This window comes from Anomaloglossus baeobatrachus, chromosome 2, assembly GCF_048569485.1.
Source record: "Anomaloglossus baeobatrachus isolate aAnoBae1 chromosome 2, aAnoBae1.hap1, whole genome shotgun sequence".
NCBI classification, from domain to species: Eukaryota; Metazoa; Chordata; class Amphibia; order Anura; family Aromobatidae; genus Anomaloglossus; species Anomaloglossus baeobatrachus.
In genome coordinates this window covers 162,221,067-162,365,245 of record NC_134354.1, presented here as the reverse complement: position 1 = coordinate 162,365,245, position 144,179 = coordinate 162,221,067, and positions in this window count along the sequence as shown.

Here is a 144,179-nt window from a genome sequence, read left to right as displayed (position 1 = left end):
ACATGTTCCGAGTGGAATCGCATTCCACCCGGAACATTAACCCCTTAGATCTCGCTGCCAAAGTCTGGCAGCGAGATCTATATGCGCGCGGCCATCTTTTTTACTTACCGCCGCCCCCTCCGGACGTCACGTGAGTGATCACGTGACGTTCGGTGGTTGCCATCGTAGCACAGGGTCATGTGATGACGCCTGGTGCTACGAAGTCTCACTTTCTTTCTTCCTCGGCACGGAGCAGAGGAAGAAAGAAAGTGACTTTCTGCTGTTTACAGCGGTATAGCTGTGATCAGCAGATAGCGATCAGCAATCGGATTGCTGATCGCTATAGCCCCCTAGGGGAACTAGTAAAATAAAATAAAAAAAGTAAAAAAAAGTTTTAAAAAATTAAAAAAAAAACAAAAAACCTAAAAGTTCAAATCACCCCCCTTTCCCCCCATTGAAAATTAAAGGGTTAAAAAATAAATAAATATACACATATTTGGTATCGCCGCGTTCAGAAATGCCCGATCTATCAAAATATAAAATCAATTAATCTGATTGGTAAATGGCGTAGTGGCAAAAAAATTCCAAACGCCAAAATTACGTTTTTTGGTCGCCACAAGTTTTACGCAAAATGTAATAACAGGCGATCAAAACGTAGCATCTGCGCAAAAATGCTACCATTAGAAACATCAGCTCGAGACGCAAAAAATAAGCCATCAATGAGCCATAGATCCCAAAAAATAAGAACGCTACGTGTTTCGGAAAATGGCGCAAAACGTGCGCCACTTTTATTGGACAAACTTGTGAATTTTTTTTTAACCCCTTAGATACAAGTAAACCTATACATGTTTGGTGTCTACAAACTCGCACCGACCTCAGGTATCATACCCACACATCAGTTTTACCATATAGTGAACACCGTGAATAAAACATCCCAAAAACTATTGTGCCATCACACTTTTTTTGCAATTTTTCCACACTTGGAATTTTTTTGCTGCTTTCCAGTACACCATATGGTAAAACCTATGGTTTCATTTAAAAGTACAACTTGTCTCGCAAAAAACAAGCTCTCATATGGCAAGATTGACGGAAAAATAAAAAAGTTACGGCTCTCGGAAGAAGGGGAGCAAAAAACAAAAACGCAAAAACGGAAAGTGCCCCGGGGCTGAAGGGGTTAAAGTTATTAGTCCCATTAGGCCTCAATTACAACATTGAGCTTCTTTATGCTTTTTGATTGGATAGGTGGCCTTTCCCATGCATCCCCCCCTTTTTTACAACCCTTAAGTAGCATAACCAATTGGTCTCCCCTCCTCTTCTCTAGGCTTGTAGCTTCTATAATTTATAATCACCACAGCAGGATTTACTAGGCGCACACTTTCCCTTTTGAAACCCCTCTTTTCCCCATACATTTTTTGACTAAGATTGCAGAGCCAGTTGTATACCATACATGTTTTTATATATGGTTGTATGCATACATAAATATGATTTTTTAATATATACATATACATATACACATATATACATGTTTAAGAGAATTTATATCCATTCTTAAATAACATTTATTTCTAAGTAATAGAGTACACTTTTTTATTTTTAGATTTATTTTTCTATTGTCTTTCATCCTGTTTTTTATTTTTTTCATTTTTTAGCTTGATACATTTGTCAGATGTGTGAACCAGTCCTTGTCATCCTTGAGTGACAGAGATCATCTTTTAAATACAAGATTATTTTTATATGATACAAAAAATTGTATATGGTTTATGAGTGGCTCAATTTAATTTTTTTAGACACCCAATAGAGTTCCTCATTAACTCATTTCATTTTTTCTACATGACATACCAAGTATATTTAATGTGGCACTTTGACTTGATGCTGTTAATTAATTTATTCGAGGATCGCACTAGGTTGGCTGACTTCACTCATGATATATAGCTGCGGCCCCTTCCAATCAGAATTACATTGGTGCAGCTATTTATGGCTTCTAAATAGTCCCATCCACATTACCTGATGAAGAAAGCCCACTTTGAAATGTGACTTTTTTTTGCCCTCTCAGGCTCCTGTAGCCTTAGTGTGGGACGTCACTCCCTCTTTCTCTAGTGCTTGAGGTTCCAGGTCAGTTTTCAGCTGGGACTCCCCCGAACCACACAACTGATCTATTCCCCACACCGCATCCATCTGGAAGCCTGGATCCAACACACACAGGCATGATCATCTAACTCAGGTACCCATCGCACAAACCTAGGTGTCTCTCCCTCTGTACAGCTGTGACCGCAAATAACCTTAGTGATGTCACCACTCATCGCTGAGGCTCAGTCTCTGCATGAAGCCCGCAGCAGGCGGTCATGTTCTTTGCCCTCACGCTGTACCTTCAGTAATGCAGCAAAGCCGAAATCGTCGTGAAACCTCATGTGGATTACGTCAGACCTAAGTTTTTTGGGGTTTAATAAAGGGGTGAAAGAGGGTGTTCTTTATTTTAGTTCAAATAAAGGATTCTTTTGGTGTTTATTTCTTTTCACTTTCAGACTAGCAATGGGAAGGTCTCATAGACACCTTGTTGTGAATATATTTTCCAGTTTGGAGCTCCCTCTTGTGGTCAGTGCTGGCAGTGCAGTTGATGTGTGGAATGGAAGCGACACACCTGCAGAGGACTGGCAATCAGAGTCAGATTGAGCTATTTAACTTAGTAACCTTCTCTTGTTACTTGCTGGTGGTCAATTGATCCTGTGTGTTAGGCTTCTGCCACACTCACGTGAAATTCACGCACGTGCCGAGAGACACGTATTTTCCCTGCATGTTGCGTGCAGGTAAGTACGTGTCTCTGGTACGTGCGGGACACGTGTGTTCTACGTGTGCTATCCGCGATAGCACACGTAGAACCGGTAATTATTATACTCACCTGGTCCTTCCTGCTGTCCGCGCTGCTGTCCATGGTGCTGATCCTCGGTCTCCAGCCCTCCCGTCTCCCCGCTGCTGCTGCTGCCAGGCAGTGAAGTGAATATTCAATGAGAATAATGAGCGGCGGTCGGCAGCAAGAGGCAGCAGCGGCAGAGACAGGAGGGCTGGAGAAGGTGAGTTAATGTTTTTTTATTTTTCACTGACATGTGTGGTTTCTCCGGTGCGTGTCACACGGGACCGCATCCACACTACACCCGTGTGGTGCGGGTGCGGGCCGTGTGACACCCGTGCTGCGGGAGAAAACACTGACATGTCAGCGCTTTCAAAAAAGCACACACGTACAAACGCACACGGACACACGTTCCGTGTGGTTTTACGTGTGTGTGCCTGCTACAATAGGGTAGCATTGGTTAAAGTGTCTCCGTGCCGCCGGTACGTGTAAAAAATGACAAACACGTGCCGGCAGCACGGATGTGTGGCGCTAGCCTTAAGGACATTCTGCAACCAGCTCTGCTCACTTCCAGAACTTCCCTAAGATAAGTGGTCTTGTACCGCTGCTGTTTGTTTACCAATTTTGTTGTTGTTCTGCTTTGATCATATGCATGATTCCTAATTTGTCTGTGTGGAGTTTGAGGTGGAATGGGATCATTCCCTGCTGTGAGTGTCTGTATAGCTAGCTCCATGATTCTGCAAGATTTGTGTTTTGTCATGTCTGGTATTATTCAGTGCCTCATCTGTATTAGTGTTTTTTGGATCCCAGTAACATCTGAGTGCTGGTACAGTGGGGGAGAGGTTTAGTAACCCCAGGATTTTTCCATATCAGTAGTGCTGGTATTTATTAGGGTTTTTACGGCTGCAGACAGTTGCTCTTTCCTATCCTTTTCTATAAAGATAGTTTGGGCCTCACCTTTGCTGAAATCTGTCCTTTCTGGTTTTGTATTGTGTTTTGATATATATCAGTGTAGCCTTTACATGTGGGGGGCTATCTATATTTGGGAACTACTCCGAGGCAGATTAGCTTTCTTATATATCTATCTGTGAGATTATTTAGTTTTCCGGCTTTGTCAAGGCATCCAAGTCATCGTACGCACGCCCCACGGCTACTGTTAGTTGTGTGTCAGGATTAGGTCTGCAGTCCGTTAAGTGTCCAGCCACTCTGTTACCTTTTTGGGATTCCGCATTATTTGATCCTCCCTGGTCCCTGAATCAAAACACACCTATCAATAATCTAAGTTTTAGTGGCAGCTGTGATCTGTTATAAATCCCTTATTACCCTGATTAACATCGCACCCGTGCAATCGGGATGAGCTGGGTAAAGTTCTGGGATTGTCGCATGTAATGAATGCAACAATCCTGGGCAGCTGCAAGCTGCTATTTTTAGGCTTGGGAAACAATAAGCATGGGTTTCCCTAGCCTTATAATACCAGGCTGTTGGCTTTATCATGTCTTCGTATCAAAATAGGGGTGGACTACACCCCGTTGTTTTAAATTATTGATTGAAATATTTATTTTAAAACAAACTGCATGCAGCCCCTCTTATTTTGATACACGGGCAAGATAAGCGCATAGGAGCTGCATCCTGTAGCCGTATGCTTTATCTGTGCTGGGTATCATAATATGGGGGGACACTAAGACAATTTTTTTATTTGTTTTTACACCAATATAGACACACACAGCACCTCTGAAAGTAGACAGATACGCTGCCACTCAAGGTGGGGGTGCTGTCTGACTAAAACCAATCAGAGATGCCAGGACTGCCTGTAGGAGAGGGAAGCTGAGAATATGTATGAGGGTAATGAGCAGCCTTGGAAATAGTGTTACTGCCGTGCAGGAGACTCGGTAAGTATAGCGCGTCTGCTTTCCAATTTTTTCTTTATCTTTCATTTATTTATTTTTTTATTACCTGAGTTGCCGGTTGCGGATCATTACTCTCAGTTCCCTGAGAACTCCAGGCCCAGGGTCGGTGCTCGAGTTCTTTTGAAACCGTGCGGATCCGGACATTTTCAGTTTGGGTCTGCCCATCACTACTAGAGTTGAGCGCGGTTCGTGGTTCGTGGTTCTCCAGTTCTAGGTTCGAGTGATTTTTGGGCTGTTCGAGATCGAACTAGAACTCGAGCTTTTTGCTAAAAGCTCGATAGTTCTAGATACGTTCGAGAACGGTTCTAGCAGCAAAAAGCAGGGCTTTTTACAGCTACAGTGAGCAGGAGCCATCGCTGGCAGCCTGCCACAAGCTGGTAACCAAGATAAACATCGGGTATCCAAGCAAAGCGCTTTGGTTAGTAACCCGATGTTTATCTTAGTTACGTGCAGGAAGCCCACACTTTCCCGCTCAGCTCGCTCCACCCCCTCCTGCCCGCGGCATGTACACATACATACACATACACAAACACACACACACACATCCACATCCCCCCCCCCCGCCCGCCCGCCCGCTCGCTCGCTCGCTCGGCTTACCTGCGGTGATGAAGTCCCGCCATCCCGACCTCAGCGCTGTCACTGTCCTCCATGGCCGCCGCTTGTCACATCACCTATCGCTTCCGACCCGAGACTGACTAGCGGTGACGTCACGGACCTCTCGCGATACTTGGTGTGAAGGCGCCGGGCGGTCATTGAGCTCAGTGACAGGGGCTGTCAGTGTGCTGGAGATCAGCGCAGGTAATGTACCTCACTGACAGCAGCACTTGTCACCCCCCTGCAGTGACCTGGGCTGACCCATTGATGTTAGCTCAGGTCACTGCACTGCTCTCCCAGCCAATGGGGAACATCCTGCTCTTCATTGACTGGGACAGTGTGCATCGTCATGGCAACCCCTTGGATTACACCAGACCTGGATTTGTTTTTCAATCTAATAAATTGGTTAAAGAGGGAATGTTTTGGGGAGTGTTTTTTCAAATAAAAATGTGTTTGTCGTGTATTTTTTTTTATTACTGACTGGGTTGGTGATGTCGGGTATCTGATAGACGCCTGACCTCACCAACCCCAGGGCTTGATGCCAGGTGACATTACACATCTGGTATTAACCCCAAATATTACCCCGTTTGCCACCGCACCAGGGCGCGGGATGAGCTGGGGCGAAGCACCAGGATTGGCGCATCTAATGGATGCGCCACTTCTGGGGCGGCTGCGGCCTGCTATTTTTAGGCTGGGGAGATTCCAATAACCATGGACCTCCCTAGTCTGAGAATATCAGGCCCCAGCTGTCTGCTTTACCTTGGCTGGTGATCCAATTTTGGGGGACCCCTACGTGTTTTTTTTTTCAATTATTTATTTAATTTAAAATAACAGCGTGGGGTGCCCTCAGTTTTGGATTACCAGCCAAGGTGAGGTTGCCAGCTGTGGTCTGCAGGCTGCAGCCGTCTGCTTTACCCTAGCTGGCTACAAAACTAGGGGGAACCCTATGTCATTTTTTTTTCATTTTTTTGGCTAAATACAAAGCTAAGCACCCCTTAGTGCCACATGAAAGGTACCAAAGGGTGTTCCACTTTTTCTCCATTTTTTTCTCCACTTTCTCTCCACTTTTTCTCCACTTTTTCTCCATTTTTTTCTCCACTTATTCTCCACTTTTTCTCCTCTTATTCTCCACTTTTTCTCCACTTTTTCTCCACTTTTTCTCCTCTTATTCTCCACTTTTTCTCCACTTTTTCTCCACTTTTTCTCCATTTTTTTCTCCACTTTCTCCACTTTTTCTCCACTTTTTTCTCCACTTTTTCTCCTCTTATGCTCCACTTTTTCTCCTCTTAATCTCCACTTTTTCTCCACTTTTTCTCCACTTTTTCTCCACTTTTTTCTCCACTTTTTCTCCTCTTATGCTCCACTTTTTCTCCACTTTTTCTCCACTTTTTCTCCACTTTTTCTCCACTTTTTCTCCACTTTTTCTCCTCTTAATCTCCACTTTTTCTCCACTTTTTCTCCACTTTTTCTCCACGTTTTCTCCACTTTTTTCTCCACTTTTTCTCCTCCTATGCTCCACTTTTTCTCCACTTTTTCTCCACTTTTTCTCCACTTTTTCTCCACGTTTTCTCCACGCTTTCTCCACTTTTTTCTCCACTTTTTCTCCTCTTATGCTCCACTTTTTCTCCACTTTTTCTCCACTTTTTCTCCTCTTAATCTCCACTTTTTCTCCACTTTTTCTCCACTTTTTCTCCACTTTTTCTCCACTTTTTCTCCACTTTTTTCTCCACTTTTTCTCCACTTTTTCTCCTCTTATGCTCCACTTTTTCTCCACTTTTTCTCCACTTTTTCTCCACTTTTTCTCCTCTTATGCTCCACTTTTTCTCCACTTTTTCTCCACTTTTTCTCCACTTTTTCTCCACTTTTTCTCCACTTTTTCTCCACTTTTTTCTCCACTTTTTCTCCACTTTTTCTCCTCTTATGCTCCACTTTTTCTCCACTTTTTCTCCACTTTTTCTCCACGTTTTCTCCACTTTTTCTCCACTTTTTCTCCACTTTTTCTCCTCTTAATCTCCACTTTTTCTCCACTTTTTCTCCACTTTTTCTCCACTTTTTCTCCACTTTTTCTCCACTTTTTTCTCCACTTTTTCTCCACTTTTTCTCCTCTTATGCTCCACTTTTTCTCCACTTTTTCGCCTCTTATGCTCCACTTTTTCTCCACTTTTTCTCCACTTTTTCTCCTCTTATGCTCCACTTTTTCTCCACTTTTTCTCCACTTTTTTCTCCACTTTTTCTCCTCTTATGCTCCACTTTTTCTCCACTTTTTCTCCACTTTTTCTCCACTTTTTCTCCTCTTATTCTCCACTTTTTCTCCACTTTTTCTCCACTTTTTCTCCATTTTTTTCTCCACTTTCTCCACTTTTTCTCCACTTTTTTCTCCACTTTTTCTCCTCTTATGCTCCACTTTTTCTCCTCTTAATCTCCACTTTTTCTCCACTTTTTCTCCACTTTTTTCTCCACTTTTTCTCCTCTTATGCTCCACTTTTTCTCCACTTTTTCTCCACTTTTTCTCCACTTTTTCTCCACTTTTTCTCCTCTTAATCTCCACTTTTTCTCCTCTTATGCTCCACTTTTTCTCCACTTTTTCTCCACTTTTTCTCCACTTTTTCTCCTCTTATGCTCCACTTTTTCTCCACTTTTTCTCCTCTTAATCTCCACTTTTTCTCCTCTTATGCTCCACTTTTTCTCCACTTTTTCTCCACTTTTTCTCCTCTTATGCTCCACTTTTTCTCCACTTTTTCTCCACTTTTTCTCCTCTTATGCTCCACTTTTTCTCCACTTTTTCTCCACTTTTTTCTCCACTTTTTCTCCTCTTATGCTCCACTTTTTCTCCACTTTTTCTCCACTTTTTCTCCACTTATGCTCCACTTTTTCTCCACTTTTTCTTCACTTTTTTCTCCACTTTTTCCCCTCTTAATCTCCACTTTTTCTCCACTTTTTCTCCACTTTTTCTCCACTTTTTCTCCACTTTTTCTCCACTTTTTCTCCTCTTATGCTCCACTTTTTCTCCACTTTTTCTCCACTTTTTTCTCCACTTTTTCTCCTCTTATGCTCCACTTTTTCTCCACTTTTTCTCCACTTTTTCTCCTCTTATGCTCCACTTTTTCTCCACTTTTTCTCCACTTTTTCTCCATTTTTTTCTCCACTTATTCTCCACTTTTTCTCCTCTTATTCTCCACTTTTTCTCCACTTTTTCTCCACTTTTTCTCCTCTTATTCTCCACTTTTTCTCCACTTTTTCTCCACTTTTTCTCCATTTTTTTCTCCACTTTCTCCACTTTTTCTCCACTTTTTTCTCCACTTTTTCTCCTCTTATGCTCCACTTTTTCTCCTCTTAATCTCCACTTTTTCTCCACTTTTTCTCCACTTTTTTCTCCACTTTTTCTCCTCTTATGCTCCACTTTTTCTCCACTTTTTCTCCTCTTATGCTCCACTTTTTCTCCACTTTTTCTCCACTTTTTCTCCACTTTTTCTCCACTTTTTCTCCTCTTAATCTCCACTTTTTCTCCTCTTATGCTCCACTTTTTCTCCACTTTTTCTCCACTTTTTCTCCTCTTATGCTCCACTTTTTCTCCACTTTTTCTCCTCTTAATCTCCACTTTTTCTCCTCTTATGCTCCACTTTTTCTCCACTTTTTCTCCACTTTTTCTCCTCTTATGCTCCACTTTTTCTCCACTTTTTCTCCACTTTTTCTCCTCTTATGCTCCACTTTTTCTCCACTTTTTCTCCACTTTTTTCTCCACTTTTTCTCCTCTTATGCTCCACTTTTTCTCCACTTTTTCTCCACTTATGCTCCACTTTTTCTCCACTTTTTCTTCACTTTTTTCTCCACTTTTTCCCCTCTTAATCTCCACTTTTTCTCCACTTTTTCTCCACTTTTTCTCCACTTTTTCTCCACTTTTTCTCCTCTTATGCTCCACTTTTTCTCCACTTTTTCTCCACTTTTTTCTCCACTTTTTCTCCTCTTATGCTCCACTTTTTCTCCACTTTTTCTCCACTTTTTCTCCTCTTATGCTCCACTTTTTCTCCACTTTTTCTCCACTTTTTCTCCATTTTTTTCTCCACTTATTCTCCACTTTTTCTCCTCTTATTCTCCACTTTTTCTCCACTTTTTCTCCACTTTTTCTCCTCTTATTCTCCACTTTTTCTCCACTTTTTCTCCACTTTTTCTCCATTTTTTTCTCCACTTTCTCCACTTTTTCTCCACTTTTTTCTCCACTTTTTCTCCTCTTATGCTCCACTTTTTCTCCTCTTAATCTCCACTTTTTCTCCACTTTTTCTCCACTTTTTTCTCTACTTTTTCTCCTCTTATGCTCCACTTTTTCTCCACTTTTTCTCCACTTTTTCTCCACTTTTTCTCCTCTTAATCTCCACTTTTTCTCTTCTTATGCTCCACTTTTTCTCCACTTTTTCTCCTCTTAATCTCCACTTTTTCTCCTCTTATGCTCCACTTTTTCTCCACTTTTTCTCCACTTTTTCTCCACTTTTTCTCCACTTTTTCTCCTCTTATGCTCCACTTTTTCTCCACTTTTTCTCCTCTTATGCTCCACTTTTTCTCCACTTTTTCTCCACTTTTTTCTCCACTTTTTCTCCTCTTATGCTCCACTTTTTCTCCACTTTTTCTCCACTTTTTCTCCACTTATGCTCCACTTTTTCTCCACTTATTCTTCACTTTTTTCTCCACTTTTTCCCCTCTTAATCTCCACTTTTTCTCCACTTTTTCTCCACTTTTTCTCCACTTTTTCTCCACTTTTTCTCCTCTTATGCTCCACTTTTTCTCCACTTTTTCTCCACTTTTTTCTCCACTTTTTCTCCTCTTATGCTCCACTTTTTCTCCACTTTTTCTCCACTTTTTCTCCTCTTATGCTCCACTTTTTCTCCACTTTTTCTCCACTTTTTCTCCATTTTTTTCTCCACTTATTCTCCACTTTTTCTCCTCTTATTCTCCACTTTTTCTCCACTTTTTCTCCACTTTTTCTCCTCTTATTCTCCACTTTTTCTCCACTTTTTCTCCACTTTTTCTCCATTTTTTTCTCCACTTTCTCCACTTTTTCTCCACTTTTTTCTCCACTTTTTCTCCTCTTATGCTCCACTTTTTCTCCTCTTAATCTCCACTTTTTCTCCACTTTTTCTCCACTTTTTTCTCCACTTTTTCTCCTCTTATGCTCCACTTTTTCTCCACTTTTTCTCCACTTTTTCTCCACTTTTTCTCCACTTTTTCTCCTCTTAATCTCCACTTTTTCTCCTCTTATGCTCCACTTTTTCTCCACTTTTTCTCCACTTTTTCTCCACTTTTTTCTCCACTTTTTCTCCTCTTATGCTCCACTTTTTCTCCTCTTAATCTCCACTTTTTCTCCACTTTTTCTCCACTTTTTTCTCCACTTTTTCTCCTCTTATGCTCCACTTTTTCTCCACTTTTTCTCCACTTTTTCTCCACTTTTTCTCCTCTTAATCTCCACTTTTTCTCCTCTTATGCTCCACTTTTTCTCCACTTTTTCTCCACTTTTTCTCCACTTTTTCTCCACTTTTTCTCCACTTTTTCTCCTCTTAATCTCCACTTTTTCTCCTCTTATGCTCCACTTTTTCTCCAATTTTCTCCTCTTAATCTCCACTTTTTCTCCTCTTATGCTCCACTTTTTCTCCACTTTTTCTCCACTTTTTCTCCACTTTTTCTCCACTTTTTCTCCTCTTATGCTCCACTTTTTCTCCACTTTTTCTCCTCTTATGCTCCACTTTTTCTCCACTTTTTCTCCACTTTTTTCTCCACTTTTTCTCCTCTTATGCTCCACTTTTTCTCCACTTTTTCTCCACTTTTTCTCCACTTATGCTCCACTTTTTCTCCACTTTTTCTTCACTTTTTTCTCCACTTTTTCCCCTCTTAATCTCCACTTTTTCTCCACTTTTTCTCCACTTTTTCTCCACTTTTTCTCCACTTTTTCTCCACTTTTTCTCCTCTTATGCTCCACTTTTTCTCCAATTTTTCTCCACTTTTTTCTCCACTTTTTCTCCTCTTATGCTCCACTTTTTCTCCACTTTTTCTCCACTTTTTCTCCTCTTATGCTCCACTTTTTCTCCACTTTTTCTCCACTTTTTCTCCATTTTTTTCTCCACTTATTCTCCACTTTTTCTCCTCTTATTCTCCACTTTTTCTCCACTTTTTCTCCACTTTTTCTCCTCTTATTCTCCACTTTTTCTCCACTTTTTCTCCACTTTTTCTCCATTTTTTTCTCCACTTTCTCCACTTTTTCTCCACTTTTTTCTCCACTTTTTCTCCTCTTATGCTCCACTTTTTCTCCTCTTAATCTCCACTTTTTCTCCACTTTTTCTCCACTTTTTTCTCCACTTTTTCTCCTCTTATGCTCCACTTTTTCTCCACTTTTTCTCCACTTTTTCTCCTCTTAATCTCCACTTTTTCTCCTCTTATGCTCCACTTTTTCTCCACTTTTTCTCCTCTTAATCTCCACTTTTTCTCCTCTTATGCTCCACTTTTTCTCCACTTTTTCTCCACTTTTTCTCCACTTTTTCTCCACTTTTTCTCCTCTTATGCTCCACTTTTTCTCCACTTTTTCTCCTCTTATGCTCCACTTTTTCTCCACTTTTTCTTCACTTTTTTCTCCACTTTTTCCCCTCTTAATCTCCACTTTTTCTCCACTTTTTCTCCACTTTTTCTCCACTTTTTCTCCACTTTTTCTCCACTTTTTCTCCTCTTATGCTCCACTTTTTCTCCACTTTTTCTCCACTTTTTTCTCCACTTTTTCTCCTCTTATGCTCCACTTTTTCTCCACTTTTTCTCCACTTTTTCTCCTCTTATGCTCCACTTTTTCTCCACTTTTTCTCCACTTTTTCTCCATTTTTTTCTCCACTTATTCTCCACTTTTTCTCCTCTTATTCTCCACTTTTTCTCCACTTTTTCTCCTCTTATTCTCCACTTTTTCTCCACTTTTTCTCCATTTTTTTCTCCACTTTCTCCACTTTTTCTCCACTTTTTTCTCCACTTTTTCTCCTCTTATGCTCCACTTTTTCTCCTCTTAATCTCCACTTTTTCTCCACTTTTTCTCCACTTTTTTCTCCACTTTTTCTCCTCTTATGCTCCACTTTTTCTCCACTTTTTCTCCACTTTTTCTCCACTTTTTCTCCACTTTTTCTCCTCTTAATCTCCACTTTTTCTCCTCTTATGCTCCACTTTTTCTCCACTTTTTCTCCACTTTTTCTCCACGTTTTCTCCACTTTTTTCTCCACTTTTTCTCCTCTTATGCTCCACTTTTTCTCCACTTTTTCTCCACTTTTTCTCCACTTTTTCTCCACGTTTTCTCCACGTTTTCTCCACTTTTTTCTCCACTTTTTCTCCTCTAATGCTCCACTTTTTCTCCACTTTTTCTCCACTTTTTCTCCTCTTAATCTCCACATTTTCTACACTTTTTCTCCACTTTTTCTCCACTTTTTCTCCACTTTTTTCTCCACTTTTTCTCCACTTTTTCTCCTCTTATGCTCCACTTTTTCTCCACTTTTTCTCCACTTTTTCTCCACGTTTTCTCCACGTTTTCTCCACTTTTTTCTCCACTTTTTCTCCTCTTATGCTCCACTTTTTCTCCACTTTTTTCTCCACTTTTTCTCCTCTTATGCTCCACTTTTTCTCCACTTTTTCTCCACTTTTTCTCCACTTATGCTCCACTTTTTCTCCACTTTTTCTCCACTTTTTTCTCCACTTTTTCTCCTCTTAATCTCCACTTTTTCTCCACTTTTTCTCCACTTTTTCTCCACTTTTTCTCCACTTTTTCTCCACTTTTTCTCCTCTTAATCTCCACTTTTTCTCCTCTTATGCTCCACTTTTTCTCCACTTTTTCTCCACTTTTTCTCCTCTTATGCTCCACTTTTTCTCCACTTTTTTCTCCACTTTTTCTCCTCTTATGCTCCACTTTTTCTCCACTTTTTCTCCTCTTATGTTCCACTTATTCTCTACTTTTTCTCCACTTTTTCTCCACTTTTTCTCCATTTTTTTCTCCACTTATTCTCCACTTTTTCTCCTCTTATTCTCCACTTTTTCTCCACTTTTTCTCCACTTTTTCTCCTCTTATTCTCCACTTTTTCTCCACTTTTTCTCCATTTTTTTCTCCACTTTCTCCACTTTTTCTCCACTTTTTTCTCCACTTTTTCTCCTCTTATGCTCCACTTTTTCTCCTCTTTTTCTCCACTTTTTCTCCACTTTTTTCTCCACTTTTTCTCCTCTTATGCTCCACTTTTTCTCCACTTTTTCTCCACTTTTTCTCCACTTTTTCTCCTCTTAATCTCCACTTTTTCTCCTCTTATGCTCCACTTTTTCTCCACTTTTTCTCCACTTTTTTCTCCACTTTTTCTCCTCTTATGCTCCACTTTTTCTCCTCTTAATCTCCACTTTTTCTCCACTTTTTCTCCACTTTTTTCTCCACTTTTTCTCCTCTTATGCTCCACTTTTTCTCCACTTTTTCTCCACTTTTTCTCCACTTTTTCTCCACTTTTTCTCCTCTTAATCTCCACTTTTTCTCCTCTTATGCTCCACTTTTTCTCCACTTTTTCTCCACTTTTTCTCCACTTTTTCTCCACTTTTTCTCCACTTTTTCTCCTCTTAATCTCCACTTTTTCTCCTCTTATGCTCCACTTTTTCTCCTCTTAATCTCCACTTTTTCTCCTCTTATGCTCCACTTTTTCTCCACTTTTTCTCCACTTTTTCTCCACTTTTTCTCCACTTTTTCTCGTCTTATGCTACACTTTTTCTCCACTTTTTCTCCTCTTATGCTCCACTTTTTCTCCACTTTTTCTCCACTTTTTTCTCCACTTTTTCTCCTCTTATGCTCCACTTTTTCTCCACTTTTTCTCCACTTTTTCTCCACTTATGCTCCACTTTTTCTCCACTTTTTCTTCACTTTTTTCTCCACTTTTTCCCCTCTTAATCTCCACTTTTTCTCCACTTTTTCTCCACTTTTTCTCCACTTTTTCTCCACTTTTTCTCCACTTTTTCTCCTCTTATGCTCCACTTTTTCTCCACTTTTTCTCCACTTTTTTCTCCACTTTTTCTCCTCTTATGCTCCACTTTTTCTCCACTTTTTCTCCACTTTTTCTCCTCTTATGCTCCACTTTTTCTCCACTTTTTCTCCACTTTTTCTCCATTTTTTTCTCCACTTATTCTCCACTTTTTCTCCTCTTATTCTCCACTTTTTCTCCACTTTTTCTCCACTTTTTCTCCTCTTATTCTCCACTTTTTCTCCACTTTTTCTCCACTTTTTCTCCATTTTTTTCTCCACTTTCTCCACTTTTTCTCCACTTTTTTCTCCACTTTTTCTCCTCTTATGCTCCACTTTTTCTCCTCTTAATCTCCACTTTTTCTCCACTTTTTCTCCACTTTTTTCTCCACTTTTTCTCCTCTTATGCTCCACTTTTTCTCCACTTTTTCTCCACTTTTTCTCCACTTTTTCTCCACTTTTTCTCCTCTTAATCTCCACTTTTTCTCCTCTTATGCTCCACTTTTTCTCCACTTTTTCTCCACTTTTTCTCCACGTTTTCTCCACTTTTTTCTCCACTTTTTCTCCTCTTATGCTCCACTTTTTCTCCACTTTTTCTCCACTTTTTCTCCACTTTTTCTCCACGTTTTCTCCACGTTTTCTCCACTTTTTTCTCCACTTTTTCTCCTCTTATGCTCTACTTTTTCTCCACTTTTTCTCCACTTTTTCTCCTCTTAATCTCCACTTTTTCTCCACTTTTTCTCCACTTTTTCTCCACTTTTTCTCCACTTTTTTCTCCACTTTTTCTCCACGTTTTCTCCACGTTTTCTCCACTTTTTTCTCCACTTTTTCTCCTCTTATGCTCCACTTTTTCTCCACTTTTTTCTCCACTTTTTCTCCTCTTATGCTCCACTTTTTCTCCACTTTTTCTCCACTTTTTCTCCACTTATGCTCCACTTTTTCTCCACTTTTTCTCCACTTTTTTCTCCACTTTTTCTCCTCTTAATCTCCACTTTTTCTCCACTTTTTCTCCACTTTTTCTCCACTTTTTCTCCTCTTAATCTCCACTTTTTCTCCTCTTATGCTCCACTTTTTCTCCACTTTTTCTCCACTTTTTCTCCACTTTTTCTCCACTTTTTCTCCTCTTATGCTCCACTTTTTCTCCACTTTTTCTCCTCTTAATCTCCACTTTTTCTCCTCTTATGCTCCACTTTTTCTCCACTTTTTCTCCACTTTTTCTCCTCTTATGCTCCACTTTTTCTCCACTTTTTCTCCACTTTTTCTCCTCTTATGCTCCACTTTTTCTCCACTTTTTCTCCTCTTATGTTCCACTTATTCTCCACTTTTTCTCCACTTTTTCTCTACTTTTTCTATGGTCAGTCTACCCATTAGCTCTGCCATGCATAGTGTAGCTCTACACCTACTGCACATGTTACTTTATGATTGACATCTCTTTCGTACCAGAGCTGTCTAAGTCTACTCTGACCCCATATTTGTCATTACTATATTGTCCTTGTACTGTATTATGACATTTGTATCATGTGTTTCATTTCTTGCTGTGTTGCAATTTTTTTGCTGCATCCCAATTGTACCTCTACATTGTTCGAGTTTATGTTATTGTTCTCTCACTCTTATGTGATACTGATTATTGTCATTTTTCATGATTACATGCAGATAAGTCCAATCTGACGAAGGCTCAGGCCGAAACGTCATTTGTAACTTGTTTTGGACAAAAACATATATGCTTATGAAAAAAAAATTTTCTTAATACGGACCAATAAAGAGTGATTTTGCATTACTATCCGTTGTGACTTACTGACTTAGTCTGGGAGATATAGAGTGCCGAGGTTACTCACTAATTTTATCTATTATTACCTCTGAGCACCTATATACCAGTGAGCAGAGCTTCCTCTACAGTAGTTCTCCTGATTAGGCATGCCCTTACCTCATGAGCAGGGCATTGCAGCTTTGGTAGCAACCATTACGACATGGACTCTGCTGCTGTGGACCCGGGGAGAGTGAGTGCAGATTCATTGCACCCACACTCCTCACATGAAGGGTCCACACTCCTAGAAAATGGGGGATACGTTCCCTGAGTGTCTCCCCCCCATATTCTAGACGGTCCAGAGTCGTCGTGGGACCCCTTTATTTTTTTTCTTACAATAAATTGGTGAAAGAGGAAATGTTTTGGGGACTGTTTTTTCAAATAAATTTCTTTTGTCGATTTTTTGTTTTTGTTAGTACTGACAGTTTATGATGTTGGGTATCTAATAGACGCCATGACATCACAAACTGCTGGGCTTGATCTCAGGTGACTTTACAGCTAGTATCAACCCGATTTATTACCCCGTTTGCCACTGCACCAGGGCACGGGATGAGCTGGGGTGAAGCGCCAGGATTGGCGCATCTAGTGGATGCGCCACGTCTCGGGTGCCTGCGGCCTGCTATTTTTAGGCTGTGAAGGCCCAATAACTATGGACCTTCCCACCCTGAGAATACCAGACCACAGCTGTCCGCTTTACCTTGGCTGGTGATCCAATTTGGGGGATCCCCTACTTTTATTGTGTAATTATTAATATTTATAAAATAATTATAAAAAAGAGCCTGAGGGGACCTCCACATTGGATCCCCAACCACGGTAAAGCTGCCAGCTGTGGTTTTCAGGCTACAGCCGTCTGCTTTACCCTAGCTGGCTATCAAAAATGGGGGGACCCAACGTAATTTTTTTTTTTTAACTATTTTTTAAATAGAAAAAATTAATGGGCTTCCCTGTATTTTGATTGCCAACCAAGGTAACGGCAGGCAGATGGGGGTGGCAACCCATAGCTGTCTGCTTTATCTGCGCTGAGAATCAAAAATACCGCGGAGCGCTACGTCATTTTTTTAAAGATTTATTTTTACAGCACTGTGATGTCCAGCAATCAAAATACAGGGAAGCCCATTTTATTTTTAGTTATTTAAATAAATAATTAAAAAAAATATATGTTAGCTCCCACTGCATTTTTTGTATTGCTAGCTAAGGGTAATCCAAGCAGCTACTGGCTGCTAACCCCCACTGCTTGGTGTTACCTTCACTGGCAATGGAAAATCCAGGGAAGCATTTTTTTTTTTGCCAAAAAGCTACAAAAAAAGGACGTGAGCTTCGCCATATTTTTGTATGCTAGCCAGGTATAGCAGGCAGGTGCTGGAAGAGTTGGATACAGCGCCAGAAGATGGCGCTTCTATGAAAATGCCATTTTCTGAGGTGGCTGCAGACTGCAATTCGCAGCAGTGGGGCCCAGAAAGCTCAGGCCAACCGGTGGTGCGGATTCCAATCCCAGCTGCCTAGTTGTACCTGGCTGGACACAAAAATGGGGCAAAGCCTACGTCATTTGTTTTCTAATTATTTCATGAAATTCATGAAATAATAAAAAAAGGGCTTCCCTTTATTTTTGGTTCCCAGCCGGGTACAAATAGGCAACTGGGGGTTGGGGGCAGCCGTACCTGCCTGCTGTACCTGGCTAGCATACAAAAATATGGCGAAGCCACATAATTTTTTCAGGGGGCAAAAACCTTCTGCATACAGTCCTGGATGGAGTATGCTGAGCCTTGTAGTTCTGCAGCTGCTGTCTGTCTGTATGGAGAAGAGCAGACAGCAGCTGCAGAACTACAAGGCTCAGCATACTCCATCCAGGACTGTATGCAGAAGTTTTTTGCCCACCAAAAAAATGACGTGGGCTTCGCCATATTTTTGTATGCTAGCCAGGTACAGCTGGCAGCCACGGGCTGCCTCCAACCCCCAGTTGCCTATTTGTACCCGGCTGGGAACCAAAAATATAGGGAAGCCCGTTTTTTTTAATTATTTCACTTATTTCATGAAATAATTAAAAAACAAATGACGTGGGCTTCGCCCTATTTTTGTGTCCAGCCGGGTACAACTAGGCAGCTGGGGATTGGAATCCGCAGCACAGGTTAGCCCGAGGTTTGTGGGCGCCTCTGCTGCGGATTTCAGTCCGCAGCCGTCCCAGAAAATGGCGCTCTCATAGAAGCGCCATCATCTGGCGCTGTATCCAACTCTTCCAACAGCCCTGGAGCCGGGTGGCTTGTTGGGTAATCATGAGTTAATACTGGCTTTGTTTTACCAGCCAGTATTAAGCCAGAGATTCTTAATGTCAGGCACGTTTGACCCGGCCATTAAGAATCTCCAATAAAGGGTTAAAAAAAGACACCACACAGAGAAAAAATACTTTAATAGAAATAAATACACAGACACATTAGAGACTCCATCTTTATTACCCCTGTCAGCCCTCCACGATCCTGCTCTTCTGTCTTCTTTCTTTCTAGTGTAGTAGTAGTGACGATTGTAGTGAGGGGCATCACTTGGGGCTGGGGAACCTCCATCCTAACTACAATGCTCACTACAATCGGGAAGCAGCGTGCAGCCTTCACTCCGTGAGTGATCACTGCTGGCTGCTAGCGGTAACGCTGACAGACGCGTTACCATAGCAACGGTGCTCCCGGAGCCGCGGTTAGCGGTGACGTCACCGCTAACTGCGTTGCTATGGCAACGGTGATCTCCGTTAATGACCGGCTGTGTCAGCCGGTCCCTAACGGAACGGGGAGTCGACCGTGTGCTAGAGCATGTCGCCGGTACACGGCGATACACATATGTGCACCGTGTACCGGAGAGATGCACTCGCAGGTCCTACATGACGTGTCATAGTCATGTGACCAGTCTGTAGCCAATGAGATAATAGCCACGTGACTGGTCACATGGCTATTTTGACGTCACGATAGGTCCTGCTTCTCTGCTGGCAGTGCAGGTCACCGGGAGGATTCAGCGATCATCGGATGGAATAGCGGCAGGAGACAGAGTGCAGAAGGGATCGCGAGGACCGGTAAGTGTTATGGCAATGTTTATTAACTGTTTGTGTACATTTATAATGCATTTTTATGTGTTTGTGATTGCCTCCCATTATAGCCTATACGTTCGAGTTCGGTTCGTCGAACGTTCGACGAACCGAACTCGAACGGGACCCCCGTTCGGCGAACCGGCCTCGAGCCGAACCGGGACCGGTTCGCTCATCTCTACACACAACTTATATCCAGTGGTATTAAATGAGTAATGTGATATAGTATATTCGATTCATCTTTTTTATCTAATTGTTTTCATGTGCTGTATTTGCAAGTAATCTTTCCACTCCAAACCAGAACAGGCAATTGACTTTTTGTGAATCAACTGAATATAATATTTATACTTCACATGTACTTAAGTATGTAAAAAAGTCTAAATTAATATCTTTTCCTTTTTATATATTGAACGTATTATCCTGTCTAAAGAATAATGTCAGAATTAAAGACTATGCTGTAAATTTCCAGACGTTCTAATAAATTTCTAATCTGTAATAAATCCAAAACTCAATAAAATGTATTTATATATATCCTAGAAAATTATTCTATATTTGTAGGAAAAATTAAAAACTAAGATCACATTGCAAATATAGACTTTAAAATGTATTCTTTCATAGGTTTCAAATTGTATTCTACACATTTGCCTAGTTAAAGTAATTCCTTTAACTCTACAGATTTTTCTGACAATCTTATATAACTTTATTTTATAATTTATGAGCATTTATAATGATAGCTTCTCTCCTTAATCAATCCCGAATTACAAATAAAATTTTATGCTAAAAGTGGAAGCATGTGCAAACTGGAAATATTTAGTGCTACAAAAAAGTGCTTGGCCAATTTTCTCTTTGTATCAATGACCAGACACAGTCTCAAGAGAAAGGGTGCAACCTTATGATTTGTGCCATAGTTCCATTTCTCTAGGATTCTTTTAGAATTCAAGACACGTCTCTTAGAATAGAATTTCTAAAATAAATGTGCTATTTAGTGCATCTTACAAAGAAATATAAATTAAAATGAGAACTTTTAAAAGCGTTTTTTTACCGTCAGTTGAGTAACAAGTACATTAAAAGCTAATATACTGTTTGAACAAAGATACTGTCAAAACCCATACGCTCCTGGTACCATCTTCTTAATTTACTCTTATATAAATTACAGTTTGCATAGCCGTAACTTAACCTATATCTGGGAATCTGATCTGATTCAGAATTGTCCCAAATCTGGTTCTCCTCCACTAGGGGGATATTGAGCACCTTAATGTTGGAAGCAAATTATAAAGTGTTGACTAGGTGATACCTGACCCCACCCAGTGTGACTAAGACAGTTCCTGGCTATTCCTCCAATTGGTTTAGAGGTAGCAACTCCATTGGTGATATGTCCCACATATAGTGGTTATGCCCCATAGTTTGCAGACTATGGATGAGGGTATACTTTCTATTTCTTTCGACAATCAAAATCTACCTAAAAAGAATCTCTGGGAAGCTGGACTTAATATGTCTATTTTTAATATCTCCAAACATTCCCAAGCCCTTATTTCTTTCACATTTTTGGCAGCTAAGCAAGTAATAGCCTTGGTAAGGTAAAAAACAGGTCTTGCTCTTCCAAAGGTTAAAAGACATCTGTCATGGTATATAGTTGATTAAAAACTATCAGCCATACTCTCAGATAGTGTTTATAATCATTCTCTCTTTGCCATACCACCGTATCACTTAAAGGCTTCTGTCGTCCCTGACTCTCCAGAAAGTTCTTAAAATTTATGAAATTCGTCAGGTCTCCCTCTCAAGCTTTTCTCTCACACCCTATATCCTTTCCCTTTATGTGTCGTCCCACATGTCTGTCCTTGTATAATTCCTTTAACTATAGACTTATATTATTATTTTGTTTTGCACATTGACTATAACCTTAAAAAAATCTTCAATAATAACTTGTAATTAGCGAGCATGTTCGCCACTGCTCACTACTCAATCTAGCCTCGAGCATCTGAGTTTCAAAATGCTCTAGTTTTCCATTGACATCCATTATACTCAGTACTCAAGTCGAGTCAAAGCAACCCGATCGAGTACTTAGCAGTGCAAGCATGCTCACTCATAACTAAAAATAACCTATTGTGAAACAAGAAAAAAAAAGCTGATATTTTTTACACATTAAAGTTCTTTCTTCAGGAACTTGATATTTAGATAATTAACACAGTTTGAGTAGTGACTGATTCTATTCGCAACAAAATACGAAAAAAATAGGATGATTATATATATTATATATATAGTGATGTGAAAAAGGGTTACAATGTTTTGAACTTTGAATTTCAGGCTCTATTTTATAGTCTGTCATCTTGAGTATTTCATATATAAATTTGACTTGAAACTATTTAGCATATGATTAGTTATGCAGATCATTTTCCTGTCACTGAATTTTTTGCTCCTGGTGTTTGAAAAATGTTTCTTCCTACACGCTACAAAATGCAACCTGTTCTCACATTCCCTATTGGTTCACTGTTTAAGTAGGTTGATTCCCAAGTGAAATGTCACTAGTTTAAATCGATGAGCAAGAAGATTTCTCAAGAAAAGAGAAAAAGCATCATCCAGCTCATCGATAGCAGTCTCTTGGCCAAGAAAATTGCCAAACTGCATTATGTGAGTGCCATGACAATTGGAAGAATAGGAAATTAAATCCATCCATTTAAAAGCCAAACTGCGGACGTCCTGGCACAATATGTCAGCAAGTTGACTCAATTTATGCAGGAGATAGCTAAAATCATGGTCTATAAAATGAAGGTAGTCTCGCGCTCAAAGCTATAAGTAATATTTTTACTTATCTACCATGTACCTTATTTAGATTTATTTATTTTTCTATATATATATATAATTTTTGATATTTTGCATCATGATAAATAATGTTTTAGCTTTATATTCTAATATATCTATTTTATTTTGGGTTTATGATTGTATCATCTTTTGTACCCTCTCATGTATCAGTGCCTGCATAATACCACAAATTTTTTGGTGGACACTTTCTTTAATGTGCATTGTGTATCTTTGAAGTGTCCATACATCCTATTGGGAATCAGTTTTGGATTATTATATCCACCTCCTGATTCTAATCATCTTGTCTTACCTGTTCAACATGCTTTTAATTGTTTTTAATGATGTGTTGTTTTTATCAGTTTTACATGTGAATATTGGTCCCCTGAAAAAATGCCCACAGGAAAATTGCCCACAGGAAAAATGCCCACAGGAAAATTGCCCACAGGAAAAATGCCCACAGGAAAATTGCCCACATGGAAAATTGCCCACATGGAAAATTGCCCACACGGAAAATTGCCCACACGGAAAATTGCCCACACGGAAAATTGCCCACACTGAAAATTGCCCACACGGAAAATTGCCCACATGGAAAATTGCCCACACAGAAAATCGCCAATTGCAGCATCACAGAGTTTCAGATCTATGATATTTGAGGTGCAAGGTGAGGATGTTCACATAATAGGTCATCAACTTGTGATTTACAGTTGACCTAGTGCAAAACTGCAAAAATGCTGAAGATCTGTGGTTTGTAGCAGTCTGTCATTATCAGCAATAGATAAATCCAGTCTGCTCTAATCTCACTGATTCTGCCTTACTCCTTCCACCAGCCCAAAACAGCAGCACATGCAGAACCAGCAGCAGTGTGATCAAGAGGAGCAATCACTACTATGTGTACTCACAAAAGTATCACTGTATTATCTGTTGAGTTACATGTGACTGCAGGTCACATCTAATACATTATCATCTCAGGGGAGCCCTCCAAAAGCAGGGTGCTGCTGGCAGAGATAGGGTACTTTCACATATGCGTTCATCGCAATCCACCACTATGGAAAATAGCGCAGTCCATTAACGGACTGCGCTATTCTCCATAGACTTATATTGACAACACACTGTGACGCAGTGTCTGCGTTTCATCCGCTGGCCGACACTGTGTCGTTATTTTGACTGAGCACCGGGAGGAGGGAACGCAGCATGTAGCGTTTTTGGTGTCGTTAAAACAGCTCACCTTGGCGGATTCCGTTGGACTCCGCCAAAGTGTCTAATGATCGTCTATGGTGGCGGATTCCACCGCTATGCGCTAAGCAGCGGAATCTGCTGATGGATTCCATCACATTCTACTGAGCATATGTACCGCCCCGGGGCTTGGCCGGCTGCCGAGACGCTCGGATCCGGGCTCATCGGTGGGTGGCTCGAGCTCCTCCCGGACCCGGGGGTCACGTCACTCTGAAGGGATGCTGACGCTACGTGAGGGGTGGCGTTCGGTGGGGAGGTCCACGGCCGAGGCCGCGGTTGTTTTTGGGGGTTAAGTTCGTGACGCCACCCACGGGTTGTGGTGAATGGTTGGACACCACCGCTGCCGTTGACTAGGCTCCCGGGGATGGTGTTGAGCAGCTTGGTGTTGACCCCTCCGTGGGTAGGGGGTGATGGTCCCGGGGGCCCGAGGGTGCTGAGGAGGGGGGATGCATGCTGGCTTGTTGGTGCGATGCGGTGCGCGGCCCGAGGGAACTGTTGTACTCACTATTACAGTCACACTGGAGTCTCTGGTAAACCAAACAAGATGGTGGACGATGCCCGCAGGCGGCTGCGCTTCTCCCCTTTTTCAGATTGGTGGTTTCCGCCTTTCTCCTGCACCTCACTTTTAGTAGAATGGTGACTCCTATGCCTGAGCAACAGTAGTCCGCTCCCCAGCTTTGTGTGTGCCAGTAGAGCCCGTTTGCCTGCAGATGCTGGCCCGTGGGATCTCGATGCCTGGGCGGTGGCTTTCTATCCCTCTGGTTGGGCTGTTGTCTTCAGTCGGGTCTTGGGTGGGAAAGGACCTAAAGTCTAGACCCCAATCAGTGAATTCAACTCGGTCCAGTGGCTTCTGGGCCTTGTACTGGGTCTGAGTACCCCTCCTGGTGCTCTGGTTTCCAATCGGTTCCCCGGTTCGGTACCGGCGGGCCACTACCCGGTCCCGGTTCCTTACGGTTCCACCGGCTGTAATCCCTTCTCCTGTAGGAGGCCACCACTGTCTGCCCCCTGGCCACAGGGTATCCGGTCTCCAACCCAGATCCCTGACAGACGTGCACACTTTGCTACCACTCTCCTCCACTCCTGTCACTGAACTCTCTGTTTTTCCCGCCTCAGGCTCTCCGAACTCCTCGGTGGGGGTGGCCAACCGCCTGGCTCCACCCCCCGGGTGTGAACGTCAAGTCCTGAGAGGGGTGACTCAGGGTTTTAAGGTTGGCTGCTGGTACCTTTTTAGGGGAAGGTGTTTGTGCAAGGGCCTACCTGTGACTATCTGGCTAATCCAGGGCATCACACATGCTCAGCATGTCCAGCAGAACGATCTAAATTGTTTAAAATCACTCCTGATCTCTCTATCGCTCTCTGTCGGTTGGTCTCTCCCTCTCACCCCCTCTCTCATACTCACCAATCATGGGCGCTGCACAGCTGTCACCATGCTCTGGTGGCTTCTCCTCCTTTGAAAATGTCGGCCACTCATTATTCCATCTCGTATTCCCTGCTTTCCCCGCCCACCGGTGCCTATGATTGGTTGCAGTCAGATGCGCCCCCACGCTGAGTGACAGATGTCTCACTGCAAATAATCACAGCTTGGTCCCCCCCAATTTTGATACCAGCCAAGGTAAAGCCACACGGCTGAAGGCTGGTATTCTCAGGATGGGGAGCCCCACGTTATGGGGAGCCCCCCAGCCTGAAAATATCAGCCAGCAGCCGCTCGAAATTGCCGCATCCATTAGATGCGACAGTCCCGGGACTCTACCCGGCTCATCCCAAATTGCCCTGGTGCGGTGGCAATCAGGGTAATTAGGAGTTAATTGCAGCCCATAGCTGCCACTAAGTCCTAGGTTAATCATGGCATGCGTCTATGAGAAACCCCCCATGATTAACCTGTAAGTGAAAAGTAAATAAACACATACACCCAAAAAAATCCTTTATTTGAAATAAAAGACAAAAATACACCTTTTTTCACCACTTTATTAAAATCCCCAAATACCCCTCCAGATCCGACGTGATCCACAGAGGTCCCATGACGCTTTCAGCTCTGCTACATGAAGCTGACAGGAGCGGCCACAGACCATTACCGCTCTCTGTCAGCTCCACACAGCAACTGAAGGGAATCGCACTGTCAGCGGGGATGTCACTGAGGTACTGCTGGTGTGTGCATTAATGATGGGGGCGGTAGTACCTGTGTGTGTGTGTGATGATGATGGGGGCGGTGGTGCCGGTGTGTGCGGTGATGATGGGTGCGATAGTGCCTGGGTGTGCGGCGGTGATGATGGGGGTGGTAGTGCCGGGGTGTGGGCAGTGATTATGGGTGCGTTAGTGCCTGCGTGTGTGCGGTGATGATGGGGGCAGTAGTGCCAGGGTGGGGGAGGTGATAATGGGTGCAGTAGTGCCGGGGTGTGTGCGGTGATGATGGGGGCGGTAGTGCCTGCGTGTGTGCGGTGATGATGGGGGCGGTAGTGCCTGTGTGTGTGCGGTGATGATGGGGGCGGTAGTGCCTGCGTGTGTGCGGTGATGATGGGGGCGGTAGTGCCGGGGTGTGTGCGGTGATGATGGGGGCGGTAGTGCCTGCATGTGTGCGGTGATGATGGGGGCGGTAGTGCCTGTGTGTGTGCGGTGATGATGGGGGCTCTCTCTCTCTTGGCTAAAAAAAACTAACGCAACGTGTTATTTCACAGGAATCTGTTGCCTTTATTGTCACACTATTTACAACGCATCCGTCACACAACGCATTGTGACGGATGCCAAACAACGCAATTGTGAAAGTAGCCATAGCTGGTCCTGAAAGCCCCAAAGGCACAGCAGAGAGATGAGACTTTGTCGCTTGTACCACCTTGTGTTCGTGCTGGGAATGTATGATATGTTTTTGCAGTGGTGTAACTAGAGTCCAATGGGCCCCAGTGTGAAATTTGGACCTGCCCCCCCCCACTCACACATGTTCTCACATGTACGGGCCCTTGTAGTGTTCTAACTTCTATCAAGACTTATGAACTGCCTTCACTCCCCCTTCATTATGTAGTAATGTCCTCCGTCCTGGTATATATGCCCATCATCCTGGTGAATATGTCCTCATCCTGGTGTATATGACCCAATGCTGGTGTCAGGTTTCCAGGTTTTCCAGTTCTCTTTTGAATGAGCTTGCCCTCAGTTAACATGGAGTTTAAGGTTCTGTTGCCCTACTTCCTGTCCAGCTGCTTAAAAGGCCGCCTCTCAGCCCAGTCCAGTGCCTGAGTATACTGCTTGCTGTGTGCTCCTGCTTCGCTGTTTCTACTTCCTGATTGCCTTGGATTCTCCTGGAAATCTACCGACCGACTCTGGACCATACCCGGTTTTCGTCAAGCTGTGCCCGGACTCCGTCTGCCGTCTTGATCAGCACTCTGCCCGGTTCGTAACCACTCTGGACAATCATCCCGTACGGACACTCCTGGACTATACCACTTGCCCCTTGTGTACCGGCTGCTGCGCATTTAGGCCTTCCGGGGTTGATTGCCGGACAGTCCCTGTCCAGGGGTTCGCTCTGGTGGTCTCCCTGGGGGAGTCCGGTGCGTGGCCCCGGGAATCCCCTTCGCTCCGTTGCGTAAAAGTGTTTTGTGTGTTTGTTTTACTGTGTTTATTCCCGTTGTGTATCTACCGTGTGTACATATTATATAACATCTTGTACCAAGAACTCGTCTCTGTTGTCATTGCCCTACGCTATCGAAATCCTCAGAACATACAGTAGTATTACATTATACTCAGGCCATAAGAGGATTTCGCTGGGGCAATGACTGAGACACGAGTAGATCAGCTCTTTTCCATGATCAACTCCTTGCAGCAGGAGATGGAGGCGGTGCAAACTAAACTCAGAGATGTGGAGGCACAGCTGGGCCATGATCACCAGGTACTGGGTCCGGCTATACAGGACTTGCAAGTCAGAGTGGAGGCTCAGGAAGCCGGCCCCACTACGTCCGTATCAGCTGCCGGTATGCCTAGGTTACCCCCATTCCGTTTCAATGGTGATCGTAGTCAGTTTCGTGGATTTGTGAACCAATGTATACTGTTTTTTGATGTACATGCTGATTATTACCGTTCTGACCGGTCCAAAGTGTTATGTATAATCATGTTATTAACCTCACGAGCACTGGCTTGGGCTAATCCTATGATAGAGAATCGGGACATCCGTTTAAATCACCTGGATGACTTTCTGAACGCAATGGCGCAAATGTTTGATGATCCGAATCGCCGTGCTACCGCTGAATCGGCTCTCCTTTCCTTACGTCAGGGAAAGCGTTCTGTCGTTGAATACGCCACTGAGTTCCAGAGGTTAGTGGTAGACACCGATTGGGGAAACAATGCATTATTGTCTGTTTTCAGAAAAGGTTTGTCCGGTACCATCAAGGACGAGTTAGCTCGTTCCGAATCTCCAGGGGATTTTGAACTGTTTCTCCAGCACTGTGTGCGTATTGATACCCGCTTGACGGAGCGTAGACAGGAAAAATGGGCAGCTGTAAACCGTGTAAACAACTTTGCGTTTCCTTCTAGAGAACCCGCTCTCAGGACACCACGGGAGGCCGAGGACGTTCCTATGCAAGTGGACTCTCTGCAAAAGCGAGAGACCAACGAACGTCGCGAACACCGGCTCCGTGAGCGTTTGTGTTTCTATTGCGGTCAATCGGATCATTTCTTGATCGACTGCCCGAAACGTCCGAATCGCCCAAATAAGGTATTGGCAGCCATGGCAGAGTGTGACAACACGGACGCAGAGTCCGATATCTCTGAGGCAAGTGGGCACTTGGATGCGGTATTTCCCTTGACTGTAATGTCAACCTCACCGAAGGACTCAGAAGGGAAATATACCCATTGCTCGCTCCCCATTCAGATCCGGTGGGAGGGGCATCTAATACCTACCTCTGCAATGATAGATTCTGGGGCAGGGGGAAATTTCATGGACTCCTCTTTTGCCAGGAAACACGGTATCCGGACTCAGCAAAGATCCTCACCGGTTACCATGGAGACGGTAGACGGATCTCCGTTAATCTCTGGACCAGTGGATCGGGAAACAGTACCACTAGAATGCGTGATGAAGCCAGGTCAGCAGGAGACCCTTGTTTTCATGATAATTTCCTCTCCTCATTTTCCGATTATTTTAGGTATTCCGTGGCTACGGTCTACGAATCCGGTCATCGATTGGGAAACTAAGGAAATATCCTTCCCACCGCAGAGTGGTCCGACCATTAGTCCAACTGTTCCGGTTCCAGTAACACCGAATGCGGAGGGCACTGTACAGGTACCTGTTCTACCCCCGGTTTATGATGACTTTGCTGACATATGCGACAAAAGAAAAGCCGATCGGCTTCCCCCGCATAGACCGTATGATTGCCCCATAGACTTACTCCCAGGGGCGGAGATTCCGTTTGGCCATGTCTACCCGTTGGCGGCACCTGAGCTAGAAGCACTAAAAGAATACATTGAGGAGAGCCTAGCCAAGGGATTTATTCGCCCGTCTACCTCACCAGCAGGGGCACCCATCTTTTTCGTGAAAAAGAAAGAGGGGACTCTGAGACCCTGTATTGACTACCGGGAACTGAATAAAATAACTATCCGGAACCGGTATCCGTTACCGTTGATTCCTGAGCTATTGGAGAGGGTCCAACAGGCAAAAATATTCACCAAATTGGATCTCCGTGGGGCATATAATCTACTTCGCATACGTCCCGGAGACGAGTGGAAGACCGCGTTCCGATGTCGGTATGGACATTTTGAGTACCTAGTGATGCCTTTTGGACTTTGTAACGCTCCCGCGGCTTTCCAACATCTAGTTAACGATATTTTTAGGGATATCATGGACCTATTCATGGTGATTTATCTGGACGATATCCTAATCTTTTCTGATTCCCTACAGGAACACCAGGAGCACGTCAAGACCGTACTTACCCGGCTGAGGGAAAATCACCTGTACATTAAACTGGAGAAATGCGAATTCCATTGCTCACAGATACAATTCTTAGGGTATGTCATCTCTCCTCAGGGACTGAACATGGAGTCTGGCAAGATACAAGCAATTCTGGACTGGCCGGAACCGGGTAACGTCAAAGAGGTACAACGCTTTGTCGGTTTTGCCAACTTTTACCGACGTTTTATCCGTAATTTTTCAGAGATCGTTCGTCCCATCACTCTGTTAACCAAGAAAGGACAGAAGTTTGTGTGGTCCGCCCAGGCCCAGGAAGCCTTCCATCGTCTCAAGGTTTGTTTTACCTCAGCGCCTATATTGGTACATCCGAATCCCGCACTTCCCTTTATCGTGGAAGTCGACGCTTCCGACTACGCATTAGGGGCCATCCTTTCTCAAAGGACTGGGGACAAGAGTCTCTTACATCCGTGTGCTTTCTTTTCCCGACGGTTGTCCCCTGCAGAAAGGAACTATGACATTGCGGACAAGGAATTATTGGCGATTATTTCCGCTTTCAAGGAATGGAGACACCACTTACAGGGAGCCGCGCAGCAAGTGATAGTACTCACAGATCATCGTAATCTGGAATTCCTTAAGTCTGCCAGGTGCCTGTCTCCACGGCAAGCCCGTTGGAGCCTATTTCTTAACCAATTCAATTTTGTCGTTACATACCGTCCAGGTTCACGTAATGGGAAAGCCGATGCCTTGTCCCGAATCCACGCCGTGGACTCCGTGCCTGGAACCCCGTCTCAGACCGTGTTATCGGATGCCAATTTCGTTGGAGTAATCCAGGACCAGGACTTGTGGAAGGACATCAAGCTGGCCTATGATGGTGACGTATTTCTTGCTGCCCCCCCGAATGATGTAACTCTTGTTCTTCGGAATGGTGTGTGGTTGAGAGAGCGACGCATTTATGTCCCGGAGGCCGTAAGACTTCGGGTTCTCAAGTTGGTCCATGACTCCGTGTTGGCTGGTCATAGGGGGGTACAGAAGACGCAGGAATTTCTGAGCCGTTTTTTCTGGTGGCCTACCTGTCTAAAGGATGTGAAGGACTATGTCCACTCATGCGTGGTTTGTGCCCGGTGCAAGGTCCCTCGTGTGGCTCCTACGGGACTCCTCCAACCGTTACCCGTGCCATCTCGCCCTTGGGGGTCTATCTCCATGGATTTTATTGTGGAGTTGCCAGTCTCAGGCGGGCACAATACCATCTTAGTGGTGGTGGATCGATTGACTAAAGCTGCTCACTTCATTCCGTGTACCGGTCTTCCCTCAGCCGCAGAGACAGTGGATTTGGTTATCCAGAACGTATTCCGATTGCATGGGGTACCAGACGAGATCATCTCTGACCGGGGCGTGCAGTTCACGTCTAGGTTCTGGAAGGGCTTTTGTACGGCACTCCAGATTGATGTCTGTTTGTCTTCTGCATACCATCCTCAGACAAATGGGCAAACCGAACGGACGAATCAAACCCTGGAACAATACCTTCGATGTTATGTCAGCCATCTCCAAGACGATTGGTTGAAGATGCTTCCGTTGGCGGAGTTCTCCTATAACAACACTCAGAGCAGCTCCACTAAGGTAACGCCCTTTTTTGCTAACTTGGGTTATCATCCGAATGTTTTGCCTAGGTCACCGGTTGCGGTTTCGGTGCCGGCGGTGGAGGACAGATTGACAGAGCTTCGACAGAATCTGGAGGTTCTAAAGGACACTGTGGCTACGGCCCAGGAGCGTTACAAGAGGTCGGCAGACACTCACCGGAAACCGGCACCCATGTATAAGGTAGGGGACTCTGTATGGTTATCCACCAAAAACCTGAGATTGGGTGTTCCTTCGCAGAAGCTGGGACAAAAATTCATCGGTCCGTTTAAGATCACCGGGATCGTGAGCTCTGTGGCCTGTCGGCTACGGTTGCCGCACCATCTAAAGGTACACCCGGTCTTTCATGTGTCTCTCCTCAAACCTGTCTCCCCTAATACGTTTCGTGGTCGTGTTGTGCCTCCTCCTCCGCCTGTGATGGTCGACGGCGAGGAGCAGTTCGTGGTTGAGGACATTATTGACTCCCGGCTCCATCGTCGTCGGCTTCAATATCTGGTACGTTGGCAGGGGTACGCCCCCGAGGACGATTCCTGGGAACCGGTGGGTAACATTCGGGCACCCCGGAAGATCGCTCAGTTTCATCGACGGTTCCCGGACAAGCCGGGCCCTGATCCGTCCTGAGGCCGTCTCTGGGGGGGGGAGTCATGTCAGGTTTCCAGGTTTTCCAGTTCTCTTTTGAATGAGCTTGCCCTCAGTTAACATGGAGTTTAAGGTTCTGTTGCCCTACTTCCTGTCCAGCTGCTTAAAAGGCCGCCTCTCAGCCCAGTCCAGTGCCTGAGTATACTGCTTGCTGTGTGCTCCTGCTTCGCTGTTTCTACTTCCTGATTGCCTTGGATTCTCCTGGAAATCTACCGACCGACTCTGGACCATACCCGGTTTTCGTCAAGCTGTGCCCGGACTCCGTCTGCCGTCTTGATCAGCACTCTGCCCGGTTCGTAACCACTCTGGACAATCATCCCGTACGGACACTCCTGGACTATACCACTTGCCCCTTGTGTACCGGCTGCTGCGCATTTAGGCCTTCCGGGGTTGATTGCCGGACAGTCCCTGTCCAGGGGTTCGCTCTGGTGGTCTCCCTGGGGGAGTCCGGTGCGTGGCCCCGGGAATCCCCTTCGCTCCGTTGCGTAAAAGTGTTTTGTGTGTTTGTTTTACTGTGTTTATTCCCGTTGTGTATCTACCGTGTGTACATATTATATAACATCTTGTACCAAGAACTCGTCTCTTGTCATTGCCCTACGCTATCGAAATCCTCAGAACATACAGTAGTATTACAGCTGGTATATAAGGTCCTCATCCTGGTATGTATGGTCCACGTTGTCTCCATCCTGGTATATATGCTCCCATCCTGAGTTACATGGTCCCCAATCCTAGTGGGCATTCATGTCTGTTGGCAATTTTCTGTGGACATTTTTCACATATCATGTGAACATCCTCACCTTGCACCTCAAATATCATAGATCTGAAACTTTCTGATGCTGCAATTGACAATTTTCTGTGTGGGCAATTTTCCATGTGGGCAATTTTCCGTGTGGGCAATTATCCGTGTGGGCAATTTTCCGTGTGGGCAACTTTCTATGTGGGCAATTTTCCGTGTGGGCAATTTTCCATGTGGGCAATTTTCCATGTGGGCAATTTTCCGTGTGGGCAATTTTCCGTGTGGGCAATTTTCCATGTGGGCAATTTTCCTGTGGGCATTTTTCCTATGGGCAATATTCATGTGGGCATTTTTCCTGTGGGCAATTTTCCTGTAGGCATTTTTCTGGTCACCATGAATATTATAGATGAAAGTCGGCATAAGCACTCGTTACATCTGGGCAAGTGATGGGCACTGGACAGCTGGGGGGCCCACTAGTATTCGCAGGAGCAGGTCACCATCTTTCCTGTGACTCCTGGGCAGATTTCTGGGGACTGCAGACAATGCTCTAGCAGGCAGCTGAACTTTGCTGGCTGCCAGCGCTTCAAGCCCACCGAGCACGTGCCTGCGGCATTCACTGCTGAATGTTGCATGCACACACTATGCCGGGATTCATGCTCAATGTCACACAGATGAAAAGAAGTGGTTGCCATACCCCAACATCCTCCAGTGCTGCCTGCATGTGTCTCCTGCATCCTCAAGTATGTGTATGTCCCCAGGCCCCAATGTTCCACAGTATGTATATGCCCAACCAGGCCCCAACGTCTCCCAGTATGTGTATGGTCTCCAGGATCCAGCATCACCAGCATGTGTATGCCCACCTAGCCCCAATGTCCCCCATTATGTGTATGCCCCCCAGGCCCCAGCATCCCCCAGTATGTATATGCTTCATAGGCACTGGGATCTCCAGTATGTGTATGCCCCCCAGGCCCTAGCATCCCCCAGTATAAGTATGCCCCCAGGCCCCCACACCACCCAGTATAAGTATGCCTCCAGGCCCCAGTGTCTCCCAGTAAGTGTATGCCCCCCAAGCGCCAATATGAGTATACCCCCACTGGTTCCCAGTATCTGTATGCTCCTAGCATCCCCCAGTATTGGTATACTCTCCCCATTGACCCAAGTAAAGTGTAGTCCTTTAGCAGCCCCAGAAATGTGTATGCCCCTCAGCAGCCTCAGTAATGTGTATGCCCCCACACTGGCCCAAGGATTGTGTGTGCCTCCCAATGCCCCTAGTAAAGTGTATGCCCCCCACTGGTCTCAGTTATGTGTATGCCCCTCACCATCCCCAGTAATATGTATAGTCTTCAGCGACCTTAGTTATGTTTATATCCCTCATTGGCCTCATTAAAGTGTATGCCCTCCACTGGTCCCAGTAAAGTGTATGCCCCTCAGCAGCTTTAGTAATATATAAGCCCCTCAGCATCCCAAGTATGTGTATGCATCCCACTTGCCACAGTATATGTATGCCCCACATTGACCCCAGTAATTGTTATGCCCCCATAATGAGTATGCTCCCCAGTGATGTCTATGCTCCCCCAATAACATGTATGCCCCCACTAACCCCAGTTATGTGTATGACAACCCAGTAACGTCTATGTCCAAAGTGATGTCTATGCACCAAGCCTACCCAAGATGAATTTGCCCCCCAGCCCATCCTGTGATGTATATACTGTAGCGCCCAGCCCCTCCTGTGATGTATATACAGCAGTCAGCGTGCATTGTGTGCCCATGTCTACTAGCAGTGATGCTGCTGGGCCACCATACAAACAGAATTAAAGATGCAGTTCCGGCCTGCAGTGTCACTACTTGCAGATACATCACAGTGCACTGTGTGCGGCCATTTCTGCTAGTGATGGCCATCATGCAATGTACCCTTCGCAGCCATATGCTCAGAAAGAGCTGGATGGAGACAAGTGGGGAAGGTAAATGAGACTGCTGTCAACTTTCCCATATTAAAAATATGCCTAATTTGTCAGTGTGTCTGCATGTATGTGCATGTATGATGTGTGTATCTATGTATGTCATTGTATATGAATGTGTATATTAAGTCTGTTGATTGTGTATTTTTGTGAATTTGTCTTCAAATTTTTATATGTGTGTATGCATAACTTGGTACTCCTTGTACTCAAGTTTACCCAAATATAAAAGAGATCTTCTTTTTAAGCTTTGGACTGATGTCTTTATTACGGATATGAGGAGAAGTGGTACCATGCAATGTGCAACCCTGGAGAAGATGAAGGGCATTTATTTAGAGATACCACCACAACATCCCCAAAATTCCATTCACTCAACACAGTTTTCTGTAGCATGTTCAGCTGAAGAACATGAGGCCGTCTACCACGACTACTGATCAGGGCACATTTACAAAACTATGCAAAGATTGAGTCAATTTTTCCCCTGTCAACCTGGTTTCACATTTGATTTTTATATTGTCACGGTCATCTCCCTCCTGTTTTGAGACTAGTGATAACCTTAGGACTGGAACCTTTTATCTCCATCTAGTCTCCTCACTTAAATGAGGCTTCAGTTTCTTTGGTGTCTCATGAGTTAATTTCAGTTTTGTTGCCAGCAGCTCTGAGCAGGGCAGGTCAGCTGTTGTTGCTTTGAGCCTATACCCATTTAGGTTAAATACTGGAGCTTTCCCAGCAGACCCTGCTGCTGTGTCTAGGTATAGTAAAGTAGCCATGTGCTACGCAATGAAACCACCTATAGCGCCACCTGGTGGAAAACAATGGAGTTAGCATTTTTATCTAAAAAAGATAGATGAAAGGAAAAAATTGTAGGGCATCATCAAATCCATACGAATCGACAGCTTGCATACAGAAATGCTATGATATGAAACCCATGACCACCTCAAAACATTGAATGCTGGTCACACATATGCGCTCATTTAACTTTGATGCTCAAAGTGGCCACCGTCAACTGCAATGCACATCTGGACTCTGGACAGCATACTGTATCTTGCTGCATGTTGTGCAATATGGTAGATTACACATTTGCACAAGCATCTGTGATACATCGTTTTAGGTCCTGCAATGTTGGTGAGGGGTCACACACCTGCTGCTTGATGTGACCTCACAGAAAGAAGTCTGATGGGGTCAGGTCAGGTGAGCGTGGAGGCCACTCCACGCAGCCACCATACCCAATGACTTGTTGTAAGGTCTCCATGAAGTATCGCTTCACGTACACAGCCTTGTGAGTTTTACACATTCTAATCATAGCATTTTTGTATGCAAGGGGTCGATTCGTATTGAGTTGATTATGCCCTACAATTTTTTGATTCACTTTTTTTCTCTATCTCGTTCCGGTTTCAAGATAAAAATGCTAACTCCGTTGTTTTCCACCAGGTGGTGCTATAGGTGGTTTCATTGTGTAGCGCATGGCAACTTAACTATACCTAGACACCACTTCTATTCCTATAGCTGCCGCCATTCTCAAGTTAATGGCGGTGTACAGGATATGGGTGGACACACTGTATACAAACATATTCTACTCAGTGCATGACACATATTGCCCACATCTGTCACTTGCCACAGATGAGCTTGCATGAGCATCATATGCCTGAAACAAAGTTTTATACCCACAATTTTGGAAAGATGTCAACAATTTTGTCAGACCCATTTTTGGGGTTTTGAGTGAATTAATGTCCAATTTGCCTTTTCTTGTAAAATGTTTTTCTGTAGTTACAATACACACAAAGGAAAAAAACGTGTATAACAAAACATGTGTAAACAAATTCAAGGGTGCCAACACTATGTGTACATGCATTTGTGTGTGTAAATGTGTTTACATCTTAGAGTAAAGCGGGCTTTACACGCTGCGATCTCACTAGCAAGATTGCAAGCAATCGCACCCGCCCCGTCGGTTGTGCGAAACGGGAAAATTACTGCCCATACCGCACAACCTCGCTTAAACCCATCACATGCACTTACCTGCCCTGCGACGTCGCTCTGGCCGGCGAACCACCTCCTTTCTAAGGGGGCGGTTTGTGCGGCGTCACAGCGACATCACACGGCAGCCGTCCAATAGAAGCGGAGGGGCGGAGATGAGCGGGACATAACATCCCGCCCACCTCCTTCCTTCCGCATTGTCGGTGAAGGCAGGTAAGGAGATGTTCTTCTAAGTTTTAGAAGTTTGAAAAATTAAACAGGCGAGAGTAAAGTAATACGCTATGTAGGACATGATGAATAGTGGGTAAACTGCTCAAAACACCTTATTCTTATGGTGTTGCTCTGTTACTTGTTTTTATTCATTACTCAATAAAGAAGATTTGATGCTCTATTCATGTGGCTGTACTAAAGAAGTTGTATTTTTAGAATTAAAAAAATACTAAAATTTCCCTAACAGTTAATTCTGATGTCATCTTTTTTTTAGTGAAACTTGAAGCAAGTTACAGAAGTTTTGCTACAGTTCTCCCATGCCAAGCCATGACCATAATATCTGAATATACAACCCCCAATTCCCAAAAAGCTGGGACACTGTGGAAAATGAAAAGAATACAAGAATGCAATTATATGGAAATCTTTTATAGCCATAATGTATTCACAACAGAACATAGAATACATACAAGACAGTGAACATTAGACATTTTTACATTTCATTTGAAAAAATGTATCCATTTAGAATAACATGACAGCAACACATTTCAAAAACGTTGGGACAGGGTTAACAAAAGTTGGAAAAGTATGTGGTACTAATGAAAAACTAAAGTCACATGATGCCAGAGATGACACCAGCCTTGATGAAGTGCATAAGCATCACCTGGTGTGGATGTATGAGTGGTAAATAATGAGCCCGCTTGTAGTTATGCATCATTGACATGCAAAACATTGACTTAATAAAATGTCATGTGGGTGACTGGGAAGTATGGCGTATGAAGTGACAGACAACAATCAAAGGGGTACACTGGGGGCGCAATAACAATTGTGGGTCCTAGTGCTAGTGAGCGTGATGATGAGACACCTCTTTCACTCACTTGCAGCTGTACCCTGCACTCCTGACCAGTCCATATACAGGTTCCACACCTATTGCCGAACAGGATATTTGACACGATGGCAAACCCTGTAATTGCCATGGCTAGTGAACTGGCAGGTGAGGGACGCTAGACCCATGGCTGCACTAATAAAAAAAAAGGAAGAAAAGACAGACAGGGGGAAATAATAAAAGACTACATCCAACAGACAGCTGCAGTCAGAACCAGGACTGCAGCTTAAAGAGCAACTTGCGATCAGGACTCCACCAGCTCCTTCCACCTCCAGGCCAAACATCCAAATGAAACAGAATAACTGGCACCCTTTACTGGGAGTAGAGGATGTATATAGGGACTGGGAGTGGTCCCAAAATGGAAACACCTGAAGCCAGGAGTCAGAATCTGCTGGAAAGCAAAACTGATATTAACCCTTAGACCACTGAAAGAAAGGAAATACAATTAATATTGAGAGTCTAGCATGGAAATGATTCTGAGTCTGTCACTAGTCTCATAATGCAAAGAGACAGCCTTGACAATACTGGTGCTACTTGCACCCCAATGATAATTGCAGAGAGTGGACTACAGCTTTGCCATATGAAAAGCACAAAGCAGAGATGGCTTTACTCACTAATAATGGCAGCTTGATATCTTTCATTTAGGCTGAAAGCATGCAATTCTTGAGCAATAGACAGTACAATCCAATTGATTTGGCATCAATTGTACTTAACATGGACAAGTAAGTGATGATGTGACAGAGTGACAGCATGAAAAGTATGAAAGGCAATAGGTAAGGGTGATGATGGGGCTGATGAGAATGACCAGGCAGTGTCACTGCTTGTAGATGTGCACTTGCTACCAGAAATGTAATCATGGGATGCTGTTGCATGTGTTGACAGATACATAGATCATTTTCAATGTTTTAAAAGATGTACATGACTTGCTTTACAACAGAAGAGCCTACACACTGCAATGGATAGGTCCTCTAGAAATGTAGAAAATAATTTTCACACTTGAGATGCCTGTACATAGGACTCTCCACCACCAGAAAGTTTATTACAAGTCGCAACATCATCTGCACCCAAACGAACCTTAAAAAAGTAGATGCTCCACCAAAAGATTTACTGATAAATGTCAAATACAACACCCTACCTGTCTGATGACATCACCTCATTGGCACTTCAATTTGGTTCCCAATCATCATTAGCATTATTATGACTTGGCTCACAGTTGACTCATTGGGGAAACATCGAAAACTCTCCACCCCCACATTTAATACCCCCCTTTTCATTTGTCTTGACTCAGAGTGCCACTACCATTGCTAGTGTCTCTATCACCACAGCTAACAGAGCCAGAACACTGCTACATGTTTAATGGCCAGTAGTGTCGTTAGTGCTGCTGCTGGCAGCTCCCATATATATTAAAGTGATGTGTTTTGCACCAGCACGCCCATAAAATTAGTGTGACATGGACATGGTGTGATATGTCCAACTGGCAAATGTAAAAAGGTGTGCCGCAACGGACCTGCACAGTTTAATGTCTCAACTGGAATATCTTTTTTTAGATTTTTTGCTAAACAAATTAAATCCCCATGACCAAAAAGGACAATGTATCAATAAATGCTAGGTACTACAGTGTACTTGTAGTGTGTATGGTTGTCAAACTGTACTACTAAAATGTTCAAAAATGTAAACATGAGTATAATTTTTTAATTTTTGAGGACGAAATGTTAAAAACATTCTAAACTCCTTCCTGACAAAAAGCCAATAATGCAATATTGATTGATAGGTACATGAAAAGGAAGATGCAGCAATATTCAGCATCATTGTTGTGGCACATTTGATTACTAAATTGCACTCGCAAAGCAGTATACAAAACCTTTTTTGTATTTCTCTATATATTGCTTGGAAGTAAACTAGGTATGCAAAAATTAAAATGTGTTTTATTTTTAAAGATTTAAAGAAAAAATATTCCCACTCCTTTGGTACTTACCAAAACTGACAAAAATTTAGGTAAATCCACATCCTAAAAGCAAGCACTTGCAACAAGTCACTGAATTCAGGTGACAAGTTCTTTTGTAATATACCAGCCGCCATACGAATATAACTGTATTCTAGAAAATATTGGTTTATGTAAAATTTGAGTAGCATTCAATTCCACTGAAATGATTTTGCCAATTTGTAATTGGCACAAATCATAATTTTATCAGAGGACTGGAATTTTCTTCTAATGGTCTCCCATATTTTTGATTAAGACATTTCCAACATATACAGCATATGAAAGATTTGGTAGAATTAGAAAAATTTCAAATTATATACATTTTAAAAACATTATACATGAATCCACTGAGCCCAATTCTTAATCATTAATTGTACATGAAGAGAAACAATTGAGGTTTTTGGTTGCCAACGGCATTTACTTGTTTACCCCTTTAGCTTAGCCTCAATAATATGTGCAACACCAAAAATCACAATAAAACAGTGGAACAACAGAGCACTAAGCATGAACCAACAACATATGCAATTACATAAAAAAAATATGCTTTTTCCATGATCCTGAAAGAAGCATCGCTAATGTGAAACGTGTGTTGGGTGTGTGGGACACCATTACCTCTCTTCTGATGACTCCCATATAGGTATATTTTAGGCTATGTTTGGACCTCTATTCACTGTTATGCGATTATGATGTGATTTCTGTTTGACACGTTTTAGACACACTTGTGTTTTTACATTATGATTATGTTTCACATGTAATTACATACATTATATATAGATGAGTATATTTTCATTGGTTGATCTGGCTTTATTTAAAGGGAACCTGTCATCAAATGTTTATAATACTCACTGAACAGTCGGTGCGGAGGAGCAGACTGGTCGGATGAGCGTCTCCGTTCTCCGGGTCCGCTCCTCCTCTTTCGGCCATCTTTGTCCTCCTTCTGAACCTAGTGTGGATTACGCGTTCTACGTCATCTACACTAGCCGGCATTGAGGTCCTGCACAGGTGCACTTTGATCTGCCCTGAGTAGGGCAGATCAAAGTATTGTGTGGGGGGTTTCGGCTAGGTGTTCCCAATATGCTATCTACCCTTTCTTAAGGGAGCTGTTTTTGAGACATTCCTTGTAATTTTTGTTTTTTTAATTTTATCTACTTAATAAAGATTTTTTTGTTTTATGCAATTGCATATGTAGTTGTTGGTTCAATTAATAATATACTAAGATATATAATTTACTTAAAGTATAAGAGAAAAATACTTTCAACATAAGTCCTGAGGTACAATACAAAATAATTTTTGTGAATTGAACCACTGAAAGGTTTGCTCACATTTTTGTTTTATTACACTGTTTATATATTTTCTTCTCTATAGTTTATTTCCAGTTTTCCAGCATTTGTTCATATTTCTTCTGTCTAAACAACTTTAATAGGAAATGTTGTGCTATTGTGCAGATAAACGCAATCTGTGTCCAAAGTTATCAAACCTAAATGATTTTAAGGTCAAGATGTTCTCTTATATTACAGCTGTGCAAAAATAGGTTTTAACAGTTTTGCTTTTAATTATTTTTAATAGTGATGAGCGAGTACTAAAAAGCTCGGGTGCTCGAAGCTCGGGCCGAGCATCCCAAGATACTCGTGTACTCGGGCCGAGCAACGAGCCCAATGTTATCCTATGGGAGACCCGAGTATTTTTGTGAAATGACCCCCCGGCAGCATGGAGAAACCCTAAAAATGTCACAAAAGTCTCAGAAGAGTGCTCAAATGACATGGCAACAGCATGGGGAAGACCCCTTGAAGCATTTATCACTGAAAAGTCACAGCTGTGAACAATTTTGTCCGCGTTGCACGCCATTTTTACGGACTCACCAGAAAACCTTCCAAAATGACCCCAAAATGATTTTTCATGGCAGAAATGTTAAGGGCACATACCCAATAGTGAGATAGAGCTGGTGTATGTTACTTTTTGAGATTAATACATGAAAGATTTTACGTGAAACATTGTGTGGCACTGCGATGTCCCTGAGAAGAGACGTACATGAAGGCCTCTTGAGTCTAATGTGCCCATTTTGAGGAAGTGAGTCTTTGTAGTATTTTCCTTTGCCAGGGCAGTCCAAAATTGTGAGGTTCACCAATGCCCCTGCATAGAGACGTGCATGAGGGCCTGTAAACCTGAAGTGCCCATTGGAAGGAAGTGGGTGTATTATAGTATAGCCCTTTGGCAGGGCAGCCAAAAATTGGGAGGCTCCACGTTGTCCCTGGGTAGAGACGTGCATGAGGGCCTGTAAACTTGAAGTGCCCATTGTAAGGAAGTGGGTCTATTGTAGTATAGCCCTTTGGCAGGGCAGTCCAAAATTGTGAGGTTCACCAATGCCCCTGCATAGAGACGTGCAAGAGGGCCTGTAAACCTGAAGTGCCCATTGGAAGGAAGTGGGTCTATTGTAGTATAGCCCTTTGGCAGGGCAGCCAAAAATTGGGAGGCTCCACGTTGTCCCTGGATAGAGACGTGCATGAGGGCCTGTAAACCTGAAGTGCCCATTGGAAGGAAGTGGGTCTATTGTAGTATAGCCCTTTGGCAGGGCAGCCAAAAATTGGGAGGCTCCACATTGTCCCTGGATAGAGACGTGCATGAGGGCCTCAAAACATTAAGTGTCCATTGTCAGGAACTGGGTGTATTATAGTATAGCCCTTAGGCAGGGCAGCCAAAAATTGGGAGGCTCCACGTTGTCCCTGGGTAGAGACGTGCATGAGGGCCTCAAAACATTAAGTGTCCATTGTCAGGAAGTGGGTGTATTATAGTATAGCCCTTAGGCAGGGCAGCCAAAAATTGGGAGGCTCCACGTTGTCCCTGGGTAGAGACGTGCATGAGGGCCTCAAAACATTAAGTGTCCATTGTCAGGAAGTGGGTGTATTATAGTATAGCCCTTAGACAGGGCAGCCAAATATTGGGAGGCTCCACGTTGTCCCTGGGTAGAGACGTGCATGAGGGCCTCAAAACATTAAGTGTCCATTGTCAGGAAGTGGGTCTATTATAGTATAGCCCTTAGGCAGGGCAGCCAAAAATTGGGAGGCTCCACGTTGTCCCTGGGTAGAGACGTGCATGAGGGCCTCAAAACATTAAGTGTCCATTGTCAGGAAGTGGGTGTATTATAGTATAGCCCTTAGGCAGGGCAGCCAAAAATTGGGAGGCTCCACGTTGTCCCTGGGTAGAGACGTGCATGAGGGCCTCAAAACATTGTTCCCATTGCAAAGGAGCGGGTCTCCTGTCGTTGTAATGTCCATTCTGCAAAGAATGGGCGAAAAAATTTACCACTGGGGGTATACCTGAAACAAAGGCCTAAGTATTGCAATTTGTAACGGTCATCATGGTGGCGCATGAGGAGAAGGAGGAGCAGTCCAGTGATTATCCAAAGTCCAGAAGTGTGTACCCATGGGTGAGTGGAGGTACATGGCAAACTTTAAATTCCGCTCTCATTTGCTGGTGGTGTGGTGAAGTCTGGCCCAATCCAACCCTTGTTCATCTTGATCAGAGTCAGCCTGTCAGCATTTTCAGTTGACAGGCGGGTGCATTTATCTGTAATGATTCCACCTGCGGCACTAAAAACACGCTCTGACAAAACGCTAGCGGCAGGGCAGGCCAGGACTTCCAAGGCGTAGAGAGCCAATTCATGCCACGTGTCCAGCTTGGATACCCAATAATTGTAAGGCACAGAGGAATGTCGGAGTACAGTTGTTCGATCTGCAAGGTACTCCTTCAGCATCTGGGCAAACTTAGGATTTCTTGTGGCACTACCCCGCACCTCAGGGGCTGTGGTACGTGAGGGGCTGAGAAAACTGTCCCACATCTTAAAGACTGTTCCCCTACCTCTGGCGGATTGGACTTGTGCCTCTCTCGGCTGTACGCCTCGGTTGTCCACTGATTCCTGACCTATGCCGCTAGCGTTTTGTGAGGGGAATGCTTTGCCTACTTCCGTGACTATGGCCTTCCGGAACTGCTGCATTTTGGTTGACCTCTCCTCCACGGGAATAAGAGACAAAAAGTTCTCCTTGTAGCGTGGGTCTAACAGTGTTACCAACCAGTAATGATTGTCGGCCAAGATGTTCTTAACGCGAGGGTCACGAGACAGGCAGCTTACCATAAAGTCAGCCATGTGCGCCAGACTCTTAACAGCCAGGACTTCAGTAGCCTGACCAACAAGATGACTGAACATGCTGTCCTCCTCCTCCTCCTCCTCCTCCTCATCTACCCTGTCCTCTGGCCAGCCACGCTGAACCGAGGATATGACTGGTGTGCATGTCATATCCTCAATTTGGCCGGAGAGTTGCTCCATGTCTTCATCCTCCTCCTCGTCATAGTCCTCCACTGCACGTTGTGATGAGACGAGGCTGGGCTGTGTGTTATCACCCACACCCACTACTGTTTCTTGCTGCAACTCATCGCGCTCCGCCTGCAATGCATCATGTTTGTTTTTCAGCAGAGACCGTTTTAGAAGGCAGAGTAGCGGTATGGTGACGCTAATAATGGCGTCATCACCACTCACCATCTTGGTGGAGTCCTCAAAGTTTTGGAGGATGGTACATAGGTCTGACATCCATCTCCACTGCTCAGGTGTTATGTGTGGAATTTGAACCATTTCCCGACGGCTTAGGTGATGCAGGTACTCAACAACTGCCCTCTTCTGCTCACATATCCTGACTAACATGTGCAGAGTTGAATTCCAACGCGTGGGGACATCACACACCAGTCTGTGAGCCGGAAGATGCAAACTGCGCTGAAAGCCGACAAGGCCGGCTGAAACAGTAGGTGACTTTCGAAAATGTGCAGACAGGCGGCGAACTTTTACCAGCAGATCAGACAGCTCTGGGTATGACTTTAGAAACCGCTGAACCACGAGGTTGAGCACATGGGCCACGCATGGAACATGTGTCAGCTGGCCTCGCCTCAAAGCCGCCACCAGGTTCCGGCCATTGTCACACACGACCTTTCCTGGCTTTAGGTTCAGAGGTGTGAGCCAGTGATCTGCCTGCTGTTTCAGAGCTGTCCACAGCTCTTCTGCATTGTGGGGTTTGTCACCTATGCAGATTAGCTTCAGCACAGCCTGTTGCCGCTTCGCCGAGGCAGTGCTGCAGTGCTTCCGGCTTGGGACTGGTGTGGAGGGTACAGTGGATGAGGATGCGCAGGAGGAGGAGGAGGCTGAAGAGCATGACATTCCGGAGCTGTAGAGTGTGGGTGAAACACTGACTGAGGTAGGGCCTGCAAACCTTGGTGTGGGAAGGACGTGTTCCGTCCCTCGCTCAGACTGGGTCCCAGCTTCCACAATATTAACCCAGTGTGCCGTCAACGAGATGTAGCGGCCTTGCCCACAAGCACTCGTCCACGTGTCTGTGGTTAGGTGGACCTTGGGTGAAACAGCGTTGTTCAGGGCACGTGTGATGTTTTGTGACACGTGGTTATGCAACGCGGGGACGGCACACCGGGAGAAATAGTGGCGGCTGGGGACCGAGTAACGTGGGACAGCTGCCGCCATCAGGTCGCGGAATGCTTCTGTCTCCACCAGCCTAAAAGGCAACATTTCCAGCGCAAGCAGTCGCGAAATGTTAGCATTTAGAACTGTGGCATGTGGGGTGTTGGCAGTGTATTTGCGCCTGCGTTCAAAGGTTTGCTGAATGGATAACTGAACGCTGTGCTGGGACAAGGACGTGCTTGATGATGGTGTTCTTTCTGCGTAGGCAACTGCAGGTGCAGGAGTGGAGGAGGCTTGTTCGCAGGCAGCATGGACAGGGGATTGGCTCGCATGCACAACCAGCGAAGACGTAGCAGTGACATCAGCAAGCACTGCTCCTCGACTCTGTTGTACTTCCCACAAAGTCGGGTGCTTGGCTGACATGTCCCTGATCATGCTGGTGGTGGTCAGGCTGCTAGTTTTGGTACCCCTGCTGATGCTGGCACGGCAGGTGTTGCAAATGGCCTTTTTAGAATCATCTGGAGCCAACTTAAAAAACTGCCAGACTCGGGAAGACCTAACATTTGTACAGGCACCTTGTGTCGTCGTGTTGTTCCGGGGAACGGTTGCCTGACTTCTGCCTGGGGCCACCACCCTGCTTCTTACTGCCTGTTGTGATGCTACGCCTCCCTCCCCCTGTGCACTGCTGTCCTCGCTCTGCATATCCTCCTGCCAGGTTGGGTCAGTTACTGGATCATCCACCACGTTGTCTTCCTCTTCCGCACCCTGCTCCTCCTCCTGACTTCCCGACAATTGTGTCTCATCATCGTCCACCACTTGTTGAGACACGTTGCCAACTTCGTGAGAACGTGGCTGCTCAAATATTTGGCCATCTGTACAGACGATCTCCTCATGACCCACTTCAATATGAGCTGGCGAGAGGCCAGAATGTGTGAATGGAAACGTGAACAGCTCTTCCGAGTGTCCAAGTGTGGGATCATTAATGTCCGAGGAGGACGTGTACTCAGCCTGGTGGTAGGAAGGAGGATCAGGTTCAGAAATGTGCGGTGCAGTATCACGGCTACTGACACTTGACCGTGTGGAAGACAGAGTGTTTGTGGTGGTGCCAATCTGACTGGAAGCATTATCTGCTATCCAACTAACAACCTGTTGACACTGGTCTTGGTTCAAGAGCGGTGTACTGCTGCGGTCCCCAAGAATTTGGGACAGGACGTGCGAGCGACTAGATGTGGCCCTTTGTTGTGGCGAAATTAGAGCTTGCCCACGACCTCGGCCTCTGCCTGCACCACCATCACGTCCACTTCCTTGTTCCTTGCCAATGCCCTTGCGCATTTTGCAATGCTGTGCTGACGTGTATTCACTACTTGTGCGTTATATCAAAGTTTGTGGAAATTGCACACAAGTGCACCTGTACGCTGCCACCGACAGGCACACATGTGCAGTTTTAAAAACCAAGCACGGACGCACTAAGAACCTAACAGGTTTTTTTGGGGAGCGACAATTACAGACAAGTCAGACACTATCTGGACTGTTTTAGACTGTGTACACCAGCCCCAGATATGATGAAGGCTGGTATACGGTCACCACTAGGAATGGCTATATATACCCTGCCTGCCTGCCTGCCTGTATACTGGTACAATAGTCCTGACAAGGACTCTTCTGGTCACTAGCCTGTATTCAGACCTGGCTATACCCTGCCTGTATATAGCAACAATAGTCCTGAGAAGGACTCTGCTACTGTACTCCGACCTGGCTATACCCTGCCTGCCTGTATACAACTAGAATAGTCCTGAGAAGGACTTTTGGTCACACTGTTTGCAGCCCTGCAACTGAAAAAGCTATAAAGGGCCGCAAAGCTTTCCCTGAATCAGCGACACTCTCCCTGCACTCACTGTCTGGATAGCTGTGAGCAGAGCACAGCGCGCCGGCCGGTATAAAGGCTCGGTCACGCTGTGCAGGCCGGCCAATCACTGCAATTCCACAACTAACAGGGCTGTGGCATTGCAGTGGTCTGCCAGCCAATCCCTGCATGAGGGCTGGCTCTCAAAAGAGCGCCAACATGCAGGGATGAAGACCACGAGTACAGCACGAGTATCGCGAGATTACTCGGTCCCCGCCGAGCAGCCCGAGTACAGCGATACTCGTGCGAGTACCGAGTAGTTACAAGCATGCTCGCTCATCACTAATTTTTAACTATTTGTAAAAAAATTAAAAAAAACATTCATTTTTTTTTTTTATTTAATTGATTTACTGATATCACCAGTAATTTCAAGGGCTAAATTGCAGCATAAATAGGATAAGTAAATTGTAAACTTAATTTAAATACACTATGAAAACTTAATGTAGCAATAATGTGATCATAGGTAATCCACATTTTTATAGTTTGCACAAGGCTGCTGAAGTTTACATGGATGTTCAGTTGAAAATGTTTACAATAATGGTTGGAAATGAACAATCAGGTGGCCTTGTATGACACATATTTTTCTTGCACGGCTCCTATTGTCATTAATAGGAGGTGTAAAGGAAAAATCTTGTACACCATAAAGCTTAATAGAGACTGTGTAAGAAAGGTTTTGAACAGTGTATAGTTTTTCCAGCAACTGTATGGCCCAACAAGCAGGGCACAAATATCGCGGAAACTTTACACTTTTCCATGAGATAAAGTAAACATGAAATAATAGTTATCCTTTAAAGTAATTATCCACTACTCAGACAACCCTTCTCAATCCATACTCACCTCACCATTCCAGAGGTGTTGGCACAATCTGTTCCAGAATTACTTTACAGTATGACATCAAGCAATCTCAGTGGCCAATTAGTGGTACCTCTACTCTCTTCACCTTTGTTTTAAAATATTTTTATTTTCAATAACTAAGAAGGGGAAAGGGGGAGAAGGAATTTGATACTATTTCTTAGTTGAATATGATTGAATACAACGTAGATAACAAAAGACTTATATATCATAAAGCTTCTATTAAGGGTTAGGTATAAGATAAGGATGAAAAGGATGTAGGGAAGGTTGGACTGTGGAAAGTCATGTAATTTTTTTGGGGAAACAAGGACAAGAGGAAGGAAAAATTAGAGTAGAGGGTAAGGGAGAACAAGGCTTAATCAATCATTAACTATAACTGTAACATACAGTATATACAAGTTACATGTGATCAAATAAATGACCTTATCTGTGATGACATATTAATTGACCATATTATTTCATGAATTGTAAGATACCCCTATGCTGTGTATATTATGATGCACAAATATGTGTTCATGTGATCTCTTCTTGAAATTAGTTCCATGGATTCCATTGTTTGTAATATGAGGCAAATAAGTTATTTATAATAGCATAATGTTTTTCATATTTTTCATGAAGGGCGAGAGTTTTAATAATTTGTGATTTATTGGGAACATCGATTTTCTTCCAATTGGCTGCAATTAGGTTTTTAGTAGTGAGGTAAAAATGGATAATAATGGGTATGTATATGGGATCTATTTGTTCTAGTTCTAAGGAGAGAAGGGCTTTTTGAGGGGTGAGAACAATATTTGAATGACTGATGTGAATTAAATTCGATATTTCAGACCAGAGTTACTTTAGTACTGGACATCCCAAAAGACATGCATTAAGTCACCATTCCCACCACAATTCCTCCAGCAAGAAGGGGTGACATCTTTGTTAAATTTTTGAATTCTTGATGGAGTAAAGTACCACCTCATTAGTAGTTTTGTATGTGTCTCTAGAAGAGTGGCACTAGAACTAGAAGAGTTTGTTGCTTTTTAAGCAAAAAAGCCACATTTTTTCTGAGATCTGTTGCTTAAGTTCTTTCTCCCAATCAAGAATATAATTGTTTTTATCAATTTTGGTATCTTTTATTATATGATGATATAGCGTAGTACTACCCCAGACTGCATTGTTGGTTGGGTTACAGAATAGGGGATCTATAAGTTCGGTGAAAGGTTTTTTATTTTTCGTTAGATTACGCATTGTTTCTCTAATAGATAATACAATTTTAAAATCGGCATCTGGAATTTTATATTTAATTATTAAGTCGAGAAAGGGGACAAAATCACGACCATCATGGATGTCACTTATTTTATTTAGTTTTAAAGTGTGCCATGTGGTCGGGATTTCAATATTTGAAAGGATAGCTAGGAATTTAATGGAAAAGTTTTTTAATTTGGGTGTCTTTATTCATTTTGGGTAATTTACGTGTTAGGTAGAGATGAGCGAACCGGTCCCGGTTCGGCTCGAGGCCGGTTCGCCGAACGGGGGTCCCGTTCGAGTTCGGTTCGTCGAACGTTCGACGAACCAAACTCGAACGTATAGGCTATAATGGGAGGCAATCACAAACACATAAAAATGCATTATAAATGTACACAAACAGTTAATAAACATTGCCATAACACTTACCGGTCCTCGCGATCCCTTCTGCACTCTGTCTCCTGCCGCTATTCCATCCGATGATCGCTGAATCCTCCCGGTGACCTGCACTGCCAGCAGAGATGCAGGACCTATCGTGACGTCAAAATAGCCATGTGACCAGTCACGTGGCTATTATCTCATTGGCTACAGACTGGTCACATGACTATGACACGTCATGTAGGACCTGCGAGTGCATCTCTCCGGTACACGGTGCACATATGTGTATCGCCGTGTACCGGCGACATGCTCTAGCACACGGTCGACTCCCCGTTCCGTTAGGGACCGGCTGACACAGCCGGTCATTAACGGAGATCACCGTTGCCATAGCAACGCAGTTAGCGGTGACGTCACCGCTAACCGCGGCTCCGGGAGCACCGTTGCTATGGTAACGCGTCTGTCAGCGTTACCGCTAGCAGCCAGCAGTGATCACTCACGGAGTGAAGGCTGCACGCTGCTTCCCGATTGTAGTGAGCATTGTAGTTAGGATGGAGGTTCCCCAGCCCCAAGTGATGCCCCTCACTACAATCGTCACTACTACTACACTAGAAAGAAAGAAGACAGAAGAGCAGGATCGTGGAGGGCTGACAGGGGTAATAAAGATGGAGTCTCTAATGTGTCTGTGTATTTATTTCTATTAAAGTATTTTTTCTCTGTGTGGTGTCTTTTTTTAACCCTTTATTGGAGATTCTTAATGGCCGGGTCAAACGTGCCTGACATTAAGAATCTCTGGCTTAATACTGGCTGGTAAAACAAAGCCAGTATTAACTCATGATTACCCAACAAGCCACCCGGCTCCAGGGCTGTTGGAAGAGTTGGATACAGCGCCAGATGATGGCGCTTCTATGAGAGCGCCATTTTCTGGGACGGCTGCGGACTGAAATCCGCAGCAGAGGCGCCCACAAACCTCGGGCTAACCTGTGCTGCGGATTCCAATCCCCAGCTGCCTAGTTGTACCCGGCTGGACACAAAAATAGGGCGAAGCCCACGTCATTTGTTTTTTAATTATTTCATGAAATAAGTGAAATAATTAAAAAAAACGGGCTTCCCTATATTTTTGGTTCCCAGCCGGGTACAAATAGGCAACTGGGGGTTGGAGGCAGCCCGTGGCTGCCAGCTGTACCTGGCTAGCATACAAAAATATGGCGAAGCCCACGTCATTTTTTTGGTGGGCAAAAAACTTCTGCATACAGTCCTGGATGGAGTATGCTGAGCCTTGTAGTTCTGCAGCTGCTGTCTGCTCTTCTCCATACAGACAGACAGCAGCTGCAGAACTACAAGGCTCAGCATACTCCATCCAGGACTGTATGCAGAAGGTTTTTGCCCCCTGAAAAAATTATGTGGCTTCGCCATATTTTTGTATGCTAGCCAGGTACAGCAGGCAGGTACGGCTGCCCCCAACCCCCAGTTGCCTATTTGTACCCGGCTGGGAACCAAAAATAAAGGGAAGCCCTTTTTTTATTATTTCATGAATTTCATGAAATAATTAGAAAACAAATGACGTAGGCTTTGCCCCATTTTTGTGTCCAGCCAGGTACAACTAGGCAGCTGGGATTGGAATCCGCACCACCGGTTGGCCTGAGCTTTCTGGGCCCCACTGCTGCGAATTGCAGTCTGCAGCCACCTCAGAAAATGGCATTTTCATAGAAGCGCCATCTTCTGGCGCTGTATCCAACTCTTCCAGCACCTGCCTGCTATACCTGGCTAGCATACAAAAATATGGCGAAGCTCACGTCCTTTTTTTGTAGCTTTTTGGCAAAAAAAAAATGCTTCCCTGGATTTTCCATTGCCAGTGAAGGTAACACCAAGCAGTGGGGGTTAGCAGCCAGTAGCTGCTTGGATTACCCTTAGCTAGCAATACAAAAAATGCAGTGGGAGCTAACATATATTTTTTTTAATTATTTATTTAAATAACTAAAAATAAAATGGGCTTCCCTGTATTTTGATTGCTGGACATCACAGTGCTGTAAAAATAAATCTTTAAAAAAATGACGTAGCGCTCCGCGGTATTTTTGATTCTCAGCGCAGATAAAGCAGACAGCTATGGGTTGCCACCCCCATCTGCCTGCCGTTACCTTGGTTGGCAATCAAAATACAGGGAAGCCCATTAATTTTTTCTATTTAAAAAATAGTTAAAAAAAAAAAATTACGTTGGGTCCCCCCATTTTTGATAGCCAGCTAGGGTAAAGCAGACGGCTGTAGCCTGAAAACCACAGCTGGCAGCTTTACCGTGGTTGGGGATCCAATGTGGAGGTCCCCTCAGGCTCTTTTTTATAATTATTTTATAAATATTAATAATTACACAATAAAAGTAGGGGACCCCCCAAATTGGATCACCAGCCAAGGTAAAGCGGACAGCTGTGGTCTGGTATTCTCAGGGTGGGAAGGTCCATAGTTATTGGGCCTTCACAGCCTAAAAATAGCAGGCCGCAGGCACCCGAGACGTGGCGCATCCACTAGATGCGCCAATCCTGGCGCTTCACCCCAGCTCATCCCGTGCCCTGGTGCAGTGGCAAACGGGGTAATAAATCGGGTTGATACTAGCTGTAAAGTCACCTGAGATCAAGCCCAGCAGTTTGTGATGTCATGGCGTCTATTAGATACCCAACATCATAAACTGTCAGTACTAACAAAAACAAAAAATCGACAAAAGAAATTTATTTGAAAAAACAGTCCCCAAAACATTTCCTCTTTCACCAATTTATTGTAAGAAAAAAAATAAAGGGGTCCCACGACGACTCTGGACCGTCTAGAATATGGGGGGAGACACTCAGGGAACGTATCCCCCATTTTCTAGGAGTGTGGACCCTTCATGTGAGGAGTGTGGGTGCAATGAATCTGCACTCACTCTCCCCGGGTCCACAGCAGCAGAGTCCATGTCGTAATGGTTGCTACCAAAGCTGCAATGCCCTGCTCATGAGGTAAGGGCATGCCTAATCAGGAGAACTACTGTAGAGCAAGCTCTGCTCACTGGTATATAGGTGCTCAGAGGTAATAATAGATAAAATTAGTGAGTAACCTCGGCACTCTATATCTCCCAGACTAAGTCAGTAAGTCACAACGGATAGTAATGCAAAATCACTCTTTATTGGTCCGTATTAAGAAAATTTTTTTTTCATAAGCATATATGTTTTTGTCCAAAACAAGTTACAAATGACGTTTCGGCCTGAGCCTTCGTCAGATTGGACTTATCTGCATGTAATCATGAAAAATGACAATAATCAGTATCACATAAGAGTGAGAGAACAATAACATAAACTCGAACAATGTAGAGGTACAATTGGGATGCAGCAAAAAAATTGCAACACAGCAAGAAATGAAACACATGATACAAATGTCATAATACAGTACAAGGACAATATAGTAATGACAAATATGGGGTCAGAGTAGACTTAGACAGCTCTGGTACGAAAGAGATGTCAATCATAAAGTAACATGTGCAGTAGGTGTAGAGCTACACTATGCATGGCAGAGCTAATGGGTAGACTGACCATAGAAAAAGTAGAGAAAAAGTGGAGAAAAAGTGGAGAATAAGTGGAACATAAGAGGAGAAAAAGTGGAGAAAAAGTGGAGAAAAAAGTGGAGAAAAAGTGGAGAAAAAGTGGAGAAAAAGTGGAGAAAAAGTGGAGAAAAAGTGGAGATTAAGAGGAGAAAAAGTGGAGAAAAAAGTGGAGAAAAAGTGGAGAAAAAGTGGAGCATAAGTGGAGAAAAAGTGGAGAAAAAGTGGAGCATAAGAAGAGAAAAAGTGGAGAAAAAAGTGGAGAAAAAGTGGAGCATAAGAGGAGAAAAAGTGGAGAAAAAGTGGAGAAAAAGTGGAGCATAAGAGGAGAAAAAGTGGAGAAAAAGTGGAGAAAAAGTGGAGCATAAGAGGAGAAAAAGTGGAGATTAAGAGGAGAAAAAGTGGAGAAAAAGTGGAGCATAAGAGGAGAAAAAGTGGAGAAAAAGTGGAGAAAAAGTGGAGAAAAAGTGGAGAAAAAGTGGAGCATAAGAGGAGAAAAAGTGGAGATTAAGAGGAGAAAAAGTGGAGAAAAAGTGGAGAAAAAGTGGAGAAAAAGTGGAGAAAAAGTGGAGAAAAAGTGGAGATTAAGAGGAGAAAAAGTGGAGAAAAAAGTGGAGAAAAAGTGGAGAAAAAGTGGAGCATAAGTGGAGAAAAAGTGGAGAAAAAGTGGAGAAAAAGTGGAGCATAAGAGGAGAAAAAGTGGAGAAAAAAGTGGAGAAAAAGTGGAGAAAAAGTGGAGCATAAGAGGAGAAAAAGTGGAGAAAAAAGTGGAGAAAACGTGGAGAAAACGTGGAGAAAAAGTGGAGAAAAAGTGGAGAAAAAGTGGAGCATAAGAGGAGAAAAAGTGGAGAAAAAGTGGAGAAAAAAGTGGAGAAAAAGTGGAGAAAAAGTGGAGAAAAAGTGGAGAAAAAGTGGAGAAAAAGTGGAGATTAAGAGGAGAAAAAGTGGAGAAAAAGTGGAGAAAAAGTGGAGCATAAGAGGAGAAAAAGTGGAGAAAAAAGTGGAGAAAACGTGGAGAAAACGTGGAGAAAAAGTGGAGAAAAAGTGGAGAAAAAGTGGAGAAAAAGTGGAGCATAAGAGGAGAAAAAGTGGAGAAAAAAGTGGAGAAAACGTGGAGAAAAAGTGGAGAAAAAGTGGAGAAAAAGTGGAGCATAAGAGGAGAAAAAGTGGAGATTAAGAGGAGAAAAAGTGGAGAAAAAATGGAGAAAAAGTGGAGAAAAAATGGAGAAAAAGTGGAGCATAAGAGGAGAAAAAGTGGAGAAAAAAGTGGAGAAAAAGTGGAGAAAAAGTGGAGATTAAGAGGAGAAAAAGTGGAGCATAAGAGGAGAAAAAGTGGAGAAAAAAGTGGAGAAAAAGTGGAGAAAGTGGAGAAAAAAATGGAGAAAAAGTGGAGAAAAAGTGGAGAAAAAGTGGAGAATAAGAGGAGAAAAAGTGGAGAAAAAGTGGAGAAAAAGTGGAGAATAAGAGGAGAAAAAGTGGAGAATAAGTGGAGAAAAAAATGGAGAAAAAGTGGAGAAAAAGTGGAGAAAAAGTGGAGCATAAGAGGAGAAAAAGTGGAGAAAAAGTGGAGAAAAAGTGGAGCATAAGAGGAGAAAAAGTGGAGAAAAAAGTGGAGAAAAAGTGGAGAAAAAGTGGAGCATAAGAGGAGAAAAAGTGGAGAAAAAGTGGAGAAAAAGTGGAGCATAAGAGGAGAAAAAGTGGAGAAAAAGTGGAGAAAAGTGGAGAAAAAGTGGAGCATAAGAGGAGAAAAAGTGGAGAAAAAGTGGAGAAAAAAGTGGAGAAAAAGTGGAGAAAAAGTGGAGAAAAAGTGGAGAAAAAGTGGAGATTAAGAGGAGAAAAAGTGGAGAAAAAGTGGAGAAAAAGTGGAGCATAAGAGGAGAAAAAGTGGAGAAAAAAGTGGAGAAAACGTGGAGAAAACGTGGAGAAAAAGTGGAGAAAAAGTGGAGAAAAAGTGGAGAAAAAGTGGAGCATAAGAGGAGAAAAAGTGGAGAAAAAAGTGGAGAAAAAGTGGAGAAAAAGTGGAGAAAAAGTGGAGCATAAGAGGAGAAAAAGTGGAGATTAAGAGGAGAAAAAGTGGAGAAAAAGTGGAGAAAGAGTGGAGAAAAAGTGGAGAAAAAGTGGAGCATAAGAGGAGAAAAAGTGGAGAAAAAAGTGGAGAAAAAGTGGAGAAAAAGTGGAGAAAAAGTGGAGATTAAGAGGAGAAAAAGTGGAGCATAAGAGGAGAAAAAGTGGAGAAAAAAGTGGAGAAAAAGTGGAGAAAGTGGAGAAAAAAATGGAGAAAAAGTGGAGAAAAAGTGGAGAAAAAGTGGAGAATAAGAGGAGAAAAAGTGGAGAAAAAGTGGAGAAAAAGTGGAGAATAAGAGGAGAAAAAGTGGAGAATAAGTGGAGAAAAAAATGGAGAAAAAGTGGAGAAAAAGTGGAGAGAAAGTGGAGAAAAAAATGGAGAAAAAGTGGAACACCCTTTGGTACCTTTCATGTGGCACTAAGGGGTGCTTAGCTTTGTATTTAGCCAAAAAAATGAAAAAAAAATGACATAGGGTTCCCCCTAGTTTTGTAGCCAGCTAGGGTAAAGCAGACGGCTGCAGCCTGCAGACCACAGCTGGCAACCTCACCTTGGCTGGTAATCCAAAACTGAGGGCACCCCACGCTGTTATTTTAAATTAAATAAATAATTAAAAAAAAAAACACGTAGGGGTCCCCCAAAATTGGATCACCAGCCAAGGTAAAGCAGACAGCTGGGGCCTGATATTCTCAGACTAGGGAGGTCCATGGTTATTGGAATCTCCCCAGCCTAAAAATAGCAGGCCGCAGCCGCCCCAGAAGTGGCGCATCCATTAGATGCGCCAATCCTGGTGCTTCGCCCCAGCTCATCCCGCGCCCTGGTGCGGTGGCAAACGGGGTAATATTTGGGGTTAATACCAGATGTGTAATGTCACCTGGCATCAAGCCCTGGGGTTGGTGAGGTCAGGCGTCTATCAGATACCCGACATCACCAACCCAGTCAGTAATAAAAAAAAAATACACGACAAACACATTTTTATTTGAAAAAACACTCCCCAAAACATTCCCTCTTTAACCAATTTATTAGATTGAAAAACAAATCCAGGTCTGGTGTAATCCAAGGGGTTGCCATGACGATGCACACTGTCCCAGTCAATGAAGAGCAGGATGTTCCCCATTGGCTGGGAGAGCAGTGCAGTGACCTGAGCTAACATCAATGGGTCAGCCCAGGTCACTGCAGGGGGGTGACAAGTGCTGCTGTCAGTGAGGTACATTACCTGCGCTGATCTCCAGCACACTGACAGCCCCTGTCACTGAGGTCAATGACCGGCGCCTTCACATCAAGTATCGCGAGAGGTCCGTGACGTCACCGCCAGTGTCAGTCTCGGGTCGGAAGCGATAGGTGATGTGACAAGCGGCGGCCATGGAGGACAGTGACAGCGCTGAGGTCGGGATGGCGGGACTTCATCACCGCAGGTAAGCCGAGCGAGCGAGCGAGCGAGCGGGCGGGCGGGCGGGGGGGGTGGGGGGGTGGATGTGTGTGTGTGTGTGTGTTTGTGTATGTGTGTGTATGTGTACATGCCGCGGGCAGGAGGGGGTGGAGCGAGCTGAGCGGGAAAGTGTGGGCTTCCTGCACGTAACTAAGATAAACATCGGGTTACTAACCAAAGCGCTTTGCTTGGATACCCGATGTTTATCTTGGTTACCAGCTTGTGGCAGGCTGCCAGCGATGGCTCCTGCTCACTGTAGCTGCAAAAAGCCCTGCTTTTTGCTGCTAGAACCGTTCTCGAACGTATCTAGAACTATCGAGCTTTTAGCAAAAAGCTCGAGTTCTAGTTCGATCTCGAACAGCCCAAAAATCACTCGAGCCTAGAACTGGAGAACCACGAACCACGAACCGCGCTCAACTCTAGTGTTAGGTATTTCCAGGCTTGTATTGTTGCTGCTAAGGTGGGAGGATCAGGGAAAGTTAAAGAAGTGGAGATAATAAGGTTTTTAAGGGGATGATAATTATTAAATGAAAGAATCCAGATCCATCCAGGGAAATGAATATGCTTCTTTGATCCAATATTGACTTTGTTTAATTAAGTTGGTGATATAATACCCATAAAGGTCTGGAATTCCTATACCCCCCTACTCTTATATTTGGTTAATATATATTTAGAAATTATTGCTCTTTTGTTTTTCATTTAGAATTTTTTGTAGTGGGTTAATATTTTGGGGTTACATAGGTAGTGGGATGGATCTGAATAGGTAATGGATTTTAGATAGGGTTATTAGTTTATTAGTTATTAGCCAAGAAAGATCATATTTTTGGGCATGCTTGAGGTCATTTTTTAATTTTTCCAATAATCTATTTATATTGGTGCTAACCATAGTTTGAGGGTTTTTAGTTATTTGTATTCATAAATAATCTATGGATGAGTCTCCCCAAGTAAAGGAGCAGCGGGATTTCATAGAATTTGTAGTTGAGTGATCAAGATGGAATGATAGTAATTTAGATTTCTTTGGGTTTAATTTATAATATGATATTCGTGAATATGTATCTAGGATCTATATCCTTTCTAGTATTGATGGGAATGGATTCTGAGGGAAAGGATTATATTGTTTGCGAATAGGCCTATTTTATGATTTTTTTGTTTTAGTTGGGATATCTTTTATTTTGTCATTTGTTCTAATTAATTCGGCTAGTGCTTCCATTGCCAATACAAATAATAAAGGGAGAGGGGGCATCCCTGTCGAGTACCATTAGTAATGTTGAAGGATGCGGTCAAATGCTTTTTCTGCATCTAGTGCCAGCAGTATGGATGGTATCTTATTGTTTTTAATCTGATGCACGAGGTTGATTGTCCTCTTCGTACCATCATTGGTCTGCCATCCTTCCACAAAACCAAGCTGATCTTTATTTATCACACCTGGGAGGATCTTTTTGAGCCTGTCGGCAATCATTTTTTAATAGATTTTAATGTTGGTGTTTATTAAAGAGATAGGCCTATAGTTGCCGACAGATTCATTGCTGTCTCCGGTTTTTGGTATTAGTGTGATTGTTGCTCCCAACATCTTTGGTGGAAATTTACCTGATAGGGAGGCTTTATTGAGAACTTTAGTTAGGTGGGGGGCTAGAAGGGAGGAAAAAGTTTTATAATAATCATTTGTGAGTCTGTCAGGTCCTGGGGCTTTTCTTGATTTTAGGGATGAAATTGTGGTAAAGTTTTCTGGTTCACTAAAGGGGTCATTGAGGGATAATAATTGTTCTGGTTCTATTTTAGGGAGATTGACCTGGGCTAGAAATTCATTAACTTGTTCAGGGGTTGGCTAGGGAGTAGAGGAATCATTTTTAAACCCCTTCAGCCCCATGGCGTTTTACGTTTTTGCGGGGGGGTTTCTCCAGTTCTTCCGAGAGCCGTAACTTTTTTATTTTTCCATCAATCTTGCCATATGAGGGCTTGTTTTTTGCGGGACGAGTTGTACTTTTAAATGAATCCATAAGTTTTACCATATAGTGTATTGGAAAACAGCAAAAAAATTCCAAGTGTGGAAAAACTGCAAAAAAAGTGTGATAGCACAATAGTTTGTGGGATGTTTTATTCACCATGTTCACTATATGGTAAAACTGATATGTCACTGTGATGCCTAAGGTCGGTGTGAGTTTCTAGACATCAAACATGTATAGGTTTACTTGTATCTAAGGGGTTAAAAAATATCACAAGTTTGTCCAATAAAAGTGGCTCACGTTTTGCACCATTTTCCGAAACCCGTAGCGTTATCATTTTTCGGGATCTATGGCTCAGTGGTGGCTTATTTTTTGCATCTCAAGCTGACGTTTCTAATGGTACTATCTTTACGCAGATGCTACATTTTGATCGCGTGTTATTGCATTTTGCGCAAAACTTGCAGCGTCCAAAAAACGTAATTTTGGCCGTTTACTGATTAGATTAATTGATTTTACAGTTTGATAGAGCAGGCGTTTCTGAACGCAACAATACCAAAAATTTTTCTTTTTTTTAACCCTTTAATTTTCAATGGGGCGAAAGGGTGATTTGAACTTTTATGTTTTTTGTTTTTTTTATTTTTTAAACCTTTTTTTTACTTTTTATTTTTATTTTACTAGTCCCCCTAGGGGGCTATAGCGATCAGCAATCCGATCACTCTGCGCTATCTGCAGATCTCAGCTACAGAGCCAAGAACTGCAGATACGCTGCTTTACTCTCCGTGCTGGCACTATGCCTGCACTGAGAGTAAGTGACTCATGTAGCTACAGGCATCATCACATGACCCTGTGCTACCATGGCAACCACCGAAAGTCACGTGATTAGACACGTGACTTCCGGTGGGGGCGGCGGTAAGTGAAAGTAATGGCCGCGCGCATATGTGAAGCCCACCGGTTCCAGGGACAACTATCCAACTACAGGGACACCGTAGGGTCTCCAAGTTCAGGAAGGGGTACTTCGTGCGACAGGTAGGTCAGGTTTATTTTCATAGGAGTCGTAACGCCACTCACGGTTTTGCGGTCAGGGGTATGGGTGACCGCCACTACAGCTTTAACGAGCGTCTGGGGCTGATGGAGTCTGCAGTCTGATGGTAGGGCCTCCCGTGAGTCTGGCCCCAGGGGCTCGGGTGTGTGTGGAACCACAGGTCCCAGAATAACTCAGTCACAGTCCAGATGTCTTTCAACATGTTTACTCACTTTCAGGTGTTTTTGTGAGGTAACCAGGGTGATGCTGAGATAAACCAGGAGAAACCAGGTATCCTTCAGGCTGGTCTAAGGGTAACCGTTAACTCGCCTTCCAAGCACTTCTTGTTTCAGATAACCCTTGACTTGAAGTACCGTGGGATTCATCCACGGAAGTCACTACTGCCTTTTCTCCCCTTTTTGGCCAATTTGCTGACAGCGTGGACCAAGGGAGATGGCTCCAGCCTTGATCCTCCTTATGGGCCCCCTCGTTGCTGCGGATGCTTGGACTCTAGTTGGTTGGTGTGGGACTTGTAGTTCCCCCCACCAGTAGGTTTAGCAGACAAAATAAATGGACATCTACTCTAGGAACCTGTTCCCCATGCATGCCTAATCACCAGAGATCTCCATGCATGACCAGCTGACTTCCTCAGCATCTTTCTGTCCAACTACTGGTAACCGTTATCCCCCGCTTACGGCTACTACACGTGCAGGGTCTGACTAGCATGTCCGCGCACGTCTCTCTCCTCTCCTCTCGCTTTCTGCTTCTTTTTGCGCTTCTTCACTTCAGACTGGCTAACTCCTCCTACTTTCCTGACAGCCACTGCAACCTTAGATTCCAGCCCCTCCCCTACACCCCTAGCTGTGATGTGGAGGAACGCCCCCTCTTGGGTCTGCCCAAGGGTCCACTCTAAGGTGTGGGAGACCTGGTTGCTATGTGTCTGTGCGTACACACCCTATTCTGGCCTTTGGAATCACCTGGAAGCACTGACCCAGCATGGGTGCAGTACTCAGTGGAACCTGACCAGGTCAGGGGCGTCACACTTATACATCTCGCTGCCAGACTTTGGCAGCAAAATGTAAGGGGTTAAATGTTGCGGGTGGAATGTGATTCCACTAGTAACATGCAGGCACAATGTCAGCTGTTTAAAACAGCTGATATGTGCGCGGATCGCCACGACCTGCCCACGGCAGGGGGCGGGGATTAACCTCACACAATATATCCATCATTGGTTGTGAAGGGGTTAAGTTATACAGTCTGGAGTAGTATTCCGTGAATGTATCCGCAATTTCCTTTGGATGATGAACCAACACTCCGTTTGGGTTTTTAATGGCTACTATTCTATTTTTTATCCTTTCTGCTTTGACTTTTCTTGCCATTTCTCTGGTTGGCTTATTATTATTGGAATAATTTATCATCTTTGAATAGCGTAGATAGCTTTCATATTCATCAAATAGTTGGGCTTTTAATTTAATTCTTAGATCTAGTAACTCATTATGTAAGTTTGATGGAGGAGTGAGACTTTCTTGTTGGATTTTTTCTTTATTGTATACTAAGTTTTGCAATTCTTCAATTTTCCTTTTTCTTTCCTTTTTATGATATGTTGAAATTTTTATTAGTTCCCCTCTGAGTACTGCCTTGTGTGCTAACCAGACTGTTGTAGGACATATATTTTCAATGTTATTTTCTTTAAAATATAATTTGATAATGTTTTCTATCTGAGGCTTATATAGGGGTTTATTAATTATTGCTGGACTATATTTACAGAGCATTTTCTGGGCATTGTGATTTAGTTGTATTTCTCCTAATAAGGGTGAGTGGTCCGAAAATGTTTTATTTAATATTGTTACTTTTTTAAATTTAGAAATCGATTAGGAAGTGGTAAAGATGTGATCAATGCGGGAATAAATTTTGCAAATTTCTGAGTAGTATGAGAACACACGAGATGTGGTGTTAATACAATGAAATGTGTCTAGGAGTTCATTTCTTAGCAGCCAATTGTGGAGGGTTTGTTTTTTTATAGTGCGATTGTGCTGTTGAATCTAGATCCCAATTTGGTACCATATTGTAATCTCCTATCTTTAGTAGGTCACCAATTTTTATTTTATCTACTTCTTTTAGCAGTTTTTATAAGAAATTAATTTGTCCAGTATTAAGGGCATAAATATTAACGATAGTTCATGGGCAATTATTGATTTTACAGGCAAGAATATGAAATAGTTCCATGTCGTCTTTTTTTTTTTCTTGAATGAGTTGGAATGTGACCGTGTTTTTAAAAAAAGTTATAACGACTGTTTTTTTCAGTTTGTTAAGGGAGCTGAACTCATTACAAAAGTCCTTGTGTGCGAATTTGGGATGATTGGAGTCAGCCAGTTTAACTTCTTGTAGGGAGATGATATCCGCTCCTGTATTCAGAATCTCCTGCTACGCATGGTACCTTCTTTTCGTAATATTAAGTCCTCTTACATTAAAACTTAAGAGTTTTGTGGTCATTTTAAGCTTATGTAAACAATGCAGTAGTAAACAATAAGGTCATGTGTTGAAAATAAAACAATCTACAAAAATACAAACAACAGTCTATACAATAAAGTTACACGGTATAGTCTTACCAAGTAGAGATGAGCGAACTGGCCGTGGTTCGGCTCGAGTTCGGTTCATCGAACGGAGGTCTCGTTCGAGTTCAGTTCGGCGAATGTTCGACGAACCGAACTCGAACCAATAGGATATAATGGGAGGCAATCACAAACACATAAAAACGCATTATAAATGTACACATACAGTTAATAAACATTGCCATAACACTTACCGGTCCCCGCGATCCCTCCTGCACTCTGTCTCCTGCCGCTATTCCATCTGATGATCGCTGAATCCTCCCGGTGACCAGCACTGCCAGCAGTGATGCAGGACCTATCGTGATGTCAAAATAGCCATGTGACCAGTCACGTAGCTATTATCTCATTGGCCACAGACTGGTCACATGACTATGACGCGTCATGTAGGACCTGTCATTGCACTCTCCGGTACACGGTGCACATTTGTGTATCACCGTGTACCAGCGACATGCTCTAGCACACGGTCGACTCCCCGTTCCATTAGGGACCGGCTGACACAGCCGGTCATTAACGGAGATCACCGTTGCCATAGCAACACAGTTAGCGGTGACGTCACCGCTAACCGCGGCTCCGGGAATTACATGATCGGAGCCCTGTTGCTATGGTAACGCGCCTGTCACCGCCAGCAGCACTGATCTCTCACGGAGTGAAGGCTGCACGCTGCTTCCCGTGCAGCCTTCACGGAGTGAAGGCAGCACGGGAAGCAGCATCTTCCCCCATGCAGCAGTGATGGAGCAGAGCTGCATTTGTTGAACGAGAAAGACAGAAGACCATGGATCGTGGAGGGCTGACAGGGGGTAATAAAGATGAAGTCTCTAATGTGTCTGTGTATTTATTTCTATTAAAGTTTTTTTTCTCTGTGTGGTGTTTTTTTTTAACCCTTTATTGGAGATTCTTAATGGCCGGGTCAAATGTGCCTGACATTAATAATCTCTGGCTTAATACTGGCTAGTAAAACAAAGCCAGTATTAACTCATGATTACCCAACAAGCCACCCGGCTCCAGGCCTGTTGGAAGAGTTGGATACAGCGCCAGATGATGGCGCTTCTATGAGAGCGCCATTTTCTGGGGCGGCTCCGGACTGCAATTCGCAGCAGAGGCGCCCAGAAACCTTGGGCTAACCTGTGCTGTGGATTCCAATCCCCAGCTGCCTAGTTGTACCCGGCTGGACACAAAAATGGGGCGAAGCCCACGTCATTTTTTTTTTAATTATTTCATGAAATTAATGAAATAATTAAAAAAACGGGCTTCCCTATATTTTTGGTTCCCAGCCGGGTACAAATAGGCAACTGGGGGTTGGAGGCAGCCCGTGGCTGCCTGCTGTACCTGGCTAGCATACAAAAACATGGCGAAGCCCACGTCATTTTCTTGGTGGGCAAAAAACGTCTGCATACAGTCCTGGATGGAGTATGCTGAGCCTTGTAGTTCTGCAGCTGCTGTCTGCTCTTCTCCATACAGACAGACAGCAGCTGCAGAACTACAAGGTTCAGCAAACTCCATCCAGGACTGTATGCAGAAGATTTTTGCCCCCTGAAAAAATTATGTGGGCTTCGCCATATTTTTGTATGCTAGCCAGGTACAGCAGGCAGGTACGGCTGCCCCCAACCCCCAGTTGCCTATTTGTACCCGACTGGGAACCAAAAATAAAGGGAAGCCCTTTTTTTATTATTTCATGAATTTCATGAAATAATTAGAAAACAAATGACGTAGGCTTCGCCCCATTTTTGTGTCCAGCCAGGTACAACTAGGCAGCTGGGGATTGGAATCCGCAGCACAGGTTGGCCTGAGCTTTCTGGGCCCCACTGCTGCAAATTGCAGTCTGCAGCCGCCTCAGAAAATGGCACTTTCATAGAAGCGCCATCTTCTGGCGCTGTATCCAACTCTTCCAGCACCTGCCTGCTATACCTGGCTAGCATACAAAAATATGGCGAAGCTCACGTCCTTTTTTTGTAGTTTTTTGGCAAAAAAAATAAAAAATGCTTCCCTGGATTTTCCATTGCCAGTGAAGGTAACACCAAGCAGTGGGGGTTAGCAGCCAGTAGCTGCTTGGATTACCCTTAGCTAGCAATACAAAAAATGCAGCGGGAGCCCATATATATTTTTTTAAATTATTTATTTAAATAACTAAAAACAAAATGGGCTTCCCTGTATTTTGATTGCTGGACATCACAGTGCTGTAAAAATAAATCTTTAAAAAAATGACGTAGCGCTCCGCGGTATTTTTGATTCTCAGCGCAGATAAAGCAGACAGCTATGGGTTGCCACCCCCATCTGCCTGCCGTTACCTTGGTTGGCAATCAAAATACAGGGAAGCCCATTAATTTTTTCTATTTAAAAAATAGTTAAAAAAAAAATGACGTTGGGTCCCCCCATTTTTGATAGCCAGCTAGGGTAAAGCAGACGGCTGTAGCCTGAAAACCACAGCTGGCAGCATTACCGTGGTTGGGGATCCAGTGTGGAGGTCCCCCCAGGCTCTTTTTTTATAATTATTTTATAAATATTAATAATTACACAAAAAAGTAGGGTCCCCCCAAATTGGATCACCAGCCAAGGTAAAGCGGACAGCTGTGGTCTGGTATTCTCAGGGTGGGAAGGTCTATAGTTATTGGGCCTTCACAGCCTAAAAATAGCAGGCCGCAGGCACCCCAGACGTGGCGCATCCCCTAGATGCGCCAATCCTGGCGCTTCACCCCAGCTCATCCCATGCCCTGGTGCAGTGGCAAACGGGGTAATAAATCGGGTTGATACTAGCTGTAAAGTCACCTGAGATCAAGCCCAGCAGTTTGTGATGTCATGGCGTCTATTAGATACCCAACATCATAAACTGTCAGTACTAACAAAAAAAAAAATCGACAAAAGAAATTTATTTGAAAAAACAGTCCCCAAAACATTTCCTCTTTCACCAATTTATTGTAAGAAAAAAAATAAAGGGGTCCCACGACGACTCTGGACCATCTAGAATATGGGGGGGAGACACTCAGGGAATGTATCCCCCAATTTCTAGGAGTGCAGACCCTTCATGTGAGGAGTGTGGGTGCAATGAATCTGCACTCACTCTCCCCGGGTCCACAGCAGCAGAGTCCATGTCGTAATGGTTGCTACCAAAGCTGCAATGCCCTGCTCATGAGGTAAGGGCATGCCTAATCAGGAGAACTATTCTACATTTCCAAATATTGGTATTTGCTGATATTATTGCTATTCCACCTACTATATATTGGGGATAGGATCTTGGAGATGGAATACCCCTTTAAGTCCAGTTATCCAGCTGAATGAATACTTAACAACAGAGCTCGCTATTTAGGGCTGCTTCTCACTTGCGAGTTTCTCGCAGTAGAGCAATGTGAGAAAAACTCGCATTGGAATCGGACACGTTAGTGAATGGATCAGCTCTCATCTGCGATTTTTTTCTCAGTCCAAATCGGACTGAGAAAAAAATCACAGCATGCTGCTCTTTTGCGAGTTTCTCGCACCATTTGTCCCAATGATTTCCTATGGAAGAGGATTAAAAGTAGGATCACATACGCACACCAGCGTTCACATTTGCGAGTGTGGCAGTAACTTCGCTCATTAAATATTCAACAGATGAATGTGACATCACATTCCCAAAGGTAAATTAAATGACACATGTGTAATAGCTTTTAAATAATTAAGATGTTGCATGAAACTAGCATCGCAAACGCGACACACACGCAAGCAAAAAGCATCGCACTTGCGTTGCACTCGCACCTAACGTGAACTAAAATCAGCCGAGGATTTTTCAGCCCAGTCAGACCGATTTTACTCGCATAGATGTGTTTCCAGCCTTAGATGTGTTTTCTTGTGGTATATAACGGACTCTCATGTTTGGTAGTCGTTCAGCAGGGAAACTATAAAAGCAAATCCCTCCATTTGGAAATGTAGTATATAGCTCTCCTGATCAATTATGTTCCTTACCTCATGAGCAGGGCATTGCAGTAATAATAATAATTAATTCATTTATATAGCGTTATTTGTATGTCTTTGTAGTGTGGGAGGAAACCGGAGTACCCGGAGGAAACCCACGCAAACACGGGGCGAACATACAAACTCCTTGCAGATGGTGCCCTTGGTGAGAATTGAACCCAGGACCTCAGCGCTGCAAGTCTGCAGTGCTAACCACTGAGCCACTGTGCCACCCATTTAGCTTACAGATGCATAACCACCACTCACTGTGTCTGAACACAGGAAGCTGAGCTGACAGCCGCTCTGTGCATGCGGCAGCGTCTATTGTGAAGGAGAGGGCCGTGGGGGGATCAACGCTGCACAGGTACCGTGGGACACCGGGGAACACTGTGGGGTTATAGGGGGTGACCTGGCAGGGCCTGGGGAGGAGTTTTCTGTCGCATGTGTCATGGCACATGCGACAGAAATCAGAGGAGTAGGGTGAATGCGGCCGGCGCGCTGCTGTGCGCGCATCCATCTTGGATTTCTGGGAGGGCATCAGGGGGGGCACTTTGGCGACACCGGGGGACCGGAGGGGACCGGGGAGGAGATTTATCATGTTTGTTCATGCCAGATGGGAGATAAATATTTTTTTACCGGCGCTGTCATTTACTGTAACGTGATCATCGGTATACGGTGTATACCTGTGATCACGTGAGCGGGGACCGGAAAAACCATCCTGAATCATGATCTCCAGGGTCTCAGCTAGCCCTGAAACCCCGGAGATTTTCTGACGCTGGGGGGCGTTATTCACTTATTTCTGCCTGCTGTTTATAAACGGCAGATCAGAATAAGGCTACATTCACACGACCGATCCATTTTTGCGGTCTGCAAAAAACAGTCCGTTTTTTTCACGGGTGCATCCGTGTGGCATCCGTTTCCGTTCCATAGACGGTCCGTATGTCATCTGTTTGTCATCCGTGTGCCTTCCATTTTTTTTGTGTACTGCAAAAAAACTAAGGAGGGAAAATACATAAATTTACCCAGGATCCTTAGCTTCAACCTACATGAGGCGGTCACATGTTCACTCCAGTGCCATTTTCTACTGCTTTTCACAGCGTAGAGCGCTCTGGTGATTTTCCTGTGCTTGTACACTTCATATCAGTCTTTTCTGTCATTTAATGGCAGAAAGACACATAATGTCCCACTCTCCTGCATTTTGTAATTTTGCACCCTTTGGTGCCTTTCATGTGGCACTAAAGGGTGCTTAGCTTTGTATTTAGCCAAAAAAATGAAAAAAAAAATGACGTAGGGTTCCCCCTATTTTTGTAGCCAGCTAGGGTAAAGCAGACGGCTGCAGCCTGCAGACCACAGCTGACAGCCTCACCTTGGCTGGTAATCCAAAACTGAGGGCACCCCATGCTGTTATTTTAAATTAAATAAATAAAAAAAAAAACACGTAGGGGTCCCCCCAAAATTGGATCACCAGCCAAGGTAAAGCAGACAGCTGGGGTCTGATATTCTCAGACTAGGGAGGTCCATGGTTATTGGACTCTCCCCAGCCTAAAAATAGCAGGCCGCAGCCGCCCCAGAAGTGGCGCATCCATTAGATGCGCCAATCCTGGTGCTTCGCCCCAGCTCATCCCGTGCCCTGGTGCGGTGGCAAACGGGGTAATATATGGGGTTAATACCAGATGTGTAATGTCACCTGGCACCAAGCCCTGGGGTTGGTGAGGTCAGGCATCTATCAGATACCCGACATCACTAACCCAGTCAGTAATAAAAAAAAATAGACGACAAACACATTTTTATTTGAAAAATGCACTCCCCAATACATTCCCTTTTTAACCAAGTTATTAGAAAGAAAAACAAATCCAGGTCTGGTGTAATCCAAGGGGTTGCCATGACGATTCACACTGTCCCAGTCAATGAAGAGCAGGATGTTCCCCATTGGCTGGGAGAGCAGTGCAGTGACCTGAGCTAACATCAATGGGTCAGCCCAGGTCACTGCAGGGGATGACAAGTGCTGCTGTCAGCGAGGTACATTACCTGCGCTGATCTCCTGCACTGCTGACAGCACCTGTCACTGAGTTCAATGACCGCTGCCTTCACAGCCAAGTATCGTGAGAAGCCCGTGACGTCACCGCTAGTCAGTCTCGGGTCGGAAGCGAGAGAAGGTGATGTGACAAGCGGCGGCCATGGAGGACAGTGACAGCGCTGAGGTCGGGACTTCATCGCCGCCGGTAAGCCGAGCGGGACCATGTGTGCAGAGTGCTAGGAGGACGTCAGTGTCGTGGACTGCATGGCTGGGGACGTGTGTGTGTGTGTTTGTATGTGTGAGTGTGTGTGTACATGCCGCGTACAGGAGGGGGCGGAGTGAGCTGAGCGGGGAAGTGTGGGCTTCCTGTACGTAACTGGGATAAACATCGGGTTACTAACCAAAGCGCTTTGCTTGGATACCCGATGTTTATCTTGGTTACCAGCTTCTGGCAGGCTGCCAGCGATGGCTCCTGCACACTGTAGCTGTAAAAAGCCCTGCTTTTTGCTGCTAGAACCGTTCTCGAACGTATCTAGAACTATCGAGCTTTAGCAAAAAGCTCGAGTTCTAGTTCGATCTAGAACAGCCCCCAAAATCTCTCGAGCCGCGAACTGGAGAACCTCGAACCGCGAACTGCGCTCAACTCTATTACCAAGTTTTCAACTTCTAAGCTTAAATTAGCGACCTACCCTCGAGCCTCTATATCTCTTCGCCTTTGGATGAATCACCTATGTCCACAGAGAAATCAGCAGTGCTCACTTCAACCACTTGTAAGCGATTTGTCCAAAGATGAAAAGAGTGAAACAGCTATTAAGTGCCTGTTGGGATTGCATGTTGTCACACCACAATTGTGATCCCAGGAGAGACAGTGCCAACACAGCTGGAATGGTGCTGGCACTGGAAGTGAGTATAAGCTTTATTATCTAAATGGTGGAAACATATGGATTGTGAAGGGGTTGTCTGAGCAGCGGAAAACCTGTTAAATATTTAATTTGGAATTAAAGTGCTTACTGAGACTAGAAAAAGTTGAATCAAGAAGGATTTCACCATAGATTCAGAAAATAATAATTATTTTGTTGTCCTTGTCCTGCTGCAACACTATGTCACCCTTTTCATACCCGTAGTAATCGAGTGTATGAAATAACTCATCTTGTAGGATTCTCACATATAGCTCAGTATTAAGACCACCATCAGTCCTGGTCAAGTATGCAATGCCTTTGGCTGTGAAACAGCCCCATATCATCAGGGTTTCTTCACCTAACGTGACAGTTCCTTCAATTTCTCGATATTAGCCCTTTTTCCCTTGTTTACTGCAGACTAGAGTTGAGCGCGGTTCGTGGTTCGTGGTTCTCCAGTTCTAGGCTCGAGTGATTTTGGGGCATGTTCTAGATCGAACTAGAACTCGAGCTTTTTGCAAAAGCTCGATAGTTCTAGAAACGTTCGAGAACGGTTCTAGCAGCCAAAAAACAGCTAAATCATAGCTTGGTTTCTGCTGTAATAGTGTAAGTCACTCTGTGAATCAAACTATTATCACATTTCAGTGTATAGTGTGCGTGAACAGCGCCTTCAGATCACTGCTGTTTCTATAATGGCGATCGCCATTTTTTTTTTTTTTTTCTTGTCCTCCTTCCCTAAGCGCGCGCGTCTTGTGGGGCGGGCCAGCATGTCAGCCAATCACAGACACACACACAGCTAAGTGGACTTTGAGCCAGAGAAGCAACGGCATGTGTGATAGGATCTGCATGTCACATGTCCCTGCATTATAAAACCGGACATTTTCTTCACGGACGCCATTATCTGCCTTCTGCGTCTTTGGTGTCAGACATCAGTGTCGCAGCTCCGTCCTCCTGAGTCCTATAGCCGATACAGCTGTATGCGCTGCATACACAGCGCTGGACAGCATAGGGAGAGCACTTTATAGCAGTCCTTTTAAGGGCTCAAACCGGCAGGGTCAGAGTTAAGGTGACAGGTCCTGAAAACAGCGTCAGCGTCTGTGCAGCCAAGGTCAGGGATTTCCTCCCTGCATTTCACCATTAGGAGGGAATAGAAAGGCAGGCTTCCATTCCTCTACCCAGAGCACCACAATCCTGCCACTGTACCCTCTTGTCCTCTGCACACTCCAACTGATAACTAAGCCATTATACTAGCAAACACTCAGTGTATCTAGTGGCATCCTATCTGTGGCTATTGGACTTTGCTTTAGTCCCACTAGTGCCAAGACATTTGCAGAGTGCATCTGCCTGCGTTGCACACTCCAACTAATTATAACTAAGCCATTATACTAGCAAACACTCAGTGTACCTAGTGGCATCCTATACGTGGCTATTGGACTTTGCTATAGTCCCACTAGTGCCAAGACATTTGCAGCACGTCTGCCTGCGTTGCACACTCCAACTAATTATAACTAAGCCATTATACTAGCAAACACTCAGTGTACCTAGTGGCATCCTATACGTGGCTATTGGACTTTGCTATAGTCCCACTAGTGCCAAGACATTTGCAGCGCGCATCTGCCTGCGTTGCACACTCCAACTAATTATAACTAAGCCATTATACTAGCAAACACTCAGTGTACCTAGTGGCATCCTATACGTGGCTATTGGACTTTGCTATAGTCCCACTAGTGCCAAGACATTTGCAGCACGTCTGCCTGCGTTGCACACTCCAACTAATTATAACTAAGCCATTATACTAGCAAACACTCAGTGTACCTAGTGGCATCCTATACGTGGCTATTGGACTTTGCTATAGTCCCACTAGTGCCAAGACATTTGCAGCACGTCTGCCTGCGTTGCACACTCCAACTAATTATAACTAAGCCATTATACTAGCAAACACTCAGTGTACCTAGTGGCATCCTATACGTGGCTATTGGACTTTGCTATAGTCCCACTAGTGCCAAGACATTTGCAGCGCGCATCTGCCTGCGTTGCACACTCCAACTAATTATAACTAAGCCATTATACTAGCAAACACTCAGTGTACCTAGTGGCATCCTATACGTGGCTATTGGACTTTGCTATAGTCCCACTAGTGCCAAGACATTTGCAGCACGCATCTGCCTGCGTTGCACACTCCAACTAATTATAACTAAGCCATTATACTAGCAAACACTCAGTGTACCTAGTGGCATCCTATACGTGGCTATTGGACTTTGCTATAGTCCCACTAGTGCCAAGACATTTGCAGCACGTCTGCCTGCGTTGCACACTCCAACTAATTATAACTAAGCCATTATACTAGCAAACACTCAGTGTACCTAGTGGCATCCTATACGTGGCTATTGGACTTTGCTATAGTCCCACTAGTGCCAAGACATTTGCAGCGCGCATCTGCCTGCGTTGCACACTCCAACTAATTATAACTAAGCCATTATACTAGCAAACACTCAGTGTACCTAGTGGCATCCTATACGTGGCTATTGGACTTTGCTATAGTCCCACTAGTGCCAAGACATTTGCAGCGCGCATCTGCCTGCGTTGCACACTCCAACTAATTATAACTAAGCCATTATACTAGCAAACACTCAGTGTACCTAGTGGCATCCTATACGTGGCTATTGGACTTTGCTATAGTCCCACTAGTGCCAAGACATTTGCAGCACGTCTGCCTGCGTTGCACACTCCAACTAATTATAACTAAGCCATTATACTAGCAAACACTCAGTGTACCTAGTGGCATCCTATACGTGGCTATTGGACTTTGCTATAGTCCCACTAGTGCCAAGACATTTGCAGCGCGCATCTGCCTGCGTTGCACACTCCAACTAATTATAACTAAGCCATTATACTAGCAAACACTCAGTGTACCTAGTGGCATCCTATACGTGGCTATTGGACTTTGCTATAGTCCCACTAGTGCCAAGACATTTGCAGCACGTCTGCCTGCGTTGCACACTCCAACTAATTATAACTAAGCCATTATACTAGCAAACACTCAGTGTACCTAGTGGCATCCTATACGTGGCTATTGGACTTTGCTATAGTCCCACTAGTGCCAAGACATTTGCAGCACGTCTGCCTGCGTTGCACACTCCAACTAATTATAACTAAGCCATTATACTAGCAAACACTCAGTGTACCTAGTGGCATCCTATACGTGGCTATTGGACTTTGCTATAGTCCCACTAGTGCCAAGACATTTGCAGCGCGCATCTGCCTGCGTTGCACACTCCAACTAATTATAACTAAGCCATTATACTAGCAAACACTCAGTGTACCTAGTGGCATCCTATACGTGGCTATTGGACTTTGCTATAGTCCCACTAGTGCCAAGACATTTGCAGCGCGCATCTGCCTGCGTTGCACACTCCAACTAATTATAACTAAGCCATTATACTAGCAAACACTCAGTGTACCTAGTGGCATCCTATACGTGGCTATTGGACTTTGCTATAGTCCCACTAGTGCCAAGACATTTGCAGCACGTCTGCCTGCGTTGCACACTCCAACTAATTATAACTAAGCCATTATACTAGCAAACACTCAGTGTACCTAGTGGCATCCTATACGTGGCTATTGGACTTTGCTATAGTCCCACTAGTGCCAAGACATTTGCAGCGCGCATCTGCCTGCGTTGCACACTCCAACTAATTATAACTAAGCCATTATACTAGCAAACACTCAGTGTACCTAGTGGCATCCTATACGTGGCTATTGGACTTTGCTATAGTCCCACTAGTGCCAAGACATTTGCAGCGCGCATCTGCCTGCGTTGCACACTCCAACTAATTATAACTAAGCCATTATACTAGCAAACACTCAGTGTACCTAGTGGCATCCTATACGTGGCTATTGGACTTTGCTATAGTCCCACTAGTGCCAAGACATTTGCAGCACGTCTGCCTGCGTTGCACACTCCAACTAATTATAACTAAGCCATTATACTAGCAAACACTCAGTGTACCTAGTGGCATCCTATACGTGGCTATTGGACTTTGCTATAGTCCCACTAGTGCCAAGACATTTGCAGCGCGCATCTGCCTGCGTTGCACACTCCAACTAATTATAACTAAGCCATTATACTAGCAAACACTCAGTGTACCTAGTGGCATCCTATACGTGGCTATTGGACTTTGCTATAGTCCCACTAGTGCCAAGACATTTGCAGCACGTCTGCCTGCGTTGCACACTCCAACTAATTATAACTAAGTTGCATTGTCAGGGATATTTATTCTTTATTATTCTGCTGTTAATAAAGCTAGACCACCACTGCAATCTTCACCACCTCTCAATTTTTACTACCACATTTTCAGTCCACAATCTTGTCGCAATCAACATGAGTGGCAAAATGACAGATGCTGGTGGAAAGGGGAAGAGGCGTGGTGGAAAAGGCAAAAAAGGTTTTGTCCGTGGGGAAGGTGGCAAAGCTCCATTATTATCTGCTGAAGATAGACCATCTACCAGCAAAAGTAAGATGTCTACTACTTACCGTGGACAATCCGATGTGCTCCCTTTTTTACGGACACGAACAACAGGAAGAAAGGTAGATGATGGGCAAAAAAGGAAAATGCTTGAATGGATCTCAAGTGGTCCAACAAGTGCCCTCTCAGCCACTTCAAGTACCGCATCCAAAAAACACCAGTCCTCTGAGTTGTCATCCCAATCACACTTGATTTCTCCCAGCTCTGAAGTCTCCATCAGCCCTGCACAGTATGGTGGAACTGAGATGGCTGAGTCTGCAGAGCTGTTCAGTCACACTATAGCCTGGAAATCAGAGGTCTGCTCCCAAGCTACAGTGAGTACAGAACAGGAAATGGTCTGCAGTGATGCCCAGAACCTTTGTGACTCTGATTCAGGCCGTGAGGACCAAGTTTCTCAGCATAATGTTGACCCTTTGTCACAAACTGTAACACCTGTGGTTATAGACAATGAGGAACATACTGATGAAGATGAGACGCAGATACCCGATTGGGATGACTACTTAAATATTCGGTCAGGGCAAGAAGAGGCTCGGTCTGAGGGGGAGGGGAGTGCAAACACAACAATTGATGATGACGTTCTAGATCCCACCTACTGTCAACCCCCAGTCAGGCACTCGAGGAGGTCAACAGAGGCGGTGGAGGAGGATGCAACCGACGACGAAGTTACCTTGCGCCTTCCTGGACAGAGTCGGAGCACTGGTAGCACGTCTACAACTGCATCCTAAGCCACCACTCTGCCTATGAGCATTATTCGGGGTGGATCAACAGGTCGCATGGCCTCTAAGCCTTGCCTAGCCTGGTCCTTTTTTGACATCGAAAAAGATCGCCCAACTCATGTGATATGTAACATTTGTCATGATTCTCTTAGTAGAGGTCAAAACCTCAGCAGTTTGACAACTTCTTCCATGAATCGTCACATGAATAAATATCATAAGTCCCGGTGGGAAGCTCACCGTGCTGCAATGCGGCCTAGCGGAGCGAACCATCCACCGCCCGCCCCTTCCAGTGCATCCGCGCGCTCTTCATCTTCTAGGACTGTGGGGACATCTGTCACACCTGTTTTTCCACGCAAAACTTCCACCACTGTAACCGCAACAGGCAGTTTGCTTGGTAGGTCGTCAGTTGGTTTGGAAGGGGAAACAAGTGAGTGTGTACAGCTCTCTCAGACATCGATAGCACCAACGTTGGATCAAGGCAACATCATGTCTCCGCCTGCACTTTCCTCACAAACCTGCATTTTTCCAGGGACACCCTACTCAACACCGTCTACACACAGCAGCCAGATCTCTGTCCCTCAGATGTGGTCAAATAAAAGGCCACTTCCTCCGACCCATGACAAAGCTAAGAGGTTGACTCTATCCCTCTGTAAGCTGTTGGCTACCGAAATGCTGCCTTTCCGCCTAGTGGACACACAGGATTTTAGAGACCTTATGTCTGTCGCTGTGCCCCAGTACCAGATGCCTAGTCGCCACTACTTCTCTAAGAAAGGTGTGCCCGCGCTACACCAGCATGTCGCACACAACATCACCGCTTCCTTGAGAAACTCTGTGTGTGAACGGGTGCATTTCACCACCGATACTTGGACCAGTAAGCATGGACAGGGACGTTACATGTCGCTGACTGGGCACTGGGTAACTATGGTGATAGATGGTGAAGGGTCTGCTGCACAAGTCTTGCCGTCCCCACGACTTGTGTGTCAATCCTCTGTCTGTCCAAGTTCCGCCACAGCTTCTGCATCCTCCACCTCATCTGGGTCCTCCACCTCCGCCCCAAGCCTGCCTGGTCAGGCCACCAGCGTTCTCACTGCGCAGAAGGAATCACGCAGCCCTCATTACTATGCTGGCAGCAGAGCGCAACGGCATCAGGCGGTCTTTAGCTTGACATGTCATGGGAATAAGAGTCACACAGCTGAGGAGTTGTGGTCAGCTCTGCGGTCCGAGTTTAATAAATGGTTGTCTCCACTCAAACTGCAGCCTGGTAAGGCCGTGTGCGACAATGCTGCAAACCTGGGTGCGGCACTTCGCCAGGGCAAGGTGACACACGTACCTTGTATGGCTCACGTGTTGAACCTTGTCGTCCAGCAATTTTTAACACACTATCCCGGCCTAGATGGCCTTCTGAACAGGGCACAAAAACTGTCAGCTCACTTCCGCCGTTCAAGCGCCGCAGCAGAGCGACTTGCATCGCTCCAGAAGTCTTTCGGCCTGCCGGTTCATCGCCTGAAATGCGATGTGACGACACGCTGGAATTCAACTCTCCACATGTTACAGCGACTGTGGCAGCACCGCAGAGCCCTGGTGCAATACGTCATGACGTATAGCCTGGGCCAACGAGATGCAGAGGTGGGGCAGATCACCCTGATGGAGTGGTCTCAGATCAAGGACCTATGCACCCTTCTGCACAGTTTCGACATGGCGACGAATATGTTTAGCTCTGACAATGCCATTATCAGCATGACGATTCCAGTCATTTACATGCTGGAGCACACGCTAAACATTATTCGGAGTCAGGGCGTGGGACAACATGAAGGGGAGGAACTACAGGAGGATTCATATGCGCAAGGGACAACAACATCACCAAGGTCCAGACGTTCATCATCACCAACGCAGCAGGCATGGGACCATGGGGGACAGGGATCGACAAGGGCGCATAGTAGCAGGCGAAATGTTGAGCAAGGTGCAGGAGAACATGAAGAAATGGAGGACGAACTGTCCATGGACATGGAAGACTCAGCGGATGAGGGAGACCTTGGTCAAATTTCAGTTGAAAGAGGTTGGGGGGAGATGTCAGAGGAAGAAAGAACGGGTAGCACCTCTATGCCACAAACACAGCGTGGACTTGGTCCGCATGGCTGCGCAAGACACATGAGTGCCTTTTTGTTGCACTACCTCCAACATGACAGTCGTATTGTCAAAATTAGAAGTGATGATGACTACTGGATTGCCACACTATTAGATCCCCGGTACAAGTCCAAATTTTGTGACATAATTCCAGCCATAGAAAGGGACGCACGTATGCAGGAGTATCAGCAGAAGCTGTTACTCGATCTTAGCTCGGCTTTTCCACCAAACAACCGTGCAGGTGCAGGGAGGGAATCTCCCAGTTGTAACTTGACAAACATGGGACGGTCTCGTCATCTTCAACAGTCTACCCGTACCAGTAGGACCGTATCTGGTGCCGGTAACAGCAATTTTATGGAATCTTTTCATAATTTTTTTAGACCCTCTTTTGCAAGGCCACCAGAGACAACAAGTCTGACACATAGTCAACGGCTGGAGAGGATGATACAGGAGTATCTCCAAATGAACATCGATGCCATGACTGTGCAACTGGAGCCTTGCTCCTTTTGGGCTTCAAACCTAGAAAAATGGCCAGAGCTCGCAACTTACGCCTTGGAGATTTTGTCGTGTCCAGCTGCCAGCGTTGTCTCTGAACGTGTATTCAGTGCTGCTGGGTGTGTGCTGACAGATAAGCGCACGCGTCTGTCCAGTGACAATGTGGACAGACTGACGTTCATCAAAATGAACAAGTCATGGATCCAGAAGGAATTTACTACCCCTGTGTCATCCTGGGGAGAGTAAATGCTTGTTGATTTGGAATGTGCTTGATGCAAATCAAAACATCCTGTTTGCAACTAGGGCACAAGTGCTGCCACTGATAAGGTGTCTGTGTGGGGCCCAATTTTTGGAAAAAAGGGAGACTCCGCTTGGAGTAACCCTTGCTTGCTGTGTTTTTAAAAGAAGCCAAGATGAACAGAGCTGGGATCAGGAAAGACTTTGCTACCTACCCCGGTGTCATCCTGGGGACGGATAAGAATGGCGTATTTTGGAATGTGCTTGATGCAAATCAAAACATCCTGTTTGCAACTAGGGCCCAAGTGCTGCCACTGATGGGGTGGGTGTCTGTGTGGCCCAATTTTTGGAAAAAAGGGAGACTCCGCTTGGAGTAACCCTTGCTTGCTGTGTTTTTAAAAGAAGCCAAGATGAACAGAGCTGGGATCAGGAAAGACTTTGCTACCTACCCCGGTGTCATCCTGGGGACGGATAAGAATGGCGTATTTTGGAATGTGCTTGATGCAAATCTAGCTGTGAAGTGTACAACTAGGGCACAAGTGCTGCCACTGAATGGGTGGGTGTGTGTGGGGCACAATTTTTGGAAAAAAAGGGAGACTCCGCTTGGAGTAACCCTTGCTTACATTGTTTTTAAAAGAAGCCAAGATGAACAAGTCATGGGTCAGCAAAGACTTTATCTACCTACCCCGGTGTCATCCTGGGGACGGATAAGAATGGCGTATTTTTGAATGTGCTTTCTGCAAATCTAGCTGTGAAGTGTACAACTAGGGCACAAGTGCTGCCACTGAATGGGTGGGTGTGTGTGGGGCACAATTTTTGGAAAAAAAGGGAGACTCCGCTTGGAGTAACCCTTGCTTGCTGTGTTTTTAAAAGAAGCCAAGATGAACAGAGCTGGGATCAGGAAAGACTTTGCTACCTACCCCGGTGTCATCCTGGGGACGGATAAGAATGGCGTATTTTTGAATGTGCTTGATGCAAATGTAGCTGTGAAGTGTACAACTAGGGCACAAGTGCTGCCACTGAATGGGTGGGTGTGTGTGGGGCCCAATTTTTGGAAAAAAAGGGAGACTCCGCTTGGAGTAACCCTTGCTTGCTGTGTTTTTAAAAGAAGCCAAGATGAACAGAGCTGGGATCAGGAAAGACTTTGCTACCTACCCCGGTGTCATCCTGGGGACGGATAAGAATGGCGTATTTTTGAATGTGCTTGATGCAAATCAAAACATCCTGTTTGCAACTAGGGCCCAAGTGCTGCCACTGATGGGGTGGGTGTCTGTGTGGCCCAATTTTTGGAAAAAAAGGGAGACTCCGCTTGGAGTAACCCTTGCTTGCTGTGTTTTTAAAAGAAGCCAAGATGAACAGAGCTGGGATCAGGAAAGACTTTGCTACCTACCCCGGTGTCATCCTGGGGACGGATAAGAATGGCGTATTTTGGAATGTGCTTGATGCAAATCTAGCTGTGAAGTGTACAACTAGGGCACAAGTGCTGCCACTGAATGGGTGGGTGTGTGTGGGGCACAATTTTTGGAAAAAAAGGGAGACTCCGCTTGGAGTAACCCTTGCTTACATTGTTTTTAAAAGAAGCCAAGATGAACAAGTCATGGGTCAGCAAAGACTTTATCTACCTACCCCGGTGTCATCCTGGGGACGGATAAGAATGGCGTATTTTGGAATGTGCTTGATGCAAATCTAGCTGTGAAGTGTACAACTAGGGCACAAGTGCTGCCACTGAATGGGTGGGTGTGTGTGTGGCACAATTTTTGGAAAAAAAGGGAGACTCCGCTTGGAGTAACCCTTGCTTGCTGTGTTTTTAAAAGAAGCCAAGATGAACAGAGCTGGGATCAGGAAAGACTTTGCTACCTACCCCGGTGTCATGCTGGGGACGGTTAATTATGGCGTATTTTTGAATGTGCTTGATGCAAATGTAGCTGTGAAGTGTACAACTAGGGCACAAGTGCTGCCACTGAATGGGTGGGTGTGTGGGGCCCAATTTTTGGAAAAAAAGGGAGACTCCGCTTGGAGTAACCCTTGCTTGCTGTGTTTTTAAAAGAAGCCAAGATGAACAGAGCTGGGATCAGGAAAGACTTTGCTACCTACCCCGGTGTCATCCTGGGGACGGATAAGAATGGCGTATTTTTGAATGTGCTTGATGCAAATGTAGCTGTGAAGTGTACAACTAGGGCACAAGTGCTGCCACTGAATGGGTGGGTGTGTGTGGGGCACAATTTTTGGAAAAAAAGGGAGACTCCGCTTGGAGTAACCCTTGCTTGCTGTGTTTTTAAAAGAAGCCAAGATGAACAGAGCTGGGATCAGGAAAGACTTTGCTACCTACCCTGGTGTCATCCTGGGGACGGATAAAAATGGCGTATTTTGAAATGTGCTTGATGCAAATGTAGCTGTGAAGTGTACAACTAGGGCACAAGTGCTGCCACTGAATGGGTGGGTGTGTGGGGCCCAATTTTTGGAAAAAAAGGGAGACTCCGCTTGGAGTAACCCTTGCTTGCTGTGTTTTTAAAAGAAGCCAAGATGAACAGAGCTGGGATCAGGAAAGACTTTGCTACCTACCCCGGTGTCATCCTGTGGACGGATAAGAATGGCGTATTTTGGAATGTGCTTGATGCAAATGTAGCTGTGAAGTGTACAACTAGGGCACAAGTGCTGCCACTGAATGGGTGGGTGTGTGGGGCACAATTTTTGGAAAAAAAGGGAGACTCCGCTTGGAGTAACCCTTGCTTGCTGTGTTTTTAAAAGAAGCCAAGATGAACAGAGCTGGGATCAGGAAAGACTTTGCTACCTACCCCGGTGTCATCCTGGGGACGGATAAGAATGGCGTATTTTGGAATGTGCTTGATGCAAATGTAGCTGTGAAGTGTACAACTAGGGCACAAGTGCTGCCACTGAATGGGTGGGTGTGTGGGGCCCAATTTTTGGAAAAAAAGGGAGACTCCGCTTGGAGTAACCCTTGCTTGCTGTGTTTTTAAAAGAAGCCAAGGTGAACAGAGCTGGGATCAGGAAAGACTTTGCTACCTACCCCGGTGTCATCCTGGGGACGGATAAGAATGGCGTATTTTTGAATGTGCTTGCTGCAAATCTAGCTGTGAATTGTACAACTGGGGCCCAACTGCTGCCACTGAATGGGTGGGTGGGTGTGGGGCCCAATTTTTGGAAAAAAAGGGAGACTATGCTTGGAGTCACCTTGCGGTGTTTTACATGATTTTAGAATGGCGTGCCATGCCTATACCTGTGTGTCCTCCTCTTTTTCCTTGTCCAGCTGTTTTGTTTTCGCATGAGTATATGTCCTTGTCACTTTCCAATGTGTTTGAGTTGTTTGTCACCTTTTGGACACCTTTGAGGGTGTTTTCTAGGTGTTTTACTGTGTTTGTGATTGCCTGCCATTGTTTCCTATTGGCTCGAGTTCGGTTCGTCGAATGTTCGACGAGCCGAACTCGAACGGGAGGTCCGTTCGGCGAACCGACCTCGAGCCGAACCGGGACCGGTTCGCTCATCTCTACTGCAGACTTATTTAAACTCATCGGAGTCTAGTCTATTGAGTTTCATATCATTACTCCTAATCAGCCATTTCTAATGTTTTGTTGTCCACTTTTCATACTTTTTTGCAAACTGAAGCCAACACTTTTTATAACAACATTGAAGTCAAAGCTTCTTCACCTTTTTTCTGGCCACCATTCCAGACTTGTAACATGTGTTGCATGGTGCTAGCATTTATATCTGTTATGCCCCTATTATAAAGCATATGAGCCACCTTCACTGCTGTGTTTCTCACTCCAGAACTGATTACCTTGTGATGAACGGACTTGTTGACTCATTTTGTATTTTTCCAACTGTCATGGCACTCACATGATGCATTTTGGTAATTTTCTTGGCAGATAGACCACGATCAATGAGCTGGATAATGCTGTTAATCTTTTCTTTAGAAATCTTCTTCATTGTAGCTCCTCCATTCGAACTGGTGACCTTTTTTCTTGGGAATAAACTTAATAATGCATGAAGCTATTAGGCAATATGAAAACAGGTTGAGCAGAAGGAAAAAGATTTTTCCACCACCAGGAGCAAAACAATAACAATGCAGTGACATGACAAGAATTTGCATATTATTGTCTATAAAATAAGGAATTCCTACATTGAAAGCTGTTGTGGTTGGTGAGATATGAAGCCTGAAATTCAAAAGTTTAAAACATTGTTATTATTTTGCATGTCAGTGTAAGTGCATCAGCACCACTGCATCTAGTTACTGTGCTGTAGCAATGATTCCCCCATGTTCCCAAGTGAGCAGTTTGGCCAATCATATTCCTTAGTAGTGTATAAAGTTGGATATTACTGAACTGAGAACCACAGTGTACATTTTTGCACATTTTTCAGAGACCTGGTGCTTCATTAATGCATTTCCTCTCATCCTTGAGTAGTCTGGTTCACAAGCGGTCCATTGTCATTTCTCTATTCATCCAGCACATCATCAGTTTCCATTAACATTATCTCAAGTTGCCAAGTTACTATGGAAAAATCGGCCTGTTGCCTATAATATGTTTCCAAAGACAGTATACTGCCCTACATGTTGTAAAACAGCTGGTCTAACAACAAGAATTAAGTTTTACTTTTTTCCTTCCTGGCATATTTTCCATTTAGTAAACTGCTTTTCGAGTAAAAAAAACAAACTTTTTCTTAAACAACTGAGTTAGAATTTTCTTATGTGCAGCCAGTCATTATTAACCCAATTACAATCAAAAGAACACAACAATAAAGTATACTAGAGAGCTACACTATGGCTTGATAGTGGAATAATAGGGTAATTATTGAGTATTTGCATTGCTCTGTCAGCCTCTCACAAAAGTTTTGGATGTATTTTAATTTAACAAACAGAAACTGATATGTGAAAAAGATGGTAATGTTCTTTACGGTGCACCTTGCCAAAAGGAACAGGCAGAGAGTTATGCTGAATATATGGATTATATATCTATAGACTTTGTGATGTGTCAAAACTGTATATTCAAAATACTGTAAAATATGGAAATATTCCTTTTTTACCTTTTTAGTAGTGATGGGCAGACTGGCAGATAAATGAGACTGGCGAGTCTAAATGGGTTAAAAAAATCCCCGTTCCGGCCCAGGATTGTTCCCGGTTATCTGGCTGGATGCTGGTCCCCATATAATTCTATGGAGACCAGAATCTGGTGATTAAAAATGGTGGTAGACGGGATAGGGGAATATCAGCCAGTGCTTCATACTTACCAAGGCTCCGGCAAGGTTGTAATTGCTCCTACAGCAGCTCATTCACTTCTAGGGCCACTCACTTTTGCTCATCCATATGCACTGCTTTCCACACCTACCAACCGTCCTGGCGTCTATGATTGGTTGCAGTCTGAAGTGCCCCCCAGCCTGTGTGACAGCGTCTGACTGCAACAATCACATGTAGTCTGTGGGTCACTATCACGGTGTAAATATAAATAAATAAAACATTTTGCATAGGATCCCCCAATATTAAGATACCCAGCACAGATAAAGCATACGACTACAGGCTGTAGCCCCCAGCCATGCAATTATCTTGGCTGTGTATTAAAAAAGGAGGAACCGCATGTGTTTTTTTTAATTATTATTATTATTTAAATAAATAATTTAAAAAATACAGAGTGTGGTTCTCCCCAATTTTGATACACAGCCATGATAAAGCCTGACAGCTGGGGGTTGGTATTCTCAGGCTGGGGATACCCATGCTTATTGGGTCCCCCCAGCCTAAAAATTGCAGTCTGCAGCTCCCTGGAAATTGCCTCATTCATTAGATTCGACAAGCCCATTGCTTTACTCGGCTCTTCCTGATTAATCTTGTGCGGTGGCATTCGGGGTGATAAGGGGTCAGTTCACAGCTGCCATTAAGACCTAGATTAGTAATGAGAGGTGTCTGTGAAACGACCCCCATTACAAATCTGTAAGTGAAAAGAAATAAACACAAATATAGAAAAATCCTTTATTTGAAATAAAAGACAAAAAAGCACCCTCTTTCACCAACTTTATTAACCCCAAAACACCCCTGCAGGTCCGACGTAATCCACACAAGGTCCCATAATGATTCTACCTCTGCTACATCTGAATTAACACCGAGCAGCCATAGAACATGACTATCGCTGTGAAGTTCAGGCAGCAACTGATTGAATCGCACGATCAGTAGTGACGTCACTCAGGCTATTTTTGGTCATAGGTGGAGGTTTACACGGATCTGAATCATTAATCAGAATTTCCTGAGCATTCCAGGCTGGACCGGGCACTCGGATACATTTGAAACTGCGCAGATCCTGAATTTTACAGTCCGGATCCGGCCGTCACTATTTTTTAGTAATAATTATATTTATAATTCTAAGAAAGCAAATAATCATAATTATTTTTATTCAAATAGCACTAGCTTAGTACACAACACTTTTCTAAGGACACATGAACAATAAAAAAATCTGATATTTACTGAGTAAAAAAACTAATCAGCAATTGTCGTGAGTGTGTCCTGCCTGCGAGATATCTCAGGGGCGTCTGGAATCAGAAGGTCACTTGCAGATCCACTAATGATACTTGAATGACATCTACTTGTTTATAGTGCTGTATGGGTTAAGTACCCTTTCCTATCTGGCTGTTGAGTGTAGCTTTAATCCCAGCTGCAGCCTTTTTTTCTACCACTCTCCCTCACTATATAAAGTCATATATCTGATAGGCTAGTGTTGGTGATAGAAACTGAATCTTCATTTCTATATAGTTAACTTTTTAGATATACTGGCTCTGGAAGAAGCTTTTTGTCTCACGTCATTTTGCAGCTATGCTCTTAGCTACATAATATCGTAAGGTCCAGAAATATTTGGACAGTGACACAAGTTTATTTTAGCTGTTTACAAAAACATGTTCAGAAATACAATTATATATATAATATGGGCTGAAAGTGCACACTCCCAGCTGCAATATGAGAGTTTTCACATCCAAATCGGAGAAAAGGTTTAGGAATCATAGCTCTGTAATGCATAGCCTCCTCTTTTTCAAGGGACCAAAAGTAATTGGACAAGGGACTCTAAGGGCTGCAATTAACTCTGAAGGCGTCTCCCTCATTAACCTGTAATCAATGAAGTAGTTAAAAGGTCTGGGGTTGATTACAGGTGTGTGGTTTTGCATTTGAAAGCTGTTGCTGTGACCAGTCAACATGCGGTCTAAGGAACTCTCAATTGAGGTGAAGCAGAACATCCTGAGGCTGAAAAAAAAAGAAAAAATCCATCAGAGAGATAGCAGACATGCTTGGAGCAGCAAAATCAACAGTCGGGTACATTCTGAGAAAAAAGGAATTGACTGGTGAGCTTGGGAACTCAAAAAGGCCTGGGCGTCCACGGATGACAACAGTGGTGAATGATCGCCGCATACTTTCTTTGGTGAAGAAGAACCCGTTCACAACATCAACTGAAGTTCAGAACACTCTCAGTGAAGTAGGTGTATCTGTCTCTAAGTCAACAGTAAAGAGAAGACTCCATGAAAGTAAATACAAAGGGTTCACATCTAGGTGCAAACCATTCATCAATTCCAAAAATAGACAGGCCAGAGTTAAATTTGCTGAAAAACACCTCATGAAGCCAGCTCAGTTCTGGAAAAGTATTCTATGGACAGATGAGACCAAGATCAACCTGTACCAGAATGATGGGAAGAAAAAAGTTTGGAGAAGAAAGGGAACGGCACATGATCCAAGGCACACCACATCCTCTGTAAAACATGGTGGAGGCAACGTGATGGCATGGGCATGCATGGCTTTCAATGGCACTGGGTCACTTGTGTTTATTGATGACATAACAGCAGACAAGAGTAGCCGGATGAATTCTGAAGTGTACCGGGATATACTTTCAGCCCAGATTCAGCCAAATGCCGCAAAGTTGATCGGACGGCGCTTCATAGTACAGATGGACAATGACCCCAAGCATACAGCCAAAGCTACCCAGGAGTTCATGAGTGCAAAAAAGTGGAACATTCTGCAATGGCCAAGTCAATCACCAGATCTTAACCTAATTGAGCATGCATTTCACTTGCTCAAATCCAGACTTAAGACGGAAAGACCCACAAACAAGCAAGACCTGAAGGCTGCGGCTGTAAAGGCCTGGCAAAGCATCAAGAAGGAGGAAACCCAGCGTTTGGTGATGTCCATGGGTTCCAGACTTAAGGCAGTGATTGCCTCCAAAGGATTCGCAACAAAATATTGAAAATAAAAATTTTTTTTTTGGGTTTGTTTTAATTGTCCAATTACTTTTGACCTCTTAAAATGTGGAGTGTTTGTAAAGAAATGTGCACAATTCCTACAATTTCTATCAGATATTTTTGTTCAAACCTTCAAATTAAACGTTACAATCTGCACTTGAATTCTGTTGTAGAGGTTTCATTTCAAATCCAATGTGGTGGCATGGAGAGCCCAACTCGCGAAAATGGTGTCACTGTCCAAATATTTCTGGACCTAACTGTACCTGCTTGGAGTGTTTTTTTTTTCTTTTTGTGTCTATTTCTCCTCTTTGTTTTCCTACCCTTGTGTTTCCTCATTGCAAAGGCGAGACTAGTGCTCTCACTGGCCTGCTCACTATCCAGAGTGAGTTTAGAGCAAACAAGGGCTTAGGAATGTGATCGGCAATAGGGTGAAAGAACCTGTATAGAGACGTCAGGGAGTGTAGAGTTCAGCCTCAGGTGAGTGCAGGTAGTAATCCCACTCCATTGTATTGTGGCCCCTGTGTACTTTGTGTGTTGCGGCACCTGCTGAGGGTTTTCCTGATACATAGAAAAACCCTGTTTGTCACTGCATGACCACAATTTGAACAAGAGGAATAATGGTCCTGCTCGCAAAAGCTTACAATTGATGAGGAAATAAATGTGATTGGAATTGTTTTGTACAATGGTACTACATATTTTAAAAATACAAAGTAGTACACAAAAAGTTTAAAAGTTCTCTGTCACCTGCAAAACACAACTGCATAAATAGTTAAAAAAGGGATGTCGCCCCTGTAAAATTGTACCAGGCATATAGAGTTTAATGCAATATTTACTGAAAAATGTACTTATATTTAATATGCAAACAAGAGTGAATTGGTGCACTCTTGGGTTTGGCTAAGTCTTGGTGAACTGTTATGTTCAAGTATTTGCCATATTGAATAATAAATACAAACCCAGATTTGTAGCAAGTGAGCGGTTCTGTAAGTAGAGGGCGTTGAGAAATGTAAACGCTGTCTACTACTCAACGCTCACTCCCCCTCACTGAAACCACTTGCATGGGGGCTGCAGACAGGAAGAAATCAGGCATCAGAAAGGGACGCTGCAACATTGTGTGCACAACTATACTGATACTTGGAACACGCTTCTTTGCTCCCCCAGTGTCAGTATGCAATAAAAAAAATGCACACTGATTGTAAACAGCTCTTGCTTTTTTTCAGCAGAATGATGTTAATCAATATAAGGTCTTTCTTTAATATGCAAATTGGAGGGTGCAAACAAGATATTGGCCATGCTAAGGGGTCACCAAAATGCCCTCATTTGCATATTAAATAAAATTAGATTTTTCAGCAAATATGAAGTTGAACTGTAAATGCCTGGCAAGATTTTTATATAGGCCCCTCATATACTGTTTATACAGTTTAATTGGCATTTTTTTAATTACTTCCTTTAACCCTTTCACAAGTTTTGAAGTATATGTGTGTCAAAAGTTGTTGCTTCCCTTAATTCGGTCTTGAACACAAAGCCCGCATCATTCCCTGCATATGATGGCTGATTTAATAAGCCATATTGAGCCTTTAACAGCTACAGATAGATCGAAGATTAGTTTGCGGCTGTTTATCAGTTAAATAGCTCTGTTAATATCTGATAGCAGGATTTACCATGCGCCGGCAGAAAGGGCAAGTCCTTCCCTGCTCCTATCGGTGCGCCCGTGATGTGATTGGTTGTAATGACAGCCAGGGGTTAGCTGATGATCTCTGTTTGTCATTACGGTCCTCCTGTGAATGCCGGCTGCAAGCATTCATAGGATATTGATATCTTAGCTATACACAGCACTGCTGATGCACTGCTCTGTATAGCAGAAGCAATCAGATGATTATAGCCTTAAGTCCCCTAAGGGGAATAGTAAATACAGTAAAAAGTAAAAAAAAATGAAAAACATAAAAAGAACGAATGTTCAAATCACCCCCTTTGGCCCATTAAAAAGAAAACAATAGAAAAAAGTAAAAAATTACACAGACTTGGTGGCTGCATTCAGAAATGTTAAATCTATCAAGATATAAAATAAGTTAATCAGATCGGTAAATGGGGTGACAAGAAAAAAACGAACAACTCCTGAATTACGTGTTTTTGATCGCCTCAACCTCGCAAGAAAATGCAACAAGAGTCAATCAAAGCTTTGCATTTACCCAAAATGATATTAGTAAAAACATCAGCCAGGGCACAATAAATAAGCCTTCACACAGCCCCAGATGCCGCAAAATGAAAATTTTACAGTTCGACACAAACAACATATTTTTAAGCTACAAATGTCCCCCAAAAATTTTCACCAGTTAAATTAAAAAAAAAAATTGTTTGGTAACTACATACTTGTGCTGACCTAGAGAATGATGTTGCCAAAGTAGTTTTACCGTATCATGAACACGGTAACTAAAAAAAAAAAGAAAAAAGAAATTGTGGAATTGCACTGTTAACACACTTGGAATCTTTTCCCATTTTCCAGTGCATCATACGGTAAAATGAATGTAGTCACACAAAAATATAACTCATCTCACAGAAAACAAGCCCTAAAAAGCAAAATCACTATGGATCTTTGAAAGAGGGATGGAAAAAAAGAAAAAAAGGAAAACTGCTTGGGGTGAAGAGGTTAATAATGAACAATATACTTTCACGTTTTTTATTTTTTTTTATGTTTTCAGCCAAAAAATCACATTCTAAATTTATTAACCCTAAACAGAATGGAACAATCAGCAAACATAGGAAAATGTTGTCGGAACAGCCTTTGTTACGCTCTTATAACATTGATGCAAATAGTGCAATTACATTTCCAGGAAATTTCCAGATAGTTAAACACTAGTGATGAGCGAGTACTAAAAAGCTCGGGTGCTCGAAGCTCGGGCCGAGCCTCCCAAGATACTCGTGTACTCGGCCCGAGCAACGAGCCCAATGTTATCCTATGGGAGACCCGAGTATTTTTGTGAAATGACCTCCCGGCAGCATGGAGAAACCCTAAAAATGTCACAAAAGTCTCAGAAGAGTGCTCAAATTACATGGCAACAGCATGGGGAAGACCCCTTGAAGCATTTATCACTCAAAAGTCACAGCTGTGAACAATTTTGTCCGCGTTTTACGCCATTTTTACGGACTCACCAGAAAACCTTCCAAAATGACCCCAAAATGATTTTTCATGGCGGAAATGTTAAGGGCACATACCCAATAGTGAGATAGATCTGGTGTATGTTACTTTTTGAGATTAATACATGAAAGATTTTACGTGAAAACATTGTGTGGCACTCCGATGTCCCTGAGAAGAGACGTACATGAAGGCCTCTTGAGTCTAATGTGCCCATTTTGAGGAAGTGAGTCTTTGTAGTATTTTCCTTTGCCAGGGCAGTCCAAAATTGTGAGGTTCACCAATGCCCCTGCATACAGACGTGCATGAGGGCCTCAAAACATTAAGTGTCCATTGTCAGGAAGTGGGTGTATTATAGTATAGCCCTTAGGCAGGGCAGCCAAAAATTGGGAGGCTCCACATTGTCCCTGGATAGAGACGTGCATGATGGCCTTTAAACCTGAAGTGCCCATTGTAAGGAAGTGGGTCTATTTCAGTATAGCCCTTTGCCAGGGCAGCCAAAAATTGGGAGGCTCCACATTGTCCCTGGATAGAGCCGTGCATTATGGCCTGTAAACCTGAAGTGCCCATTGTAAGGAAGTGGGTCTATTTCAGTATAGCCCTTTGCCAGGGCAGCCAAAAATTGGGAGGCTCCACATTGTCCCTGGGTAGAGACGTGCATGAGGGCCTCAAAACATTAAGTGTCCATTTTAAGGAAGTGGGTGTATTTCAGTATAGCCCTTTGCCAGGGCAGCCAAAAATTGGGAGGCTCCACATTGTCCCTGGGTAGAGACGTGCATGATGGCCTCAAAACATTAAGTGTCCATTTTAAGGAAGTGGGTGTATTTCAGTATAGCCCTTAGGCAGGGCAGCCAAAAATTGGGAGGCTCCACATTGTCCCTGGGTAGAGACGTGCATGAGGGCCTCAAAACATTAAGTGTCCATTTTAAGGAAGTGGGTGTATTTCAGTATAGCCCTTAGGCAGGGCAGCCAAAAATTGGGAGGCTCCACATTGTCCCTGGGTAGAGACGTGCATGAGGGCCTCAAAACATTGTTCCCATTGCAAAGGAGCGGGTCTCCTGTCGTTGTAATGTCCATTCTGCAAAGAATGGGCGAAAAAATTTACCACTGGGGGTATACCTGAAACAAAGACCTAACTATTGTAACGGTCATCATGATGGCGCATGAGGAGAAGGAGGAGCAGTCCAGCGATTATCCAAAGTCGAGAAGTGTACCCATGGGTGAGTGGAGGTACATGGCAAACTTTAAATTCCGCTCTCATTTGCTGGTGGTGTGGTGAAGTCTGGCCCAATCCAACCCTTGTTCATCTTTATCAGAGTCAGCCTGTCAGCATTTTCAGTTGACAGGCGGGTGCGTTTATCTGTAATGATTCCACCTGCGGCACTAAAAACACGCTCTGACAAAACGCTAGCAGCAGGGCAGGCCAGGACTTCCAAGGCGTAGAGAGCCAATTCATGCCACGTGTCCAGCTTGGATACCCAATAATTGTAAGGCACAGAGGAATGTCGGAGTACAGTTGTTCGATCTGCAAGGTACTCCTTCAGCATCTGGGCAAACTTAGGATTTCTTGTGGCACTACCCCGCACCTCAGGGGCTGTGGTACGTGAGGGGCTGAGAAAACTGTCCCACATCTTAAAGACTGTTCCCCTACCTCTGGCGGATTGGACTTGTGCCTCTCTCGGCTGTACGCCTCGGTTGTCCACTGATTCCTGACCTATGCCGCTAGCGTTTTGTGAGGGGAATGCTTTGCCTACTTCCGTGAGTATGGCCTTCCGAAACTGCTGCATTTTGGTTGACCTCTCCTCCACGGGAATAAGAGACAAAAAGTTCTCCTTGTAGCGTGGGTCTAACAGTGTTACCAACCAGTAATGATTGTCGGCCAAGATGTTCTTAACGCGAGGGTCACGAGACAGGCAGCTTACCATAAAGTCAGCCATGTGCGCCAGACTCTTAACAGCCAGGACTTCAGTAGCCTGACCAACAAGATGACTGAACATGCTGTCCTCCTCCTCCTCCTCCTCCTCCTCCTCATCTACCCTGTCCTCTGGCCAGCCACGCTGAATCGAGGATATGACTGGTGTGCATGTCATATCCTCAATTTGGCTGGAGAGTTGCTCCATGTCTTCATCCTCCTCCTCGTCATAGTCCTCCACTGCACGTTGTGATGAGACGAGGCTGGGCTGTGTGTTATCACCCACACCCACTACTGTTTCTTGCTGCAACTCATCGCGCTCCGCCTGCAATGCATCATGTTTGTTTTTCAGCAGGGACCGTTTTAGAAGGCAGAGTAGCGGTATGGTGACGCTAATAATGGCGTCATCACCACTCACCATCTTGGTGGAGTCCTCAAAGTTTTGGAGGATGGTACATAGGTCTGACATCCATCTCCACTCCTCAGGTGTTATGTGTGGAGTTTGACCCATTTCCCGACGGCTTAGGTGATGCAGGTACTCAACAACTGCCCTCTTCTGCTCACATATCCTGACCAACATGTGCAGAGTTGAATTCCAACGCGTGGGGACATCACACACCAGTCTGTGAGCCGGAAGATGCAAACGGCGCTGAAAGCCGGCAAGGCCGGCTGAAGCAGTAGGTGACTTTCGAAAATGTGCAGACAGGCGGCGAACTTTTACCAGCAGATCAGACAGCTCTGGGTATGACTTTATAAACCGCTGAACCACGAGGTTGAGCACATGGGCCACGCATGGAACATGTGTCAGCTGGCCTCGCCTCAAAGCCGCCACCAGGTTCCGGCCATTGTCACAAACGACCTTTCCTGGCTTTAGGTTCAGAGGTGTGAGCCAGTGATCTGCCTGCTGTTTCAGAGCTGTCCACAGCTCTTCTGCATTGTGGGGTTTGTCACCTATGCAGATTAGCTTCAGCACAGCCTGTTGCCGCTTCGCCGAGGCAGTGCTGCAGTGCTTCCAGCTTGTGACTGGTGTGGAGGGCACAGTGGATGAGGATGCGCAGGAGGAGGAGGAGGCTGAAGAGCATGACATTCCGGAGCTGTAGAGTGTGGGTGAAACACTGACTGAGGTAGGGCCTGCAAACCTTGGTGTGGGAAGGACGTGTTCCGTCCCTCGCTCAGACTGGGTCCCAGCTTCCACAATATTAACCCAGTGTGCCGTCAACGAGATGTAGCGGCCTTGCCCACAAGCACTTGTCCACGTGTCTGTGGTTAGGTGGACCTTGGGTGAAACAGCGTTGTTCAGGGCACGTGTGATGTTTTGTGACACGTGGTTATGCAACGCGGGGACGGCACACCGGGAGAAATAGTGGCGGCTGGGGACCGAGTAACGTGGGACAGCTGCCGCCATCAGGTCACGGAATGCTTCTGTCTCCACCAGCCTAAAAGGCAACATTTCCAGCGCAAGCAGTCGCGAAATGTTAGCATTTAGAACTGTGGCATGTGGGGTGTTGGCAGTGTATTTGCGCCTGCGTTCAAAGGTTTGCTGAATGGATAACTGAACGCTGCGCTGGGACAAGGACGTGCTTGATGATGGTGTTCTTTCTGCGTAGGCAACTGCAGGTGCAGGAGTGGAGGAGGCTTGTTCGCAGGCAGCATGGACAGAGGATTGGCTCGCATGCACAACCAGCGAAGACGTAGCAGTGACATCAGCAAGCACTGCTCCTCGACTCTGTTGTACTTCCCACAAAGTCGGGTGCTTGGCTGACATGTGCCTGATCATGCTGGTGGTGGTCAGGCTGCTAGTTTTGGTACCCCTGCTGATGCTGGCACGGCAGGTGTTGCAAATGGCCTTTTTTGAATCATCTGGATCCAACTTAAAAAACTGCCAGACTCGTGAAGACCTAACATTTGTACAGGCACCTTGTGTCGTCGTGTTGTTCCGGGGAACGGTTGCCTGACTTCTGCCTGGGGCCACCACCCTGCTTCTTACTGCCTGTTGTGATGCTACGCCTCCCTCCCCCTGTGCACTGCTGTCCTCGCTCTGCATATCCTCCTGCCAGGTTGGGTCAGTTACTGGATCATCCACCACGTCGTCTTCCTCTTCCGCACCCTGCTCCTCCTCCTGACTTGCTGACAATTGTGTCTCATCATCGTCCACCACTTGTTGAGACACGTTGCCAACTTCGTGAGAACGTGGCTGCTCAAATATTTGGCCATCTGTACAGACGATCTCCTCATGACCCACTTCAATATGAGCTGGCGAGAGGCCAGAATGTGTGAATGGAAACGTGAACAGCTCTTCCGAGTGTCCAAGTGTGGGATCATTAATGTCCGAGGAGGACGTGTACTCAGCCTGGTGGTAGGAAGGAGGATCAGGTTCAGAAATGTGCGGTGCAGTATCACGGCTACTGACACTTGACCGTGTGGAAGACAGAGTGTTTGTGGTGGTGCCAATCTGACTGGAAGCATTATCCGCTATCCAACTAACAACCTGTTGACACTGGTCTTGGTTCAAGAGCGGTGTACTGCTGCGGTCCCCAAGAATTTGGGACAGGACGTGCGAGCGACTAGATGTGGCCCTTTGTTGTGGCGAAATTAGAGCTTGCCCACGACCTCGGCCTCTGCCTGCACCACCATCACGTCCACTTCCTTGTTCCTTGCCAATGCCCTTGCGCATTTTGCAATGCTGTGCACTGCTGACGTGTATATTCACTACTTGTGCGTTATATCAAAGTTTCTGGAAATTGCACACAAGTGCACCTGTACGCTGCCACCGACAGGCACACACGTGCGGTTTTTAAATGCAAGCACGGACGCACTAAGAACCTAACACAGGTTTTAGGAGCAAAAATTAAGAACTCTGACACTATCAGCCACTGCTGACTGACGTGTATTATACACTACACTTGTGCGTTATATAATAGTTTGGTAAAAACGCACACCAGTGCACCTGTACGCTGCCACCAACAGGCACACACGTGCGGTTTTAAAAACCAAGCACGGACGCAATAATAACCTAACACAGGTTTTAGGAGCAAAAATTAAGAACTCTGACACTATCAGCCACTGCTGACTGACGTGTATTATACACTACACTTGTGCGTTATATAATAGTTTGGTAAAAACGCACACCAGTGCACCTGTACGCTGCCACCAACAGGCACACACGTGCGGTTTTAAAAACCAAGCACGGACGCAATAATAACCTAACAGGTTTTTTTGGGGAGCGACAATTACAGTACAGACAAGTCAGACACTATCTGGACTGTTTTACACTGTGTACACCAGCCCCAGATATGAAGGCTGGTATACGGTCACCACTACCCTGCCTGCCTGCCTGCCTGTATACTGCTACAATAGTCCTGACAAGGACTCTTTTGGTCACTAGCCTGTATTCAGACCTGGCTATACCCTGCCTGTATATAGCAACAATAGTCCTGAGAAGGACTCTGCTACTGTACGCCGACCTGGCTATACCCTGCCTGCCTGTATACAACTAGAATAGTCCTGAGAAGGACTTTTGGTCACACTGTTTGCAGCCCTGCAACTGAAAAAGCTATAAAGGGCCGCAAAGCTTTCCCTGAATCAGCGACACTCTCCCTGCACTGACTGTCTGAATAGCTGTGAGCAGAGCACAGCGCGCCGGCCGATATAAAGGCTCGGTCACGCTGTGCAGGCCGGCCAATCACTGCAATTCCACAACTAACAGGGCTGTGGCATTGCAATGGTCTGCCAGCCAATCCCTGCATGAGGGCTGGCTCTCAAAAGAGCGCCAACATGCAGAAATGAAGACCACGAGTAAAGCACGAGTATCGCGAGATTACTCGGTCCCCGCCGAGCAGCCCGAGTACAGTGATACTCGTGCGAGTACCGAGTAGTGACAAGCATGCTCGCTCATCACTATTAAACACAATAAAATAAAATAGCTATGAGATCTTCCAGAAAATATATTGTCATGCATAATAATTTTTACATTGCCCATGAGCATAGGAATACCTACACGTATCCATCCATTATGATTGAGAAGTCTATAATATTAGTGAAAAGATTTCAGATTAACCCAAATTGTAAATGAAGTGGCTGCTCCATTATGCCACAATTAATGTAGTCAGCATATCATTCTCATTACTCATTATAAGCTCCTCATCTGTAAATGCTTTCTTAGCTTCTCAGTAACTTGCAACAGCATGAAGCTTGAATAAATCGCTGCTTCATCACATTTATCTTGGCTGCTATAAACAATTACCATTGTAATTTTGATGAAGTTTGCACTTCCGTAATTTCACAGTTTATGGGGATGGAATGAGCCACATCACTCTCCTCCTTAACGCAGTAAATTTTTCATACACCATAACATTACATAAACTTTAATAAAATACTAAATTATGCTCTAGATTATTAGACTAAATTAAATATTAATATTTCCATCACAGACAAATATGGCATAAGAACAAGAAATGTTGTAAATGACTAATACTGGCAAGTGCCAGAGTGGGACCCTTAAGGGTGCTTTACACTCTGCGATATCGCTAGCGAGCGTACCCGCCCCCGTCGGTTGTATGTCAAGGGAAAATCGCTGCCCGTGGCGCACAACATCGCTAAAAGCTGTCACACGTACTTACCTGCCTAGCGACATCGCTGTTGCCAGCGAACCGCCTCCTTTCTAAGGGGGCGGTCCATGCGGCGTCACAGCGGCATCACTAAGCGGCCTTCCAATTGAGGCGGAGATGAGCGGCCGTAACATCCCGCCCACCTCCTTCCTTCCTCATTGCTGGCGGCTGCAGGGACGGTGATGTTCCTCGTTCCTGTGGTGTCACACATAGCGATGTGTGCTGCCGCAGGAACGAAGAACAACATCGTACCTGCAGCAGCAACAATATTTGTGATTAGAACGACGTGTCAACGATCAACGATAAGGTGAGTATTTTTGATCATTAGCGGTCGTTCCTGCGTTTCACACGCAACAACGTCGCTAACGAGGCCGGATGTGCGTCATGAGTTCCGTGACCCTAACAACATCTCGTTAGCAATGTCGCTGCATGTAAAGCGGCCTATACCGATCTATAGAATGGGTCATTTTCTTTCACCTCTTAGTGAATGGAGAGGTGGAAATCTCAGCGTGGCTCTCTCCATTTACTTATGGGAAAAAATAACTGAGCACGCTTTAAGGCCTGAAACACACATCCGTGAAACATGCGCGTGTTTGGTCCGTTTCCGTGTATACTGGAGACATGGCCAAACGTGCACCAATGTTATTGTATGATAAAAGCTCCACGTGCGTTTTTGATGCATGTCCGTTTGTCCGTGTCCGTGATCCGTACCTGTGTGCATTTTGCACAGCAGCATGTCCGTTTTCTGCACGCAACACGCAGCACGGACGCAATGAAAGTCAATGGGTCTGTGCGCACGTCCGAGTGACACGGACGCATCTCTGTTTGCTCCCTGTACGTTTTGTGCTTTTTTCATGTGATGTCGGTCTTTTTTCTTTTTCTGTTTCATTCTCTCCCTCAGTCCGTCGGTCGGTCTCTATGTCTGTCGGTCGGTCTCTCTGTCTGTCTGTCCCTCTAGCTGTCTGTCGGTCAGTTCCCCCCCCTCTCTCATACTTACCGTTCCCCGATCTCCGGCGCGGCGCTGCACGGCTGTTATAAAAACTTCGGCGGCTTTTACTATTTTGAAAAAGCCGGCCGCCCATTAATCAATCTCGTATTCCCTGCTTTACCCGCCCACCGGCGCCTGTGATTGGTTGCAGTCACACACGCCCACCACGCTGAGTGACAGCTGTCTCACTGCACGCAATCACAGCAGCCGGTGGGCGTGTGTATACTGTGCAGTAAAATAAATAAATAATTAAAAAAAACGGCGTGCGGTCCCCCCCCATTTTAATACCAGCCAGATAAAACCATACGGCTGAAGGCTGGTATTCTCAGGATGGGGAGCTCCACGTTATGGGGAGCCCCCCACACTAACAATATCAGTCAGCAGCCGCCCAGAATTGCCGCATACATTAGATGCGACAGTTCTGGGACTGTACCCGGCTCTTCCCGATTTGCCCTGGTGCATTGGCAAATCAGGGTAATAAGGAGTTATTGGCAGCCCATAGCTGCCAATAAGTCCTAGATTAATCATGTCAGGCATCTCCCCGAGATTCCTTCCATGATTAATCTGTAAGTGACAGTTAAAAAACACACACACACCTGAAAAAATCATTTATTAGAAATAAAAAACACAAACAAATTCCCTTATTACCAATTTATTAACCCCGACAAAGCCCTCCATGTCCGGCGTAATCCACGGACCTCCAGCGTCGCTTCCAGGACTGCTGCATGCAGGTGACAGGAGCAGCAGAAGACACCGCCGCTCCGGTCACCTCCACGCAGCTAATGAGATGAGTAGCGCGATCAGCTGCTGTCAGTCAGGTAACTCGCGGCCACCGCTGGATCCAGCGGTGGCCGCGGGTAACCTCAGTGACTGCAGCTGATCGCGCTTTCCTCGCTGCATTTCCCCATTAGGAGAGATAGAAAGGCAGGCTTCCTTTCCTCTACCCAGAGACCCACAACCCTGCCACTGTACTCTCCTGCCCTTTGCACACTCCAACTCATTGTTACTAAGCCATTATACTAGCAAACACTCAGTGAACTTAGTGGCATCCTAAACGTGGCTATTGGACTTCTGTATAGTCCTAGTAGTGCACAGATATTTTCAGCACGTCTGCCTGCATTGCACACTCCAACTCATTATAACTAAGCCATTATACTAGCAAACACTGAGTGAACTTAGTGGCATCCTAAACGTGGCTATTGGACTTCTGTATAGTCCCAATAGTGCACAGATATTTGCAGCACGTCTGCGTGCATTGCACACTCAAACTCATTGTTACTAAGCCATTATACTAACAAACACTGAGTGAACTTAGTGGCATCCTAAACGTGGCTATTGGACTTCTGTATTGTCCCACTAACGCAAAGATATTTGCAGCACGTCTGCCTGCATTGCACACTCAAACTCATTGTTACTAAGCCATTATACTAGCAAACACTGAGTGAACTTAGTGGCATCCTAAACGTGGCTATTGGACTTCTGTATAGTCACACTAGTGCAGAGATATTTGCAGCACGTCTGCCTGCATTGCACACTCAAACTCATTTGTTAATAAGCCATTATACTAGCAAACACTGACTGAACTTAGTGGCATCCTAAACGTGGCTATTGGACTTCTGTATTGTCCCACTAGCGCAAAGATATTTGCAGCACCTCTGCCTGCATTGCACACTCCAACTCATTATAACTAAGCCATTATACTAGCAAACACTGAGTGAACTGAGTGGCATCCTAAAAGTGGCTGTTGGACTTCTGTATTGTCGCACTAGTGCACAGATATTTGCAGCACCTCTGCCTGCATTGCACACTCAAACTCATTGTTACTTACTAAGACATTATAATACCAAAAATTGAGTAAACTTAGTGGCATACAAGAAGTGGCTGTTGTACTCCATTAGTGCCCCACTGGTGCATATCTATGTGCAGCACCTGTGCAGGACACCCTCCTGCTCTGTTTTTAATAAGCTATAATGATAGCAAAAAATACTGCCATTTAGTGGCATCATAGAACTGGATGTTGTATTCCATTATTGTCCCACTGGTGCCAAGCTATTTCTAGCACCTCTACATGACACCCTCATGCACATTTTGCTACGCTAATGTTATAGCAAACTCAGGGAATTCATTGCTGCATTTGATAATTCAGAGGGATAGAAAGTGAGGCTTTCTTTAGCTTTTCCTTCTGTTCATAGACAGAATCTCCAAGCCCCCACCCGAAGAGCAATTTCTCCTCCACGTCTAAGTGTGGAGAGGCAGCTAGTGCGCATGCGTGTGCCGATTTACCCCAGCTGCAGCCTAACTACAGTGTTTCACCTAGTGAGTATGCTCAGCCTGACTGTGCCATTCCTGAGGCTAAGTCTTCATTTCGGGATACCTTGCATGCTCCCACACTTAGTGTGAAAAGCCTCTTTGCACAGGTACTTGCACTCCGTGCCGGGTCTAGGTCCTGTGTTGTGCCTATACACCATAAAGCTGATAGTCTTTTTTCAGACACTGTATTTCATGCTACTGAGCATGCTCAGGCACTTACTGCATCAGAAACTAGGTCCGGTAATGAACTCTTTGGCCCTGCCCCTGATGTGGGGGGGCCCATATAGACCACAGGGCATCAGGTGTCCTGACGATGTGGCCAGGCCACTCCCAAATGGCTTGCAGAGGCCCACCCCTATGACTTGTCACCTCATTATTGATGGTCAGATGATGACTGGTGAGGTGTTTGGGTCGTGGCAGCCATGAGGTCTTTATTGAAGTTGCGGTTCCAAATAGGACGCTAGATATGCCACTCATGACGTGTCACTCTGCTTTTGTCTCCAGGAGGTGCATTGTGGTCCATCCTGGTTTGGGGCGGACCCAGGTTATAAAAGGGGCTGGAGCCAACAAGGAGGTGCGCAGTCTTTTATTATGCTCCGAAAGAGCACACCTCCATGTGTTGAACCCATTGCGGCTTTAGGCCAGAGGTAGGCAGGGATAGGGCGTCGATGCAGGCCGCCACCACAGTTGGTAACGCAGAACGGTTAAGACCAGCTCCTGCCCTACTAGTCCTGCTTGTGCAGCCCAGTGGCATTAACAGGCCTTCTGCTGCTGCTGATGCGTCTGCTGTCCACAGGTGTGGCCCCAATGCACACGATCAGCATACTGAATGGCCCCTGTGATGTTAACAGGGAGTTCCTGGGCTGGGTGGGCGTGTGGACCCTGTGACGCTAACAGGGCTCCCAGTCTCAAGATCCGAGTGGCGTCTAACTCGGTTCAGGCAACTATTAGTTTCATAGCCACACAGATCTGTATCCTCCACCTAACCTTTCAGTTGCCAACCTCTCCTTTTCCATCTGGGAGCACGGTGGACATTGGCTGCTGATGGGGATATATACCTTTCTCTTTCTTTTCTTATTAATTTTCGTTATATAGCGGTAACATAGTATATACCACCTTATATAGCGGTAACATAGTATATACCACCTTATCCAAATCTGCCAGTCCCACCGTAACAGATGGTGTTTCTTCATCAAATGTTACTTTTGCTTAACCACCAAACCCACGGACAAAAACTTTTTTCCCCTTTCCAACAGCATTTGTCCTTTTTCAACTCATTTGGTATATGACCAAAAGTGCAACTCTGCAGGGACACCGTACTCAATGCCATCTCAGTACAGCAGCTAGCCCTCGGTCCCTCAGATGTGGACAAGTAAAAGACCATTTCCTCCTATCCATGAGAAAGCATTGAGATTCACTCTGTGCAGCACTGGTGTTTAGTGGAAAAGCAGATCTAAGAATCCGTACCACCTTCTGCAGATACTCCTGTATACGTGCGTCCCTTTCTATGGCAGGAATTATTTCGCCAAATTTTGTCTTGTACCGGGGATCTAACAGTGTGGCAACCCAGTAGTTAGCATTACTTCGAATTCGTACAATCCGAGGGTCATGTTGTAGGTAGTGCAGCAAGAAGGCGCTCATGTGTCTTGTGCATCCAGGAGGACCAAGTCGTTGGTGTGTTGGTGGAAGAGAGGTGAGAATCGTGCCTCCTTCCTCTGCCCTCTCCCCCCAACCTCGCACAACCGAAATGTGAGCAAGCTCTCACTCATCTGCTGAGTCTTCCATGCCCATTGTCAGTTCGTCCTCCATTTCTTCATGGGCTCCTGCACCTTCCTCAACAATTTTTGCTGATACTATGCGCCCTTGTTAATCCCTATCCCCCACCATGACTGCCACCTAGGTGCCGCTCAACGTATGGACTTTGTACATCTTATTATCCCTTCTGCATATGACTCCTCCTGTACTTCCTCCCCTTCCTCTTGGACCAACACCTGACTCCGAATAATGCTTACAGTGTGCTCCATCTTGTAGATGACCAGAATTGTCACGCTGAGAATGGCATCGCTAGTGCTAAACATCTTCGTCGACATTTGTAAACTGTGTAGAAGGGTGCATAGGTCCTTGATCTGACACCACTCCAGCAGCGTGATCTGCACCACCTCTGGATCAAGTTAGCCCAGGGTATACATCATACCGTATTTCAGCAGGGCTCTGCGGTGCTGCCACAGACGCTGTAACATGTGCAGATTCCAATTCCTGCGTGTCGGAACATCGCATTTCCGGCGTTTAACCGCCAGACCCTAAGACTTCAGGAGCGATGAAACTTGTTGAGCTGCTGGGTGCGAAGGATGAAAGTGAGCACATAGCAGCGTGCCCGCTGCACAAGGCCATGTAGGCCGGGATGGTATTTTAAAAATTGCTGGAGAATCAGATTCAACACGTGAGCCATACAAGGCACGTGTGTCACATTGCCCTGACGAAGGGCCGCAGACAGGTTTGCATCATTGCCGCACACGGCTGTTATGTCACCAACGTAGTCCACTCAATCAATTTGTACTCCGGTCGCCAGGTGACAACGTGTTCCTTTCGTGTATAGTGCTGATGATGGGAAAGGAGTCGATGCCAGCGGCGCAGGTGGACGCAGGTTATGGTCACCCACTGGGTTGCGTTACCTTGACAGATACAGAACCACAGGCTGAATGTAGGTGGTGGGTATCTCACAGATGAAGTACCATCATTCAGCTACAACCAATGGGAAGACACCACACCCTTTTTTTGGCCCCTCCTGTCAGCAGACCACTGCCAGACAAAGCTATGAACCTTTTGTTACTGTTACCTCCAGTTCAGTTTTATGAGTTTGTGTGCTTGTTACCTGACTACTTTTCCTGCTTGCTGTTTATGTACCTCGTTGGCCGATCCGCATTTCACCTCTGCTTGTTTTCTGATTAAGTCCTGGCCATCCCATTCTGTTCCTCTTCCTCAATTAATGTTTTTGACCTTGCATGACTACTATTCTCTGGAACTGCAGCATTCCACAGGTATTGATCAACTTGGGCCCTGTGTAATTCCAAATCACTGAATAGGGGTTAAAGGGTTTCAGGGTTCTGGGTGTCCAGCTTGGTGAGTGGCTTGCCTCTAGCCTATCCTTTACAACCAATCTGAGTGTGTCGATCCAGGCAGGCGTTACACCGTGCCCTGGTCAGAAGGCCATGTAGGCCGGGATAGTGTTTTAAAAATTGCTGGACAACCAGGTTCAACACGTGAGCCATACAAGGCACGTGTTCCACATTGCCCTGAAGAAGGGTCGCAGACTGGTTTGCATCATTGTCGCACCCGACCTTCCCTGGCAGCTGGTTGAGTGGAGACAACCATTGATGAAACTCGGTCTCACTCTCCAGAGCTAACCGTCCACAATTCCTCAGCGGTGTCTCACATTTCCCCTATATTTCAAAGTAAACATTTGACCGCCTGATGGCCTTGAGCTCTGCTGCCAGCATAGTAAGGAGGTGTGTGGGATTCCTTGGGCGCAATTACAAGGAAGGGTGGACTGACCACACAGGGTTTGGGCCAAGGTGGAGAACCCACACGAGGTTGAGGAGGCAGAAGCAGTGGAGGAACTTGTACATACAGAGGAAGGATTGACACACAAGTCGTGGGGACGGCAAGACTTGTACAGCAAACCCTTCTCCATCTCTCACCATAGTTACCCAGTGCCCAGTCAGCAACATGTAACTCCCCTGTCCATGCTTACTGGTCCAAGTATCTGTGGTGAAATGCACCCTGTCACACACAGAGTTTCTCAAGGAATCAGTGAGGTTGTGTGCGACCTACTGTGGTAGCGCGGGCACGCCTTTCTTGGAGAAAGAGTGACGACTGGCCATCGGCTCTTGGGGCACTGCAATGGGCATAAGGTCTCGAAAATCCTCGGTCTCAAAAGGGTGTAAAGGCAGCCTTTCTGTTGCCAACAAGTTGCAGATGATGAAACTCAACCTCTTAGGCATGTCATGCCCTTCTAAATCATGTAAAACACAGCGAGGGGACTCCAACCACAGTCTCCCTCGTTGCCACTAATTGGGCCACACACACCCCACTTGACTGACATCAGTTGATGACCCTTTTCAAAATGAAAAAGATGCTTTGCATGAAGCACTCTCAAAAATACGCGTGCCTTTCCCGTCCCCTGGCTGACCCAGGGGAAGACAAGTCCTCTCAGAGCCATAACTTGTTCATCTTGGTTCTTTTAGAAACACAGCGAGGGGTCTCCAACCACAGTCTCCCTCGTTGCCACTAATTGGGCCACACACACCCCACTTGACTGACATCAGTTGATGCCCCTTTTCAAAATGAAAAAGATGCTTTGCATGAAGCACTCTCAAAAATACGCGTGCCTTTCCCGTCCCCTGGCTGACCCAGGGGAAGAAAAGTCCTCTGAGAGCCATGTCCACATTGTCAGTGGACAGACGCGTGTGCTTATCTGCCAGCAGACCCCCAGCAGCACTGAAGACAGGTTCCGAGAGAACGCTGGCTGCAGGACACGACAAGATCCCCAAGGCGTACGTGGCAATCTCAGGCAATTTATCCAGATTGGAAGCCTAAGGCGAACCGACCTCGAGCCGAACCGCGACCGGTTCGCTCATCTCTACTGCTGACTGATATTGTTAGGGTGGGGGGCTCCCCATAACGTGGAGCTCCCCATCCTGAGAATACCAGCCTTCAGCTGTATGGCTTTATCTGGCTGGTATTAAAATGGGGGGGACCGCACGCCGTTTTTTTTAATTATTTATTTATTTATTTTACAGCACAGTATAGACACGCCCACCGGCTGCTGTGATTGGGTGCAGTGAGACAGCTGTCACTCAGCGTGGTGGGCGTGTCTCACTTCAACCAATCTCAGGCGCCGGTGGGGAGAGAAAGCAGGGATTACGAGATTGTTTAATGAGCGTCCGGCTTTTTCAAATTAGAAAAAGCCGCCAGAGCAGTGTGAATGCCGTGCAGCGCCGGTGATCGGGGATCGGTGAGTATGAGAGAGGGAGGGACACTTCAGTCACTCGGGGGATTAGCGGTCACCAGTGAATCCTTCACAGGTGACCGCTAATCAGTACACAGCACAAAGACAGAGCCGCGGCATGACAATAAAGTCGGGTGAAGTTCACCCGAGTTCATTCTCATCCCGCTACTCTGTCTTCCGACATGTAGTAACGACATTTTGCATCACACACGTACATTTCACACGGACAACACACACACATGTCAGTTATTTCACTCACGCACACACGGACATTCCACACGCACATACGGCTAGCAGACGGGATACACATGCAGGCCATACATACCATAAAAACGGACCTAAAAAACAGAAAACGGACCCGAAAAATGGCCCGTTTTACACGGACGTGGTTTTCACGGATGTGTGTTTCAGGCCTAAAAGGGTTTTTGCACTTACAAAGTTCATTATAATCAATAGATCTTGGAATAATAAGTTCCACATTTGATTGTATTTTATAATAAAATCATATACTGAGATAAACTCATACAGTCATGGCCAAAAGTGTTGCCACCCTTATTCAGAAAAGGAAGTATTTGTCCCAGAAAATTATTTCAAATACATGTTTTCTTATACACGTTAATTTCCTCTCTGTGTATGTGGAATGACACAAAAACAATGGAAAAAAGACAAAATGGTCATAACTTTATACAAAATCCCTAAAGTAGAACGGACAAAATTATTTACACCTTTCTAAAATTGTGGGTAAACAACTTTGTTTCAAGCAAGAGATGCTCGTTCAACCATACCTCTGGCAAGTAACGGGTGTGGGCAATATGAAAATCACATGACACCAGATAAAAAAGGAGACGACGTTGACTCACTTTTTGCATTGTGTGTCTATATGTGCAACATTAAGCATGGGGAACAGAAAGAGAAGAGAACTGTCTGAGGTCTCAGAACCAAAATTGTTGAAATGTATCAACAATCTCAAGATTAGAAGTGCATGTCCAGTGATTTTAATGTTCCTTTTTCCATGGTGCTCAACATAATCAAGACGTTTGCAACTAGTGATGAGCGAATGTATTCGTTACTATTCGCTTTTTGCAGAATAGTGCGGTATTCAGGCTATTCATTATATAGCGAGTAAAGCGGGCTTTACACGCTACGATATATGAAACGATATGTCGTCGGGGTCACGTCATTAGTGATGCACATTCGCCGCCATTTGACATATCGTAGCATGTGACAGCTACGAGCGTCTGTTAACGAGCAAAAATACTCACCTTTTCTTTGCTCGTTGACACATCGCTCATTTTCTAAAAGTCGCACGTCCTTCTCTGCGAGGCAGAGGCAGCACACATCACTCCGTGTGACACCCCGGGAACGATGAACTGCAGCTTACCTGCGGCTGCCGGCAATGCGGAAGGAAGGAGGTGGGCGGAATGTTTACATCCCGCTCATCTCCGCCCCTTCGCTTCTATTGGCCGGCTGCTGTTTGACGTCGCTGTGACGCCGAACATCCCTCCTCCTTCAGGAAGAGGATGTTCGCCGCCCACAGTGAGGTCGTTCGGGAGGTAAGTGCATGTGACGCGGGGTTGCAACTTTGTTCGACACGAGAAACAAATTGCCCATATCGCACAAATGATGGGGGAGGGTGTGATCGCAAATGCGATCGCACAAGAAATTGAAGCATGTAAAGTAGCCTTAACAGTGTATTCACCTTGATATATTCAGATGTCCTGCCTAGCAGGTTTGGCACCTCATTTCCAGCCACTAAACATGTTGGGCTTCTGAAGCAATCAAAGTAATGCTGCAACCATCTTGGTTACTGTATCACTGTGATTGACTGGCCGCACAGCGTCATAGGCTCTACAAAAGCCTTCCGCTGCCATTTTGCGCACATTACATTGGCAGTGTCTCACTCCAAGTGTTTCATACTCACCGATCACCGGCGCGGCTGTCACACTTCTCCTGCTGCCTTTCATTATTCTTCCCTACCCGCTCATTTGGCTCATACATATTCACTGCACCTGCTCATTAGGCTCATACATATTCACTGCTTCCCCCGTCTGTGATTGGTTGCTATCAGACGCGGCCCCACGCTGAGTGACAGCTGTCTGTCTGACACAAATCACAGCTGCCAGTGGGCGGGTCTATATCGTACAGTAAAATAAATACATTTTTAAAAAACGGTGTTCAGTCCCCCCCCAATTTTGATACCCAGCCAAGATAAAGCCCCACAGCTGAGGGCTGGTATTCTCAGGCTGGGGAGATGCACATTGGCATAAAAATATCAGCCAACAGCTGCCTGGAATTGCCACAGCAATTAGATGCAACAGTCCCAGGACTTTACCCGGCTCATCCCGATTGCCCTGGGATGTTATGTGGATTACGTAGAACCAGCAGCAGTGTTTTGGGGTTATTAAAGTGGTGAAAGAGGGTGTGTGTTTTTATTTTCAAATAAAGGATTCTTCTGTTTGTTTACTTATTTTGACTTTCAGGTTATTAATGGAGGTGGCTAATACTTACCCTCCCATTACTAACCTAGTACTTGATTACAGCTGTGATTTTTGATAAATAACAGCAGACATCAATCCCATATTTTAATCTGACGGGCACTGTTCCCGGTCAATTGTTATTAGGATGGTAAAGATTCAGAATTTGAGCATCTAATTGATGAGCCAATTCTGGGGCAGCTGCAGGCTGCTATTTTCAAGCTGGCAGGGGTCAATAACAAGGTACCTTCACAGCCTAATAATTCGCTTTCCGTTTTTTTTTTCGTCATTCTCTTTCAGAGAGACGTAACTTTTTTATTTTTCAGTCAATATGGTCATGTGTGAGCTCATTTTTTGCGGAACAAGCTGTACTTTTAAATGAAACCATACATTTTATCATATAGTGTACTGGAAAATAGCAAAAAAATTCCAAATGCGGAAAAATTGCAAAAAAAGTGTGTTAGTACTTTGTTCACTATATGGTAAAACTGATGTGTGGGTGTGATGCCTCAGGTCAGTGCGAGTTCGTGAACACAAAACACGTATAGGTTTACTTTTATATAAGGGGTTAAAAAGAAAATCGGAAGTTTGTCTGAAAAAAGTGGCGCATGTTTTACGCCATATTCCATGACCCATAGCGTTCTCACTTTTTGGGATCTATGGCTCAGTGATGGCTTATTTTTTGCGTCTCAAGCTGACGTTTTTAATGGTACAATTTTTGCCTAGATGCTACGTTTTGATCGCCTGCTATTGGAATTTTGCGCAAAATTTATGGCGACAAAAAAAACGTAATTTTGGTGTTTGGAATTTTTTTGCCACTACGCCGTTTACAGATCAGATTAATTGATTTTATATTTTGATAGATCGGGCGTTTCTGAACGTGGCGATACAAAATATGTGTAATTTTTTTAACCCTTTAATTTTCAATAGAGCAAAAGGGGGTGATTTGAACTATTAGTTTTTTGTTTTTTTTAAATTTTTTAAAACTTTTTATTTTAATTTTTTTTTTATTTTCGGGCTGAGTGAAACTGAAAGTAATTCATGTGCAATATAGGAGTCATCACATAACCCTGTGCTATCATAACAATCACCAGAAGTCATGTGATCACGTCACGTGACTTCTGGTATCGGGCGATAAGTAAATGTTTACCGCCGATGCTATTATAATGACGCTGTCACATATTGACAGCGCCATTTAAGGAGTTAAACGGCACAAGCAGATAACGATTCTTCTCGTGCCTGGCAGCCACACATCTCAGCTGTGAAAATCAGCTGAGATGTGCGCCGATCGCTGCATGCTGCCGGGGGCAGACCACGGGCAGTAATACTATGACCACTGCTAGGACGTAATATTACTGCCCGCAGTCGTTAAGGGGTTAAAATTAACTTTCTTTGTTGGAAAACCTTTAAGTTATGTGCTAAATTAAAAGTGACAATTACTAGGTCCAGTGAACGATACATATCCTATGTGAATAAAATGTTAGAAATTGGAGAAAAGCTGAATAAAATTTTAAGGCGTCTTAGTAATGGCAAAAAGACAGAATTTAAAGTACTAAAGCAAGAAGGCATTGATGATGCATTAAAATTTTATAAGAAATTGTGTAAAAACACTGAAGAATGCAGAAAAGATTCAGATAGAAAGACAATGTGAAAGAAAGTAAAAATAATCTGAAAATATTCTTCTGCCATACTAACAGTAATCGACTGAAAAAATATTGTGTTTCCCCCTCAAAAATAATATATTTTAATAATGAAATAGAACGAATTAAAGCCTTGTCTATTAAACACCTATTTCTCTACAGTATTTACTCAGGAAAATCTCATAACAGATGACATTCCTCTAACTCAGCAAGAAATATGGTGTCAAATCTAGTGATGAGCGAATGAGCGAGCATGTTCGCCACTGCTCAATACTCGTTCGAGCATCTGGGTGCTCGGGTATGCTCGGTACTCGATCGAGGGTGCTCAAGTGCCATGCTCAAGTCCCCACCCGCATGTTTTGCAGAAGCTATCTGTCAATCCCAGTAATGCTGTAGCTATGTTGGCTACTGTCATGTACTGTGATTGGCTGGCCACATTGTGTCATCAGGTCTATATAAGACCAGATCAATTACGGAAAACTTGACATTCGTATGGTGATTGAAAATTTTTCATGGGCAAAGTTTTCAAACCAGCAAAATGCAGACGTTTCGGTCTGTCAAGACCTTTATCAATGTGCGAGACTCAATACTGCTAAAGTGCAGGTGCCTTGGCTGGTGTGTAGATTATCAGCAAACAATACTGAGAGAAGTCCTGCAGTGTCCACAGGAACATCTACTCCACAGCAGTGGACACCGCAGGACTCCTCTCAGTATTGTTTGCTGATTCTCTACACACCAGCCAAGGCACCTGCACTTTTAGCAGTATTGAGTCTCGCACATTGATAAAGGTCTTGACAGACCGAAATGTCTGCATTTTGCTGGTTTGAAAACTTTGCCCATGAAAAATTTTCAATCACCGTATGAGTGCCAAGTTTTCTGTAATTGATTTGAAGACGGTTTTGGAACCTACTTGTGCACCATCTTACCAGAAGTGTGTATCTATTCTATATAAGACCAGATGACACCATGCTCGCCAGAAACAGTATAGGGAGAGCTGCTGTGAAAAGGGATAGTGTATTTCTTTACTATTAAAGTGATATAGGCAGGTGTTATTTTCTTACAGTCCTTGCTCCTGCAACATAAAACCAACAGTCCTTTTCAATCCTACATCTATTCTATTCTAGTCCCCATAAAATGACTATTAGCTGAATTTAGTGTAGGGAGAGTTGCTGGAGAAGGGATAGTTTATTACTTCAGCATTAAAAGCATATAGGCAGCGATTATTGCCTTAGAGTTCTTGCTGCTGCAACGTGAAACCAAAAGTCCTTTTCAGTCTTTCATCTGTTCTTTTCTTGTTGTTAGCTGCATACCAAATTTATAATGCACAAGGGGTACAGTAAGGGACAGACATGTGAATGTGTTGATGATGGAGCATGCAGAGGCTTGTAAATAAAGACGTTATCACCAGTGGAGAGACATCATTGACACAGCAGAGAGCAAGTAACAGCATTACTCACCACTGTGGTACCCCACTATTAACTGTGATCCAAACGAAGTGTGAGTCATTAATTACCAACTTCTGTTTCCCATCACTGATTGTTAACCCAATTACACACATTTTCACCTAATTCCATTGTTCTCATGTTATATACCATCATTTTATGAGGAAAGTCGGGGAATCCAGCAGCTGGGTCATCCAAAAATATCCATAGTTTATTAATAGAATAATTTACAAACTACTTCACCAATCCATTGAAAACATTTAGAATACATGGCAAACATGTTTTGGACACAAGTCCTTAATCATTGAATGGAAAGCAGTGAATCCTTAACGTGTTTTGTCACAACCTATGTCTATCACATGAGAGAATACAAACAATCATATATTTGATCAGAATGACAGCCAGTGGCGTACCGTCCATAGAGGCAGATTACGCCACTGCTACGGGGCCTGTGAGGTGGAGTGGCCCAGAGGCAGCTGCCCGCTGTGTGTACATTTTCACTTTTTCTTTCATGCCCCCGTGGCATCACCAAGCAGCTGATTAAGGCCGCTGGGTACCCGCACTGATTCTATAGCTGCAGGCTGGCTGCAATGCAGAGATGCAGTCTCACTCAGTGCGCTCTGTGCTCAGCCTGTGCTGAAGAGGAGGGAGTGGCCAGGCAGCTTCCTCTTCCAGTCAGAGAGCAGTGAGAGATGCCAGGAAAAAAACAGCCAAACAGGAGAGGGGGCGGAGCTTCTTCAGTACAGTGAAGTCCTGCTAGTCCTGAGAAAATCCTATTGGATATTCAAACTGGTCACCCTGACCCCAGAGGGTCTAAATATTAGTATAGAGAAGAAAGAAAGAAAGAGAAAGAAAGAACGAAAGAACGAAAGAAAGAAAGAAAAAAAGAAAGAAAGAAAGAGAAAGAAAGAAGGAAAGAAAGAAAGAAAGAAAGAAAGAAAATATAAAAAATAAAATAATAAATAAAATATGCAAAAAACTGCTAATTAATGCCCTAAAAAATCAATAACATAAACAATCATACATAGTAAATAAGGTAATGGGGAAATAAATAAACTAATACAATAATGGAATGTGTATACAGTTAAGGACCAATAATATACTCAGGGTGCCGAGATCCGGAATAGAGAACCAAAAGAGCAAGTTCAGTTCCACTCATTGTTCAATTTACACCCCTATTTTTATCCAACTTTATTTTTTTAAAAAAATGTATACTTCTTATTTTATCAATTTCATTGAATTATTTGGTTTTATCAATTCATTGGGTAAACTAAAATCCATCTGTTGGAATTTTGGCTTTGTGGATATAGGCACATGCAATGCTGTACCTGTATTCATACACAACAGTTATTGAGTCCTTAGTAATCTCAGTCTGTATAACCAATCGTGGATTATATTTAACATTTTAAATTTAATTCTCTTGGATTTAATTTTTCCTCTTTTGGACCTTTGTGCAATAATATTTTGTTATATATTTTCCTACTAATTGTATTGTAATTATTGCTTTTATTGAAGCATGATTTGTTAGGAACCATTTCCCTATATATACACGGATGTTAATCCAATTCTGTGAAACACCTGATGAAGGGGACAGATAATCCTGAAACATGTTTTGATTGTAAATATTGAATAAACTAATTTCTATTCCCATTCTGGAGCGCATTGTTTGCAGCGCCCAGATACTGCTCACCTTTCTTCCAGACAAGTGATTTATCACTCCCTAAGGAGTGAGTGGCTGGTGCAGCAGCTTGGTAAATTTTCCTGACCCTTCTTAGTATTCTGTGCCTCATACTTGGAGTACTGAGACATGTGGTGGATCACTGCTGACTTGGGTGGCACGCCGGGCTGTTGTAGATACAGCAGGGCAAAGGACTACTTTAATGCGCTGGACCTAGAGATTGGGTAGTGCAGCGATCGGACCTTTACCTCACACGTGGCAGGACCATTGTGGTAGCTGCGGAGGTGGTGCAATACCCACATCTGTAATCCTGGAATGACCCAGAGTTGTGCCTGGCAGCACAACCACCATAGGTGAGTGCAATCTGTCTCATGTAAAAGTCCCTTAAACTGGAAATCAACTGGTGTCTCAACGCTTCATCCAATGGTCCCATTCTCTGATATGATTCCTCAGTCTTCTTAGTGTTATGGGCAATTACATCCTGCAAGGTGTTCATGTACTGAGCCACCGTCTCTCTTTCCTTCTGAACTCAACGGAATAAATGGATGTGCATAAAGCCCAAATCAGTAGTATCTTAGTGTATATCCTCGAAAAATTTGAATGAATTTATCTTCCGTATCCGTATCACAGTCTCCTAGTTGTCAGAACATAACGGTTTGTTGGGTCTCTTTGGGTAAGGTCAACAGGGTGCATGAGTAGCATGTTTTTCAGTCATTCTACCTAGTTCTACCATAACAGTTTGTTCCCTGTAAACTTTGGCAAATAACTAAGCATAGTCACCAGAGTAATACTGCACCTGGTGGACTTGTTCACATTAGAATGTTACATTCTGTCAATCATGCCAAGTGTAACCAGGTGCCAAGAATACAATGACGCAAAAAAGGCAACTCAGTAGTGACTTAAAGGTATTTATTTTAAAGCTGCAAGGAGTTATAGAGAAGACAGGTACTCAAATACTGATCCAACAATGTATAGATCCAGCACTAACCACTTGCCCTCTAGCTCCACTTGGCAACAATGTTACCGATATTAAAAGAAGTACCATAGATGGTGGGCTGCACAATAAAAACTCATGACAATGCAAAAATAGAAAGAATTGAAGCAGCAGCACTCACCAAACCTGTCCACGATTCTTTATTTTAAATCTATAAGATCACCAAAATGCGGGATGCAGGGAAGGGGGAGCGGGGAATGTCCGGACAACAGCAGTTTTGCACGTTATAGTTATGTTATTAGAAACATACCGAAAGGTCATTTTTCTCACTTAGGCCCACAGCACCTTTGGCTTTAACATCAAGAGTCCATCTAGCGTTTTTTCTTAGTAAAATCCTATGAAAATCGCCATCTTATGGTGGATAAGTAACCCTTTCTATGCCTGCAGACATCAGGGTTTCAGGATTACTTTTTTGCTATGATATTATGTGTTCAATTACCCTGGGGGAACCTTTACCAGCCAGAATTGAGTTATAATGCTCCAGAAATCTTACATAGAGGGGTCGGACTGTCTTCCCTATATAGAATCTAACACAAGGGCAGAAAAAACAGTAGACAATGATTTTTTTCTTGAAATAGATGAAATTTGTGATTTTATGAATTTTACCACCTATTTTTACGGGGTTTTCTGTTTTATGGAAATGACAATAGTCACAGTTACCACATTTAAAATTTTCTGAGTAGCTTACGTTTTGTAGCAAATTACTCTTAGGTTTAATGTGATTTCTAAAGAGATAAGCAGGGTTTACACGCTGCGACATCGCTAGCATCGGCTAGCGATGTCGAGCGCGATAGCACCCGCCCCTGTCATTTGTGCAACATTGTGTGATCGCTGCCGTAGCGAACATTATCGCTATGGCAGCGTCACACGCACTACCTGGTCAGCGACGTCGCTGTGACTGCCAAACAATCCCTCCCTCAAGGGGGAGGTGTGTTCGGCGTTATAGTGACGTCACTGCGGCGTCACTAAGCGGCCGACCAATAGAAGCCGAGGGGCGGAGATGAGCGGGACGTAACATCCCGCCCACCTTCTTCCTTCCGCATTGCCAGTGGAGGCAGGTAAGGAGATGTTCGTCGCTCCTGCAGTGTCACACATAGCGATGTGTGCTGTCACAGGAACGACGAACAATATCGCTAATATGCAATTAACGATTTTTGAATCTCCGTGGCGAATGATTTTGGCCACTTTTGTCATCGAGTAAGGTCACTCATACGTGTCACATGCTGCGATGTCGTTAACGTCCCCAGATGTGCGTCACAAACACCGTGACCCCGACGATAATACGTTAACGATATCGTAGCGTGTAAACCCCCTCTTAAGTCACGTAGATTTTTGCATCTTCTATATGAATTAAGAGGTTTCAGAGAAGCGGAGTTGGACAAAACACTATCTCTTTCCAAAATATACCAATTTTTAAAAAATTGCTGCTCTAATTGCATTATCCATGGGACTAAACTTGAAGTTGATGAAATGTTAATTTATTGGTTTCTAGTCTTGGGGGGGCTTTTTTCTTTTTCTATTTCTTCCCTCTATATCCAACTGTGCTCTATTGGCTTTATATCCAGCCTTGTTTATTAGTTTAAGGGGGTAGCCTCTGACTAGAAGTCTGTTTTTTAATTCTTCTGCTTGTGTTTCATATCTCTCCACATTATTATTAATTCTTTTTAACCTCATAAATTGATTAAGGGGTAATTCTTTTGTCACATGGAAAGGTTGAACGGTGTTACAGTGGAGTGGGGAGTTTGAAGCAGTAGGTTTCCTGTAAACCTTCCTTCAGATTCCATCCTCAGTCATGGGAAGTTTAACATCCAACAAATCACCTCCAAAAATGGAGGTAAAAAAGATTCATAGAATTTGAAGTATTCAGAATAGAAACACAAAATTGGAATTCAACTTAGGTGCCATCCCAGACTACCAATATGTCATCCATATATGTTAAGTAGGTTTTAGTATGTTTAAAATAAGGGTTACTGGTATGATAAATGAATTTATCTTCAAACACACATAGAAAAATATTAGCAAAGGCACATGCAACCGGGGTACCCATTGCAGTATCCCCGCATTGCACAAACCAATCACTTAAAAGTTTAAAGGCACTATAACCCAAGATGAATTCCAAAGCTTCACAGACAAAATCAACAAAAAGCAGATTTTTATCCTGATTTTCAACAGATTCTAACACTCTCCACACTCACATCTTGTATTATACGGGTGTAAAAACTCTCAATATCGATTGAAACAAGTTTGAAATTATTTTGCCAATATATACTTTCTATTGCTGCTATAAAGTCCTCTGTATCCCTCAAATAGGATAGGATTCCAGCCAAGAGAAGGCACAAAAGCCTGTCCAGATATTTAGAGAGGGGTTAAGTGATCAATCCAACGCCAGAGACGATGGGACAATCCGGAGGTGCAGAGGCTGATTTGTGTATTTTTGTGAGGACGTACCAACACTCAAAACGGAATACAAAAATTCAAGATAATAAAAATCAGATTATAGTTGGGGATATGCAAGATAATGATTGACTGCTCTACTAAATATAACTACTAAAGATTGTACTTAACAAATTTCACTAGCATTAACCTAATCCAAGTCTTTCTGTTCAGGGAGTGTCAGTGTAACCCTACATTATACACTTATTGTAATACTATTGTATGAACTGAGGATTTCGATCGCGTTAGGGCAATGACAACCAGAGACGGGTTCTTGGTGCAAAGAAGTTTTATAATATGCCACCAACAATATATACACAGAACAGAGCATAAACACAGTATATACCTGCCAGGTTCGGAGCAAAGGGGAATTCCCGGGACCGCGCACCGGACTCCCCCAGGGAGGCCACCAGGAGTGAACCCCTATACAGGGGCTGTCTGGCGATCACCCCAGAAGGCCTAAATGCGCAGCAGCCGGGACACAAAAGGGCAACAGGTTATAGTCCAAAAATGTCCATACGGGATGTGGAATGCGGGTCCTAGGGTGGATATGTACCAGAAGGGACCGGGCACAAGCGCCAACCAGAGATGGCAGACAGAGTCCAGGACCAGCGAGGGCACAGCTCGATGAGACCAGGTGGAGTCCAGGGCCAGTGTCAGGTGATTCACCAGGATCCAAAATAACAACCAGGAAATGAGAGCAGCAGGGCAGGAGTAGACAGGAAGCAGTATACTCAAGCAACTAGACTAAGGGTACCTTCACACTTAGCGATGCAGCAGCGATCCGACCAGCGATCTGACCTGGTCAGGATCGCTGCTGCATCGCTACATGGTCGCTGGTGAGCTGTCAAACAGGCAGATCTCACCAGCGACCAGTGAACAGCCCCCAGCCAGCAGCGACGTGCAAGCGACGCTGCGCTTGCACGGAGCCGCCGTCTGGAAGCTGCGGAGACTGGTAACTAAGGTAAACATCGGGTATGGTTACCCGATGTTTACATTAGTTACCAGTGTGAGCAGGGAGCAGGGAGCCGCGCACACTGAGCGCTGGCTCCTTGCTCTCCTAGCTACAGTACACATCGGGTTAATTAACCCGATGTGTAATGCAGCTACATGTGCAGAGAGCAGGGAGCCACGCACACTGCTTAGCGCTGGCTCCTTGCTCTCCTAGCTGCTGTACACATCGGGTTAATTAACCCGATGTGTACAGCAGCTACATGTGCAGAGAGCCGGAGCCGGCAGCACAGGCAGCGTGAGAGCTGCAGAGGCTGGTAACTAAGGTAAATATCGGGTAACCACCTTGGTTACCCGATGTTTATCTTGGATACAGCTTACCTCAGCTGTCAGACGCCGGCTCCTGCTCCCTGCTCGCTTCATTTGTCGCTCTCTTGCTGTCACACACAGCGATCTGTGTGTCACAGCAGGAGAGCGGCTTTGAAGAAAACGAACCAGGGCTGTGTGTAACGAGCAGCGATCTCGCAGCAGGGGCCAGATCGCTGCTCAGTGTCACACACAGCGAGATCGCTAATGAGGTCACTGCTGCGTCACAAAAAGCGTGACTCAGCAGCGATCTCGGCAGCGAGCTCGCTGTGTGTGAAGCACCCCTAAGCTTAGGGGAAGGCTTTTAAACAGATGAATAGGAAGTAGGGCAACAGAACACAAAACTCCATGTTAACAAAGGGCAAGATCCTTCAGAAGCAAACTTGAAATCCCGGAACACTGACACTTATGCAGGGTAACTCAAGTTCTATTTGAGTCTATCTATCTTAAAAGCACCCTTTGCTTGACGCTGTTGCATTGAATTAACTACATCAACAGTGTAATTTCAGTAACTGGTTATATTCTCTTGGTACCTTACATCAAGGCAAGAAGTAATGGCCCTGCTCATTTGGACACTGCACTGGAGCAAATGTTCTTTTCTTTGTGTGCAGTACTCTGCCTTCATTATTTAACTGCGCTCTTTGGTCTTTCAGTAGAGATGTGGATCAATATTCTATCTTCTTGAGTGCTTGACCAAGAGTCGGGCCTTCCATCGAGGATGGTATTCGGTATTAGATCTTCAAGTTCCTATGGAAATGGTATTTTGTCTTTGGGCTCCTCTGGGGATGGTAGAACTCAAATTGTCGCATTTAGTTAACTCTAGGGTACTTCCACTATAGTTGATATGGTTATCATATATACAGTATGATATGGTTATGTTAGTGACCTCATATTTCTATGTATGTATGTTTTTAAATGAATTGTTCTAATAAAGATTTATATTTTTTAGTCATTTGGCTCTTTCACTCATGATTCTTGTAGGTTTTTTGTTATTTATCAGTGGAGCCACTCACTGATTTCCTTGGTCTAGTATAGGATTTTTATAGTTGATATGGGCAAGCTCCCATAGCAGCTGTGGTGCCATCTCCACCACTTTGCTGCCGGCCAGGCATTTGATATTTGTACCTGTGCCACAATTGTTACCTGACTTGGCATTCCCATCAAACTCTTCCCTCTAGGAAACACACTCTTTACACTTCAGTTCCTCAGTTCTGGTTCACCAGCAGATGGTGTTATTTAAGTGCTGTAGTATGTTGGATATAAGCATTATCTGGTCGCTTATGGTTTCAACAGTGATGTAGTCATAATGCTATTATTACAGTCTATAAACAAAGACCAAAGTGGCGGTGGATGGGTATCACTAAACCAGCAGCTCTTTTTATTATTTCACTATCACAGACTGATACATAGAAGAAACTTGTTCTCTTTAAAGAGAATCTGTCACCAGGTTTTTGCCACCTAATCTGAGAACAACATAATATAGAAACAGAGCTTCAGATTCCAGCAATGTATCTCTGTATACTGAGCTACTTGCTGTAGTTTTGATAAAATTGCTGTTTAATCAGCAGGATTTTATTACTGGAGGACTACTTTACCTGTTGCCAGGTAGTTAAGCATATTCATGAGCTCTGTATAACCCCACTCTTACCACTGATTGGCAGCTTTCTGTGGACACTAGCTATGGAAAGAAAACTGCCAATCAGTTGTGTGGGTGGGGGCTTTAGAGCTCCTCATTCAAATAATTGCTAGATTTACAGCAGAAAAGAGTGATTTTATCAAAATGACAGCAAACAGCTCAGTAAGTGAGACATCGCTGGAATCAGGGTGTGTACCACTACATTATGCTGCTCCCAGATGGGGTATCAAAAATATGCTGACAGATTCACTATACTAACCTTGTAAATGGCATACATGGTAGAATTTTCATATTTATAGTGAATTCTAACTTCTGTGAAGTAATTGACTCACAAGAAGATTGTGTGATATGGGAGAAGGACCCCGTGACAATCAACAGAGCGAGAGATGGCTGTACAATCCAAAGAGCATTAATTCCAAGTAATCCAGAATGTCCTTCAAATGGTCCATAACATAATCCACAAATCAGAGGGTAAAATTAGTCCAGTAACACAAATATAGTCCGGTAAGCAATAAATAAATGTCCAGCTTTTTCTAAGAAGCCACAGCTTCCCTCAGAGGTTCACTCTTCTTCCATCAAGTTCTCCAAACAGACTGCCTCATGCTCCCTGGTAAGCAGAGAGTTTACAGTAGGTGGATTTCACGCCCCCTCCCCCGACTTAGGAAAAAAATGCTGGCAGGGGAGGAATTAAACCTGCAAATGGGACAATGTACACAGAAGCAATACAAATAAGACAGTGAACGACGCCCAAACATTAATCCACACAAAATGGTATACAATGCACAATATTTCACCATCACAACCTCTCCCTCCTTCTGAATAAGTGAGTATGTTATGAGGTCTACACAGACCTCTGGCCATCTCACTTAAGTCCATGTTGCTAAGCTGTGGATAGTCTATGTCAAGGGCGTACATAGAAATTATGGGGCCCCATAGGAAAAGTCTGAATGGGGCCCCCCCACCCAATAAAAAAAATACAATAAAATATTCACATAATAAACAGCATACACGTTACTGGGGGCGGCTTACATGTTACTGGGGGAACATACAAGTTACTGAGGGCCTGCATAAAAAGACCGGCTCCATCTGCAGGACCAGTCTAGGCAGTATTTTGCAGCTGTTTTGTGACTATGTGCGATGCGCCTGTCTGAGCCTCTGCCAGGTGCAGACGCCATGCTGAGCTACCCATGAGCAGTAAAACCACTAATGTCTGCTGCTCGCCCGTCTGCCTCCAAAGCTCCTCTCTCTGGCCGTAATCCTACGACAGCCAGGGGCACATGCAAGTTTAGCCAGAGAGAGGAGCAATAGAACAGGAGGCGCTTCTAGGAGTCCGCTGTGTACACGGCGCTGAGAGTCTGACACTCAAACTGGCTGGGAATCAGGGGCTGGCTGGCAAATTTTGGCCTTGGGGCAATTACAAAGCAGTGGCACCTGATAAGTGGCCTATACTTGTTGGCTTTGATTCATTAAAGAGAGGTGGTCCAAAACTAAATTTTACTTTAATTCTAAATCTCTGTTATAATCCAAACGTTTTTCTAATATATGTTAATGAAAAATTCCCTCACTACTCTGCTTCATTTTTTTTTTACTAATTCCTCTCTGATGACACTGTGTTTTAAAAACCCCAATGCCCCTGGGATACTCATACGCCATTAAGGGGTAGAGGTTGCGGTCAATCTGCAGCCTCCACCCTCTCGCTGAAACAAAGCATTATCTGTGACCTCCATTTCAGGGGTCAGGCTAATCCCTGTTCTACTTTGCATACACCAACTGTCAATTCCAACAGATGCTCAGTAGAATCATGTCACTGCACTATTCTTCTCAGTGCACAATGACAGTGCACTCCCTCACCGTCTCTGATCAGAAGTGCGGGGGTAGCGCTCGTCTGTGCTTGCTCGTTCTTTACTTACTATGTGCATTGACAGTGCAGTCTGCTGCCAGCTTGTCACTTCTAATTAAAGTCAGCAAGGGAGTGCGCTGTCAATGTGCACTGAGAAAAATGCTGCACAGTTACAAGATTCTACTGAGAATTCATTGGAATTGACAGTCGGCATATACTGAATAGAGCAGGGATGAGCCCAGCCCCTGAAAAGGACGTTACTGACAATTCATTTCAGGGAGGGGGCAGAAGCTGCAACAGTGACCACAGCCTCTGCCCCTGATGATGTCACATTTGATCCTTCTAGCATGGACTGGGATTTTCAAACGAAGCGATATCAAAGAGGAAATATAAAAAATATAAAGCATTTCGAGTAGGGAGGGAGGAACAGGGAATTTTTAATTACTGTACATTACAAAAAATTAAATTGTGAATTTAGATACATAGTGATTTAGGAGTAAAATTAAATTTCATTTCAGACTAGTCCACTGCACAATATGAAGTGCAATTTCCAACTTTAACATGTTTCAGGTCTTATCCTAAGGACAGGCCATTATTACATCTGGAGATCCATCTATCGGCCGACTATATAGCAATATTACAGCGTTGCACCATTGATGTGAATAGAAGAACACTGGAATACCTTCAAGAACCTCTTAAAAAAGTACAAATCAGCAGCAACCGAAGTAACAGTGCCCGACTCTCGCTCAGCACCCCACTGCCCGACTCTCTCTCAGCACCCTACTGCCCGACTCTCACTCAGCACCCCACTGCCCGACTCTCGCTCAGCACCCCACTGCCCGACTCTCGCTCAGCACCCCACTGCCCAACTCTCGCTCAGCACCCCACTGCCCGACTCTCGCTCAGCACCGCAGGGCCTGTAAACAGTGGAATCAGCCGAAACCAACAAACCAAAGAACTCCAGAGTAAACTGTACTAAAAAAAAATAGTCCTACCAAAGTGCCTCACAGTAACTACTAATACATTTACTGCCACCATAAAAATAATTAATTTCTACAAATCTATAAATATCTACATTTCTTTTTAGTAATGCATCAACAAAATAGTAATACAATTACCAAAAAACACACTATATAGTGTTACTGAACAGCACCCACCATACCAAGACCAGTAACACTACACTACTACATTGGTCCTGGTGTGGCGGTATTATTTTGCAAATATTATTACAACATAGAGTCTGAATATACCCACCATCACAGCACAGGGATCGCATACACAGTAATGTCACAGCACAGGGATCATATACACAGTGATGTCACAGTACAGGGGTAATACACAGTAATGTCACAGCACAGAGATCATATTCACAGTGATGCCACAGCACAGGGGTAATGCACAGTGATGTCACAGCACAAGGATCACATACATCGTAATGTCACATCACAGGGATCACATTCACAGTAATGTCACAGCACAGGGATCACATACACAGTGATGTCACAGCACAGGGATCATATTCACGGTGCTGTCACAGCACAGGGGTAATACACAGTGATGTCACAGCACAGGGATCACATACACAGTAATGTCACAGCACAGGGATCACATACACAGTGATGTCACAGCACAGGGATCATATTCACAGTGATGTCACAGTACAGGGGTAATACACAGTGATGTCACAGCACAGGGATCACATACACAGTAATGTCACAGCACATGGATCACATACACAGGGATGTCACAGCACAGGGATCATATACACAGTGATATCACAGTACAGGGGTAATACACAGTGATGTCACAGCACAGGGATCACATACATATTGATGTCACAGCACAGGGATCATATTCACAGTGATGTCACAGTACAGAGGTAATGCACAGTGATGTCACAGCACAGGGACCATATACGCAGTGATATCACAATACAGGGGTAATACACAGTGATATCACAGCAAAGGGATCACATACACATTGATGTCACAGCACAGGGATCCCATACACAGTAATGTCACAGCACAGGGATAATACATAGTGATGTCACAGCACAGGAATAATACATAGTGATGTCACAGCACAGAGATAATACATAGTGATGTCATAGCACAGGGATAATACATAGTGATGTCACAGCAAAGGGATAATACATAGTGATGTCACAGGGCAGTTTCTGTAGTGTTACAGGCAGACATTTACACATTATAATACTCACCTGCTCCTGTGAGAGATCATTTGGCAGCCTCCGGCCTCTGTGCTGCACTTCCTGTCTTGGTTGTGTTCAGATCCTGTCTTATGCTTTTTCTTTCTGATCTTTTCTTCTTGTTTATTTAGCTCTCTGTTTCCTTTGTTTATTCTGCTCTGTTGTCTCTGGTGTCACCAGGTTTCTGCTCCTTCATCACTGTTTTACTTTATGTTTTATGTTTATGCTTTTCTCCCGCGCTTTATTGAAGAAGCTCCACCCCCTCTCCTGATTGGCTGTTCTCCTCCTGGCATCTCTCACAGCTTTTGACTTGAAGAAGACTCTACCTGGCCACTCCCTCCTCTTCAGCAGAGGCCGCAGTGTGTACAGTGTGAGCGTGTCTGCACCACTGTGTTGCGGCCGCCTGCTGCTAATCAAACAATGCAGGGCGCCTAATCAGCTGCTTGATCACCATCCCGGGGAAGCCCACCTGTGCTGGGAAAGATGAAAAGTGAAAACGCACACACCGCAGGCAGCTGGCACGGGCCCCCTTACGTCATGGGCCCCATAGCAGTGTTGTGGCCTGCCTCTATGGACGGTACACCACTGGTCTATGGTTCTTCTTTCTGGGACAGTCCATCAGCATTTTGGTGTTGGCTTCCACACTTGTATTGGATGGGAAAGCTGTAGATAGTCCCATGTATAGCGGTAGGGTTGGAAGGACAAGTTTCCCTTTGTGTCCTCCTTCACTCAAACTGTGTTTCTTGCACCTACAAATCGACATTGTAGATCTCCCACATCATTTCCTAGGAGAATATCTGCAGGCAGGCCACTCATCACCCCAACCACATATTGCTTGACTCCAAAGCCAAATTCCAGATTCTCAGTCACCTTTGGAATATTCCTTTTTTGTCCTCCAGCCAATTCAGTAACAATCCCTGGTCCATGATGTATTGCCTCGGGCCGAACCACCCGGGGATCAGCTATAGTGAGAAATGCCCCAGAATCACAAAATCCAATGACTCTCTGTCCATCCAGCGCAACCTCCTGTAAGTGCTTGCTTTGATGGTAAGAGGAACTTGGGGCTGTGGCTCGCACCCTATGAACCCCTAGTGGCTGACCATGAGTGTCTGAATCATTAGGCAAATCAACTTGAAGGGGTAAGAACTCTTCCCCCATTGTGTTCAGCTGTAGAGAATGAACAGGTTGATTTGGTACAAGGTCATTCCTCAATCGACCAACAGGGCAAGTGTTTTGTAAATGCCCTGGCTGTCCACATCGATAAAATCTCCTCTGCGTCATACTCCTTCCAGTGTGCATTCTGGAGAAGGCAGTAGGAGAACCTGGTGACAGAGGCCGGAGGCCATACACTCCAACAGGGGCATCTATGGTGCAGGGGTCAGCGGTACACTCCGGTGGAGGTGGTGGTAACTCTTCCTCAGGCAAATTGGAATGCACAAAATGTACTGGATGAGATGGAGGTGCGTGGGGCTCCCTCCGAGTCCTTGTGGCACAACTGGATTGCAGGTGTCCAGGTTGTACGCACCCATAACATCTCCTCTCTGTGATCCCCCAGGGCTTGGTCGGAATTGTTTGGGCCCAGGATTGTGAGCCATGGTTGTCATCGGCCTGTGGCTGGTTGGAGAGGCAGATATAACTGGAGAGGGCCGGGGAGCAGGAGCAGACTGTGGCTTATTGTCAAGAAGCCCCCTCCATTGCAGTCGTATAGTAAGGGCCTCATCAGCCAGGGCTGCAGCTCCATCCAAGGTGCACGGCATGCACTCTCTGACCCATTCCCGTATTTCTGAGGGACACTTGTACAGAAATTGTTCTATAAGAAATACCTGTATAACGTCTTCCACATTGAAGGCATCTTCCGCTTCCAGCCATCTCTGACATGCCTGGGACATCTTATGAGCATACATCCTAAATGATCCCCCCCGTAGTGCATGGGAGGTCTCGGAACTGTGCCCTATGTGAGTCTGGGGTGATGGCATGGTAATCCAAGATAGTCCGCTTTACAATGTTGTAATCCCGATTCTGCTGTGAGTCATTGGTGCGATAAGCCTCTGCCAGGTTTCCATTCAGGAGTTCCACTAACAAACGCACCCAGCCAGAGTGGGGAACCTCCATCATGACACACTGCTGCTCAAAGTCCTTGAAGAACCCTTCCACATCTCCGGCAGCCTCCTCAAATGGCTTGAAGGCCGCCAGGGTGATCCGCACAGGCTCCTGGATCACTGGGTGTACACTCCAACTCACATTACTCCCTCTGTCGGACTCCATTGTTTCTTGTCTCTTCTATGCTTGGCAAGCAGCCTGCTCCTTATATTCCTGAGATAGACCAGGGCCAAGAGCTGCCATTTCTTCTTCGAACCACACCACCCACTGGCTTTTTGGGGCAGGGATCCCCGTCCCCAGTGCTTGTCCGTCAGACATCTGGGAGGTGGACTGGCTCGCACCCACCAGTAGATCAATTAAGGCTTCTTTACTCAGTCCCTGGTAGCTCAGGCCCAGATCTCTGGCTACGCCAAGGGAAAAGAAAATTGAGGATCCAGCACGATTTTTCTTATTTAGGTAAAAAACATCAAGGCTTTATTTGAAAAGGTTAAAAATAGTAACAATGTGAAGACCTAGATATTGATAACAAAAAAGGGGGGGCTTAACGCGTTTCGGACTTCATTTTTAAAAACATGCATTTTTAAAAATGAAGTCCGAAACGCGTTAAGCCCCCCCTTTTTTGTTATCATTATCTAGGTCTTAACATTGTTACTATTTTTAACCTTTTCAAATAAAGCCTTGATGTTTTTTACCTAAATAAGAAAAATCGTGCTGGATCCTCAATTTTCTTTTCCCTTGGCGTACCTTACCGGTCAGGACTTACCGGTGGATCCCAAGCACCCGTTAGGAGCAGCAGTCGGAACAGCAGGTGAGCAGAGAAATTTCTCCTTTTTCCAGATCTCTGGCTCTCTCCTTTAAACTGGATGCAGTCCAGTTTCTGTACTCACTCTGTGGGTTGATCTCCATTAAGCTGTGCTCTGTTGATCCCACTGCTGCCACCAGTTGTCATGGGGTCCTTCTCCCATATCACACAATCAACAGAGCGAGAGATGGCTGTACAATCCAAAGAGCATTAATTCCAAGTAATCCAGAATGTCCATCAAATGGTCCATAACATAATCCACAAAACAGAGGGTAAAATTAGTCCAGTAATACAAATATAGTCCGGTAAGCGATAAATAAATGTCCAGCTCTCTCTGAGAAGCCACAGCTTCCCTCAGAGATTCACTCTTCTTCCATCAAGTTCTCCAAACAGACTGCCTCAATCTCCCAGGTAAGCAGAGAGTTTAGAGTAGGTGGATCTCACGCCCCCTCCCCCGACTTAGGAACAAAAGGCTTGCAGGAGAGGAATTAAACCTGCAAATTGGACAATGTACACAGAAGCAGTACAAATAAGACAGTGAACCACGCCCAAACATTAACCCACACAAAATGGTATACAATCCACAATATTCCACCATCACAAAGATAATTTTTAATTACAAATGGATTTGGTAAAGCTGGAGACTTGGACTGAGAATTGGTAATGGAATTTTATCACCAAAATTTAAAGTCATTCACTTAAAGCAAAGCAATAAAGCAAATAAAATGTAAAATTATGCACTAAATAGAAAAACACTGGATAAAACTATCATTGAAAAAACTTGGGTGTATTGGTGGACAGTTAACTCTACTATAGTGACCAGTGCCAGGCAGCTGCTGACAAGACAAATAAAATAACGTTATGCATTAATAGAGACATAGATGCTAATAACTCCAACATACTGTACATTATTTTTCCGTCTAAACAAGTTACTAATCTGACCCCATTTTCAATATTGTGTATAATTTTAAGCTTCAGTAAATAAGAAGGACATAGCTGAGATAGAGCATGTGCAGCAGAGCACAATCAGGGCAATTAAAGGGAACCTGTCAGGTAATTTATGTGTTCTAACCTAGTAGCAGTGTGATGTGTGGCCTAGTAACCCCTTCCCACCCATCCGTGTATTGTAATATTGTGTAATGTGCATGTATAAAAATTTGTGTTACTACTTATGTGTTTCCTATCTAAATGAGCAGGGTCTCTAGCCCCATGGGTATCGCATCCCTCTGTGGGCGTTTGCATGTTTTCCGTGGTATCACGTCCCTGTGGACGTGATACCATGGATTTACTTGAGCGACGTCCCGTAGCTCCTTGAGATCCCGTGCGTGCGCACTTACCATTCCTGCAACTTTGTTATCTGGGTGCTTGCTTCTTGTCTTCAGATGCACACTGCGCATGACCGAAACCACAGGAGTCTTCTGACCATGCACAGTTTGCGTCTGAAGCTGAGAAGCGAGCACCCAGATAACAACGCTGCGGGAATGGTAAATGTGCACGCGCAGGATCTCAATGAGTGACGGAATGTCACTCAAGTAAATCCATGGTATCACGCCACAGGGGCATGATACCACGGAAAACATGCAAATGCCCACAGGGCAATGCAACACCCATGGAGCTAGAGCCTCTGGTCATTTACATACGATACACATAAATAATAAAACATTTTTATACATGCACATTACACAATAGTATAACACAGGGATGGGTAGGAAGGGGTTACTAGGCCACACATCACACTGCTACTAGGTTAGATCGCATAAAATACCTGACAGGTTCCCTTTAAGGGAATGGGTGAACTGCAATACTAAGACAGGTTAGTAAACTTGAGGTAATTCAGTCTCATAAATGAATACTTAGGAATAGAGTTGAGCGCGGTTCGTGGTTCGTGGTTCTCCAGTTCGCGGCTCGAGTGATTTTGGGGCATGTTCTAGATCGAACTAGAACTCGAGCTTTTTGCAAAAGCTCGGTAGTTCTAGAAACGTTCGAGAACGGTTCTAGCAGCCAAAAAACAGCTAAATCATAGCTTGGTTTCTGCTGTAATAGTGTAAGTCACTCTGTGAATCAAACTATTATCACATTTCAGTGTATAGTGTGCGTGAACAGCGCCTTCAGATCACTGCTGTTTCTATAATGGCGATCGCCATTTTTTTTTTTTTTTTTCTTGTCTTCCTTCCCTAAGCGCGCGCGTCTTGTGGGGCGGGCCAGCATGTCAGCCAATCCCAGACACACACACAGCTAAGTGGACTTTGAGCCAGAGAAGCAACGGCATGTGTGATAGGATCTGCATGTCACATGTCCCTGCATTATAAAACCGGACATTTTCTTCACGGACGCCATTATCTGCCTTCTGCGTCTTTGGTGTCAGACATCACTGTCGCAGCTCCGTCTTCCTGAGTCCTATAGCCGATACAGCTGTATGCGCTGCATACACAGCGTTAGACAGCTTAGGGAGAGCACTTTATAGCAGTCCTTTTAAGGGCTCCAACCGGCAGGGTCAGAGAGCCATAGGTGACAGGTCCTGCAAACAGCAACAGCGTCTGTGTAGCCCAGGTCAGGGATTTCCTACCTGCATTTCACCATTAGGAGGGAATAGAAAGGCAGGCTTCCATTCCTCTACCCAGAGCACCACAATCCTGCCACTGTACCCTCTTGTCCTCTGCACACTCCAACTGATAACTAAGCCATTATACTAGCAAACACTCAGTGTACCTAGTGGCATCCTATACGTGGCTATTGGACTTTGCTATAGTCCCACTAGTGCAAAGACATTTGCAGAGCGCGTCTGCCTGCATTGCACACTACAACTCATTCTAACCAAGCCATTATACTAGCAAACACTCAGTGTACCTAGTGGCATCCTATACGTGGCTATTGGACTTTGCTATAGTCCCACTAGTGCAAAGACATTTGCAGAGCGCGTCTGCCTGCGTTGCACACTACAACTCATTCTAACCAAGCCATTATACTAGCAAACACTCAGTGTACCTAGTGGCATCCTATACGTGGCTATTGGACTTTGCTATAGTCCCACTAGTGCAAAGACATTTGCAGAGCGCGTCTGCCTGCGTTGCACACTACAACTCATTCTAACCAAGCCATTATACTAGCAAACACTCAGTGTACCTAGTGGCATCCTATACGTGGCTATTGGACTTTGCTATAGTCCCACTAGTGCAAAGACATTTGCAGAGCGCGTCTGCCTGCATTGCACACTACAACTCATTCTAACCAAGCCATTATACTAGCAAACACTCAGTGTACCTAGTGGCATCCTATACGTGGCTATTGGACTTTGCTATAGTCCCACTAGTGCAAAGACATTTGCAGAGCGCGTCTGCCTGCGTTGCACACTACAACTCATTCTAACCAAGCCATTATACTAGCAAACACTCAGTGTACCTAGTGGCATCCTATACGTGGCTATTGGACTTTGCTATAGTCCCACTAGTGCAAAGACATTTGCAGAGCGCGTCTGCCTGCGTTGCACACTACAACTCATTCTAACCAAGCCATTATACTAGCAAACACTCAGTGTACCTAGTGGCATCCTATACGTGGCTATTGGACTTTGCTATAGTCCCACTAGTGCAAAGACATTTGCAGAGCGCGTCTGCCTGCGTTGCACACTACAACTCATTCTAACCAAGCCATTATACTAGCAAACACTCAGTGTACCTAGTGGCATCCTATACGTGGCTATTGGACTTTGCTATAGTCCCACTAGTGCAAAGACATTTGCAGAGCGCGTCTGCCTGCGTTGCACACTACAACTCATTCTAACCAAGCCATTATACTAGCAAACACTCAGTGTACCTAGTGGCATCCTATACGTGGCTATTGGACTTTGCTATAGTCCCACTAGTGCAAAGACATTTGCAGAGCGCGTCTGCCTGCGTTGCACACTACAACTCATTCTAACCAAGCCATTATACTAGCAAACACTCAGTGTACCTAGTGGCATCCTATACGTGGCTATTGGACTTTGCTATAGTCCCACTAGTGCAAAGACATTTGCAGAGCGCGTCTGCCTGCGTTGCACACTACAACTCATTCTAACCAAGCCATTATACTAGCAAACACTCAGTGTACCTAGTGGCATCCTATACGTGGCTATTGGACTTTGCTATAGTCCCACTAGTGCAAAGACATTTGCAGAGCACGTCTGCCTGCGTTGCACACTACAACTCATTCTAACCAAGCCATTATACTAGCAAACACTCAGTGTACCTAGTGGCATCCTATACGTGGCTATTGGACTTTGCTATAGTCCCACTAGTGCAAAGACATTTGCAGAGCGCGTCTGCCTGCGTTGCACACTACAACTCATTCTAACCAAGCCATTATACTAGCAAACACTCAGTGTACCTAGTGGCATCCTATACGTGGCTATTGGACTTTGCTATAGTCCCACTAGTGCAAAGACATTTGCAGAGCGCGTCTGCCTGCGTTGCACACTACAACTCATTCTAACCAAGCCATTATACTAGCAAACACTCAGTGTACCTAGTGGCATCCTATACGTGGCTGTTGGACTTTGCTATAGTCCCACTAGTGCAAAGACATTTGCAGAGCGCGTCTGCCTGCGTTGCACACTACAACTCATTCTAACCAAGCCATTATACTAGCAAACACTCAGTGTACCTAGTGGCATCCTATACGTGGCTATTGGACTTTGCTATAGTCCCACTAGTGCAAAGACATTTGCAGAGCGCGTCTGCCTGCGTTGCACACTACAACTCATTCTAACCAAGCCATTATACTAGCAAACACTCAGTGTACCTAGTGGCATCCTATACGTGGCTATTGGACTTTGCTATAGTCCCACTAGTGCAAAGACATTTGCAGCACGTCTGCCTGCGTTGCACACTCCAACTAATTATAACTAAGTTGCATTGTCAGGGATATTTATTCTTTATTATTCTGCTGTTAATAAAGCTAGACCACCACTGCAATCTTCACCACCTCTCAATTTTTACTACCACATTTTCAGTCCACAATCTTGTCGCAATCAACATGAGTGGCAAAATGACAGATGCTGGTGGAAAGGGGAAGAGGCGTGGTGGAAAAGGCAAAAAAGGTTTTGTCCGTGGGGAAGGTGGCAAAGCTCCATTATCATCTGCTGAAGATAGACCATCTACCAGCAAAAGTAAGATGTCTACTACTTACCGTGGACAATCCGATGTGCTCCCTTTTTTACGGACACGAACAACAGGAAGAAAGGTAGATGATGGGCAAAAAAGGAAAATGCTTGAATGGATCTCAAGTGGTCCAACAAGTGCCCTCTCAGCCACTTCAAGTACCGCATCCAAAAAACACCAGTCCTCTGAGTTGTCATCCCAATCACACTTGATTTCTCCCAGCTCTGAAGTCTCCATCAGCCCTGCACAGTATGGTGGAACTGAGATGGCTGAGTCTGCAGAGCTGTTCAGTCACACTATAGCCTGGGAATCAGAGGTCTGCTCCCAAGCTACAGTGAGTACAGAACAGGAAATGGTCTGCAGTGATGCCCAGAACCTTTGTGACTCAGATTCAGGCCGTGAGGACCAAGTTTCTGAGCATAATGTTGACCCTTTGTCACAAACTGTAACACCTGTGGTTATAGACAATGAGGAACATACTGATGAAGATGAGACGCAGATACCCGATTGGGATGACAACTTAAATATTCCGTCAGGGCAAGAAGAGGCTCGGTCTGAGGGGGAGGGGAGTGCAAACACAACAATTGATGATGACGTTCTAGATCCCACCTACTGTCAACCCCCAGTCAGGCACTCGAGGAAGTCAACAGAGGCGGTGGAGGAGGATGCAACCGACGACGAAGTTACCTTGCGCCTTCCTGGACAGAGTCGGAGCACTGGTAGCACGTCTACAACTGCATCCTCAGCCACCACTCTGCCTATGAGCATTATTCGGGGTGGATCAACAGGTCGCATGGCCTCTAAGCCTTGCCTAGCCTGGTCCTTTTTTCACATCGAAAAAGATCGCCCAACTCATGTGATATGTAACATTTGTCATGATTCTCTTAGTAGAGGTCAAAAGCTCAGCAGTTTGACAACTTCTTCCATGAATCGTCACATGAATAAATATCATAAGTCCCGGTGGGAAGCTCACCGTGCTGCAATGCGGCCTAGCGGAGCGAACCATCCACCGCCCGCCCCTTCCACTGCATCCGCGCGCTCTTCATCTTCTAGGACTGTGGGGACAGCTGCCACACCTGTTTTTCCACGCAAAACTTCCACCACTGTAACCGCAACAGGCAGTTTGCTTGTAAGGTCGTCAGTTGGTTTGGAAGGGGAAACAAGTGAGTGTGTACAGCTCTCTCAGACATCGATAGCACCAACGTTGGATGAAGGCAACATCATGTCTCCGCCTGCACTTTCCTCACAAACCTGCATTTTTCCAGGGACACCCTACTCAACACCGTCTACACACAGCAGCCAGATCTCTGTCCCTCAGATGTGGTCAAATAAAAGGCCACTTCCTCCGACCCATGACAAAGCTAAGAGGTTGACTCTATCCCTCTGTAAGCTGTTGGCTACCGAAATGCTGCCTTTCCGCCTAGTGGACACACAGGATTTTAGAGACCTTATGTCTGTCGCTGTGCCCCAGTACCAGATGCCTAGTCGCCACTACTTCTCTAAGAAAGGTGTGCCCGCGCTACACCAGCATGTCGCACACAACATCACCGCTTCCTTGAGAAACTCTGTGTGTGAACGGGTGCATTTCACCACCGATACTTGGACCAGTAAGCATGGACAGGGACGTTACATGTCGCTGACTGGGCACTGGGTAACTATGGTGATAGATGGTGAAGGGTCTGCTGCACAAGTCTTGCCGTCCCCACGACTTGTGTGTCAATCCTCTGTCTGTCCAAGTTCCGCCACTGCTTCTGCATCCTCCACCTCATCTGGGTCCTCCACCTCCGCCCCAAGCCTGCCTGGTCAGGCCACCAGCGTTCTCACTGCGCAGAAGGAATCACGCACCCCTCATTACTATGCTGGCAGCAGAGCGCAACGGCATCAGGCGGTCTTTAGCTTGACATGTCTTGGTAATAAGAGTCACACAGCTGAGGAGTTGTGGTCAGCTTTGCGGTCCGAGTTTAATAAATGGTTGTCTCCACTCAAACTGCAGCCTGGTAAGGCCGTGTGCGACAATGCTGCAAACCTGGGTGCGGCACTTCGCCTGGGCAAGGTGACACACGTACCTTGTATGGCTCACGTGTTGAACCTTGTCGTGCAGCAATTTTTAACACACTATCCCGGCCTAGATGGCCTTCTGAACAGGGCACGAAAACTGTCAGCTCACTTCCGCCGTTCAAGCGCCGCAGCAGAGCGACTTGCATCGCTCCAGAAGTCTTTCGGCCTGCCGGTTCATCGCCTGAAATGCGATGTGGCGACACGCTGGAATTCAACTCTCCACATGTTACAGCGACTGTGGCAGCACCGCAGAGCCCTGGTGCAATACGTCATGACGTATAGCCTGGGCAAACGAGATGCAGAGGTGGGGCAGATCACCCTGATGGAGTGGTCTCAGATCAAGGACCTATGCACCCTTCTGCACAGTTTCGACATGGCGACGAATATGTTTAGCGCTGACAATGCCATTATCAGCATGACGATTCCAGTCATTTACATGCTGGAGCACACGCTAAACACTATTCGGAGTCAGGGGGTGGGACAACATGAAGGGGAGGAACTACAGGAGGATTCATATGCGCAAGGGACAACAACATCACCAAGGTCCAGACGTTCATCATCACCAACGCAGCAGGCATGGGACCATGGGGGACAGGGATCGACAAGGGCGCATAGTAGCAGGCGAAATGTTGAGCAAGGTGCAGGAGAACATGAAGAAATGGAGGACGAACTGTCCATGGACATGGAAGACTCAGCGGATGAGGGAGACCTTGGTCAAATTTCAGTTGAAAGAGGTTGGGGTCAGATGTCAGAGGAAGAAAGAACGGGTAGCACCTCTATGCCACAAACACAGCATGGACTTGGTCCGCATGGCTGCGCAAGACACATGAGTGCCTTTTTGTTGCACTACCTCCAACATGACAGTCGTATTGTCAAAATTAGAAGTGATGATGACTACTGGATTGCCACACTATTAGATCCCCGGTACAAGTCCAAATTTTGTGACATAATTCCAGCCATAGAAAGGGACGCACGTATGCAGGAGTATCAGCAGAAGCTGTTACTAGATCTTAGCTCGGCTTTTCCACCAAACAACCGTGCAGGTGCAGGGAGTGAATCTCCCAGTTGTAACTTGACAAACATGGGACGGTCTCGTCATCTTCAACAGTCTACCCGTACCAGTAGGACCTTTTCTGGTGCCGGTAACAGCAATTTTATGGAATCTTTTCATAATTTTTTTAGACCCTCTTTTGCAAGGCCACCAGAGACAACAAGTCTGACACATAGTCAACGGCTGGAGAGGATGATACAGGAGTATCTCCAAATGAACATCGATGCCATGACTGTGCAACTGGAGCCTTGCTCCTTTTGGGCTTCAAACCTACAAAAATGGCCAGAGCTCGCAACTTACGCCTTGGAGATTTTGTCGTGTCCAGCTGCCAGCGTTGTCTCTGAACGTGTATTCAGTGCTGCTGGGTGTGTGCTGACAGATAAGCGCACGCGTCTGTCCAGTGACAATGTGGACAGACTGACGTTCATCAAAATGAACAAGTCATGGATCCAGAAGGAATTTACTACCCCTGTGTCATCCTGGGGAGAGTAAATGCTTGTGGATTTGGAATGTGCTTGATGCAAATCAAAACATCCTGTTTGCAACTAGGGCCCAAGTGCTGCCACTGATGGGGTGGGTGTCTGTGTGGCCCAATTTTTGGAAAAAAGGGAGACTCCGCTTGGAGTAACCCTTGCTTGCTGTGTTTTTAAAAGAAGCCAAGATGAACAGAGCTGGGATCAGGAAAGACTTTGCTACCTACCCCGGTGTCATCCTGTGGACGGCTAAGAATAGCGTATTTTTGAATGTGCTTGATGCAAATCAAAACATCCTGTTTGCAACTAGGGCCCAAGTGCTGCCACTGATGGGGTGGGTGTCTGTGTGGCCCAATTTTTGGAAAAAAGGGAGACTCCGCTTGGAGTAACCCTTGCTTACATTGTTTTTAAAAGAAGCCAAGATGAACAAGTCATGGGTCAGCAAAGACTTTGCTACCTACCCCAGTGTCATCCTGGGGACGGCTAAGAATAGCGTATTTTTGAATGTGCTTGATGCAAATCAAAACATCCTGTTTGCAACTAGGGCCCAAGTGCTGCCACTGATGGGGTGGGTGTCTGTGTGGCCCAATTTTTGGAAAAAAGGGAGACTCCGCTTGGAGTAACCCTTGCTTGCTGTGTTTTTAAAAGAAGCCAAGATGAACAGAGCTGGGATCAGGAAAGACTTTGCTACCTACCCCGGTGTCATCCTGTGGACGGCTAAGAATAGCGTATTTTTGAATGTGCTTGATGCAAATCAAAACATCCTGTTTGCAACTAGGGCCCAAGTGCTGCCACTGATGGGGTGGGTGTCTGTGTGGCCCAATTTTTGGAAAAAAGGGAGACTCCGCTTGGAGTAACCCTTGCTTGCTGTGTTTTTAAAAGAAGCCAAGATGAACAGAGCTGGGATCAGGAAAGACTTTGCTACCTACCCCGGTGTCATCCTGTGGACGGCTAAGAATAGCGTATTTTTGAATGTGCTTGATGCAAATCAAAACATCCTGTTTGCAACTAGGGCCCAAGTGCTGCCACTGATGGGGTGGGTGTCTGTGTGGCCCAATTTTTGGAAAAAAGGGAGACTCCGCTTGGAGTAACCCTTGCTTACATTGTTTTTAAAAGAAGCCAAGATGAACAAGTCATGGGTCAGCAAAGACTTTGCTACCTACCCCGGTGTCATCCTGGGGACGGCTAAGAATAGCGTATTTTTGAATGTGCTTGATGCAAATCAAAACATCCTGTTTGCAACTAGGGCCCAAGTGCTGCCACTGATGGGGTGGGTGTCTGTGTGGCCCAATTTTTGGAAAAAAGGGAGACTCCGCTTGGAGTAACCCTTGCTTACATTGTTTTTAAAAGAAGCCAAGATGAACAAGTCATGGGTCAGCAAAGACTTTGCTACCTACCCCAGTGTCATCCTGGGGACGGCTAAGAATAGCGTATTTTTGAATGTGCTTGATGCAAATCAAAACATCCTGTTTGCAACTAGGGCCCAAGTGCTGCCACTGATGGGGTGGGTGTCTGTGTGGCCCAATTTTTGGAAAAAAGGGAGACTCCGCTTGGAGTAACCCTTGCTTACATTGTTTTTAAAAGAAGCCAAGATGAACAAGTCATGGGTCAGCAAAGACTTTGCTACCTACCCCGGTGTCATCCTGGGGACGGCTAAGAATAGCGTATTTTTGAATGTGCTTGATGCAAATCAAAACATCCTGTTTGCAACTAGGGCCCAAGTGCTGCCACTGATGGGGTGGGTGTCTGTGTGGCCCAATTTTTGGAAAAAAGGGAGACTCCGCTTGGAGTAACCCTTGCTTGCTGTGTTTTTAAAAGAAGCCAAGATGAACAGAGCTGGGATCAGGAAAGACTTTGCTACCTACCCCGGTGTCATCCTGTGGACGGCTAAGAATAGCGTATTTTTGAATGTGCTTGATGCAAATCAAAACATCCTGTTTGCAACTAGGGCCCAAGTGCTGCCACTGATGGGGTGGGTGTCTGTGTGGCCCAATTTTTGGAAAAAAGGGAGACTCCGCTTGGAGTAACCCTTGCTTGCTGTGTTTTTAAAAGAAGCCAAGATGAACAGAGCTGGGATCAGGAAAGACTTTGCTACCTACCCCGGTGTCATCCTGTGGACGGCTAAGAATAGCGTATTTTTGAATGTGCTTGATGCAAATCAAAACATCCTGTTTGCAACTAGGGCCCAAGTGCTGCCACTGATGGGGTGGGTGTCTGTGTGGCCCAATTTTTGGAAAAAAGGGAGACTCCGCTTGGAGTAACCCTTGCTTGCTGTGTTTTTAAAAGAAGCCAAGATGAACAGAGCTGGGATCAGGAAAGACTTTGCTACCTACCCCGGTGTCATCCTGGGGACGGTTAAGAATAGCGTATTTTTGAATGTGCTTGATGCAAATCTAGCTGTGAAGTGTACAACTGGGGCCCAAGTGCTGCCACTGAAGGGGTGGGTGTGTGTGGGGCCCAATTTTTGGAAAAAAGGGAGACTCCGCTTGGAGTAACCCTTGCTTGCTGTGTTTTTAAAAGAAGCCAAGATGAACAGAGCTGGGATCAGGAAAGACTTTGCTACCTACCCCGGTGTCATCCTGGGGACGGATAAGAATGGCGTATTTTTGAATGTGCTTGATGCAAATCTAGCTGTGAAGTGTACAACTGGGGCACAACTGCTGCCACTGAAGGGGTGGGTGTGTGGGGCCCAATTTTTGGAAAAAAGGGAGACTCCGCTTGGAGTCACCTTGCGGTGTTTTACATGACTTTAGAAGGGCGTGCCATGCCTATATCTGTGTGTCCTCCTCTTTTTCCTTGTCCAGCTGTTTTGTTTTCGCATGAGTACATGTCCTTGTCACTTTCCCATGTGTTTGTGTTGTGTTGTGAGTTGTTTGTCACCTTTTGGACACCTTTGAGGGTGTTTTCTAGGTGTTTTACTGTGTTTGTGATTGCCTGCCATTGTTTCCTATGGGCTCGAGTTCGGTTCGTCGAACGTTCGACGAGCCGAACTCGAGCCAGACCCCCCGTTCGGCGAACCGCCTCGAGCCGAACCGGGACCGGTTCGCTCATCTCTACTTAGGAATGACTGAATTATAATGTACAACTATATCAGTGGAGAATAGCTATAATTGATCCTCTTCTGCGTGCACCTAGTTCTGTAACACTGACAAAGGATCATCCTCTGCAAATAGAAGAAAGAATATTTAAAGCTGCACTCCAGCATTTTCTTTTTTTTGTTTTATTCAGCGCTGGAGTGGTCCTTTTTTTCTATGGTACCGACCCCCGATCTTATACTCACCTTTTATTTGTGCCACTCAGACGTTGCATCACAAGCGCTCAATGTGTCTATGAGACCAGAATGTGACTTGCATTGAAAAATGACCTGTGGCTCTTTCCATGAAACACTGAAGCAATTCGGCAGATCTCAAACTACTGGAGACCGACGGAAGCAGTAGCGATAGAAGGTAAAGAGGCCAGAGGGTGAGTATAAGAATAGGGGGTGGCAATGTAGATTAGATGGACCAGTCCATAGCTGAAAAAAAAAAAAAATGCTGGAGTGGTTCTGTAATCATCATCACAGTTAGTAATCCTTTAATGCTGGAGCAGTGAGATTATCAAGCTTTCTGCCACAAAATAATCAATTCATTAATAAGCTCAAGGAGGGCATCGAAACCTTTCCAGAAAATTACAATATTACAGGTTCTTGTTAGGAGAATAACACAATGGAACAGTCATCAACAGTTAGAAAATAAAAAAGAAAAGAGGATACTATTAAAGGCACCCTATAAGAGAACTGAAAACCAATTAATATCAAAAAGTCAATACTTTATTGGATACAAGAAGTACAAACAAGATAAAAAACACGTGTAGCACCCCTGCGGTACCAGGTGCCACAAATGTAACCCGTGAAAACCCAAACCCCACAATATCCATGGCAGTAACTACACCAGCATCTTCAGGCCACATACACAACCCCGACTGATTGGATGTAGCCACCCAGCCTGTAGGGAGAGACCCAGTGAGGGGGAGGGGCCTGTGGTCCGTTGGGAAGCTGGCAGGAAGTGGTGTTCAGTCAGTCCGGAAAAATGTGTGAGGAGAGTAGAGAGTCTGTGAGAGAAAGTGAAGGAAACAGTAAAGTACAAAAAGGGACCTGTAGAGACAATGGAGTGCTGTAAAAAGAGGGAGAACTGTGGAGTACGGAACCAGAACTCCAGGCACCGTGGGTTACCTGTGGAAGCAGCAGACTCCAGGAACTGCGGTACGTCTGTGGAAGTTCGGAACCAAGGCTCACAGGACTCAGCAAAAAGCGGGGTGCAGACCCTAGGACAGTGGGACACTTTATGGTCAGCTGTTAACTCTGCCGGGTGAGAAGATCTCCAAGGTAAATCGCCAACCTAAGAAAGCCTGACGCACAAGCAGCAAAGAGGGGATCAGAGACTGAACTCCTTAAATAGTCCAGGCTGCCTGCATTAGGGCCTAGACTGAAGAGAAGGGACTTCCAAGTAGCTCCAGGCCACGGGAGACCAATCACAACAAGTGTGCATGGAGGACAGCCATCCCAGGTCTAGCTGGCACGGAGAACAAGGGGAGCGGGTAAACCTAGAACCGGCACCCGTGGTTCTATCACCTAAAGTAAACAAGGCAAGTTAAACTGAAACACTAGTGGACTGTTTCCTTGACAGCATGCACTCACATAGACTGTTTCCCACTACAACCCCCATCATCCACTGCTGGGGCCTGTCCCTGCTTGCGGAGGGCTCTAACCATCCAGGCTACATCACTCCATCAGCCCCAGCTGAAACCTGCAGCGACGGCCCCCCTATAACCTGGGCGTACACTACAAGTGGCATAGTCGACAAATACTTTTATTATGCTGTTTTATTATTACCAAAAACCCTTTTTCTTTCCTGAGGGACGGCACCCCAAAGGCCATGGTACCGGGCCTCGACCACAAGTGACCCCACCGAGCATTGCAGAGCCCGGGGCCGAGTACCCCACAGCCCTGGGGTGTCACACATGTAAAATACAATTATTCATGACCAGATCTCTATTAGATAATACATGTAGTAAACCTACCTTATTCCACTATAATATGTAGCAATAAAAAATGTGTCTGTTTATATTATGAGCAAATGTATGTATGAACTATAGCCGAAAGATTACACTTGTTAATTCAAAAAAGAATAGAAAAAACAAGGGTGAAAGGGGGAGGTTAGACGTAAACCTCCAGTATAATGTTCTTAGGGTAACATCCTACATAAAATATGCAGTAAAGCAGTAAGAAAATAAATACCAAAGGCATGAGAAAATCTGGTGCAACTGAAAGAGTAAGTGGATAAGGTGTGTGGCCCAAGCATTACGCCAGAAATAATAAACTGGCTTCACCTTCTGCAGAGACCTGATCAAACATGATTGTCTTTTATATGTTTTTAATCTTATTTGTACGTCTTATATCCAATAACACATTGACTTTTTGATATTAATTGGTTCTCAGTCCTCTTATAGGGTCTTGGTGTCTTTTATAGTACCCTTTCTTTTCTTTTTGTTCTTTCTAATTCTCAATTTGGTACATGGCACAATTACCTTTATAATAGGGGGTGGTGGTCTAATCTATTACCTTCATATTCATCAAGGGAACTTGTCTAATCACTATCTGTGGAGTTGGGACCAACAAATTCCCCTAGTGTGAGGCAATTTGCATATTCCTCATCGGGTTTTGTCTTCTCTTGGAAAAATGTTAAGTTATACGATAAACTTAAACGTATACCAAGGGTAGAGAAAATTAAAATATAACTTTTAATCAAATCATAGGTTAAAAAGGACAAATATTGATACAAAAACAACTGTACCCTCAGGGCTATGCATACACCTCTGGTGGTAAACCTGAAAGGTTGTGCAAATAAGCAATATTGCACTAAAGCTAAATTCACACAATGGTATGGCATCCGATGTGAGTGCATCAGATGTGATATGCTAATGATCCTCGGCTCCTGCTCTGCTGCCAGCATAAGCCGAGTGTCATGCAACTGTAATTTAATCCTGCGATTGGATCACAGCTGCGGAGGAGGGGTGGAAGCTGCGGAGGAGAGGGAGGGATCAATCTCCCATCTCATCCATTGGCAGCTGATGAGATTATCGCACTGCACTCAGATGTTATCTGAGTGCTGTCCCATGTTTCACTCGCACCCATAGACTTGTATCTCTCACTGACAATCAAAGCATGCTGAAACTTTTCTCTCATCCAGAATCTGCTCCCTCATTGAATAACATTGATCCGAGTGCAATGATTTTGTGAATGAAGATTTTCTAGCATTGCACTCGTCCGATTCATATACTTGTGTGAGCGTACTCTAAAGCTGAGAAATAAGATACAATAAAGTGCACATTTGCTAAAAACCAAAAGTGTGCTGGTGGGTATAGTGAACACTCATAACTCTTAAGTGTGCACTATTATTGCATTAAAATCACAAAAGTGTAAATAATAAATGAAGACCCAGTGCAATAAATTAAACAGAACAACTAGAAGGGACCAAATAAAAGGATTGGTCTCATCATAATCCTTGATGTCCTCCATATGTGTCTCAAATGAGGTCATGGATGGCACCCACAATAGGGGGGAAGCCTTGTAGCCTTAACACTAGAAGTCCCAGAGAGGGGTCATTTAACATTTCTACCTTTGGAACCCAGAGACAGGTCGAATGACCTGAAGGATTTTAGCTAACATCCTATAATCACTGTCTTTTGTTCTGTAATTAAGGCCATTACTGTCGCACCACAGGAGGTTGTTGTTTTCCATTCAGTTTAGCCATTTAGTTTCTAGTTAGTTCTATTCAGTTTAGACTAAGGGTCATTTGACCCTCTTTCGGGACTTCAGGGGGAGCTCGAAATTTTTGGGACTTCTAGTGTTAAAGATCCACCCATTACCCCTGAGGTTTACCTTCCATGACACCTTGGGAAAGAATACATGTTAGCAGTTGTCATGATAAGAAGACCTCAGGTACAGGGTGCAGGTATTATGGTATCAATGTTTGTCCTTTTTTACCTATGATTTGATTAATGGATATGTTTTAACTTTTTCTACCCTTGCTACACGTATCTTAAATTATTGGTAAATATCTACTTTAAATTCGAAGTTTTTGTGTGATATATATGATAATATTAATAGGGCTGATCGAATCCGCGAAAATCCGGGACCGGTGGATTGAAAAAGAATCTGGATCCGCTCCGGATTCCATTGCCCATATAAGTCTATGGGGACCAGAATCCGGAAATTAAAAATGTTTGTGGAAGGGATACAGGGGTAGGAGCGCATGCGGTGTACTCACCCGAGGCTGTGTCATGGCAGCAAACTCGTTCCGGGTCACGCTTTTCCCTTCTGTAGCCAACAATTCAATATTCATGATTTTGCTCACCCACCGGCATGTGTAATTGGTTACAGCTAGACACGCCCCAACACTGAGAGGCAGCGTGTCAGCTGACTGCAACCAATCACAGGCGGCAGGACAGCCAGTGAGCGGGGAAAGCAGCGCAAGTTTCTGCGGGTCAGTATGGTGAACGTGAATGTGTTTCAGAAACACATGCACAATCCTGTCAGAAGTGTGCAGCTGTGGCGGTGATGTGCTGTCAAACTCGTACAAGTCTGACATGACATCAGCCGCCACAACCTGTGGTCTCTGAGCATGAGTGTGTATGTACACAGAAACACATGCACGCTCCTGTCAGAAATATGCGGCTGTTCCGGTGATGCGCTGTCAGACTCGTACAAGTCTGACATGACATCAGCCGGCACAGCCTGCCAGTCTCTGAACTTGAGCGTGCATGTGTATAGAAACACATGCACACTCCTGTCAGAAGTGTGCAGCTGTGTCGGTGATGCAGCTTTTTTTTATTAATATTATTTAAATAAACAATTTTTAAAAAAAAACGACGTGCGGTCTCCCCTAATTTTGATACCCAGCCATGATAAAGCCGGCTGGGGACTGGTAGTCTCGGCCCGCAGCCACCCGATATTGCCGCATCTATTAGATGTGACAATCACGGTGCAATACCGGCTCTTCTCGATTGCCCTGGAGCGGTAGCAATTGGGTTAATAAAGGGTTAATAGCAGCCCACAGCTGCTACTAAACCCTATGTTAGTAATGGCACAGGCATCTATGAGATACCTGCATCACACTAGCCTGTAAATGAAAGTAAATAAACACAGAGAGAAATCCTTTATTTGGAATAAAGTATAAAACACACACCCTCCTTCACCTCTTTATTAACCCCCAACACCCTGCAGGTGCAATCCACACAAGGTTCCACGCTGCTTCAGCTCTGCTACATGGCCAGTGGCCATAGAGCACGACCGCTGGCTGTGCGAACAATGACAGCTGCGATGACTGCACGGCAGGCAGATACTGTCACAGGCTGGGGGCACGTGTGCCTGCAACTAATCACAGATGAGAGGACGGCCGGGGGGATGGGGAAAACACGGAAAGCTGTGTGTATACGATGCACAGTACAGGAAGTGAATGGGCAACCCGGAAGCAGTGTGCCGCCATGACACCGAGTCTCAGTAAGTATGAGACACTGTTTTTTTTCATTTTTTTTTTAATTTTTCAATTATTTTCCCCAGTGCCGGATCCGGATCGTGCACCCGGAATTCTGGATCCGAATCCAGCACTCGGAAATCTTAAAACCGACCGCGCAGATCCGGACTTTTACAGTTTGGATCTGCTCAGCCCTAATTATTAATGAACGTGTGTCCCTTTTCCAACCGTAACCCCTTCACCATAAGCAATTTTCCATTTTCGTTTTTGTGCTCCCTTTCTTCGGAGAGCCATAACTTTTTTATTTTTCCTTCACTCTCACCATATGAGGGCTTATTTTTGGTGGGACCTGTAAATGAAACCATTAGTTTTACCATACAGTGTACTGAAAACGGGAAAAAAATTCCAAGTGTGGGGAAAGTACAAAAAAAGTGCAATTGCACAATTCTTTTGGGGGTATTTGTTTTACCAGGGTAGGTCAGTAAGAGTTTGCAGACGCCAAACATGTATACTTTTGCTTTTATCTAAGCGGTGAAAAACAATATAGAAGTTTGTTTGTATTGTGATGCCTCAGGTCGGTAGGAGTTCATAGACACCAAATATGTATAGGTTTACTTTTATCTAAGGGGTTAAAAAAATTCAGACTTTTGTCCCAAAGAAGTGGCACACTTTTTGCACCATTTTCCAAAACCTGTAGCATTCTCATTTTTTGAGATGTGCGGCTTAGTGATGGCTTATTTTTTGTGTTTCAAGCTGATGTTTTTAATGGTATAATTTATGTGCAAATGCTACGTTTTGATCGCCTGATTGCATTTTGCGCAAAATTTGCAGCGACCAAAAACTGTAATTTTGACATTTAGAATTTTTTTGCCACAACACATTTTACCGATCAAGTAATTGATTTTATATTTTGATACATCGGCATTTCTGAATGCAGCAATATCAAATATATACCGTACATGTTTTTTTATTTTTTTTTAACCCTTTAATTTTAAAGGGGGTGAAGGGAGGGTGATTTGAACATTTAGGTTTTTTTATTTTTAAAACTTTTTTTACTTTGTTTTTTTATTCTACCAGTCTCCCTAGGGGGTTATAAGGATCATTAGTGTGATCACTTGTAAATTTCTCTTGATCACAGCTGCACAGCTCAGATCAGTAGACATACTGCTATCTTCTTACAGCCAGCCTTCTGCTGGTTGTAACAGAAAGTGAGTCATGATAGCTACAGGAGTCATCATATGACCCTGTGCTACCATGACAACCATCGGCTTCTCGTGATCATGTCATGACGCTTTTAATGGCGTCAGGGAAAAACGCGTTCCCCGCCGCTGCCATTTACATTGCGCTGTCACATTTTGACAGTGCTATCTAAGGGGTTATCAGGCGTGGGTGGATCGCGGATCCATCCGCACCTGATAGCCGCACATGTCTACTGGTCAAATCAGCTGATACGTGTAGGGATCGCCACCAGCTTACTGCACGAGCCAGTGGTGATTATACCGACATGAGGAAGGATTGCAGTTTCAGTCATGTAGGCAGTGCCAGTGAGGGTTCAGTCACCGGCTATAACTATGCTCCAGCACCGCCTCCAATACTGAAGCCGAAACACTGCCAGGAGGATTAAAGTTAATTTCCTCCTGACATTCGTGTTTAATGTGGAAGTTTAGTATGCTATCAATCTGCAGATTAACCCCATATTTGAAGGTTAATGGCATGTTTTCACGTGACAGGTTCTCTTTAATTACTTTGAATCTAAGGAAAAACAAGAAAGATCAATTGACAAAAAAAAAAAGAGTAATTAATTTCCGAATGATATATTACTGGAATACTGGATCTATACTGTGTTTAATCTTACTGAATATTGTGATGAAAGGTATTTTATTAAAATAAGCTATTATAAAGTATAATTAAGCCTTCGAGCAAAAAGGAAAAACTTTCTGTAAATTACAGGTTTTGCAATCATAACGTTTTGTGCCAAATATCTTCCAGCCAAATTAATAATCATTTATTAAACGCATATCAGTAGAATCTTATCAGTTTGAAACATAATTAGTGGTGGATTGAGAAAAATCTAAAGATAAATTAAAAGGCCAAATATAGTTGTTGAATTGTATAAGGGAAGTGAAATGAAGAGATTTGTTGCTCTACTACAAGTAGATGATGCAACTTAGTATGTGAATGGATTTTGGATATTATTTTTGGAGTTGTTGTCTCTTGACATACAGTATGTTATCAATCTTGTCCTTAAACTAGGTCAAAAGGTTGTAGGAACTGAGATCAGTGGCAGATGTTTAGCCAATGGGATCAAGAAGAGAATTTAAATTTTAAATAAGTGCTCTTGAGTAATTGAAATATAAATAATTGATTCTGTTTAGTATGGATGTGGAAATAATTTCAAAATTGCAGTAAGGATCCATTGACCAGAGTAAGCATTCTAATTTTTGACTGATTCCGGTCCTGAGTGTGTTTTCCCACTTACATGCACTATTACTGCACCGCTTTATGGGTTTGTCTGCAAGAATTCCAGGTATTGACTTAATAATAATTAATTAATGGCATGCAAGTAGAATATTGTCCATAGACAAGAAGATGTTATAAAGATACTGTACAAGGAGTATTGTTTTTCATTTGGAATGCTTAAAGAACCACTCTCATCAAAGTTTTTATCCTCTTAATGCATTGCAATCATCATGTTATATAGCACTGTGTACTTACAATTGCCCATTTTGCTTTTCTACCAGTAAATTCTTCTCTTTTCTCTGCTCTATGTAGAAAAATATCCCTGCATGACTGTCATAAATGTGCGGCATCCTGATGTCACTTCTGGGGGACCTGGGATCAGGAGGACTCAGCATTTAATTGATTTCAGGCCTCCTGTAGAGTTCACTTGACTGTTGTCTTCTATATGGACTTTTCCTTCTATGCTGAAGGAGTTAAGAACCCTTTCCTTGCTTTCTGAGAATTCTCTTAACCTTCATTTCAGCTGTAGTTATTATCTCTCCCTTCTACTTATCTTCCCACCCATTGCTTCACTCCATGCCAAGAATAGAATTTGTATTTCTCACCATGATAGAGGAGCTTGTCTATGTTAGGCCCCCTTCACACGTCCGTGAAACACGTGCGTGTTTGTTCCGTTTCCGTATATACCGGAGACACGGACAAATATGCACCAATGTTAATCTATGATTGTGGTCACACGTGCGTTATTTCATTATGTCCGTGTGTGCGTGTCCGTGATCCGTATGTGTTTGCGTTTTGCACGGATGCATGTCCGTTATCTTCACGGAGCACGCATACGTGGACACAATGAAAGTCTATGGGTATGTGCACACACGTTAGTAAACACGTATGCAGCTACCTATAGTCCGTGTCCGTTTGGTGTTTTTATTTCTAGTAATGTCGGCCATTCTTTCTATTTCTGTGTATGTCGGCAATCTCCCTGAGTCCGCCGGTCGGTCTCTCTGTCTCTCTGTCGGTCTCTCTGTCTGTCGGTCCCTCTCTCACAGTCTGTCGGTCAGTTTCCCCCCCTCTCTCATACTTACCATTCCCCGATCACCGGCGCGGCGCTGCACGGCATTCACACTGCTGCGGCGGCTTTTACTATTTTGAAAAAGCCGGCCGCTCATTAAACAATCTCGTATTCCCTGCTTTCCCCACTCACCGGCGCCTATGATTGGTTGCAGTGAGACACGCCCCCATGCTGAGTGAAAGGTGTCTCACTGCAC